The 144,179-nt window shown below is 46.9% G+C and overlaps 3 protein-coding genes across 4 annotated transcripts; 1 reads left to right on the top strand and 2 right to left on the bottom strand.

Moving 5' to 3' along the window:
• Window positions 1-17,536: 17,536 nt before the first annotated feature.
• Tank (EI24 domain-containing protein tank) lies at window positions 17,537-21,283 on the bottom strand. Its single transcript, XM_077670613.1, has 2 exons — window positions 20,134-21,283; window positions 17,537-18,270 (listed from the first exon to the last, which is right to left on the bottom strand). The coding sequence occupies exons 1-2, from the start codon at window positions 21,033-21,035 to the stop codon at window positions 18,078-18,080; spliced, it is 1,095 nt and encodes a 364-aa protein (XP_077526739.1). The 5' UTR covers window positions 21,036-21,283; the 3' UTR covers window positions 17,537-18,077.
• A 21,309-nt stretch (window positions 21,284-42,592) lies between these two features.
• Window positions 42,593-76,531, top strand: Sgsh (N-sulfoglucosamine sulfohydrolase). Its single transcript, XM_077670612.1, has 6 exons — window positions 42,593-42,747; window positions 53,908-54,174; window positions 62,315-62,465; window positions 71,666-71,904; window positions 73,922-74,097; window positions 75,883-76,531. Exons 1-6 carry the CDS (start codon window positions 42,660-42,662, stop codon window positions 76,495-76,497), a joined length of 1,536 nt encoding a protein of 511 aa, XP_077526738.1. The 5' UTR covers window positions 42,593-42,659; the 3' UTR covers window positions 76,498-76,531.
• A 2,246-nt stretch (window positions 76,532-78,777) lies between these two features.
• Window positions 78,778-143,927, bottom strand: LOC144138364 ((E3-independent) E2 ubiquitin-conjugating enzyme UBE2O). Of its 2 annotated transcripts, XM_077670610.1 has the most exons (27): window positions 143,659-143,927; window positions 143,227-143,400; window positions 135,797-135,894; window positions 131,474-131,534; window positions 130,511-130,663; window positions 127,401-127,519; window positions 123,181-123,334; window positions 121,499-121,739; window positions 117,460-117,632; window positions 115,113-115,215; window positions 113,527-113,619; window positions 111,006-111,111; window positions 108,963-109,068; window positions 102,747-102,985; window positions 101,171-101,491; window positions 100,108-100,312; window positions 98,584-98,781; window positions 96,156-96,354; window positions 93,894-93,997; window positions 91,942-92,004; window positions 90,136-90,339; window positions 89,314-89,374; window positions 88,521-88,642; window positions 87,968-88,047; window positions 87,110-87,216; window positions 80,520-80,752; window positions 78,778-79,874 (listed from the first exon to the last, which is right to left on the bottom strand). In XM_077670610.1, exons 1-26 carry the CDS (start codon window positions 143,878-143,880, stop codon window positions 80,592-80,594), a joined length of 3,867 nt encoding a protein of 1,288 aa, XP_077526736.1. In that variant the 5' UTR covers window positions 143,881-143,927; the 3' UTR covers window positions 78,778-79,874; window positions 80,520-80,591. The 2 variants fall into 2 exon arrangements, with proteins under 2 accessions (XP_077526736.1, XP_077526737.1); XM_077670611.1 differs by lacking the exon at window positions 113,527-113,619 and having other exon boundaries at window positions 143,659-143,925.
• Window positions 143,928-144,179: the final 252 nt, after the last annotated feature.

Genomic DNA, 144,179 nt, shown 5'->3' with positions numbered 1-144,179 from the left:
CCGGAGAGATGGCGCCTTTGCTGCAGCAAAGGTTTGAAAAGAATTTTAATGGCCCAGGTGAAACGTACAAATGTGAAGACGCCGACGTTCAAACGAAGACCACAAAAACGGCGAAACACAGGGGCCCCACTATGCGCACACGCAACTACCAGAAATAAGGTTGCCCCAAAGCACCTGACCAACTGGCGTCTGATTGAAAAAAGGAGACATGAAAGGTGTGCGATGAACATCCGTACGAAAGGACCCAACCGGCACAGTAATTCCTCCAACACACGACAGGCTGTCCGATGCGCATTCAGCAATATGCTTCCGCGGGAATCACTACGTGGTTATCGAGGACGACCGACGCTCAAGACGCACCGCTTACGACGGTCTGATTCCACAGAACGGCTGTGCCACCGATGCTGGAAACACAGGTGGAAACAGAAGTATGGACTGCTCCGGTGCAGCTACCACGGACACTACATCGATTTGAATTATGGACTGATTAACGAACTTTAATGAACTTTGCTGTTCGGTGCAACGAAGGGAGCGACGCTAAATAGCCACTGAAAACTAGTTTTAGCATCTTCCTATGCTAATCGCGCGGCCGGAGGATGTTAAAAATATTAGAAGAGGAAGAGGTGGCAATTAGCAGCTGGCCTTCACTATCACCATCATTGTAAAGTCCCATCCGCCATTAAAACGAATCACCCACGTCCCGCGGTCCCCGCCTCGGTTCTTCAACAGATGGGTTCCTTAACCACTTGAGTAAAATTAAAACACGTGCATAGGTTTAAGAAACTTTGGCCGACAGATGAGAAGGGATTAAGCAGAGGGTACGTACCGGACGAACTAATGTTTGGAAAATTGAAATCCCCCATCAAAACAATAGGTAAAGAATTATGACGACATACAATACTATTAATAAGGTCATGAAGATCATCGACACGCTGGGGAAGCATTAGGAGGGCGGTAGCAGGCGCCTAACACAATTTTTTTTTTGCTGTTACGAATGTAGCACAAACCCACACGCTTTCCAAATCTGAGACCACGCTAATATGGGTAGACGGAATGCGCTTAGATACGGCTATCAACGTGCCGCCGCCGCTCCTGCCCTCTCTCTTTATTGCTCTGCAAAATTTCGCTGCTGCGCACTTTCGCACTGAGCCATGTCTCTGTTAAAAAAACTAAATCCGCGTCACACGAGGTTATGGTAGAATTTAGTTGATCTCGCTTGCGCATAACGCTTCTGACGTTAGCAAAAAGAACTGATATCGGTGACAGAAAGGAGCACTTTGCCCCATTGCCCCTGAGTAGTTGTTATGTCAGAATTTGAATTTGAGCCTTCCGGTCCGGACGAGTTTATCGGTTTATTTGTACGTGACCGAGTGTTAGAGGCAGGCCCAGCAGCGGTATCACTGACCTCATCAGTAAAACCACGAAGCATGCTGTTCTGAGCCACCTCCTGTATGCTATCACTCTGTCTATCGTAAACGTACATTGAATTGCCTACAGTTAGCTTAGTATAGCGCAACTTGAATTCTGGCGATTGTGGAAGGGCGTTGCCAAAAGCTATCAATTTTTTGCGAGTGTGCCTAGTTCCAGATGAGACGTCTTCCCCAACAGATATATTACAGACCTTAAGTTTTGATCGCTGCGAAAAAAATATATTCTCTTGTTTTGTAATTCGTGAATTGGACAATAACAGGCCGGCATTTCTGTTCAAGAAATATGGTACTTCATCGACTCACTACCTATCTGGACGACAACCATCTCATACCGGAGACTACGTATGTATTTAGAAAGGGCAGATATGCTCAGGATGTCCTATTCACACTCCCTCATGACACAGTCAAAGGCAGTGGAGTGCCACCCCGAGACCCAAGATATCTATACTCAGTCTCGACCTTAAAGGGGCGTTTGACAATGTTCACCACGCCGCCATTTACCAAGGACTCACTGACATCAATGTCGGCCTTCGCCCCTTCAACTATGTTCAAGCGTCCCTCACTGGTCGCACAGCGTGCGTAACCTCGGGAGATCTTATGTCTGACGTTATGCCACTGGGTACTAGGGGCACACCGCAAGGATCTGTCCTATCCCCTTGCTCATTTAACCTAGCTCTGCGAGACATACCTCCAGCACTCCAGTGCATCCCGAAACTCCTGCACAGCCTCTACGCTGATGATATCACTATATGGATGGCGGGTGGCTCGGATGGATGCATCCAGGATACGCTTCAGAAGGGCATGCACGCAATCGAACTTCTGGTAACAGCTAAAGGACTTAACTTCTCGCCACAGAAATCGGCTTTGCTTACCATACATCCTGGACGACGTCAACATTCGGGAACGCAACCCATCCAAGTATTGCAGCAACTCCTGTGGTACAGTTAGAACTTCCCGCCATGTCCACAGCGGTTTACCTTCCCGTTTGGCCGTTAGGTGTTGCGATCGAAGGCAAGGAAGAGGACGAGGCGTGCGCGCCGAACGGGGAGAAAGAAGAAGAAGACAATGGAACGGTTGAGGATAGCAGGAGCTCATTGTTTGTGGGCACAAGTTCGCTTTGTTAAATTAAAAATTTTACCTTTTACTTGTAACCATCGTTACAGAATATACAACCCGAAGGCATCCCATTCACACAGTGACACACTCCCTATACTCGGCCTGACCATTCAAGCCAACAAGCTTAACGTAACTACAATCGAGACCTTCTCACACTACTGTCAGTACCAGCAGGTAGGGCGAATGCTTGCTCGGGTGGCCAATCGGCGCCAGGGAATGCCTGAGTCGCCACTTCTTCGACTGGTACGCACATTTATAGTTGCTAAATTTGCGTACGCGCTACCCTAACTCAAACTTTCAAAGCTGGAGACACAAAGTCGATGGCCTCCACCGCAAAGCTTATAAGCAAGCCCTTGAACTCCCTCCCAGCACTTCCGCGACGTTATTCTCGGCTCTTGGATCTCTCAACACGATTGCTGAAATTACACAAGCAGTGCGCACAACGCACATTCAACGTCTATCGAAATCTTAGGAAGGTCGCAGGCTTCTAACGCGCTTGGGGATCACCATAGCGTATGTTCCCAAACCAATTTGAAGAAGCTTGCCTAATCTGTAAAAAACTAGGCACTCTCCAGCACATGATAGGAGAGTGTCGGTTTAGTCCGAAGCACCCGCCCCCCTTAACTGGGTCTCGCCCCACCAGCCCCACCCTACCCCACCCTTAACGAGAGATGGAGGATCTGCCTGACCAGCCCCGCCCTGGACTACTGCTGGTCACCAGAGGCCAAGCGGCGAGAGCAGCATATGGATAAGGGCTGGCTGTCCCCACAGGGGCCGCTGAGGTGGGTGAGCTTGGCAACATAGGCACCGGCTGCGGCCCACCTACAAGGAGAAAAAAAAAATATATATATATATATATATATATATATATATATATATATATATATATATATATATATATATATATATATATATATATATATATATATATATATATATATATATATATATATATATATATATATTATATATATATATATGTATGGCAAGTGTACGGTGGCTGGCACGTGCATAGCTCCATGTGACCCATCGCTGACGACGACGAAGCAGTAGATGGCACGGGCTGGTTTTTTTTTGTTCCAACCAACCAACCAACAATCGTTGGTCGAGCGATCATGGCCGCTTGTACATAGATCGCATCGTTCTACGGCAACATCCTGAAAAGTTCAAAAGTGTCGCGAACTGGGCCGGTTGGACTTGGTACACATTCATAGTGGTGAAACAGCGCGCAAAAAACAAGGACAGAAGGAAGAAGACAACAGCACGAGCACTGACTAACAACTAAAATGTTTATTACACCATGAAAAAGTAGATAGATTGAAAAGTATAGATTGAAAGAAGCTGGTTTCTCTAATCATACCCTTGTGTTTTCTGCAAAAAAGGTTTTAACAAAGTTGAGGCCGCAAGGGAGATCTGCAGTTGAAAAATAATCGCACAAACGGTGTGCTGTTGTACCCTATCTTCATGCAATATCGCATAGAATAAAAAAGATAGCAGACAAGTTTGATGTTGAGTTGGTATTCTCGGCGAACAATAAATTAGAGAGGCTTATACCCAGAATTGACAATAAGCTCTCCAGGAAAGAGGATTCCCAAAGAAAGGGTTGTGGTGTTAAGCACAAGTCACAGTTTGTTGAGTGCCGATGTAATGTCGTGTATTGCATTCCTTTGAAGTGCAAAAGAAAGTACATCGGGCAAACGGGGCGATGCCTCAATGAGCGCTTGCGCGAACATCGAAACTCCCTCAAGGGCACGACCACGTCACATTTATCATCGCATTGTAAGAGTTGCGGATGCTATCTCTTGTTTATTGCTACTACTGTTTTAATGACTCACAAAGATAGGGGAACAAGGGAGATAGCTGAAGCCTATTTATGAAAAAGAATCCAGATGACTGTATTAGTTGCCCGTCCATATCGCTCTGGATTGAGAAGTAGCCTATCTAGACCGTTGTTGAATGAGTGGCTGTTCTGTGCACATGTGAGACATACGTCAAGATTGATCACACACGCTCTTATATACTTTTTCATGGTGTAATAAACATCTCAGTTGTTAGTCAGCGCTCGTGTTGTCGTATTCCTCCTTATGTCCTTGTTTTTTGCGCGCTGTTTCACCACTATGAACATCTTGTAAATACATCACTTCACCATCGCCCATTATTCGCCTCATTTTTGTCCTGCCGCCACGTAACATTTTGGTGGAGGTGCTGGGTACGTCCTCATCTTGGCCCCAGCATTGCCCCGTCTCGGCTTCTGAAGACATCGCCTCGAAGCTCTGGGGTCGCGTCGTCTGCCCCAGCACCGGTGAGACACGAATGCGCCCATTCCTAAGCCCTGTGTCCCCAGCCACGACCCGCCAAGACCAGACGATACGTGATGAGCCGCGACCACACAAGACGACGATGCCGTTCCCCTGCCCCGTTCACCGGCGTGTCTCCGGTGGCTTCGGATATGTCGGCGGGCACAGCTGTTCCGGGGCCAACGTTAGTCACGCTCACCATCACCCATGGCGGCAGGGACTTCAGTGCATATTGTCATACCACCTAATCACTGCACCCGTCAAAGTACCTCGACCGGGACGGTCGCCTTCGACGAGGGGGTAATGTTACGGGAAGGGCAAGTGTACGCTGGCGCATAGCTCCATGTGACCCATCACTGACGACGACGAAGCAGTAGATGGCACGGGCTCGTTGCTAGAGCGATCATGGCCGCTTGTACAATGATCGCGTCGCTCTGCGGTAACATGTTGTAAATACATCACTTCACCATCGCTTGTACATAGACAACAAGGTAGAAGTTTATTTACAAGCACACATTGGTATCGACAAAAACTTACTGAAATAAACATCATAACAATGACGCTACACTAGGCTGGAGAGTACGAAGAGAGCACATGTAGGCTAGAGAGGGATCTTAGCCATCATGATCTTCCGTGGGAGTGCCACTGCTTGTCCCAAACATAATGTTTGAAGTAAAACGGGCAAAAAGCAGCCTTCGTTCCTGGCCAGACCAAACTACACTTGAAGGAGAGCTTCTAATGTCTCGTTAGACATTATATTTCTAAGGTCCGTTTTATTAAGCGAGACTTGACGGAACAGTCGCTCCACGGCAGCGTTCGACACGGGTGGTGATAGAAAGAGAGCGAGGGAAAGTCGGGTTTCCGGCAACGTGTTTTTTTTTTTTGCGTTTTTCACACTCACCCAGAATTCGTTCATGGTCTGAGTACCCTCTGTCAGATCGTCGACTTGAGTTTGGAGCAAGCGATACTCAGATTCTAGAGCCGGAATTGAAGTTTTCTCTACAAAAGCACCGAACTAGGGTTAGAAAAAAAATTGAATGCGTACTTTTTTTATATTTTTTTTTTTCGTTCAAGAAGCTGCAGGTCACTAAGAAGCTTCAGGTTCACAGAAAGTCGCTTCAGCGCACTTTCTAATACAAGCTATAATGAACTTCGGCACATTTCCAACAGAACAAACTTTGTCAGAATCACTGAGTGAAGACTGCTGCTCCCCTTCCGTGTTGACAAGCTCTGCATAGCCAGGCATTAAAACTCTTGCCACAAGTGTTTTCACAAAGGCAATCGATTCCTCATTTAGCCTGACAGGGTCCGGGTCCTCGCACTGAAAGAGCTTGTTCATTCACTCGAATTCGTCGATGATTGGACTTAGAAATGCTATAGTGGAGTCCTGCGGAGTCTAAAAGCAGCAGCAGAGCGCAGCTACAAGTCTTGATGCTTTGCTTCGGCCTATTTATGCGTCTACTCGGCTGTCTGCGCGTTCGGGAGCATGTTATTGTGCCATTCCGTTCCGCGGTCCACGATGCAGGAACACGCGAAACCGCATCGTTTTCGGGCCCGCGCGCCGCGTGTAAGCCATAAATTTCCTTACAGCGAACGATTCGACACCAGCGTTTGAAACCACAGCCGGGCTAGAGCGGCGGCGCGCGCACGCCGCCGCTCTAGCCGGGCCGCACAAGACGCGCGTCACTTTCTGGAACCTGAACTCAGGTTAGGAACAAAAGGGGCCGCATAGAAGCTTCGGCGAAAAAGCCGCGACTCCCCGCTGCTTTTCTTTTTAGATGGTACAGTTCTGTTGGTCTTCGGACTTCAGTGTTAGGCCGAGTTAGTGAAGATAACTGAATGCTGATGGTTTGAACGAAGGTACATTAAGCGTGGGCCCAGTCCCCTCGTTCCCGTTTTCTCCCCTTACGTTTGTCCCGTTATCTGTTCCCATACATTAAAAAGTTAGAGTTAGAGTTAGAGTTAGGAGTTCCCTTCCCCTGCCCTATAGGAGACGAGGCCTTGGACTGCAGCCTCCCGGTTCTGGAACAAAGGAAGGTCAGTCGATCGCCGCTCGCAAGGCTCGTTTCGCCACGTCGGGCTTGCTTCGGCAAAGGACGCCCCCCCTCCTGCCCCAAGGCCTTAACTCCGAAATGCGCCGGTGTCGCGAGGAGCATAGATTATTATTGTATGAGACTCTATGACGGGAGAGGAGGCGCGCGCCCGACCTTTGCTTTTGCGCTTGTTGGTAGCGCGCGGAAAGCCTGCATGTGGAAAGCCTGCAACACGCCGGTAAATCGGTCTGGCATGCGCCCCGTCCTTAGCGTCACCAGATTGGGGGAGACGCATTGTGGTGGAGGGGACCAAAAATAGCCACACTGCCGAAAGAAAATTTTCGACCCCAAGTCTAACAGGAAGTACCCCAAATTTGGCTATTGACAGCCCAATCAGGTAACCCTGCTAGTAAGGCCCCTAAGGGGCCTTATGAGCTAGTGTTCGCCAGCGCCATCTACGCGTGAGTGGGCACCCAATCGTCACGTCCAGGTATAGACTCATCTATATATGGAAAACGTGTGACCTCGTTGGGACAGCACCGCACACGTTAGGCCCTGCATTCCAGACTCCTTTGCTAGATCTTGCTGCTCCTGTCACTCCTCCACATTCGATTAGCTAACTTAATAAGGCACCTAAAACAGTCGTATACACTGGGGGCGTCCCTGTGACAGGCGGGCTAGCCGTCGAAGTCACAGCGGACAGGGGCGCGGCCGGGGCCCCCACCCGGCAGAGAACAGAGCTCTGCCTACGGTGCCCGCGCCCCCCGCCAGGTGGAGAACAGGAGGACCGGACCTGGTCGCTGAAGTCGCCCTCACTAGAATACGACGGCCACCATCAAGCTGCGGCGCTTGAAAAGCTGCGGCCGTTGTAATTGGAAAACTAGGCACACGCGTTGCCGCAAAAATCAGTGGGGGACCAAGGTCCATGTCCTCCTCTCCCAGGGGACGCCCTCCCCTTTCCGCAGTGGCCCTGTCGCTGCGAGGCGTGTGCAGCAGGCCAACCTCCCGCCTGCGGAAAGGGTATACTTACACGCCCGTGTGCTGGCAGCTCTCAGCGCACGTTAAAGATCCCACCGGGATTGCTGGTGGCGAAATTACCCCTCTATGGAGGTCCAAGATCGCTGGAGCGACAATTACTACGAATTAGGCAAAATTCCAGTCTCTGGGGACGGCTGGGAACTTTGATTCGGCAAAATTTTTGTTTCCGTGTGAAATGGCGGGTAAGGTTTCCCAACAACAACAGCACTCTGGCATGTGAATGGTTCGCTGATACTGACGCCTATATAAGTGCCTCAGCTAACGATATTAAGAACGGGGCTGAATATTGTTATTAGGCGATATTCAAACACGCTGATAAAGTTTATCAACAGGGCAGAGCCAACTGACCTAGCCAGCCTAGTCGTTATAGACTTTTCTGGATAGTCGGCTAGAAGAACTTCCTGCAGTTTGCCAGGAAGAGGAATAAACATTTATTCAACTGTATTAGTTCCGTTGTGGGAGGACTCCTTAGTCCAGGAAGCCTTCGTCCTTGGCTGCCCGGCGGGCCCTGTCCAGCAGTCGTTGCTGGTCTTGAGGGAGTGAGCTGGTCAGCTCGTCCTCCCACTGCTCTAGTGTTGGGTTTGGTTCGGGGGTTGATGATGGTGATTGTCGGCACTTCCAGACCATATGGCAGAGAGTGTTGGGTGTGGGGCAGTGTTGGTAAGTCAGAGTGTATGTTGTTGGGTAGATGGCATGGAGTAGTGTTCCGTTGGGGTAAGTGTTAGTTTGCAGCTGTCTAAGGGTAATGGCGTCCTCTCTGGTCATGCGGCGCTGCAGTCGGTAATGGGTGAGGACATCCGTGTATATCTTCTTGGAATGTCATCGCTGGAAGTCATCGATCGGTCTGCCAACGAGGGGAAGGCCCGGAAGGTGTGCTCATCATTCCCCTCGAGGGATGCGTGGCCTGGGGTCCAGACTATGCGAAGCTCGGGTCTGCAGTTTGCCAGTAAAGGAGATTTCGTTTATGGGTGAATTTTCGTCCTCTTTATTTGTCAGTTTTTTCGGTGCATGGTAAAACGTGCGGTCGATGGTAGGAACTACTTCCCATGCGGTGCTACAGTGGAACTTCGTGGAAGACACGTGAGCTGTTCTTATAAGGATCGTTTAACACACCATAAATTGCTTGTGCTGCCCCCCCCCCCTTTACACATTGTACGCGTTTCCGCTAACGACCTCAACGAATTTATCTCTAACATACATGACCGGGGACTTAGTTGCGCTGATGCTGAGTTAGACAGGCGAAAAAAAATGACGTCACACACGGTGAATTTATCTTCGATCTGTGTCCGCATGTATGGACGCAATTAGTGACTCATAAGCACGCACGCTTGACATTTCTGGTCGTAATTTGCTCGCTTGCAATACGACCAAACAATCGCCCGATATTGCTGAAATGTGAAGGCCACTTGTGCATATCTGTGTGGCTCTCGACGCTTTTGTTAGCATCACATCCCCCGCCCTTTTTTTGCAGCGAAAGTCGACGGCACAGCATGCTGTGCGTACGACTACCAGGATTACACGCACACACATGATTGCATATATATATATATATATATATATATATATATATATATATATATATATATATATATATATATATATATATATATATATATATATATATATATATATATATATATATATATATATAGTAAATATAAATAGCCCAGAAAGTGAAGGAGAACACAGTCGCCCAGATAGCCGAATTGGTAAGGCATTCGACATGTAATCGAAAGGCGTGGGTTCGGTCCCCACTCTGGGCGCGTGTTTTTCTTTCTTTCTTCTGTATATTAAAAAAAATGTTTATTTCATTAACCGTAGTGAAAAAGAAAAGAGCCTAACCACACCCCTATGCCTCCTTTGGCGTTGTAGACTTCTGCCCTATCTTTCTGTATATGTGTCTGTGTGTGTGTGTAGAAAGAAAGCTCACATAGAAAAAAATCCTGCAGTTCCAATGTGGTTCACGCCTCGCGCGACGTAGTGGAAGTTTTTTTTTCTAAAGCCGCTGCGCGTGCCGGGGACGCTGGGCGGTCGCCGCGAGGCACGCGCTCACGAGCTCTCTGCATTTTCTCGGTATTTTTGACGCGCGCGTTACGCCCCACACATCGCGGCAGCTACAACAGCTGCACTTACATAGTTGTAAAGCCTCCGAAATTTTGCGTATAACCGACATGTTACGCCATAATTCCTTGAATAGCTGAGAATTACGAAGCGGGCTGCACTCCACCTGATTTGGTGCACTTTGGAGGGGACATGCAGCCAAAATGCGTTTGTCCATTCAAGAGATTGTATTGACCCAACAACGATGCCGACTTTGCCGCAAGATTGCAAGAACTACGCTAGACATTTGTGCCGTTCCAACAGCCACTTTATCGCCGGTACCTCATAACCTCGCAAGTACTTGTTTGGCGATAATGATCATGATGATGGTCGCTAGTGGTATCCCCTTTGTAGCGGGGTAATGCTGTATTTTACCAAAAAGCTAAAGCTATGTTTTATACTCTCCGTTTAATACTGTAGCGCTGCTCTTACGGCAGGTACAAACAATTTCTGTTACAGGTGGTAGCTGCCCTAGGCAATATTCCTCTCTCAGCTTTTCGCCCACCAGCATTCTAACCTTCTCTTCGTGGCCTTGAATTGAACTCCCTCTGTGCTCCCCTTAAATCCTAGGGCTTCTGGAAGCCAAATTTTTCCCTCATGTAGATTTGGCTGGATACGCTCGCAATCCAACACTATGTGCCGCATAGTTTCTGTTTCTTCTCCGCAGTGCGCGCATACCCCATCATTTTGTGTATACTTCCCGACAAAGCTCTAAGTTATACCTGTGACACACGGCAACGCTAGATCTCCTTTAAACTAAACCCCTTTCGCCCCGTCAAAGGACATTTTGTGGAAAGGAGTGGCGCTCCTGACACACAGCAACCCCCGATCGCCCCGATCTCCTTTATGTAGTTGCTGTAACTGACACACCAATAAAGTGGCGCTAGCAGTTCTGTTGAAAAAGCATGCACAATAACAAAATTAAAGTGCGGCTAATAGACCTTTTTAATTATTTTAGAGAGGAACTGTGCGTTTTATTGTTGTCTAGAAAAGTAAATGGGTAATTTCACATTTGTATTAAACAGCAACGACAGAGTGCTTTTTTCGCCTATGTCCCGTGCCTAATCTGGCAACAGCGGGCAGATGTTTACAAAAATGCATTATGATTGGGCTTGTTTGGTGAAATTTATTTCATTGCAGTTTTAAAAATTTATGAAAGTATTATGAAATCGCATTTGGTCTCACTAAGTTCTGAGAAGCTTATGATTTGCTAGCGCCTGCTTACGAGGCTGCGTCGCTAGCTGCTCCTTTTCGTGCGGGAAAGGAGATAGGCGAACACCCCTTACGGAAAATGCCCGTTTCGGTGAAGGAGATTCTCCTTTGTCGTGTGTCACCGAGGCGAACGCCGTTTCGGTAGCAGTCCTTCTCTGCAAAGGCCTTTTAGGTGCCCGTGTGTCAGGGGTTTTAGTTTGCAAGCAACCTGCTCTAGCCTTAAAAAGCAAAGCACTGCTCTTGGAATTATCGTAGAAATTTTGTTTTCTGATGTCGAATTTCTCTGCCCTGTACACCCCTAACGACGTTTTAGCTTATATATTTTTCTCTCCATTTATTTCTTTGCTTTCTGCCTTGCTTCTTTTTTGGTTACCTTGGCTGTCTTTGATTTTCCATTGTTCTTTGGCTGATTGCAAGGCTGATTCCACTGATCGGCGGCCGTCGACCAAAGCCACCACCAAGAAACGACTGTTCCTCCGCGTCAGCAAATAGTGCGTGCTACTGCGAATATTTTGAACGTGATACGAATCATTTCCGTCATTTTTGGACTTGATACGCTTGTAAATTACTGCAATGACGACAAACCACGTAAGAAAAAAATTGGCTGGCGATTACGATACTGCTTAATGCGATATTTGGGCGCAGCAACAGTGGGATGAGGCAGCACTCACTCGTGGGTTCTCTCGACGGCAGCAATGATGAGCCTGTACGTCCGCGGCGCGAAGTGCGTCTCAGGAAGGGACCGCGAACTGCGTGTTGAGCGAACGCCCGTCATAGTCACGCGCACGCCCCCATAACGTTTTCGCCAAGCGTCGTGCCTTCGAGCGCCTCGAGCGGGAACCCTCCCCTCCTTCACCGCACACCTTCGGACAGCGCTGGCTCGCGCCGCCACGGCGAACCTTCCTCCCCTCCCAATTTCGCGACCCTCTCCTCCGCTGCTTTCTTTCATCGTTCGCTTTTTCTTTCACTTGTCGGTCCAGCTATCGTTCGATCGGTCGCGACGGCGATGCGGCTCACCGCAGAGACGGCCGCCAAATGGCTGCGCCCTGAAAGCAGACGATGGACACCTCCTTTCAAAACTCGTGCGTGCGTTGAAGTCCGGATATGTCGCTCCGGCGGAGTGATGCACTACAAGAACTATTGTCCTTCTTAACTTGTAGCTGAGTATAAACGGCTCCAGCGTAGCTCACAAGCGTCAACGACGTTCGAGGTGCAAACAGACGACATCACAGTTGTGCTTCGCTCATTTATTCGTATTGTGGAAGCGTGTGTGTGCTACAAAACAGGAAGCAACAAGAACAGGTCGTGGCACACTTGAACACAACTTCAATCTGAGAGAGAGAGAGAGAGAGAGAGAGAGAGAGAGAGAGAGAGAGAGAGAGAGAGAGAGAGAGAGAGAGAGACCTCAAAAGTACAATGCGGATGACCCACACTCGACGCCCTAACCAACCAAGCTTCATGAACTGTCTCATGGATATTTTTTGTTTTTTTTTATTTGTTACTAAATACATGCCGAAAAAATGTTATGTAATGTGTAAGCATTCTTGAGAGTACAAGTCAGTCCGTAACGCAAAAAAAAAATATCGCGGAGCTTTAGATATCGGCAAATAAATGCATTATTGGTTACGTTAATGCCTGTAATCATTATAATAGGTCAAATGTAGACGATCGGTAGCTTCAGAATAGAAAAATAATTTATAATTTGGTGGTTTTTACGCGTCGAAGCCACTCCTGGGCTACGAGGCGTACCGTAGTGGACCACCTGGGGGAGATGATCTGCAGCGCGCGCCCAAAAATCGCGACCCACGAGGCCTCCGCGGTCGGGAATCGAAGCCTCCGAATAGATAAAAAAGCGGCACGTTGCTTTATCACTGCATTCGTGTACAATAGTGAAACCGAATTTAAAGGAACTCGTTGATTCAAAGGGTACTCCAAGCAATACATGTGTATAAAGCGAAGTTGACCTTAAAGAGACCCAGCAACACCTTTTTTTAACTTTTTTGAAATCTTAAATGCTTGCAGAACGCAATCACCCAACACACCCAGTACTTAGATTAGGGGGTCGCAAAGTACCCCAGCCAAAAATTACAGCTCTATGCCTATCATTTAACTTACAAACTCGCCCAAGAGGTTTTTTCTCTTTGCTGGTCTTGACGTATTTCCCGCTCGAATTACGTCACTGAGGCCATGTAGCGGCTGTTGGCCGGTTTTCCTTCAGTCGCAGCAATGATTGCTTTTCGATAGCAACTTTAAAAATAAAGGCACAAAAACAAAGCAGAAATGGAAGGCGTAACTGGTGCGACGAGCAAATCACGCAGTGCCGCTCCGTGCTGGCGATAACTGTAGCTTTCGCAGTGGCTCCAGACGCGAAGGAAAGAGTGAAAGCGCTTATCGAAAGTGTTGCAGGGTCCCTTTAAAGGAGCTCGGTGTACAGCAGAGCAGCTGGGAAGAATGCGTCCGCATTAAATTCCCAATATTTCTGTACTTTTTTAAATACACACGCTGAACTACATCATCACATGCTGTCGGCGTTTAAATAGCACTAGCACCACAGTGAAAACACGCGCTCATGTATCAAACACCTGACATTACATGCGCACCCAGTTTGTCGACACAGATGGCAAAAAGCAGCTTAACACCTAAGAGAATCTCTCCATAGCAATTATATAAACGCCTCGCGGATGAACTACCACGCGAGGTACAGGCGGAAACAAAAGCAAGCCTTGCAGTTAGAAGGCTAAAGGGACAGACAACCGTTTTTTGTGTAGTGGATGTCCTCTAGCTCACATGAAAGCCAGCGTTTTATATACTGCGGTAACCGCAAGGAATTTACAAATAAGCAGTTGGAAGTAATTTTAATTTCGTACTAAAATTTCTGAAGTCTGAAAGGTAACGCCTCGTAGTGTCAAAAGATGACAATACCTGACGTGTCCAAAAAACTCCGTCGTTTTTAATGCGCGATTCAAAAGCCGCATGAAGGAATATGAAAGGTTGTACACAATTGTTGTTTCGGGTGGGGACAATCTTTTGACTACCTCTTTTAATCTCACGTGCAGTTAAAAGTACGTTACCGCACGGCTCACAGCCATAGTTTCCAGCATTCCTTTTTGCGGGACACGTACGGCTGGTAGATCTAAAAATTCCGATTTAAAAGTTTCTAGGGCGCTATCAGCAAAACTGTTTCGGGTTAAGGTGTTTTAAATTATGCCCTTTTATTAGGGATAAAGAAAATACAGTCGACAGAAATCGGTTGTCTGTCACTTCAAAAACCATCACCCACTATTTGCGAGGCGTCATTGCTGAATGGCGTGACAAGAGTATACCAGCACTGAGTAATTGCGCCACTGTTGCCCAACACCCTGGAAGAGGTGTTCCAATTGACTCCCAACTCAACACCCTTAACGGGTGTAAAGTACATCGACCACCCCGCCAACGTTTTCCTATCAGCAGCACATTTGATGTTGCAAAAAACAACTAAATTGGTGAAAATTGCTGATGAAAAGTAGTGAGTGCCAAGCAACTATAGGTGACACCAGTAAAAAGAATGACTGTATTCACTCTACTTCACACAATATTTTAGCATAATTAGGAACATCTTCTTTTACACATTGTGCCTCGAGTGTTTCACATGATTCCAAGACCATTTTCAGGGTATGCAAGGCAGTTTGGAATGTAAAGTTTCCCAATCCATCCCAGAACCTGCGCCAAGAATAGGTTCAAGTTAAAGCTACGGGTTCTATACTTCAAAGCAAGCAACATACGATTCCTATCCCTTTCTTTTTAGGCTCATTCATAATTAGTTGAGCCCACTTGAAAAACCCTCAGCAAGTTTTTATCAATGCTCTGAAAAGCATGGGTCTCCACGGGTACGCTCACACCCGAAACAAAATCAACTCACCCCATCGCGAGATACACTATTCACACAATGGCTCACCATCTTGAATCCAGAAACCTACCCATCTTTTGCTGCGCACTGCCCGAAAAGAAACTACACAACACACATACAACACGGTCACAAATAACTCCTTAGAAAGAGATTGCAACAGTAACTGCCATACTGGAATTACCACTTCACCCCTAAGAATGTACACTATTGGCAGGTACTGATGTCTGCAGAGTACTATCAAAGGATATGTGCACCAAAAGTGTTATTTTAAGCAGCAGAGGGCAGTGCACTTTGCCATAAATATTCATAGCACACAAATCATGCTGAATACCACAACATGTTGCAAGCCTTCACGACACAAGAATTGAAGTCGGTTTCCCCATTAACTGTTAAGCCGGTGCAAAGCTCAGTACCAACAAAAGGACATTGGTGTGGTCCCATATTCCTCTGTGCTGTAAAGTAGCTCAAGCATGGCTGCTCACAATACACTATTTTGTTGGCGAGTACCTGCACATCTTTGGCAAGTGGCCAGATAGCGTACAGTATACGAAAACTGTGCTGGAAAATGTGTGAATTGCGTATAGCCGTGCATTAAATCAAAGCATGCACACGTTATGTACTTGTAGGCAGCATGCCTCAATAATGTTTAGGGATAATTAGGGATAATGGAAAATATCCCTAATGATCACCTATCAAGAACTTCGTCTGTGTTCCATAGTTTCAGAGAACACAGACTTTCTAAAGAGTATTTTACCTCGGCCTAGGTGAATCTGAACATCTATGATAGAGAAAATCAAATGAATCAAATGAGACGCCTGCCATTTGTAAAGTTTTGAGTTTCACAGTACTTCTTGTTTAGGCATGCAGGTGTGTGCTGAAAACCGGGCATTCTGCTAATTTTTGTTTTTGCAGATTAAAGCATAGGCTTTTGTTTTTGTGAAATCCAGGGATTAGGGAAGGGGTAAAATCTGCGCTGAAACACAAGTGAAAAGGTATTTGTGTGGGAAAACCTTGAACCTTGATTGAAGTAAATTTCCCACAATCAGAAAGAGTCATGAAGAAAAAAATGTCGACACAATAATAACCAGAAATTGAGGGATAAGATTCATTTTGACATAGTAGATGAATCTGTGATGCGAGCGACTGTGCTTCACAACTGACTGACCTCGACACAAAGATTACAGACGGCACCAGACAATACACTATTCATAAGCAAACCTTTGTATGTAGTCCTTGCAGACAAGAGAAAAGTAAACAAAATAGGGCTCTGTACCTGTCATTATGCCTGTTTTATTTTTTTACATAATGGTTGCACCTCAACCTCATGTTCTGCTTCCAGGCCCATACAATGAAAACAACCAAATTGACATTCCTTTCGTCTTGACTGTTCCCTTCTATTCTTGGCTGTTGGAGATGGACAAAAACACTCCGATGGTTAGCCCAATCCACCGCTTTTTTTTTTCCACACTCCCTAACCAAGTCCATCTCCAAACCACCAGAATAGCTAGAAACCCCAAGAGTAACTGATACTAGTGGAGCAATGCAATAGTTCACCATGCTGTTTTCGAAAGCCCACCAATCTTGTGCAGCAAAATGATTGGGAAACAGAACCTTCACCGCTGCCAATCAAAATCTGTCTTAATGCTACCCTATGAAATGGGTGCAGCAAACAAATGTAGCATGTCTTATTCCAAAGTGGTCCTAACCATGATAGCATCTGCGAGCACATTAGAGTGCCCGCACATGTCATCGAGTGGTAAATAGTGTAAGAAGAGAGACTGCACGTAAAATAGGCAGAAGGGCATTCCACAAGACCCCGTACTGAGCCCAACTCTTTTCACTTCACCTACTGTAAGGTGATGTACTGTTGGGGCAAGATGCTCTAAAAAAAAGGTGTTGCACGTTAACTGTGGAAGAAGAGAGGAATGCAAATGCTCATTACCTCCTGTCCCCCTCCACAATACCTGCCAGTATATGGTCAATCCCTAAGCTGACATGAACATCAAATTGGGAAAGTGTGGTCGACAGACAGACGTTACTGAAACTACAACACTATGTCCCATAAATGCGATTGAACCTGAGAGTTCTAAGAGTACTGCAGAACCAACTGTAAAAAGCTCATCACTATAACAGCCAATGACATGTGCTGCTGTGCAGTGCCCAAGGTATCAACGTGCTTAGTTGCACACTTGAACCTAAATTTAGAGAAATGAAAAAGAAAAAAGATCATATCCAAGAGCTACCAGTGTACACAGGCAATGTAAGCGATAGCACTTGTTCTGCACCTGTCGTTTCTGTGCCTCACATTTGCATTGTGACAAGCTTTGCCCCTCTAGCTAACCCATAGCGTTTAATTTCTCAAAAAATATTGTGGATTTGAAGGAGTGAACTTGAATCCATAAAAAAACAAAAAAAAGTTCAAAATAAAAGTGGAACAGCCGAGGTGTGCGCTTTTATTTGCACAATTTGTTCAATACAAACAAATAAAACATGTTCAACGAACACTTTATATCAAACATAACTGCCTCACTGACATTGTAAAAGAATCACACTTTTTTTTTGCTTTTTTAAGTGAAGCAGCCTCTTAAAAAAATAGCTCTTTCGTGGAGATCGCTTCGCAACCACGCAGCCGAAAAGACATTTTACCGACTCAATACAGTCCACCCATACACGGTGCAAAACCCGACAAAATCAGGCTGAGACAGTGGACGCTTCAGTAGCGCGTCAATAAAAATACTAAAGGATAAAGTGGCTAGGCAACGAAATTCACTGAGCACTGCCGTTGTCTAGCCAGCGACTCTGCATAAAATACTTGCGGGCAGTCGATCCCAAGTTCCTTAAAACACTCAGTCTTTGTGGTTCCATCCAACGTGCCACTTCTGAGCGTCCATTAACAGGACCACCAAGTGCGGGAAAATAAACAAGCTGACTGATTCCCGAGGCATGGGGCCCTGTTGTCTGGAAATCAGCTGTAAACGGGCTCGTGCCGCAGTGATTGTGGTGACGCCATGTGCTTGCGGCGCTCTCTGCTGACGTGACGTTGAGTAGGCTTGGGCGTGCTGCGCGGGGGAGCGGGCTTAACAGCACAGTTCACCGTCAGCCTCCGAAATATGGCATTGGAGACCCAGATGGACGGAGAAAACAACTGCAGCGGGAACCTGGAAACAAGGAGCAAATTAAACATTTACACTTTCGACGAAACTGATATAAAAAGACCTTTCAAGCACTAACCGCTGTGCCAGTGACTTCATCTAAGAAATATGGGCGGCTTCATAAATTAAGCTTAACCCATTTTACGAAATTGTCCATGTAGGCTGCGATGCTTTTGCACCAAAACACGGAAAAATTCCGAAGACAATCAGGCAAAAAGTAACAAGGCTTTCATGATAAGGCGAAACCATTGCGACAAAGGAATTGCGCCGACACTAAATATAGCATCACATTCGTGCAATTGCCATAAGAAATTTTCCAACCCAATATTTCACCATCAAACAATGAGATCATGACAACGCACACTTGTGCTATCACAAGCAAGGCTCCCCTTTTCCGGTACTCGTAGCCTCGTACCTTCCCCAGACAGCTTACGTGGTGAACTGTGGGACAATGTTCAGTACAGTGCTGTAGACATCAGACTTTCTAGTGGAAAAACCTTTTACCCCTCTGAAACAGTGCGTGCTCAGTCTCTTTTGTAGCCCGCCTCATGCCAAGTCTTAATAACAGCTAATTGTGCAACCAAGTCTATTGCTTCCCTGTTTTGCCTCAGTGAAGTCGATATTGGCACAAGACACCGTAAAATACGACGAATGGTGGTAGGTGTTGCAACGCAGGAAAAAATACATCCTTAATATTCTCCTGAACAAGCTAAAGAGCGGCTGACACCCAACTGTGCCTCATAACGAAACAGGACACAAAACCGTATCTGTCAACACTAACGTCTATGATAAAACTGCAAGATGCTGAAACGTATTTGTAGCTGAATAGTTATTTAGAAGTTTTTGGGCAATGTAACCCTTGCAGTAATTAAGATGCACGTCCCTACATTCACACAATGTAATGGCCGGCGCAAAACGGCTGCCAACATTCAACCAGACGCACTTGTGAAGACTAGTACTGACACAACATTGCGACGTCTCAAAAATACTTCCGCAGAGTGTTCACCAAAATGGACAGCTACAGGGTACATGCCGCGAGAATGATAAAGCTGTGAACGTCCCACGTTTTGGTGACGCAGTCTCTTCATGACCACAGAAAGTATCTCAAGAGGCAACTATACTCGGGAACAAGTTAAGAACGGCAATAGCTCATGTACTAGGTATCCCTCCCCTAAAGCGACAGCCCTAGATGTCAACGGGCGTGCATGCATTTAAAGGAGACTGCTATGAATGCGAGACGTCGTCTGCCTTTTCTCGCGTAGTTTGTCACCACTGCAGTAGTTTACAAGCACACAAAGTGCAAAAAATCACGAAAACGGCTCGTGCCATGTTCAAAATATTACCAGTAAGGCACTACTAACGCCTCGCGAATTAACATTTGGCTGCAGGACGAGGCACAGGGGCCACTTCCGTTGCCATTCTCAAGTTGTACCCGAGTATAGTGGCAGATGTGGAGGCGTAAAAGGTAGATGTAGGCAGACGATCTTTGTACAGGGGCGGGATCCTCAGTTGTGTATTTCAAAGTGTCCATTTCAATCAAGCCCCGATTGGCTGGGGGCAGACTCGGATGTGAAGCAAGTAGGCAGGGAGTCGGTTTTTTTGTTTTCGCAGTGGTGCAAACTGAAGGCCTCTCAAGTGCAACTACTAGTCTCCTATTTGCCTGTCCAGAGCAGTTCTTGGGCAGCTCTAGGACTGCCCCATTCCATCGGCAAATAAAATACGGAGCTGCGTTGGAGCAGTTTTGAGCAGTACAAAATGACAGAAGACACCTTATGGCAAGTCTTGAAACGGGCGCGAAACGGAAACTTCGAAAACGAACACAACTCAGCATTTTCCCCCAGGAATAAGAAGACATAAGCGAGTGGTTACCTGGCGGTTCCAGTTGTGGGCGTCACTCCGTGGGCGCTGAGGATGAAGAGGGGAAACAGGATGGAGAAGATCGAGCCGCTGATGAAGTACGACGACGGCCAAGACGTCAGCACGGCCAGCGGCATCCCAAAGCCGACGAAGTAGGGCCAGTTGTCCTCAATGAACGACAGTCTCCGGTGCAACTCCCACCCGCGGTTGAACCACGTGTACTCGAAAGAGTACAGCGAGTACAGCAGGCTCAAGTGCACCAGACTGACCACCTCGCCTAGCCTGCCGACCGGCAGCGCGCCGACCAGCAGCGACTGGAACAGGAAGAGCGTCTGCACGAGTACGCTGAACAAGGTGTCGGCCAGGATACGGCTCAGCGTCGGCATGAACGTGTGACCGCCCGTGATGTAGCGGAACGCGATGTCGGCGATGTCCTGGAACCACAAGCTGTTCACAACCTTGCTCAGCACGAACAGCGGCAGGACCCAGAGCGCCTGGAAGGTGTAGACGAGCAGCGGCTGGAGCCACGTCCATATGCCCTGCGCGGGCGAGCTGTGGTGCGCGCCGAACAGCAGGCCGATAAGGCACTGGACAGACGGTAGGACTAAGTAGTTGAACGCGATAATGCTCAGTCCGAAGACGCCGCCGTTGAGCAGGCAGCACTGGAAGATGCGGTACACCAAGCGCGGTTCCTCGGTGGTCTTGGGCGACTGAGCCGTGGAACAGCCGATAGCGGCCAGCGCGGCCGCCCTGCGCCGAGCCAGAGGCGTGTTCGGCTGTGACGCAGCGACTTTGGCGGCCTGCGCCGACTTTTTCCTTTGTTCCGCGTCCAGACTCTTGATTATGGTGATGCCCAGGATGGAGTCGTAGACGCCGCGTAGCAGGCCGACGAAACCGCACTTGACGTCCTCCATGTCACGCCACCCGATGCGAGCTTTTCACGCGTAGATTTCGTAAGTTGCCTCTCGACTCCGGTGGACGCTGAGCTGATGGGAGGAGGCACACATTCGCATACGGCCACTAGTCACGCGCCCACACAACCAATAAATAAAATTAGGTGTCCCTTGACGACAAGTCGTACCGCACACGCACAACCACAACCACACACGACCACAGCTCCACACGCAATGAAGAAGCATCACGACAGTAAACAATATACATGCTGTTGGAGCCCATCGGTTGTTCCGTGAGGGGGCGCTAGTTGTCATTTTAGGGCAAATTTAGAATTAGTATTTCTTCTTTAACTAAAAGTATACGTCTTTTGGTAATATTTTGTAATATTTGTAAAAAAATTAATAAAATACAAATTAAATACTAATGATAACCTAAACAGTTGTGTTCTTTCTTTCGCAGACGCTCGTCTGCATAGTTCGCCTGTGTGGCGGCGCCACTGAACTTTGTAGCAGACGACCATGCAGACGACCAGCAGAGGACCGTGCAGCCGACATGGTTGACGCGGTTTCTGATTGATTCCTTCCTCTGCACACTTTTACGGCTGCCTGCGAGTTAAACACACGTACGTTCTTACGAGTCGTATCTTTTTTGATATTTAATTTTGATTCTGACGACGTTGTTAGCCCCTGTTCCCCTTAGACCTTGTTAGAACCCTGTTCCCACAGGTTCCTTTTTATTGTGTCGGAGACATTACGTAAGAGGGATGGGGTGATATAACAATGTTTAGAAGAGATATAATAGAACCGAATACAATTAAAAAAACATGACGCACAAGAAAAGAACCAATGAATAAACTTAAACTGAAACATCCGAAATTAAAATTTATTAATTCGTTCGAGCAACGCATACTTAACATCGTCTCTGGTAAAACATAGCTCATATGTCAGTAGAACTCTTTAGTGACAGCTGCGGTAATACGAGAATTGTCTTTTATGGGAATTTCTTTTTTTCGCTTATGTATAAAGCATCTATTTATTGTGCACGTGGCGATGTTGGCGGTCAAAGCGTTCCGTAAAGTTACTCTATTCAGCAACAAAACATAAGCTGAACCAACCGGTAATGGGGGATTTTGGGTGATAAGTGACAAGATATTTTGCGATGCGTATTAAAGCGCGCCTTGATTGAGGCCAATGCGTAGAAATTGTAATAGACAAGCGATGACGCGGCGTGAATCAGGGACAGATATAACTCGAGGGCACTGACACTGCCATGGTTTGAATACCGCGAGGTGATAAAGATGGGGGCGTGAGTGTCTTCGATTTGGGCGGTTACATATTTTTTCGGTGCATGCCGGATGGCTGAGGGGAATTCCAGATTCGGTCTTACGAAGGCTGACAGAAAAGCCAGTTTTTTTATTTCCACAATCAAGCAAGTTTAGAATAACCTGTTGGTGAGTGAGTTGGTGCATCTTTAGCGCAAAGTAAAAAAAACTGCGCAATTCGAGACGGCCACAAAAAGGGAGGAAAGACAGGACAGGCGCAGACTTGCAACTATTAACATTTATTACACTAAGGTCACATATATAAGTACAGCCGGAACCACCGCCACTGCGCATGCGCAATACAATACGATGACACTTAGCATAATAATAAAAAAAAACCCAACAAAACAAACACCCTAACTCCGCGGTCATCAATAAACTTCATCTCACTGTTGTGCAACCAGATCGATGTTTCACTGACGCACTCATGACCCAGCTTTTTTACGTGATATGCCTGGCGTATCTCCCTCGCCCGGCGATCACGGCACCGACCCAAGACCTCGAGCTCGAGTGGCTTACACGGCTTACGCGTGCATGCCGAGCAGTGGGTGGGGAGATGCCCGCTTGCGCTCTTCTGTATCGATAATTCATGCTCTCGTAATCTCACGTTAACGCATCTTCCCGTTTGGCCCACGTAAACCTTACCGCATGTCAGCGGTATTTGGTACCGTTGACGAAGGGCTTGACAGCAAAGGGCTTGACAGTGCACCATATGTCCTCGCCGTCCTCTCTTCCCCCCCTCCCCCCCTTCCCTTTCTGAACAGCGCTTCAGCTGCGTTCAAAGGGTTCAAACATACGTGTAGGTCACACCATGACGTGGTCACACATCCACCACCTTGCCAAGCTACAGCTGTAACTTGAAGTACCATTGTCCATACCATCGCGCTATGTACCCAACCTCAACGCCCCTGCATGAGCCCGTGGGCTCACGCAGGGGCGTTGACTTCTCCATCCCCCTGACTTCTCCATCCCCCCCCCCCCCCCCCAAAAAAAAAAAAAGCAGATACACGCATGCAGGTGTCCCAGACCTCCTCACGGCCTCCTAAACAGCTGCAACGAGGTTAACATTGTTGAAACCAGCTTCGGAACCTCTTTCAACGCCAATTTACGGTCAACGCTTCGAGGCTCTTATCCACACGGTCGCGGTGCGACGGAAAGGCACCTTGCCCGAGAGTTCATTGCACGGAAAGGCCGGCTTGACGAGTTGGCCTGCCACGAGTTCTCCGGTGATGAGCCCGGGCTCGTATAGCACAAAAAGAAGTGCGCCCTCGGCGCTTCGGATCAATTAAAACCACCTGCGAGTGTGCAAGGCCCCTTTGAACCGCGCGTCGGTGGGACGTTCCTTCGGGGGATCTCCTGCCGGAGGTCAACGCCCTCTAGCTGGTCGGAGACGCGCGGAGTGCCGCGCGGGAAGGGGGAGTTGTTATATTTTCTTTTGTGGAAGTAGTTAGGTTGGGCCAGGCTATCGCCGCCGGTCGAAAACTTCGCACAGACGCTTTCCTTTTTTTTTAAAGCAAACGCATGGCGCTCCCGGCAAAATAAACAAAAGATCGCCCCTCAGCTTTCTCCCTGCGGAGCGGCTAGTGCTGCAAGTTTTTATTTTTTTCTCCTTCGACAGCTCGTGGTGGGTTCGAGCGTGCACACAAAAGAGCTTTCTAAGGAAAGGCAAAGACGTTTGAGGCTGACCACGCTGCGAGCACATGCCTGCCGGTGAGGGAGTAAAAAAAAAAAAAGATAACGCAAAAGGGGCGCTAATTCGACCGCTGATGGCGAGTCACCGGAACGTGTGCCTGCTGCCGCGACGTTCATATGAAAGGTAGGGGTGACGGATGACGGGAAAATCAGAGCCTCGTTTATGCGCGCTAAGTTCCGTTGTGTGCGCAGTGAGAGAGCCGTGCGCACAGTTTACAGACGCTGCACTGCACAGAGCAACCACGTGACATGTGTGATGTCACCGTTCGGGCTCTGTGGTCTAAACGGTGGAGTCGTTCATAAGGTCCACGCCGATAAGTTCAGGGACGAATTCTTGAACTTATTGTCTAGATTAGAAGATGACATGAAGGCACTCATTGAGGTGCCAATCACCGTAAATGAAATTGTGAGTGCCATTGATGATTTAACCCCCGGTAAAACGCCAGGCCCTGATGGTATAGGCGCGTGTTTTTACAAGGCTTTTAGAGACACACTTAGCGCAGTGTTATGTGAAGTTTACGCCGAAGCGTACGAAAGCCACCATCTTTCACTCTATTTCACACAGATATCATCCCAAAGACTGAAGATGCCATTATTCTTCGGTATGTATACAGTACCGCCCAACCAGTCTCTCAAATGTCGACTATAAGATTTTATGTAGCTGCTCGGTTGCAGTTGGTAGTGAAAGAAATAGCCGGACCACACCAAACGAGCAATATCCACGTATAACCCGCAGCATCCTGGAATGCCCTGACAGCCTCGAACAAGCAGTAGCAATGGTAGAAATAGACTTAGAAAAAGCGTTCGACAAGGTCTCCCACGGGCTGCTATTGATGATTCTTGAGCACACAAACGTAGGAAAAATGATTACGGATGACTGTAAGTACAAGTTTGGTGGTCAACAAAGTCGGTAGGCGCTCCAGTGAAGGTCAGCCGTTCTGTATGCCAGGAGTGCCCGCTGTCTTCTTTCTGTAAGTGTATTGAAACGCTTTGTGTAAACATCCTTAAAGGAGCCATGAAGAGAAAACACAAGTTTGGTTCATTCAAAAGATTGTCTCGTTAGAATCATACTGACACCACTTTTAACGTAAACTTCGCTCAAATAAGCTACATAATTAGGAAAAACGGGAATGGTCATGCGACCCACCAGCTCATTTCCCGCAACAGAACCTGTGATGTCACATGGGCTAAGCTCTGCGATTGGCGGAGGCTGGCAGAAGCAGACGCAAATTAGGTAGAGCTTACAAACTAGACGAACGAGCGATTTGCGCTTAAATTTAGGGCACATTCTTTACAAAGCAATAAGAATGATGGGACAAACAGTGGAAGTTACGAAAGCACATGTAAACATAGAAGTACTGATGCGTTCTGCTGTTCGTACTGCGCACAGCATGCTTTGGTTTAGCTGCACAGCACTACGGGGCTTGGGGTTGTCGCAGACGACACTGGCCGATTGACGCAAGCAACGGTGTCTTACGTGACCCCATTGTCGAGCGAGCACTGTTTCAGGAAACGAATAATTTCTCCCAGAACAAAAACAAGCCAGGTTTAAATGCGGGCAAAAACAAACCAAAACGCTTGCCACGGTATGGTGGCGCCATCTAGGTTACGGAACGTAAAGAAACGCGGGAACAAACCAACACCGCTGTACAGGGTGGAGACAATTTTTGAACGGTCCCGTGCCGCCGCTATTGGGCCAACGGGCTCAACGCGTTATTCTTTTCGTTTCCCACGAGACCTAGCAACACGAAACAGACAATATGATTAAAACTTCTTCAGTAAACCGCGTTGCGGCGATAATTTTAGCGCGGTTTTGACACAATGACTTGCTTCGGCGGCGAGCGAGCAACCGAACATGGCGGCGCCAGCGTTACGTGTCTCTACCCTGTACGGCGGATGCGTGAATGAAGGTACTCTAGGCTGCAGAGCGGTCGGTTCCGTTGATGTCACTTGGGGCCACGAAAACGCACGATTGAGCGGGAACTTATCCCCAGGATTGAGGGACACGCGCCGCGGAAACCTGACTGCGCCCCTCTCCCGGCGCTTCGCCCGTCCGGGGCGTAACTGAATGGGGCAGAAAAAAGAAACGGCCGCCGTTTAATAACGAAGACAGCTAGAAAAATCGACTCCGGGATATCCGTAGCACGGCTCTAGCGGCATGCCGTGGCAAAATATTGGGCTTGTACGACTAACTCACGAGGTTCCCGGGCCGTCTAAAATTTTTCTGCTGCGGCCTATGAGAACAGGCTGGATTTCAGGTCGTTCCGCACTAGTTAACACAACATTGTGGCGCTCAGAAAACAGATAGAAAAAATGACTCCCGGGTTTGAGTACTTCAGGTTGTGGGCTACAAACCTGTTATTGTAGATTTTTTGCAACGTTGTTTGTGTAGGTTCCCTGCAACACTTTTCATGCCCGGGGTGAGGCGTATCGCCACAAACTTCGAAAAACTGACGCTACGTGGCGCCCCCGTCCCCCTCCTTTTTCCTGGAAGGAGTGGAGAGGAGGACCGTCTCCAGCCGAACACTCGCCTCTCCTCAGCGGAACCAGGGAGGGTTCCCATCTGTTGTCGCTGAGAGTAACAAAGAGGCAGTCGGTAGTGTGCACGAGGACGAACAAGGCCTGCTCCCCTGGTTTATCCCAAGGAAGTGGCGGAGATAATTGCTGCCACTGAAAAGGTTTGGCTGACTTGACTGTCCCCCCTCCTCATTTTTAGTTTGCGCAGAGCAAACAAAGCGTGCTCCCCTGGTTTTTTCGCGCGGGGGGGGGGGGGGGGGGGAGGGGGGGGAGGGGGGGGGGAGACTTTCCAGCACAAGAACTGTGCCTGAAGGACCTACGACGTGTCCACACGCGCTACTGTGTACAGTTTTTGCTTCTTCGTTTTCTTTCTTTTTTCTGAGGTGGCAAATAACGCTATGTTAGTACGGTGTCAAATGTGAAAATAAGTTATCCGCACGGTTTCCTGCAGTGATGCGTTAAATGGTGTAAAACGTATATGTTTGCGCGCAGGTATGCCATTTTGTCTTTTTTTACATACGGATTAGTATGAATGTATTTGTAATCTGTTTAGCGTTTTCTTTTCTTTTGCTGTATTGTGTTTTTCTTATGTATACAGGTAATCATGCCGTCCTTGTTACTGTATATATCTATTCCCACACATGCCTAAGGCCTGGCACTCAGGCTGGAAGTATGAAATAAATAGTAAATAAATAAAAATAAAGCACTTTCTTCAAGTTTCTGAGACTGAAATTATGGCGCAAGGGGGGTTGCCAAGAGCTGAACGAGCGCCGCTTTTTTAACGCTATTATATCGAAGCGGCGTCCGTTTTATCAAAAATCGTTTTCTCGAATGCCGGTTTATACATTCACCAATGTTCGTTGGTTTTTTTCGTTTAAATTGTTATTTTATTCAATTTATGTACCATTCATCCCAATGCTATTTAAACGCTTTTTACCAGAGGGAATATATTAATTAGAGGTGTGTTCAAGTTTAATTAATTGTTTTTCATCCTTTTGAAAAATTCCCAGTATATTGCCGTAGTTTCGCAGTTTTTTTCCCGCAGCTTTTTGTTCAATATTTGTTGCCTTTAAGCTTTGCGAATTTTCTCATTCTTGTGTGCGCTCTAGAGAATGTGTTTGATATTTTGTTCATTGTAAATATTAAAATTGTGGCCGCGCTCCACTGCTTCCAAGGCGCTTCCATCAGAACAGCACCAGTTAAAAACTGATATGCGTTAAAAACGGTTATAAAAAGTATAAACGACGCCGTAAGAAGCATGCATATACGTGAAAAAGTCAATGGCGCTTAACCGAAATGGAAGCAATTATACATTTACAGCACACTGTTACAGTTAAAGTGTCGTGAATTATACGAACGCAATGGTAGTGCTGCACCTGAAATTAACCCCAATGTTGAGCATTGATGTTTGGGATTCCAAGTTACTACTATTTAGACGCCTATGAACGGCCCATTTTAGACGGGTCTAGGACATTTCGATGTACTGGAACATTTCAATGCGGGATGTTACGGTGCAAGCATTCCGGTGCACCGACATTTTCGTACGCCAACTTTTCTGCGAACGGATTTGTGTGCTTATTTGTGTGAAACTTTCGGCAACTTATTATTTGCGTAGGTATTAGGTTATGGATGACTGTCTGCGCACTGATTGCATCGTTTGTGTTTATACTTTGAAAGTTTTCGGTCAGAATTTGAGATTTTTTAGAGCTTTATTTAATAACTCCTTTAGGCAATACCAATTATTATGTATCTTATTTTTTTCTAGGGGCGCGGGCGAGGGTTCAGAAAGTCACAAAAAGAGCAGCTTCTTGCCGCCTTGTGTGGCGCCTTGCATCTGCGCAAAAAGAGATATTTAACGATGTTACGGCACATATAATGTTACACTGACGTCGAAAGGGACAAATTATGCAGCTCTTAAAGCTTTATGCTGTCGTTCATGAAACTTTGTGTAAATGAGCTGAAGAAACGGTTTTCATTAAGACTTGTAACAAATAAAACTGGCTCACTGAACGTAGGCACTTCCAAAAAAAGACGTCTATTGCTAAGCTTGCGCACCAAGCTTCTGAACTGTGCCTTTTCTGTGCACACTTCGGTGCCACACACAATAATTGCAGCTCTCTTTCCTAGGTGTAAATTCCGAGGACACCTAAGCACTTTTTTATGATACAGTGATTGAGAAAGCATTAGTGTCCAGTTGCCGAACGTGCACTCTCAATCGTCCTTTTTTCTTTTCTGTCTGTCTATCTGTCCATCTGTCACTCAATTCAGCCGCTGGGCCAAACATGAAACAATGCTGGAACAAGGAGTATATATAGGCAAAACCGTCCCAAGCTACTGAACCTGGCGGAGTGCATATATTTCTATGTGTCAATATTGTTCAGAAGAAAAACTTGGCCGCGTATCTGCTCGCTTCGCTGCAAATGTCGTCGAAAGGCGATAGTCTTCTGCAGCCCCTGCCGTCTCATACATTCTCCCCCCCCCCCCCTCTCTCACTCCTCGCGCGTCTGACGCGATGGAGGTTAGCTAAATTAAATCCACTTTCCCGCGCTGCAGAGCTCGCACGCCATCTGTTGGAACCTTTGCTACTGTTCGGCGTAGGGTTGCGCTCGAGCTCGAGGCTCGGGCGCCAGCTTCTTTTCGTATTTTTTGGTCAAACCATTGTTTTAACGCCTCTTTTTTAAATTGCTATCGTGAAAACCAAGGCCATGTCTATGCTTATTTAAAAGAACGCGCGTAATCCCGGTTATGTGCTTACATTTTGCCTCAAATGTACCTGGGGTTTCCTTCGCGCCATATTATTGGGACATGTATGACAAATCTTGGCAGTTTTAGAAGTTTGGAACGGTTTTGCGTATATAAGCGTCTTGTTTAATAATATTTATAACTTTTGAACCGGTGGCTGAATCGGTGCCGTCCACCGGGCGGGCGCCCTAACATCTGCGCTTCATGCTCGCCAAATAAAGATATATCAATCAATCAATCGCGTTTAAGTAGCCCAAGAAAGACTATCGTCTTTAAAAAAGCATTAGGCATAATTGAGGCAAAACATTAGTGCATAACTGGCCGCAGCAGCGTTCTTTTATTCAAAAATAGACGTGCGATTGTTTTTAATAAAAATGCGGTAAAAGACGGTGTCAAAAACAGGCCAGATAGAAGTAAATATAATAAAAGAAAGATGTCTCCTCAAGAGTGAGAGAGAGAAACCTTTATTTGGGGCAAGGCTGGCCCTAGGCCTGTTGGGGGAATAGGATCAAAGGAATGGGTAAGGAAGGGGAGCAGACCGGCCGTTCTATACAGCTCGTGCTAGACCGCTTGTGACTGCGAATACAGCAATCTTGTGAAGGATGGGAGTGCCCACTGAGTGAGGGTCTATGGCTATCGCGGGATCGTTGGTGGGGGCAGAGAAATTTCTATAGCGAGTTAATTTGGGGCAAAACCAAATGAGGTGGTGCAGATCAGCTTTGGTTAGGGAGTGGCACTTGTTCACGAATACCTCAGCAGCTCTTGGAAGCGTAGGTAGAGAAGCCAGGAACCCAGGCGGGGTGAGGTTTTTGAGGCGCTGTTCCAAGAACAATTGAAAGAAAAGGTCCCAACAGGTGGCGCGCGAACCAAGAAAACGAGGGAAAATTGAATCTAATTCATCAAACTTCAATTGCATTAATTATGGGGGAGGCAGGGGGAGAAGAACAGCGTGAGGGGGAGAGGGGAGGATGTTACGAGGCGGGGGCGGCCGAAGGCTATGGTATACATTTGCAGCGAAGCAACCAGATACGCAGCCAATTTCTTATCTTCTCCTCGTGTCTATGACTCGGCACATACCCGGGGAACGTATAGCATACCCCATTTCAGGTAGTATGACGGACAGGGCGTTTCACGTAAGAGCGCTAGTCCAAGAATATTGTTCACTGATCATGTCGCACACTAGCCGGTGGTTGGGGCGGGGAGTATTAAAATATTTTAGTGTACGTCTAAAAGAAAAGAAGAACCTACCCGCAATCAGTAGCACCTTTCTCTTCTTGAGCAAAGCTGCCTCAGGGGCTAGCGCGTGCAAGTCGATCCAGCACGTGCTCTTTTCAGAAGCGTTCTCGTCGGGCCGGCGTGCGTCTTTTTTAGCTTTGGAGGCACCGGAAAGCCCGTTGAGCGGACGCGTCCCACGCAATAGAAAACATTCATAACGTGTTTTTCTTTTACTTGCCGAAGACTTGCATATGCTCATCTGCTTGTTTTGGCACTGTCGCGTTAATTGCGTATTTCTTTGTTTTCCGTTACTCATAATGTTAGTATACTTGCACCTCAACCTTAACGCAAAGTAGGTAAGGGTTGAGGCATTTGATTTTTGGTTTTTTATGAACCCCGAAATAATAGATTATGATCTTGCTCTACCGCTTGTGCTTTGCAACAATAACGCAAAATGTTTTTGTGCTGCAAATTATTTGTCAATGCAGATATTAGCATAGGAAAAATTATTTTCCAGAATTCGGGTGTGAATGTTCGCGCGTAGAAATTAAAAGCGAGCAGAAAAAGAAAAGCTCGTTTCGTTTAATTGCATGCGTCTTCAAAAGACGCCCACATATCAGACACCTGATTAATTCTAATGTACGAATCAATGTACCAACACAATTTGTGCAAGTTGTTCAACAGCAAAAAAAAAAAAAGTTCGGGATGTGCCAAGTGCGAACAAGTATCATGCAAGCGGAAGGAAATAAAAATGCCCTGTGACAAATTGAACAGATGACCCCTTAATGTCGAAAAGGTGACCCATGGGACCTGAAAGGCTTTCGGAACCGACGTCCCCCAACAACACGTTTCATTCCGTGAAATAGCCAGGACACCGGGCTGGTCGAGCGGCGCGGTGAGCAGACGATGCGTCCGTAGCAGACAAGACGACACTGGCAAAAGTTGACTCATTAGCGACGCTGCAGTTGACCCGAGCCTGCTCGATACGTACTAACGCACATTGTTTCACAAGTCGAAAGAAAATTTTACCGGGCTCTTTCCTTCGAGTGAGAAATGCAGCACGAGCGCCACGAAAAAAGCAGGCGTCCGAGCGGGGCGAGCCCTCCCCGTCCACACGGGTAGGGTGCCTCGATGCGCGCCCGCAGAGCGGGGGCGCATCGAGGCAGTCTACACACGGGGGAACCGCAGCCCATGCGGGGTCGTTTTGTGAGGGCTCCCCTCTTGTTTTTTTTTTTTTTTTTTTTCCTTCCTGGTTCGGCGAATTTCAAAGGCGAAAAGCTGGCCTGTTTGGGAAACCGTCGCGAGCGGCTAGACCCTGTGTGAAGGCCCTGCTTCTCGCACCGCGGGGGAGAGAACAAGAGAGAAGGAATTGTGTCTTCAGGTCGCGACGCCACGTGGTGTCAGTTTTTCGAAACTCGACGCCGTGTCCCGAAATCCTGGCCATTAATCAAAATTTTAACCTAAATTGTTTAATTTCTCAGTGAATAAAGCCCCGTTTGTATCCGGACAAACGCTGGGGGCACTATAAAACACGAAATCTTTCGAATAAAACCAACTTGCATTTTCTCTTCATGGCTCCTTTAAAAATTAGAAAATCAGTGGGTTTTCATTACAGTCCTGCGAAGTTCGTGTGCACGCTTATGCAGACGACATTGCTTTTCCGTGATTAAGCGGATAAGTGAGGAGGAAAGCAGTTGTCCGTGCTCGCGCGAGCGACTGTGTGTAATCTGTTCTTTGTGTCAAAACTCTGGCACGTGATGCAGGTTGTACATTGCTCGCGTGCCAATGTGCAAAGATTGCACAGGGTGTTTGCTGTTTTTATTCGGTGTTCCACTTGGGAGCGCACAAGCCGAACCAAGATGTTTAGACGAGTGCGCTGTGGGGGACTTTCTCTGGCGCACCTTTTTCTGCGACAGGTAGTGAACCGCTTTCTTTTTCTGCGTGATGTGCGATACCACCCCCTCAAAACCTCGAAAGAAAGAAAGCGCACCGTGTGTCAAGTGCACCTGGGTAGAGCTTTGCCCTAATTCGTTGTTACTTCTTGTGTTCGGGATGGTGGCATTCATGGATAGCTACGTGAGTGCATTTTACTAGCGAAAAATAGACGCGGACGAAGAAGAAGTACACAGGACACTCGCTAGACTACAACTGAAATTTTACATAGCGTCCGTGAAACAAAGAAAGATAACATATCACCACGACCTGCCTCTACACATCCCCACACACGCCAACCTATGTGTCACACATGCGCCCTCGTAGGTAGCATATCTCCTTATCTGTAAGAGTGATTGAAGGGGTGCTGACACAATTAACTCCTTCCCTGTAGATCTGAAATGCCTCGTTAATCTCGCGACTAGTTTGGTCACGTCCAGATCCTACAACACGTGTTTTATCGAACGCCGGCGTACAATCAGGGCACCGCCTGCAATGATCGGCCAGATGGCCTCCCGCCGCAAGCGACGAAACTGCTGCACGGTGCTCTCTCAGCCTGTCGTTTAAACACCGCCCCGTCTGTCCCACGTAGCATTTGCCACAGGACAGCGGAATGCGGTAGATGACACCTTCTTTGCAGGTTACAAACCTGGTGCCATGTTTTTTGGTGCAAGCTTGGCGTGGCTTCTCGTTTACTGCGGGGCACATCCTCATCAGCTTGCCAGGCGCGGTGGCCAGTACTTCCACGCCGCATTTTTTCCCCACTTTTTTGAGGCGGTGCGTGAGCTGATGTACGTATGGCACGGCTACGCGTCGCAACCTCTCCCGGTTGGCGTCTTCTTCCCTTAAAGGGCCCTTACCGGCTTTAACCTCCTTGATGAGGCTTTCTGCGACCGAAGCCACCAACTCCAAAGGGAAGCCCGCTTGCGTCAGACGAGCCACTTGAGCTTGCACACTACCAGATACCTTGTGAGCGCACGACTTCTGGAGGGCACCGCGCAGGCAGTTCGCCGCTATGCCGCGCTTAACCACCTTGGAGTGGGCCGAAGCGTAATTCAAAATCTGCTTTTTTGAGCGCGGTTGGTACATCCAGCATATGTGCCACTCCGTAAAACAAAGCTTCACATCCAGAAACTGAATGGTTCCGTTCTCAGGTTCCTCAAAAGTGAACTTTAAGCCTTTTGAACACGTCCTAAACACATCTAAAACACTGTCAATCACTCCCCGTCTATCCTGAAGGCTGCCCACATCCACAAACACAATAAAATCATCAACATATCTGAAACACTTACACAAACAAAACACAAACACAAACACAATAAAATCATCAACATATCTGAACACTTACGTGAAAGCTACGTGAGGTTGTACTTGAGGCAAGATTTGTATTAGAGAGTTTTAGCATAGCGTGCTCCGTCCGCGACTGGGGAGAGCAAATTCGTCACGGTGGGGTGGATTAGTTCCGCGCGGCCTGCCTTCGCCATGCCCGCTCTTTCCCTCCGCTGAGGGGCAACGTCCTCGCACTCCCCGCGCGCGCATGCGCAGTCCGGTCCCGCTACCCGCTAACCTTAGAGTAGCGTACGGGAGCCGCTATGCTAAAACTCTCTATTCTCACGGTTTTCTTTCGAGTATCTGGCTAGCGTGCATAGAAAAAATCTGTATAGAAACCTTGACACGACTTTGTCGACTCCTTTCTACACATCCCTATACAGCGCAGGGCCAGGACAAGATTTATGTAAGTGTGTGGAAAAAATGATTGTCCTGCCTTATGTGAAGTCTTTTTTCTTCAAATTACACGCGGGAGTATTATTTGTTAAAACTTGGATGATCCAAAAAGGTTTGTTTGTTCCCTGGGGCCCTGACTGCGTGGTTTGTAAGCAGCCAGAAACAGTAGAGCACGCCTTCATAGACTGTTGGGACGGGGTGTTCCTGTGGGACGTTTTGCGGAGAACACTAAAAAGGGATTTCCCGTTGGATAGCCATGGAATCAGGTTCTTGGGCGTTAAAAACTACGGCGGCGTCCCGTATGATCTTTTGATGTTGCTGGCCCTGCATAGTATATGGAAATCTCGAATGGCAGTTCACCATAATGATGTTGAACCATAATGATGGCCGAGCAGATAGTTGTTCTGCCAGAGTGTACGGGACATCTTAGAAGTGGGGTGTGCACGATTCCACCTAATCTCAACTCCCCCGTTCCAGTCCAACTGTGCCCTTCCACTCGCGGGCTTTCCCCCCTTTTTAAACACCCCGCGTTCTAAGCGACACTGCACGCTGCTCCCTTTCCTCTTCTCCCGCAAAGGAGGGACAGGGGGGCGCCGTCTCGCCGTGACTTATGGCACTGCGCTGTAAAAAAGAAGTAGAAGAAAGTGGTTGTTGAGTCGGGCGCTTGTTTTTGGTGCTGCGAGGAATTTTCAGGGCCACGTAGCAGCAAGGACTGTCCCGTGGTTCCCAATTGGCCGCAGTGGAGGCATAGTGGCGACGCTTTTCTGCCTAAGAGGTGGCTGCTTTGACTGGCTCTCGGCCTCTTCGTTGCCGTTCAGGCCGACGTGCGAAGGCACGGCCTTCGTGGGCACGGCCTCCTTTGATGTCGCGTAGCTTTCTGGCAAGCTGGTGCACGAGCTTGGAACGGTAGAGGGTTGAAGTGAAATGGTGCTGTTAAGACGGAACCAGCTGATTGTAGTAGAAAGAATTGCCTTATATACGTTGTAAGGGCGACAAATGGCAGCCATATGTGCTACCCAACGGAACAATATCATACGTGATACGACTGATGCTATGTAGTGCACGGTAGGCACATGATCAAATGGAAACAAATTGAAATGGCAAATGATCCAAAACAAATTACTGAAAATGGCTATTAAAGCAACAGATGCTCAGACTGGATAAAACAAGCAAAGAATATTCTATAAACGGACGTTCCGAAAAGAGGCGTTCAATAAAGTGTCGGGGGCACTTGATCTGAACGGCCGATAGGTAATAAAACCTGGTCCATCTAACTACTTGGGAAACAGTTTTTAAAGGTGATATTTCTGCCATTCCCTTAAAATAGAACAATAGCGGAAATTTACATAATATGTTTTCTGTTTGAAATGACATTCAATCACAGTTTTATTGTTGGGATGCCTGTGAAACGAGTAATGTTAGTGTTACTGCCACGGTGATCTGACCGGTTGTAATATTGAAAAGTCGAGCCCACTAATTTGGGTTACGGAAATCGGAAAAGGTTTTGGGTTGCATTATTACAGGCGGACAAAAAAAAATGCGTGGCATCACTGTCTGAAAACGCTCATATCCCACATACAAAAACGCATTTCTTGCGCCCATACACAAGAGATAAGAAAAAAAAAGGGCCGACTGAAAAAAAAAGTTTCCGCAGTTTCAAATCAGGAACTTAAATAAAACGATTAAGTTTTAGATAAATGGTCGCATCAGCATGCATGATAGTTCCTGGTTGGCTGTATAACTTTACAGAAGAGCAGAAATGTCAGTTTTAGCAGAAGCAATTAGCAGAAGCAACGCATTGACTTGTTATAATAGCGCAAATAGAGATAATTGTTTGAACGAGATTACAAAAAAATAAAAAATAAACAAAATATATAAAAGTGAACATACGAGATCAAAAATAGGCACCTTATGTATCCCCCCCCCCAAAAAAAAAAAGTGAAGACGCAAAACAAAGCCCAGAAAAGAACTACCGGTACACGAAAAGAAAAATCACAAAAACGGACCAAGCACTTAACACCCAGCGTTTTGCGAAATGTGTTATTGGCTCAGTTAACACACTCAATCGTTATATTTAACGCAAATGGAAATAATGAGTCGAACAAAACAAGACGGAAAAATAAAAATATAGATACAAGTAAACTTGCAAAATCCACCATATGTTTACCCCCGAAAGGCAACAATAAAAAACTCGTCAAAACAACGACGGAAACACGAATAAAAATTGTGAAAACTTACCGTAGAGTGCCGTGTATTTGCACAAAAGTGCGGAATCGGTGGACGCAACACATTTAATTGTTATAATAGCGCAGATAGCGGTAATTATTATCAGGCAAAGTAAAAAAAACATGCATGCAAGAACCTTAAAAACCAAAATATACACGAACAGAACTAATGAAATCAAAATTTTTTACCTTATATGCCACCATCACGAAGCGACGACAAAATTAAAACCAGTCTTTTTTAGCTTATAAGCCGCCCTCACGAACCGACGACAAGAATAACTAGAATAAACTAGATTGACGTCCCCCACCATAACGAATGCGCGGGAATGGCGAGTGCACCCGCCGCGGTGGCTCAGTGGCTAAGGCGTTGCGCTGCTGAGCACGAGGTCGCGGGTTCGATGTCCGGCCGCGGCGGCCGCTTTTCTGACGGAGGCGAAAAGCAAAAATGCCCGTTTGTACGAGATTTCGGCGCACGTTAAAGATCCCCAGGTGGTCAAAATTAATCCGGAGCCCTCCACTACGGCGCGCCTCATCGCCTGCGTTGTGTCGGCGCTTTAAACCCTACAATCAATCAATCAACAAGAATAAAACGAAACGCGGATAAAAAATTATGAAAAGCACCATCCCCGCACTGCGCCTTGGGTCGGCGAAAATCATGATGCACAATTGGCGAAGTTGAGGCCCTTGATCGCAATGTTAGTGCAAGCGTACATTTATCCGGTTTCTTCAGGAATCCGGAATTTGTATGTATATCTAACTAACGTTTGGGTTTTGGCTTCTTTTACTGTCTTCATTTAAGCGCTGTTTTATTGTTTTATGCTTTGTACGTATTTTTAGTTTTGTTATGCTCATTAGCAAACTTCTGCAAAAAAAGTATGCATTATTGGCGGAAAGAAACAAATGAAAACTTCAAAACAATAAGGTAGCTCAACTTAATTTGCTACTCCAATCACGCTACGAAAAAAGCTCATCATGAATACAAGTGGCGTAAGAATCGTGTGCATTGCTATACAATTCTTCCAATAATAATAAATGCTGAGTGAAACATGAACAGGCTGCACTTTAATTATGGCGCTGCACATGAACTGTGCCAGCGGTGTCAAAATTGTGCTGAGCACCGTGAGCTGTCATCGGTCGAATACACCGTCCTTCTGCCGTCGTTCTTGGGATGCATATTATACTTAGTTGTCCTGACTTTCACACTTTATCTCCTTCAGCGCTCCACGGGAGACGATTCCGAGTGCACACGTAGTCGTTCTGCAGTAAGGATGTGTTTATTTATTTATTTATTTATTTATTTATTTATTTATTTATTTATTTATTTATTTATTTACAAGATATCTACATCGCCACGAGGGCATTTTTGTAGGGGGGACATGCAACATGTACAGAACAGAGTATACAAATACATTTATACATCCATACACTTTTTCAAAAGCACTTATTCGTAGTGATTAAAAAAAACGAACACCACACTGATCATAAGCAGGAGAAAAAAAGATCGTTATTTTGAAGGCTAACCAATTCCTCTGACAACATATTCCAGTCACTTATTGTTCTAGGGAAAAAATAATTTGCAAGAATACTTGTACTGTAGGAATACTCTCGCACTTTTTTTGGATTATCATGACGAAGTGATATGTAGTTTGGCTCGAGGAGATACCGTTTTTTGTCGATACCTGTACGATTGTAGTAAATGCAGTGGAAAAATTTTAACCTTAACTTTTTACGTCTGAACTGCAGTGGTTCCCAGTTCAGGGTAGCTTTAATCGCCGAGATGCTAGCAAAAGGGTCGTACTGGTTTGGTAACAAAACGCGCTGCCTGGTTTTGCAGCTTTTCTAATCTTTCTGTAAGGTACTCTTGGTGTGGGTCCCACACTACACACGCATAATCAAGTATAGATCGGACATGCATAAAATACAGTGTTTCTTTCACTTCTGTGGATGCATCCTTAAAGTTTCTACGGATAAAATATAACATTCTACTGGCCTTTGTAATTATGTACTCTACATGTTTAATCCACTTGAGTGACTGAGTTAAGTATACACCTAAGTATTTACACTCTGTAATGCTAGTGATTATTGTATCTTTTATTTTATAACTTTCTTGGGTTATAGCTGATTTTCGTGTAAACCGGAGGTGATTACATTTCTCGATATTTAGGTTCATGCCCCATCCGTCACACCACCGAGCTACTGTTTCTAGGTCTTTTTGTAGCGCGTATGTGTCGCTTAGTGAATTTATCTGCCTCTAAATAACACAGTCGTCAACAAATAATTTAATTTCGGACTTAATGTTTTCTGTTATATCATTTATATAAATTAAGAACAATAATGGTCCTAGTACGCTACCTTGTGGTACGCCAGAACTCACCGCAATAGAGCTAGATTTGTGACTATTTAAAACCACACATTGCTCGCGGCCGTGCAGGTAGTTACGTTTCCAAGAATGAATTTTAGAGTTAATATTTATTTATTTATTTATTTATTTATTTATTTATTTATTTATTTATTTATTTATTTATTTATTTATTTATATCACTACAATCGCCCAAAGGGCATTATTGTAGCAGATACATAGAATAATGTGTACAGTCCGAAAATGGACTCATCAATCTCACGCTAAGGCGACAAATATACACGCATAAAATATAGACATTTATTACAAGATCACAGCCAAGAGTGTTGCTCCACAGCAAAGGAACGTCGAAGACAAAGGAAAAAAATTAAAAAAGGAAAGAAGTTTGGAAAAGGCGAAAGAAGAGAAAAAAATGGGAATCGTATGAAACCAATCAAACGGGTAATAAAAATATTGTAATAAGCAGCACTGCGCAGTAGTAATAAAATATACAAAAAAATAAAAACAGGAACAAATTCACGGCAATTGAAGTATTGCTGCGTTGTGTGTGTTACAACGTTATCTGCTACAATATCCCGTCACTAAAAGTTCTGCCCTGGCGAGTTTTTAAGATTTATTTTTGAAGAAGAAAGATAGAGAGAAGAAATAAGAAATTCAAGGAGAAAAGGCAGTAAATACCAAACAATCCGCACACAGGAACAGAATGCAGTTTTACGCGCCCTGACTGCGCTTTCTTTTACCTCTCCCCTTCCTCCGTTTTCGGTTTTGCTGGGCAAGACAGAGGGGCTGCTCCGCTCACTAAAACTAGACTCACAAACTAAAACTAAAACTAAAAAAAAAAAGAACGTCGCCGTAGCCCTCCTTCCCCTTGACCGGAAGCCTTCCGCATCCAAACAAGTTCACAAAGGCCGCGCCCACCCGAGAGGCCCCCGCGGGGAGAGGGGCCAGCAGTTTCAATCAAGGTGGTTCTGGCACGGGTAAAGTCGCACGCAGGGGAAAGGAAAGGGGGAAGTTCACCGCGTGGCAAGTGACACGCGGGGGAATCGGCACAGTGGTTTCGGAACGGGAGGATGACCCGCGGGGGGCGCGTGCTACACCCCTTAGAAGTGTATAAAGCCCAACCTTGTCTACCTAAATGTTAAATGTGTTGGAAAGTGTGGCATGGCTTCGGCCTTTTTAACAATCGCACACTAGCAAGTGACGTGCCTGTGTCTTTTCACACTTTATAGTCGTTTTTATTTTTGTTCGTAAGGTGTGTACCAAAGACAGGCAACAAAGAAAAAAAAAAAGGCTCTGTGGCCTCGATTTAGAGTACCGCGTACTGGTGCTGACATCCTGGGTTCGAGCCCCAGCAGGTCTATCTCTGTTTTTTTTTTTCATTGCCGAATTTCTTTTATTTAATTTTTTTGCTAAACCCAAAATCTAAGCATTGTTTCTGTTAATAATGGTGATTTGATATGTTTCAGGTCGCTTTAGGTTTGGGGCGCAGCCAATGACCACGTGTAATTACTGTTCTGAATCGCGCGAACAGACATGTCACGTGGGTGCTCTGTGCAGCGAAGCGACCGGAAATACGCCTCCGGGGCCGCTCAGCTCGGCCGAACAGCTAGACGAGATTAAATACGCGACGCATACATTTAGCAAAAAAAAAAAATCATAAAGCAAATTAAAAACACGTGCTCATAGTCAGTAATTCCACGTCTAAAGACGGTTACTTAGGTAAAAATGTGTGGACTTTCTTTGTGTATTGAAGTTATAAAAACCCTCAAATTAAGAAAATGCGTGGGAAAACCTTGGCGGTGTGAGAAGAAAACCAAAACAGCTAGTTTTCTGCGAAATAGTTGTTCGAGGATTCCTCTATCGATAGATATCAGCGTTCGTTTTTTGCTAAAGCTGAATGCTAGAAAGAGAAAAAATATATTGCAGTGAAGACCAAACTGACGTCAAGGTGACCTCAAGGACCAAAGCCTACGTTTGATTACATGGCTGTAACTCAAATATACTCACCGTATTTTCGCGCGTATAACCCGCACCAAAAATGCGAAAATTTCGGCGGCCAAGTAGGAGTGCGGATATAATTTTTTTCTTTTTTTCAGTGCACCTTCACGGCGATGCGCGTTGTGCCGTAAAGCTCCTACGCAGTAACACTGACTAAGCCTTCGATGGCAGCGATTGCGCAAAGCATCGTGCGTGGACGCCACCGCTCCCCGGAACGAGAGTCCCGACCTTCCAGGGACAACAGAGCAAGCGCACCCCGTGTAGCCCGGAACGAGAGGCCCTTTCTTTCTTCTTTCGAGGTTTTGAGGGGGTGGGGGGACCCATCCACGACATCCAGCGCACTCCTGACCCGCCCATTCGCTGGGTGAGCGCCAGCGCAACTTCGTTGCTAATTACATGCCAAGCCTGTCTTGCCTGATGATGCTTAGTGGCTTCCCCTTTGTAACGGGGTGACGTTGCACAGCGGCCTTAGTCGCAAAGCCACTGTACAATCACCTCGTTAAAAAAATAATACAAACTAAATAAAAAAATATGTCAAAATAAAAAGAAAACACTTTTACGAAATTTTTGTGCTAGTCTGACTTCTTTATTCGCATGTCTTCCCAGATTGTTCTCTGCTCTTTCCCCACCAACGTTCTAACCTTCTTTTACTAACCTCTATTGCTGTCCAATTCACTTTTCCGCTAACAAGCTTAAAGCCAAGGGCTTCCGGAAGCTGGATGGCTCCATCACTGAGGACTTGACGGATACTTTTGCACTCCGTTACAATACGTCGCGTGGTTTCTGGCTCATTTCCGCAGCCTGCGCATAGTTCTTCCTGTACCGGCTCGCGGATAAGCGTTTTTGTCGGCAAGCATTCCAACTGAGGACCCACCTAGTGGGTAGCGTGAAGCCATACACTTATCGGAGCCGTCACAGTATAGTGAAGCGGCGGAGCTGCATTACTGAAGCTGAATGCCGCCCCTTGGCTGGTCGGCATGCGGCTGCGAAAAAAGGTAAAAGAAATGCAAGTGACGAGTGATTAACTTTAAGAAGTCTAGGCGTGGTCTGCAAACGTTGGGGACGACTCAGCGAGCAATGGAACGGGAGATTAAGAGAGAGAGAGAGAGAGAGAGAGAGAGAGAGAGAGAGAGAGAGAGATGAAACGTTTATTTGAACTGAAAGGTCTTGATTGAACTAGGATAGGTTCCCTCCTTCCAGGGCCCCTGTTTCTTCTGCCCCAGTCTTGGCTCTAAAGATCAGATACTTCTGAACCCCAGGGTCAGAGCTGGCCAGAGCTGCCTCCCATAGCTCATATAACTTCATGTCGGTGTTTACTGAGGGCCATATAGTACGACAACCCCAGGATGCATGGAATAGGGTGGATATTTCACCGCACTTATTACATGCGTTTGAAAATTTCTCGGGGAACATCTTCGATAGCCTGAGGATGTTGGGATAGGTGTTCGTCTGTATTTGTCTAAGAGACTGATGCTCTGCAGCTGTTAAGCTTTTATCTGGTGGAGGAAAGAGAGCTCTGGCTTTTCTTTGAATGTTGAGTCGCTGGGACAAGCAGAGAGCGGAGTGGGTCAGGCAACCAGGTGGTCAAAATTAATCCGGAGCCCTCCACTACGGCGCGCCTCATCGCCTGCGTTGCGTCGGCGCGTTATAACCTACAATCATCATAAAGCAACAGCAAGCAGCCTTCTGCTGCCCGCGAACTATTCCGAACTTTTCCAGTGCGCAAATCGAAAACACTGACATCGTAGTGTAGACCCGTCTTATGTATCACAACCGTATCAGCGGGAAGCATTTGACAATCGGCATCGCTACTCACCGCTATCTGGGATATCAATTCAGCGGGCGAGCGGTGCTGATAAGCGCAGGTCCGAAAGAGCCTCGCGCGCCGGAAAGCGAAAGTCGAGAATCAGCGGTCGAGATGGGCTGCAGGGCAACGTTGTTCTTGTCGGCGGCGGCAGGAATTTTTTTTCTAGCCTCTGGTCACAGAAACGTTCTCGTCATCCTCGGTGAGTGTGTATGTATTCTTAGGTGGATTCAGGTTGACTAGGCTGGTAGTATTTTTATTTCTGGTTGGAAAAATTAATAGTATCGGGAGAAAAATTTATACGACTTGTTCTCTCCGAACACATGCTAAATATGATACGCTTGGCATTTGAGTCGTCAGAAAGTGTTGGAGTAATCGTTTAATGACATGTCGACGAGAACACTTCCATAAGTAGACGTCATTCATTGTCAATGTATGGTGTGCGTCTCGTGACGTCTGGTGTCCCGTGACGAAAAGCGTGACATCCGGTCACCAGCGTCGGCTTGCGGAGTGCGTTTTTGCTTGTTTATGAATACACCTACAGCTGAGCTGCATTGCGAATACACCTAAACGTGCATTTGAATACGCCATATATGAATATTATGAATACACCTAAGGGTGTGTTCATACACCTAATTCGCAGGTGTGTATGGCCACACACTTATAGATACACGCGCCATAATACATCTTTATGAATATATACCTTAACTCAGGTGTATTGTGACTACACCGTACAACTAGGTTTTAAAGCGAAGTTTTCTATGCCTCACTGATGGCGACCGTCCACTCCAAAACGCACAGCAGGAAAGCCAGCTTTCGCTGATAATGATGATGATTGTGGGTGGATTGTGATGGTTTAACCATTCGTGTCGTTAGGCGAAGGGGGACGATGATGACGATCGTGGGTGAAGTGAAAGGAGGTTGAACGGCAACAATCAAAATCCAAATAGCTAACTATCAAAGTCACCGCCTCCAAAGCTTCGCGTTTCAATTAGCTTTGTCATTAGACGAAGGAGCGTTTTTTTTTTTTACCAGTCACTGAGAAAGAAGAAGCGGACTGAATTTTCGCCTTTCCATCTCTCGATACATGACTCAGACGCAACTGTGCCGGTCATTCTGAGGCACGTACACTTGTATACGGTCATCTTGACGTGAAATATCCGGAGAGTTTTAGTTGATAGTTTTTTGCGGTCCGCTCCGCTCACGACGGCCCGCTCAGCGCAACCGGAAGAGCGTCAGTGGCAGAAAGGCTTTTAGCTAACCGATAAACTTATCTCCCTCTACGGAGAATGATGCGCGTCCCCGCTCGTGCCCTGTGCGTGCGTAAACGAAAACTTCATCCAAAATGAAAAAAAAAGAATAATTTATACTTTGGTGGCTAAAATAAAGCGAAATACCGTGTTTATTGCCGTATTTCACCTTCTTTATGCAATTTAGTCGCTGACACGATATAATGGTCTTACATAATTCATAAGAATCCGTTCAACTTTCGTATAGCCAAGACAAGGCGTCTATCCTAGCGCTGCATTGAAGCAGTATGGTCCAACTTGCGCTAAGTTCGGTTGTCGTTTGGCGCTTCCGTTCTAAACCTCGTGTGACATCTTTGCCCATTCCGAAGAGCTGTCGCGGTTTCGTCGCCCATGTTTCAACTGAAGGAAAGCGGGCCCTTGTTCTGGTAACGCCGCTTGCGCTGCAGCACGCTACGGATGCGCAATGGCGCTCATGCTTGAGCGGACCGTTTGAAACGGTCAGTTAAAACTTACTATTGTTGCGGATAGCTTGCGTCAGCTCCCTGTTGCCCTTGTGGGTGAACCCACAAGTAACTTTGAGTGTGTATTTCGGGAACGTGCACCCATAAACGCCGCCATCAGCAGTTTATGTGAGGAAAGGGGAAGGAGCGGGGGTGTTGGCGAAAGGGGGTTAATAATTGTTATTCTTATTGAAGGGGCCGTAAAGACAAAAATTCAACATTGCTAAATTTGAACTCACCCAGCTACACTACAGCCACGAATTAATACGTTCTTTACAACGAAAAGAATAAGACGCACGGAATATTGAAGAACTTTTAAATTTCGCGCTACAGTGACGCAATATGAGCCAGCCTTAACGCGCTAACCACATGGAGCGATTTTGCAAGCGACTTGGGGAGCGACGCGACTAGCGACGAACTACTTTTCGCCGCGGACCAAGTCGCTCATCGAATCGCTCGGTTCTCGGCCGCCAGAAACAGTCGCTCACCTCCCGGAAGTGGCCTCAGCGACTAGCCAATAGGAGAGCCCCTACGTAAGCACGCAACCTCCGGTTTTGGAAGAGAACGGGAGGGAGATTTGGCGCACGCGCAGAATCCGCGCAGACTGTGTTGCGATGAAGCGGCAAAAAAAGCTTTGCATGGCGAAGCTTGTGTACATGCTGAAGCAGAAGCAAGAAGGCTCCCGCACACACTGGGTGAGACTCGTGTGGCATAAACGACGTCAAGAAAGCGAATTCTTCACGGTGTTCTGTTGGAGCCGAGAGACGAGGCGCAGAAGGAAAAGCGCGCGCTATCGCTAACCCAAACCAGTTTTAGAGATGCAATGAAGTGCAAAAAGCAAGGTAGAAGGGCGTAATACTTTTTAGTCATGTTTTTTATGACAAATGAACAAAAAAAAAATCGCGCCAATCCACCCCGTGAATGTGGTTGGAAAGCAAAGCTGTACACGGCCCCCATAACGATTACCCATGCGACGTCACTTAAATTCACTCACATCGCTCTACAAATAGCAAAACCAGAGAGTAGTGAAATGCACTTAACCACACCATTATTACTTCAAAGAGATATTCTTGTTAAGGTTAAATCAATGCATGAAGCATGAACGGTGTTTGGTTGAGTTGTATTGGTGTAGCACAAGAGTGGAAACTTTTTTTATAAAATTAAAGTAAGGTCCACCCGGTGTTAGACGATCTGTCTTCTCCGTCTCTGCGCCCCGGACGGAGGCGACCATATTTGCGGCAGAGAAGGAGGAGGAGGAAGAAATACTTCTGTTCAGATTTCTGAACGGCCCAGAGTGCAGCCCTGGGGAGTGATTCCTTCTTCTGTGGGGCCCATATGCAGTCCGCGCGACCTGTGGTCTGTCCACCCGCTGAAGCTGGGTAGGTAGAGAGGGCCTGGACAGCAGAATCTTCCATTGCTCTTGTTGGGTAGTTGACGGAAAGAGAGGAGGGTACTCAGGGCTAAAGTCGCACACCCCGGTTACGGGGCGGAGTGTTCCTACTTCTGAGCAAAATTTACATTCAGTGTCGTTGCGATTCGGACACATTAAGTGAAGACGCATAGGCTGTGGGAAGGAGCCCGGATTGTATGAGCCGTAGGGTAGTTTGTTGTTCTCTGGAAAAATCAGGGTAAGGCGAAGGTACGGTCTGTCTCAGAAGGCGATAATGCTGGGTTATCTCCCTGAACGTGACAAGCGGGTGACTGTCCTCGTGCAGCTCCATAGCACGGGAGGTAAAAGCGCAGGATTGTTGGGTGGGCATCTTTGTTGCCCTCCATCGAAGCGTCAGGGGGTGTCCAGATGAGCTGAATGGAACCGTTTGGCGAGGGGTTTTTTAGCAGGCGCAGTGCAAGTCAGGACACACAAACCTACTAGTAATTCCAGTAAGCTTGCTGGGAATCGATGACTACCCTTGAGCGAAAACCAAGGTGACAGCTGCCTCTTCTGCTGCCGTCATTTCTTGGGTCCTAAGCGAGGTACACGCAAGGAGGTTCGATGATGGCGTTTTGCTGCCCTTGATGTTTGGAGGCGTCTGTGTAGATAACGGCATGATCCCCACCGAGGGTGGTGTTTAGCGCTTGAGCCCATGCTTTTCGGTGACCCTCGTCATGTGACGGGTTCATATTTCTAATCAAAGGGAGCATCTTTAGTTTTAGTCGCCAAGAGTCTGGGAGTACGTCAAGCGGAGTGACATTCTGGGCTGCCAAGCCAATCTGGTGAAGCATGCGGGTACCCACCGCAGTTCTGAGTCGGACCTTCTGGTTAGAAAGATGGCCTTCTATTAGCTCTTCCACCGGGTTGTGGAGCCCCGTGCTAAGCAGCCTCCGTGTTAACGCACTCATGAGAAGACCAATGGCCTGCTCGACCGCCTTTCTAATCAATATATAAAGCATCTCTATGTCTTCCTTGTCGAGAAGAAGACATGGGGTTGACGTAAGTAACTCTCGAGAGGACAAAAGCTTCAATTAATCGAAAGGTACCGGATTCCTTTAGGCCTCGCTTCTTGGTGGCAACTGGCCTGATCATGTGTATGATTTGATGAATGCTGTTTTTGAGGCGCTACAAGGAGACGTCACTCTTGGTGTTAGCCTCGAGATGTAGGCCCAGGATCTTGATGCTGGGGCTTGGAGTGATGGCCTGGCCATCAAGGAGCATTTGAATGTATTTTTTGGTTTGGCCTGAGGGCGGACGACAAGGAGCTGTGATTGTTTACGTGAACACTGAAGGCCACAGGCTTTAGCACATTGACGTACTAGAAGTGAGATGCAATGCATTGGTGTGAGCTTCCTTTAATTTTTGCAACTCTTGGCACATGAGCAAGGTTCGCAGAGGGCCGCTAGACATGCGTGAGTGGTCGCGTGACGCTTTCACGTGGCATTCAGGTAGAGCGCAGGGGGTAAACCCGTAGATGTGCTTGGTGAGTACGCCACCTGTCTTCCCAGGCTTCGCGTGCGCTCGTAGCTAAATCGGTAAGACAACGGGCTCTCACATTGTTAGTCTATTAGTTCCCGGTTCGATTCCCGGCGGTGCCAGTAAATTCTTTCATTTCTTCGCTGGAGTTTTCTGGTGACACCAACGGTCGCGAAAGAACCATCGGGGGGTAGAGGTAAAAAGCTTTGCTTTAAAAATGTTTGTAAACAACCAGCGTACCAAGCGCGTTACTATGCGCAGTGCGGCAACATTGAAATCGCCGTCCTCAGTCGCTCGAGCCGTCGCTGTCATGTGGTTGCCTCGGCGAGAGCGCCTGCGGATCCTAGTCGCGTCGCTCGTCGCATCGCTGGAAAAATCGCTCCATGTGGTTAGCGCTTAAGAACGCTTGTATCAACGTGTTCACTGCTCGGTAGCATTCAGGTGATGCGATCAAACGGAACTGTACAGGCTCCACTACAAATGCTGTTACGACTGAGCCCGTCGCTGGGCTTCGTCTCATCACTCCTCGGCTGTGCGGCGAAGCCACTACGTGCGCCTTTCAAACAATCCCCACCGTGTCGGTGACTCATGTTTTCACGTCTCGACAACGCCCGGGTCAGACGCTTCGCTTTCGGCGCATTTCAAACTTCGACGGTTGCCGGCCCGGCGAGGCACGTCTCAACGCGCCTCAAGGACACAGAGGCCCCGCGATCGCAGCAGAGTCCTCCTCTCTCCCCTTTCTAGGACTCAGCGTGCTCCGCTACTACCGACTGCTCACGAACTCTGGAACGAGTGTTGTGTGTGTCTGTGACGTTCGAGCACAATCTAGAGGGAATGCTGTTTCGACCGTTAGCGCTTTGGGTATAAATAGACCCCGCTCAAGCGCTATAACCCATTCCTGTTTGAGCAGTGAATCCATGCTGTCACTCTGCTCGAGTCCTGTACTGTTACCTCGCCCGTCGGGGCATTGTTCTTTGGCTTCGGCTCACCTCTCGCTTTGAAGTAAACAGTTACGTTAGCCTACGGCCTCTGGACTTCTTCACGGCTGCAACAGCGGCTGGCCGCTCGCTCTACACCACGCTACCACACGTATGTCGGAGGTGACGGAGCTCGGCTCGGGTGCGCCCTCACGGTCGCAACAATACCCAGTCATGCTTCTCGTAGGTCGGCGGTCGACAAAATTCTGTGACGTCATAGGGAAGTCGCTGGAAAGTGGCCGGAGAGTCGCCACTGCTGCATCTGCCTTCCTTAAAGGGAAGCTGAAGCGCTTTCCAAAAAATTTGAGTTAGATTAACAGTTATATAGTTTCTTGCGGGCTGATTCCGAATATCACATTGAAATTTATCGTACATGAGTCAGTGTGGCATTTATCTTGCAATAAGCGCGGCCCCGTTTGAAATACACGCTCTTTTCGTCTTTTGACGCCCCTGATTGGTTGCGCCCGTCATGACGTCAAAGGAGGACACCCTTCGGCCGCGCGGGTTGTCGGAAGCATTGGGAACGATCGCACGGTTACCTTTGCGGCAATTTAGCTTGCAGTTTAATTTTCGCACATGACTGGAAGTTTGTTTTATAATTTCCCGTGCTGTTGGTTCAACTATCTTGGAGCTTAAATTTGCTTTACACGACAGAGAATCCCAAAGCAGTGACTGTGACGTCAACTAGTGGGTTCCATCAAAATATTTTTGAATTAGGCAACCAGCATAGGGGGATTTTATACCTTATGTTAATATTAGGTACTGTCTTAACTGTTTCTTATTATACACAAAACCATTTATGCCGAAGATTAATGGGCGTTTTATAAACAATCTACCAGCGAAAAGCACGAACGTGCACTGCGCGAAAAAATAGCGTTCATGCGCTGTAAACGTATATGCGAGACACATCTTTCCGGTACACGCATAAACCAACAAGCAGACTCTGCTTCCGCATTTCCTTTGTTCATTGTCGCCCACCCCAGCCCCGTTACTCATCCCCGTACACAGACCCACACGCGCGCGCCATTTCGGCAGCGGCGCTACGGCGCCTCCGCGATTGCTAGCTGCACTTCGATGAGTGGCGTCTTACTGCTTCACATGCATTTATTCTGAAAACACTGCAGCATACTAGTGCCTGCTCAGCATTATTGGCTGTAGTAGGGCTTGATTTTCGCTTGTGCGTTGCGCATTCTGCTACAATATTACGGCCACCTCGTTATAATTAACAGACCAGTCGGACATGGCAGTTACGTTGTAGTTACGTTACTTTAGGTAACAATCACTAAACGTTTGTGATAATGAATCGTTGGCCTGTTTCAGCATTTCTAGATTTAAGCATTTACCGCGCTAGTCCGACAGAGGCCGTATATTTACTCTTCGTTCCTAATTTTTTTTAGTATCATCATTATATATATCACCGACTATCACTGGAGCACACTTGAGGTTCAGTGACAACAAGTGCTTGCCAGGTTATAATATGCAGCCACACGGAATCTTGGGCAAAAAATTAGGCCCCCGCAGTCAACACAAATTATGGCACGGTGGTGGTTCGGAGTGGTGTTTGTTTTTTAATTCCAGACAAACATCACCTTATCGTGACATGTATACTTGCAAAATAAGTAATCTGGTTGTCTTGGTTCTTTTACTTTGTAGGAATACTGTTGACCTCTTAGCCGGGAGAGAACTTCTATCAGGATTGGCCCCTTGTTTTAGTTTCGCCAAAAAAATTGTTTTTTTAACACTGTCCTGAGCCCATAGGGAAATAAAACCGACGCGTTTAACGAAACAAGTATTTCCTGAACAAATGTGACTTGGTTTCTGGAATGGAACAAAACATCCCCGGCCAAAGTACAGCAGTATTCCCCATCCTGCCTAAATCCAGAATCTAATGTCAACATTCGCGTCCGTCGCATCAAAAAAAAAAAAAAAAAAAACGCATTGGAGCGGTTTACAAAGTATTTAACGTAGTGTAGTATATTTTCTGTCATCAAGCACAGCCATCTCGGTTGTCGCTTCCGTATGTTATCAAGCATCCCGACGTGGCATTATTCTGCTTAGGAATACGGCATGATAACGTATGCCTCGTTTGGCGTTCGTGCATACTTTTTGAACACGAAAATTGTACAAATGAGTGCTATCAACCACAACAACAACAAGTATCATTCACAAGGAAACACGGCGAAAAGAGCATGGCCGAGGCGGCCGATCCGGCCGGAAGTCCTGGTATGACGTTTTTCAGCCGGTTTTCGCTCGCGCTCTTCGGTCTTCCGGCATGGCGCGGCGAGATGGGGGCGGGGCATCGGGCCACTTTTGTTTGCTCATTGCGCCGCTTCTATTGCATGTATTGCGAAAATATTTCGTACACATGAACTATTCAATGTGTACTTGCTGCTAGTCAACTTTTCTTTTAATTCTAAAACCGCTTCACCTTCCCTTTAATTATGTCGCTTAGTTTGAAGTTTACGGAAAATGGTTATCGAGATTAAGCGGTCCTTTAATGAATCAAACTCAATTGTATTTGTCTTCGTGACCCCGTCAATGGCCTCTCAACAAGAACTCCTGAGAAAAGTTCTAGTACCCTGTCTTTTAGATAAGTTGGCAATGGATGCCGTTCCTTCCTGCGGATCCCTTCCCCTGCAGTAGCCATTGGTTAAACGCATGAAATTACAGGCAAATTAATCTCCGATGACTGCCTTTGCATGGGAAGCACTCTTTGCATTAAGCAAACTCGATAACACTATCAATCAAATCCCACGGGAGCGCTTGTTTGCTCGAGGAACGCCGGTACCAGCTGAACACGTGCATTTGTAGGAGCTGTGTACATTCGGCAGATGGTTTGAGACAGGGGGAGCAAAGCTGACACTCTTCGCTTTCCTTTAACTTATAAGCAATACTTCAACTATCAGTTATGTCGGGAGGAGGACGGTATGTAATACAGGGGCGGTATTCTCGTAACTGCCCCTTTTAAAAACTCCCTTTTGCGTCTCTTTCATCGTGACGTACTTCCGGTTAAGCAGTGGGCGTTGGCAGTAGGTTTGCCGCGATTGCGCTACGTCACTTCCGGTTGTTTGCTTTTAGCCAATCAGGGCTCGCCAAAAGGGACACTTTTGAAAGGGACGCAAAAGGGACAAAACTCGAGAATACCGCCCCAGATTTGTATAACTGCGCAGCAATCAATTTTTATTGCATTTCGTGATATTCCTACAGCACTGGTTAAATATTATATCGATAATTTGGTTCTTTAGGCTAAAAAAAAAAGTCGCAGCTTTCACTAGGGGTGCAAGGCTGGAGAAACAGCAGAGCTGGCGGCCCCTCTCCCTTTGTCGGAGTGCCGGCTGGTGCACCGCAAATGGATTTCCGAACTATAGCCGCTGAAAGTTCTAGAAGCTGGATCGTTTTGCCCACAGGCTTTCGCATCTCTCACGCGCCAGAACCGGAGGCAACCGGCTTCGCGAACCCGGCGTCTGTATTGTGAACTGGTCTGTGCTCGCCACTTTAGGTCCCGCTGCGTAGACTACGGGTTGGGGTGGCCCTCTCTACTGCGGTAACCCGGGCGTGGCCTCCGCGATACCATGCCCCGTTTACCGCGAACTGCCCCTTCTGTACGGCTCCTGCCGAGGACTCCGACACCAACCACTTCTATGGATGTGCCCTTCCCTCAGTGCAGCGAGAGCCCGACACCTCCGCGGCACAGGCCTGCATCCTGGGAGACCCCACAATCTTCAGCGATGGCTGTGGGGGCCCCACCACCGCTGTCTTCTGGACTTGCTCCGTGAAACGGGTGCCAACTTGTACCTGTAGGACCTTATGCCAAAGGGCATGCAATCGCAATTGAAAAAAAAAATTTAGTTGCGAACGCACGTGAACTTGCGAGGATAATAGCGTGCGAGAGATCACGCCACGAACGCTGGACAGAGTGTTCTAGATGGTTGAGCTGACCGACGCTGGGCGCTCCTCGTGAGGCGCACGCTCACGTGCACTTGGAATTTTTCTTGGTATTTTTGGCGAGCTCCGCACGTGACGCACGCAGCTCTGCTATTAAAAATTGTGGAAGACGCGCTAGTTCAATTATTTGTGACAATGCGAAAGCATACGTGCGCTATGCGGTGTTTGCGAAATTTGTTAGCGATTCGAATGCTCATTGAGGCGTTCAAATCGCATTTCTGAGATGTGAAGCTGCATTATTGCGTTGCCTTGCCTCTTCGCGTGTCGGACCACGCTGTATTGCTCCTTTGCCTCTTCCGCTGTTGCGTAGCGGCGTGGACGACCACGTCGGTTCACCCCTTGCAGAAAACAGCAGAAAACTCTGCTGTCGACCACATCGATATCTTAGCGTTAGCCCCAACGTTACGCCGATGCGTACCCGCATCGCGCCATCCCACTGCGCCGCCAGCAGTTCGGCTGGTCCTTTAGCAAGATGCCGCCATTGCTAGGCCTAACGTTAGTCGAACCTTAGGTCAACGGCAGGCAGGCGAAAGTATTGGCAGAGTCCTTCAATGCTTCTCTGGTCATGAAACTGCCGGCCAAGTTTCGTACGGGGACAATGGCTACCGTGAGGGGCGCAACCGCAGATCGGAGGGCATCGGGCGGCCGCCGCTGCTCTGTAGCCCGACCGGCAGGCAGGAACGCAGTAGCAGCATGCCCGTTCGCGCCAAATTTTTTCGCCACTCACGAAATGATGAGTCCGTGAGTCGTAAAGCGAGAGCGCACTGCTGATAAGGCGGCGAACGTCTGTTTTATCTTACTCTGTGGTCCGTTCCCTGCCAAACGCGCTCTGACCACGCCCCCGGCTGCCCTCCGATCAACACCAGCGCCGCGGCGCGGCAGCGTATGAAGCTCTCCCATAGCGTGACGGCGAAGTTTCATGTCCAGAGAGGCATTGAAGGACTCTGGTATAGGTGACGTCGCGGCGCTCCGCCACACTTCCTTCCTAAACCCATGAGACATACATAAAGTTTGATCTCTCTCTCTTTGTCTCTCTCTCTCTCTCTCTCTCTCTCTCTCTCTCTCTCTCTCTCTCCCTCTCTCTCTCTCTCTCTCTCTCTCTCTCTCTCTCTCTCTCTCTCTCTCTCTCTCTCTCTCTCTCCGCGCCTCTACCTCCTGCGGCGCCGCCAGCGTTCGGCTGATCCCTTAGCAACGGCCGGCGGCCGCCCGCCGGCAGCCGATCGCGGAGGCCGTGTCTTAAAGGAGCCATGAAGAGAAAACACAAGTTTGGTTCATTCAAAAGATTGTCTCGTTAGAATCATACTGACAAGAGCCCGCAGGAGAGAGCGAAGTCGGCGCTCCTGTTTATCTTGCTCCGTGGTCATGACATTAAAATCGATATTACCAGCCAAAGAACCCTCCCCATTAGGTAATAAATGTATTTTTCACACCACATGCAAATGCATGTGCAAAGTATCATGGGGACTGGCATCATCCAGGCGATGTTGGCGTCGTCCATAAGGCAAGGGCCTTAATGCCACCTTTGTCCTATAGCTTCAACATATTCGCGTGCCTCTTCCTTGTCAGGACTCTTGCGGGTGAGGACCCAGCATCTCTCGCTTGCAAGAGTGGGCAAATGCTTTTGGGGAGGGGAGGGGGCCAGTGAAGAGGGGGTGATCAGGGAGAAGCCTGTCAAAAACCAGCCAGCTGATGCATATTGTCATCAGTGGTACGCCGACATCAACTTTTCCTCGCATTACTTTCTCTAGTGCACTTATCAACTCGTAGACCCGGCATACGCAGCCGACGATGGGGGCTTCGAGACGAGCGTGTACAACAACACCGTCTGCAAGACGCCCCACCTGGCAGAGTTGGCCCAGCGGGGAACCGTCTTCCGGAGGGCCTTCACCGCCGTGAGCAGCTGCTCGCCCAGCCGGTCGTGCCTGCTGTCTGGCCTCCCGTCCCACCAGAACGGCATGTACGGCCTGCACCAGGGCGTGCACGCGTTCCAGTCTTTCCAGGAGGTCAAGTCCCTGCCCTTGATTCTCTCGCAACACGGAGTTCGAACCGGTGAGAGTGAGCACGCATTCCCGGGCCCCTTTTCCACGAGGCGAGCTTCCGTTCCCTTGTGGGTACAAGCCCGCCACTTGATAATGATAGTAGTATCTCCTTTGTAGCAGGGTGATGACGGTTATCTTACCAAAAAACAACTAATATACCTATGTTTTACCCTCTTCGTTTAATACTATACTCGGTGACAACTTAAGAACGGCACCGGAAGTTGCCGCTGTGCCTTATAACCGTAGCCGGATGTTTCTCCGCGCGGCGCAAGTAGGGCGTTACAGGGAATATTTTGAACATGGCGTGAGCCGTTCCCATGATTTTTTGGACATAATATGCTTATAAACGACTCCAGTGACGACAAACAAACTGCGTGAGACAAGGCAGACGATATCACGCATTCATAGCAAACCCCTTTCAAAACTCGCGCGCGCTGACGTCACGGGTCCGGCGCTTTGGCGGAGTGATACACTACATGAGGTGGTGCCGTTCTTGAGTTGTAACCGAATATAGCGCTGCTTAGGGCAGGCACAAAAACTCCCACCTCCCCTCGCGGGAACTCCTGTGTAGATGCGACGCATAGGGGGTTCACGTTGCAGCGTTGGACAGCGGAGGAACGGCGCTGGAACGATGGAGCGCAGCGGCGCAGGCACCGCGTTTTATAGCGCGCATAACGGTGAGGGGACGCGCCGGCGCCAGTGCGTCTGCCGTGGCTATGACGCAACACAATCCACTTTAATCCAATTCAAATCCAATCCAATCCAAGCCAATTCAATCGAATCCAATCCAATGCCCCTCGCGAGAGAGTGTTCGCTATCGGAGAGGAGAGGGGGTGAGCGGCGGAGAGCGGCGGAGAGCGCAGCTTGCGCGGCGAGGAGAATGGGGGAGCGGCGGACGCCGGCGACGCCGGATGCAGGGACAAGGCGAGTGAATGAGATGCAGTCGCATCTAAAAACTTGTTACGCACAAAATACTTTTTATCCTCTTACAGGTGGCAGCTGTCCTAGCCAATATTCCCATCTCTGCTTTTCGCCCACCAGCATTATAATCTTTTTGTTGTTGTTGCCTTGACAGCCTTGAAGTTAACTCCCTCTCTGGAAGCCCAATATTTCCCTTATGTAGATTTGGATGGATGCACTCGCATTCCAATTAACACTATGTGCGGCATAGTTTCTGTTTGTTTTCCGGAGATCACGCATACCCCATCATTTTGTGAATACTTGCCCACAAAGCTCTTAGTTCGCAAGCAACCTGCTCTAGCCTCAAAAAGCAAAGCACTGCCCTTGGAATTATCATAGAAATTTTCCTTTCTCATGTCCAATTTCTCAGCCCTGTACATCTTTAACGACGTTTTAGCTTGCTCTGCATTGATTCGTTTCAATCTGCCTTGCCTCTGTTTTGGTTACCTTGGCTGTTTTGCAGTCTTCACTGTTCTTTCCGTATTTCATCGTTAGCCTTCTAGCCTTCCTTAGCCACAGCGTGTCGACTTCATGTGCTCACACAGCGCCATCTGCTGGTTCACTTCGAACACTCCTCTTGTTTTGAGCACGGAGGAAAGAAAGCTCAGGATAGGCCCCGCTAGCCACAGCTTATTGAGAGGAATGTGGAAGAAGTGGCGTCATATTTTCACGGCCATCGTAGGCCGACGGCAACCGCGTCCTAGCAACGGCGCCGAAGCCGGCCCACCGAGGCTCAACGTCACTGCGCGGCCCAGCCGGTAGCCAATGGTCGGCGGGCAAAGACGAAGCAGACGACAGAGGAGCGAGCGAAGGCGGTTGAGGTGACGACTACGCGCAAAATACAAGCAAAAAAAGGGCGGCCTCCAAAGATGGTGTTTCCAGCTTCCAAGCTAAAGAGCCCACTGTTCATAGCCTAAGGCTAGAATCACGCGTTCCGGCGCAAACAGCCTGGGTTGGAGCCCTAGCAGTGCAAAAATGTATTCAAGACTCGTGGCTTTTTTAATGTAAAATGTTCTCTTGGCTCAATTATACGCACCCTTTTCGTAAACAAGGGTGGCTTGGTATTATCTGGTTTAGGCGCGGGGTGAGGCTTATCCATTGGCGGATCCATTAACTCTATGGCGGATCCAGAGGGGAGAGACGGATTTCCCGACTCCTCCCTTAATTTTTACATTCATACGCCCAGGAAGATGACCCCTAAGGTCGTAGAACAAGTCTAGTTAATTTTTCTATTGTATTTTCGGTTTTCCAAAATTTCAATGAATAAAAAAGGCTATAAACTTTCTCCTCATTATCATCATCACCACCATCATCATCACTGATAGAAGCTCACACCTTTCTAAAAAAACCTGTATCCGCTTCTGGGCTGATCAACATGTTTTTCGCTTAGCCCCGAAAGTGCCGGACTTGTACCTATCTCGGAACGGAATATCGCTTTTATGACACCCTTCCCCAGTCACTTCCCGCCATAGAGTATGCTTCCCGCCGCACAACTAGAGCAATGGGTGTCCCTCGCAAACCTGCCACTCCCTCATTAAAGGAGTACTGACACCAAATTTTGACGCCTAAAACATGATATAATTGGCTTCATTAGTTTGTACTTGGAATAGTTCGGAATCACATCTAAAATCGATTTTGATTGACCCGGCCGCGAGCTTCCACAAATCGGCAGCACTAGCGAAATCGCTTTCGGCGTGACGAAACGACGAAACATCGTCCGGCTTGTCTGGCCGCATGGAGGAAAAAAAAGCTTAGGAGAGGCCCCCAGCTATCCCCGCGCATTGGCAAAAGTGTGGAGGAAGTCACGTGTTTTCGGCGGCCATTGGAAGTCGCGTTAGCAACGGCGTCCTAGCAACAGCCCGCCCGCCGTTCGCCAGTCATGGAGGAAAGGCAGTGCCTGCCTTGTCGTCCGATTGCGAAGATTGCTGCTTCGCTTTGCTGCGCTGTGGTCTTGCGGAACTCGAAAAGGATGCTGCGAGTTGCGACAGCTGCGCCGATGTGAATATGTCATTTAATTTCTACTTGCAAGTGCACCTTGTACCGCGTCAAGCTATTGCTCCGGTCGCGATCACGACGCGTCTATTGAAGTGCAGATATCGTGAACGCGCCGTCCCGTCGTACGCGCGGACACCCGTCTGGTAGATTTTCGGGAAGTGATACACGGTGTGCAGTACGTAGGCGACTTGCAACCGAACGATTCGCAACTCAATTGTTTGGTTATCGCCGCTGCAATATATTGTTTGCTAGGCCGGCAATGCGCGGCAGTGCTTTTGCAACTGTTACAAGGTAGATTCCCAGTTGATATAATTCCATCGTCCTATTACCTTAGTAGGTGTCCGTCTGTTGACTGGAAGAGTGCTGGATCTGGAATCTGGATCTTTTTGTGGTCTCGCTCTGGATTTCGCTTTTCAACGCTTCATACTACGAGGTTAGTGTATGAACGTTTTCAACTGATATCACCTTGAATTTATTGACACTGAGACAAGTTGAAACTTGGCGAAAAAAAGTTTATTGACGCCACCCACCCTCTCATTTTTTTTACTCAATAAAACGTTTTGCCTCCTCCTCCTCCTCCTTCGCAAAAAATTCTATCGAAGGCACGCGAACAACGGTAAAAACATTCCACAATTTTTTAGCGTGAAATCTGCATGAAGTACGCTTACCTATATATATAGAACGGCCGTTTAATTGACTAGTCATCTCTGGGATTGCCAGTGAAACTGCAACGCAAACTTGGGCACTTTCCAGTCCGGTAGCCGCACGGCGTTCGCCCACTGTTTGCGGCGTTCTCCATCGCTTGGGAACCTATAAACGGCGGCGATTGCAAACAAAGGATGAATGCACACCAATGTACAGCAATACTTGTCAGCGGAATGATGCACTAACCGGTGGAAAGTGACGCCTAATTCCTTGGGTACCGATCGCGACTTGCAGCCTGGCACCGAGCATTGCGGCATTGTTAGAGCGAGCCGCTTCGCAAACCTGCTGCGGCCACACTGGAGACGTGTAACAGTGTAACCGCGCGTTTAAATTCACGGTCACGCGCTGCAAAACGGCCTTCTACCTGCCTATCAGCTGATTTCCGCCGGCTCGGCGCTGGCAGATGCAGACGACAAGAGAGGCGATACAGGACGGAGGAGGCGGAGAAGGTGCACCGAGAGAGAGAGGCAAAAAGAATCCGCCAATGGCATGGAGGGCCAATGGTCCGCCATTCGACTTACAGAAATGGCGTTTCCGGCTGCGCTGGGTGTGACGTCAGGGCCTCTCCTAAGCTTTTCTTTCCTCCATGTCTGGCCGCATGGAGGAAAGACCCTCCATGTCTGGCCGGCTCAGGGTGACGTCATATAGTCGTTTTCGGAACCGGAAACGATATCCTGCGCTGCTGTTGTCGGTGGTATTCGTTTTGGCAGGAGACGTACGGGTGTGCTTGCAAGAAATGCTTGCAAACTTTGAGCACTTTGCGTGTTCGACGTCTTTGCTCTTCAGTTCGTGGCTGGTGCATGGTGTTCCTTTGCACTGGTGCCGAAAACTGCGCGGTACCGGCACCGCGCGGTGCGCGATGTCGCGGTGTGCGATGTCGGTGCGCGAGCTCGCCCAAGTTGTGCTATGGCAAGCTCGCGGAATGCGAAGTACTGCTCGTGGAAGCCCATTGGCGGATCCAGAGGGGGGGGTCCGGATGTCCTGACCCCCCCCCCCTCAATTTGGGAATTTGTACCCCCTAGATGATGACCCCTCAGGTCGTAGCAAAAGTCTAGTTGAATATTTTTTTTCTATTTCTTGTATTTGTGGTTTGAAATATTTCAGTGAATAAAAAAAGGCTACTGTCCTCATCCTCCTTTTTATCATCATCATCATCACTGGTAGAAGTTGACTCCCCCCTCAGAAAAAAACCTGGATCCGCCCCTGTGGAAGCCTGTCCGGGTAAAGCGACGACGACGCCAATTAAGATGCATTATTTTCCACGCGACGACATGCAGCACTAAACGTGGACTGAGTTCGCGCGCGGCGGCGGCCGCAAGAACTGTCGCCCAAGCCAGCGGGCTCGGCGTTGCTCCGCTCAGCTTGGGTGTTAGGAACTTGATTGATGATTGACCATAGGGTTTAACGCGCCGACGCAACGCAGGCGATGAGGCGCGCCGTAGTGGAGGGCTCCGGATTAATTTTGACCACCTGGGGATCTTTATTGTGCGCCGAAATCTCGTACACACGGGCGTTTTTCAGGCTTAGTATCGTGGCGAATATTTGATCGCCGGTATCTGTACAACTGCGAATGACCATCCTTTACACAACTTTTCACCACACTATCATCCCCTTTTTCGCATACTGAGCTTTATTTTGGCGATAATTGCTGTTTCAGCGATCGGTGACCAAGACATCTGCCGTGGCCTGTTTTGATTCTAGCGCGCAGGTGGCGCTATCTTTCGGCCGCTCGCCGCACCGCGGTGCCGGCAGTGCTGGGTCGGATCGAACCTCCGCTTCCGGTCAGCGTAGGCTTACCATCGCGGCAAATATCTGAACGGCGCTTTTAAATTCAGCGCTGATAACAACCATGTGGAACTTCTTTTTCGCGATCAGATTGATTATAAGAGTGGCGACAAGCTGTTGCTATCACGGTCTGCGCCGGTTCTAGCCGCAGTGATATTAAAAAACGGACGACGGCGAAGACATTGCCGGCGAAGACATCGCCGGCCTAATCGCCTGGCCAAATAAAGTTGCTCTGTCTGTCGGGTGGCAGCGATTCATCCGAGTCTGACGATTCAGACGACATGTCGACTGCTCGGGTGAATGCGGACCGTGTGCAATTGTAGCAGACGATGCGGCGAACGTCCCTGACGTCACGGGTGAGACCGTGACGTCAGACTGGCCCGTTTGCAGGCTGGCCTTCGAACGGCCATCTTCCCGCGCGGCGACCGAGTTCGAAACTGGTTGCAATAAACGTGCTATAATTAATTCTGTGTTGGCGGCTGACGGCTTTCGGTTCGATTTTCGTAGTTACTGAGCCAATAGGTATTCTTTACAGCATAAAAAACTTCCGTCGCATGCCCCCGCGCGAGGGACACGAGTAAATGCAGAGCATTGGGGGTGGTCACGTGGCGTAGGTTGTGGTAGTTGGCGGTGGTAGTTGTTGTCGTAGGGGCTGGGTAGTTGGGTTGCGAGACGAGCTGAGAGAGAGAGATACGTTATTTATTGCCATCGTTTGCACCCCACCCTCTCTGCGGGGCAATCGGTTGGATCTTTATTATTATCCTTTTCTTTTCTTTCTTATTATCCCTCTCGGGAGGGCAGTCGGGGAGGCGTGTTGCTTCCGCGCGTTGACGGTGGGGAATGCCTCTGGATTTAGTCGGGTCCCTCTCCGTGGGCACTCGGGTGAGGAATGCCTTGGAATCGTTGTAGTAGTAGTAGTAGTAGTAGTCGCCGCTTCACTGCACGCGGAGGACGACCGCCTTGTGGTCGCTGAAGTGGACGGTCAAGGGGTCCGGGAGTAGGGGTTGGACGCACAAGGAGGTCGACGTTGTCGACGCAAAGACGAGGTCTATGCAGGACCCGTGGATGGTGGTTGGCTGCTTGCTGTTGACTGCGTTGTGGGCCGACACGCACTCGAGACCGTAGCGGTCGCACACGTTCCGGACCAGCCAGTCGTCTTTGGGGAGCGCAGGAGCAGAATGGAGTGAGCCGCGCCGATACCCGCTTTATATTCGTAGCGCGCGCAGTAGAGGGAGAGGAGGTAGCACCTGCTGCTGCAACGCCTCTTTCAGCGCCGGAGCACGCGCATGCGCGCCCGCACCTGTTGTTGAGAGCGAGGAGGAGCGGGGGAGGGGTGCACATGCTGGCTGGCTGCGGACGCCGATAGACATTGTGAGTTAAAGAAATGCTCTGCATTTAAAACTGAAAGCGAGAAATTTAGTGTCAGTACCCCTTTAAGAGTGGAATCTCAATACCTCTCCTTGTTCAACTCAGCATGTCAGACAAAGGGTTAATGAGGTTGTGACAACATATTGTGACTTATCAGAGTTCGAATTCCTTCTCATAGCCAGACACAGTCATGTTTTATGACAACACAGGGATGAACATCATCCCCATAATCATTTGATGAATGTCCCCATAGGACGAAGGTCTCTCCAAACAACTTAATCCATCTCTGCCTTTAGATGACTGGACGCATCCCTTTTCACCACTCCAGAGAGATGGGGTGACGAGAGTACACTAATACCTTGGTTACCACATGACAGCTGGAAGCTACTTGATATTAACCAGCTTTCTAGACCTCAATGCTAAAACATCAGCCAGAATTTGCCTTGAACGTTTTGTAATGGAGCGGTAGACTACACACGTCAAACCTGCCACCCACACACTTTGTATGTGGGTGGCAGGTACGGCAGTCTAGCCGCATTCAGCTGGCTAGACTACATAAAAGTGATGCTTGCAAGGTTGCACAACAAGGACATTAGTCACAACTGCGTGGCCACTTGGCTCTCGTTTGATGACAGGCGAAAGCACAACAGACTGTTGAAAGTCGACAGCTTCAAAAAAACTAGTTGATTCCTCTGTAGTACGAATCGGTAATACACGAGAGTGAAACGTGCAGCGAAATCTGCAGCGAAAGAAGCATGGTTTCTGGGTCGACAGCTGTCTTGTGGGTGTGCTTGGCGAGCGACGTCCTGCTGGCGGGTCGCTTCGAAAAAGATGCGGCCACTTCGCTACTGCTTCGTGGCGTGTACGGCAGAGGGTTGCGTTGCGACGAGCTCAGGTTGTGGAACGCGAGAGGCATAGTTCGTATACCTCGGTCCGTGAACGGGTTCGTTGAGCCGTGAACGCGGGAACGTTCACGGTCCAAGATACGATCCAAACGCGATCAAGGTGCCAAATGTCGGCATTCGTTAGCGTCATGATGCACTACTTCGCTTCATTTCTCCCAGACGGCAGCACCATCCGCACCAATGAAACTTTTTCTGCCGTTTCTCCTGTATTCGTTGTACTGACGTCATTTCCGTGACGGAGGTTACGTCATCGAAATCTTGGTGTATCCCGGCATAAAACACGTTCGTGTTAATATTACTGCACAGGCGTTAAGCACCACGACATGCCACTTCTGTCGGTCAACACCACGTGCTGTGTGCCTAACTGTTACGAAGTTTGTAGTTGTCAGAGTGCATTGTGCTCAGAGTCTACTCTACGTCCCTTTCCACTAGGAATCATTGGAAAGAAGCACGTTGGTCCAGAGGAAGTGTATCCGTTCGACTTTGCCCACACGGAGGAGACGGAATCCATTCTGCAGGTCGGACGAAACATTACCAAGATCAGACACCTTGTGCGGCGATTCCTAGCTGCCAACGACACGAGGTGAGACGGCCATCGCTCTCAAACGGCCATATCCAATTTAACTCAAATGTGGAACAGACATATTAGAGCCGCAGGCCTAAAGAAAAGTGAACAAATTAGAAAGGGAGAAAACAGGCTGTCACCAAGAACCTTAAATTAGGGTGCACTGTCGGAAGATATGGGGAGTCGACTCCAGAGAGCCAACAAACCCCACCGAATCCACAGGGCACAGGTGACAAAGGGGGTGGCCGTCTGATGTGCGGCTTTCGCCGACCAGAGCGGCAAGAATGAGCAAGAGCCTTGAACAAAAACAGCACAAAGACTTATATTTAGACAGGCAAGTCACAAACACAAGCACGAGGTAACGGATCGATAATGACAGACAACTTAGATGGAATTCAAATACAAGAAATGGTCCAGTTAGACAAAATGATACAAACAGGAGCGTTAACAAATGAATATTGCGAATCGGAGCAGTTAACTAAAAGAAAACTAACAGTTCGATGCTTATGAGAGACCTAGTCCCAGCATATTCACCGACCGGGCCGGACGATGCACCGCTGTCGGAGGCGATTCGGCTACCTGGGAAGCGTGGCTTCGCTGTAGGCCAGGCCGTCCGAGATGATCACGGTGATTCGAGGCCCGGGAGTACGTTGGAGTCCTCCAGGGCGCGGGTCGCCGGTGGTGTGATGTACAAACTGGCAGGTGCCGTTGTCAATCACGACGTCCAAACGTAGCTGGTTTGCTTAGGCGCGGCTTCTCTTTTAAATGCAGAGCATTTCAGTAACTCACGATGTCACCCGCGTTGGCGTCCGTAGTCCGCACGCTCACTGCGCATGCGCGTCGAGTCGAGGCGAAAGCGAACACATCCCTCGCGAGGGGCATTGGATTGGATTCGAACACTCTCTCGCGAGGGGCATTGGATTGGATTCGATTGGATTGGCTTGGATTGGATTGGCTTGGCTTGGATTTGGATTGAATTGGATTGGATTGGATTGGATTAAAGTGGATTGTGTTGGATTGTGTTGCGTCATAGCCGCGGCACGTTGTGTCATAGCCGCGGCAGACGCGCTTGGGCCGGCGCATGTGCAGTACTCTCTCTTCCGTGGTTTCCTCTCCTTCGGGCGCGCTGCGCATATAACCGGTGTGCCGTTCTCCGGCCAAGCAACATCCGCGGTTGGCTCAAACACCTAGAGTCCACGCCGCTTTACAAGTACGCCAACGTCGTCGACTGGGACCGGCTTACGCAGTCCCCTCAACGTATATAAGCGGTGGAGCGCGCGTTCGGAATTCAGTCAAGGGCGTCTTTGCATGGCTTACGCTTGACGTGACGCTTTGCTTGACTCGAGTAGATGCGACGCATTTACTCGAGTTCCCCCCGTGGGAAGATGCGGGCGGCTTTTGTAGCTGCCTCGCTGAGCAGCCTGGTTTTCTCGGCGAAAAACCACAAACCACATTTCCCATTTCGCGCCATTGTCTCGGAGAACGGGTCTCGGAGAACGGGTCAAAAGCCCCTTGTTTTTTATGGCAGCTTCAATTCAGAGGCCATGGAATGTCCACACATTGTTTTTTTACCTTTGTGCACACTTTTTATAACCGTGCCGGCGCGGAGAGAGAGAGAGCACAACACACAACGCGCCCGCCGCCGTCAGTGAATAACTTCCCTCTTTCTCCCTTCTAGAATCGTCATCGCGCTTTAGCACTGGCAAGGCCACGTGCACCTCCTCGAAAGTACTGGAAGCTTCGACGAAACCGGAGCGGCGGAGGTTTTATTTTTGTTGTTTTCTCGCCGGCGAGCCGGCGAGTGATCGTGTTACCGTCTCTTCGTTCGAGAAAGCTCCATATTGTCTAGGGGTGAATGTAACCGAACTGAATGATTCGAACGGCTGAAGAAGAGTTAGGCGCTGTACAATAAAATGAAAAATTTATACGGTACGTTTAGACGTCGTACGCTCGAGTTTGTGACACAGGCCAAGGTATAAATCTTCTAAACCTAGTTATCGTGAGCGAAAGCAAAGGCTACGCACCAAGCGTTTCGTGAAAGTTTACCTTATCTTGACATTTTGCAGATTGCCGTCTGGCTACATGCACTGGGTGATTGGATTTATCCTTGCACTCGCGCTGAAAGGCACGCACTAACTGCCCACCCGGCTTAAGTGCAGGTGGTGCAGCCGTTTCCTTTTGTAGCGAGAGCTACAGGTGTCGCTTTTTCCCCTCTATGGCCGTATTCTCGCCGTTTCGCTGTGGCCGGTGGCCGCCCCGCGAGCTCAGCGGTTCCCTAGAGTTCCTCTATTCCCTGCGTGAGCTATATAGAGGAACTCTAGTTCCCTAGCTGGCAGCGGTCCCTAGCCGCCGCAGCTGGCAGTGCCGCTCGCCGCAAAAAAAAAAAAAAAAGAAAGAATAAAGACAATAAAAAACACAACAAAATAAAAAAAGACACAAAATTAAAAATTATAAAAAGGAAAAAAATCGTATGTATAGAAGGTGGGATTCGTCCTGAGATATGGAAAGTGAGTCGGAGAGACTTATAGAAGCCAGGCTACATCGTCGGAACGAAACAAAGAGGAGGCAGCGAGCCCAGGAGACAGAGGAGGAACGCTCGAGCCGCACGCCTCGAGAAGCGCCGTAAGTACGAAGCGGCCAGGCGAGCGGATTCAGATGAGGATGGTTTGGCTAGTTCGGCATCTCGTGACAGGGCGGCGGATCAACGACGGAATGAAACCAGGGGCCGAATTCTCTAAAACGACGGGGCGTCGCTTTGAAACGACGGGGTAGCGCCATGCAAATGCATGTGTTCTGGGGTTGGGGCCGTCGCTTTGGGGTGTTTTCACGGGGACTGAGCCGCAGAAAAGCAGTGTGGCAAGGGCACGAAGGGACACCCACTGCCCCCCGTCATTTCTCTCGTAGCTTCGCGCCCTTGCCACACTGCTTTTCTGCGGCTCAGTCCCCGTGAAAACACCCCAAAGCGACGGCCCCAACCCCAGAACACATGCATTTGCATGGCGCTACCCCGTCATTTCAAAGCGACGCCTGTTTTTTAGAGGAGGAGGAGGAGTACAACTTTTATTACTTCGAAAAGCCTTGTGGGTGGAGCCCTCAGTCCAGGGCTCCATTGGAGCAACCCGCCGTCTTCGCCCGTTCGATCAGCTGCAGCTGTCTGCTGGGGCAAGAGCTAGCGAGTTCTCTCTCCCACTGCTCTCGGGAGGGGTTTGGGATGGGGTCAATGTGGGGGTTAACTTGGCATTCCCATACCATGTGATAAAGCGTGGCAGGGACGCCGCAGTGTCTGCACAGGGGATCATAGAGGGTGGGGTGTATAGCGTGCAGCCTCGTAGGGTGTGGGTATGTGTTCGTCTGGAGTTGACGAAGAGCAGCCTGTTGGGGCCTGGTTAGTTGCTCAGAAACTGGAGGGTATCGCATTCGGCCAAGCCGGTAATGCTGTGTGATGTCCTTGTACGTGAGAAGGGGGTATATTGTCCTTTCCTCTTCTTCTAACGGTGCTCGGCTGACCAAATCTCGAGCGAAGGCGTGCGCCGCCTGCAGTTTCCGCAGAGAGAAGAGTGGGCTGGGGTCCAGATTATTCTGATGTTTCTCCGAGGTGGGTGTTGAAGGATGATGCCGAGAGCGAGTGTGGAAATTCTTCCTGCCGCATAATTTCTGTATGCGGCTTGGCAGTCCGTGATGATGGTGGATGCTCGGGTTTGGGCGATTGCGAGGGCGATTGCCGTCTCTTCTGCTTGCAGCGTTGTTGCCTTCCGTAATGTTAAGCTACTGAGGAGGGAGTGGGGTGTGGCGGTTACCGCAGCTTTTACTTTATACCGGGCATAGTCCGCGGCGTCAGTGTATACCACCTCCTCGGATTTTCCGTACTGACGTTGAAGAGCTTCTGCCCTAGCCGCTCTTCGTGCTTGATGGTGTTTGGGATGCATATTCCTCGGCAAGGGGTGAAGTTTCAGTCTTGTCCTGATTTCTAGAGGAACTATGCCCGCATCTTCCGTCTCCGTGAGAGCGTTAAGCTTTAAAGAGGTCAAAACTGATCGGCCGGTGCTAGTGAGGCCGAGCCGGACTTGCTGCGCCGTGAGATGGGCTTCCACGATTTCTTCTATGGTGTTGTGTATCCCTAGTGCTGCAAGACGTTCGGTGGATGTTGTCGGTGGGAGGGCCAAGGCTTGTTTGTAAGCTTTCCTGATAAGGGTGTTGAGCTTTTGTTTGTCTGCTGCTTGGAGGATCGTGTAGGGAGTTACGTATGCGAGGCGTGAAATTATAAATGCTTGAACGAGCTTTATCGTATCTTGTTCTTTCATGCCATACTTTTGAGTCGATACTCTGCGGATCATTCTTGTTATCTGAGCAGTGGATGAGTCCAGTTTTTGAAGTAGGCGGGTGTTCTTGCAGTCTTCTTGATAGGTCATGCCGAGAATTTTGATGTGATCGGTGGGTTCTATGCGTATACCGTCCATCATTATGTAGAACGAGGTAGATAGGTCATGACGACGTTTTTGCACCAGCAGGAGTTCAGATTTTTGGGGAGCGCAGGCGAGTCCGCATTCTTTCGCGTACGTGTGTACAATATCTGCAGCCTTCTGCAATCTCTCCTGCATTTCCCCTTCCGACCCTTTAGCTATCCATATTGTGATGTCGTCTGCATAAAGACCATGTTTTATGTCTGGAATGCTTCCAAGTTTTTGGGGCAGGTTTATCATTGCGATGTTGAACAGCATCGGAGATAATACAGCGCCTTGCGGCGTGCCTCTGCTTCCATATTTGTGGGGGTTGGACTGCAGGTCGCCTACTTTCAGGATCGCCTGTCTGGCTGTTAAAAAATCTCTAACGTAGCCGTATGTACGTTCTCCGCAGTCTAAGGAGGCGAGATTTCTGAGTATGGCTATGTGGGCTACATTATCAAATGCTCCCTTTAGGTCAAGTGCGAGAACTGCCTTGGGTGCATTTTTGCTTGCGGTCTCAAAAATTTCTTTTTTTAATTGTAGTAGTATGTCCTGCGTCGATAGCTTTGGCCGGAATCCAAACATTGTGTGTGGAATGCGATCGGTGTCCTCGAGGTAGTTCTGAAGTCTCTGTAGAACGACGTGCTCCATGAGTTTCCCCACGCAAGATGTTAAAGAAATTGGGCGTAGGTTCTCTATACATGGTGTTTTCCCCGGTTTTGGAAAGAGCCTCACTTCTGCCTCTTTCCATTCTTTGGGAAGCTTGCTGCCGATCCAACAGTCGTTCATATAGTTAGTGAGGAGCTCTATAGAAGTGTCGTCGAGGTTCATCAGTGTTTTATTGGTGATCTTGTCTTTGCCGGGAGTGGTGTTTCTGCGGAGTTTGAGAAGTGCTGCTCGTACCTCTGCCGTGGTGATGGGCTTGTCTAATTCCAAGTTCGGGGATCCTGTGTAATCAGGGAGCTGATCCTGTTGTACTTCAGGGAGGTATCTGTCCCTAAGCGCAGTGATGAGTGACTGCTCGCTTCCTTGAAATTTATGCATTATCGTTTGCATTTTATTGCAAGTTTCAGTTTTACTTCGGGCAGGATCTATGAGGTAGCGAAGGAGGTTCCACGTTTTGGAGGTACTAAGTCTGCCACTGAGGCCATCGCACATGTGGGCCCAGTTTTGGTGGCATAACTTTGCTGCATATGTTGCTGCCTCAGTGTTGATTTGCGCAATACGTCGTCTGAGCTTTTTGTTATGACGTTAGCGTTTCCACCTCCGCATTAAGCTATTTCTCGCCTCCCATAAGTGTGCGAGATGGTTGTCAATTGCTGGCGTTTCGGTGCTTGTCTGAATATTCTTGGTGTAGGTGTTCACTTCTGCGGCTAGCGTTTGTGCCAATTGTCCAATGTCCTTGATTTCTTCTTGCTGCGCCTGGCTTCTGGCCTTTCTGAAGCTATTCCAGTCGGTTAATTTGATTGCGCCTAGATTTCTCCTATATTGAGGTCCCGGAAGCACAGTTTCTATAATCATATGGTCACTTCCGAGATTATCCTCTCTGTTATGCCATGTGGCTCTCGGAGCGTTGGCTGCCAGCGTAAGATCGGGGCAGGTGTCCCTCACCGTGCTCGTGCCGATTCTGGTCGGTAGGTGGTGTTCGGTGAGCAGAATAAGTTGCTCTTCATCCATGATGGTCAAGAGTTCGCGACCCCTCTTTGTTTGGTATGTGTATCCCCAGGCGGTGTGTGCCGCATTGAAATCCCCGGTGACTATGAAACGGTTTTCTGCTGCGATACACTTAGCCTGACGAATAATATCCGCCAATCCAATGGCGTGGTTTTTAGGGCGACAATATACGTTGAGAACAAATGTGCTCTTTTTCTTCTTCGTCTTCTGAGGAATTAATTCGACGAGAATGTTATCATGGCTATGAGTGGTTAGTTGATGCTGTATGGCCGTGATGTCCTTTTTAATGAGCGTACACACGTCTCTCCCGTTCTGCGTGGTGATAGTTAAGTAGCCGGGCAGTTTAGCGATTGAGGTCGTTTCCTGAAGGGCTATGACATCTGGTGGATCAGAGAGGAGGGAAACATACTGTTGGAGATCGCCTCTTTTATTTTTAAAGCTGCGGCAGTTCCACTGCCAAATAGTTAGTTTTGGTTGATGCTTGGGTTTAGAGGGAGTCGTCAGCGGCTTGGTTTTAGAGTGAGTCGTCATATCCGGTGTTTTTGGTGTCCGCAGGTGTGGCGTCGTTCGTTTCTGGTCTGCTGTACGGCTTTTCTCTTCGAGCAAAGCGATTTGTGGGCGTTTGCTGTTGTCGTTCCAAGCGTTCTACCCGGGCGACCAGATTTTGATTTTGCTCCGTCAGTTGGGTCAACTGACTGCTAATTTGTTTCATTTGGGAAATTACTGCAGGGAGTGTATCTCGCACTGCTTCGTGTATTTCTGTCAGGCCATTCTGCAAATCTTCTTTCGTTATGAAGTTATTTTCTTCTCCGATATCCACGGGTTGGGATGTCTCTGAATTCGGCCCCAGGAGGAGGCAACGAGCTGCGCGCGGGGACAGAAGAATGTGCTCGGCGTATCTAACAGCAACTTAGCGAGAGGTAACAACCAAACCTTCACACTCAGGCGTATACGAAGCTAAACGATAAAGATGTAACTGTAGAGAGAACCAAGCTAAACAATAACATTAACCGTACCTCTCGCTACACACACCCAGGCATAACTGAGTTAAGCTACAGCCAATTTTTTGCATAGTCACATGGCACCACAGCGGCGAGGCTCCTAGCAAGTGAAGCGATAAGAAAGGTGCAGCTTGCATTCCGCAGCTTGCACCTTGAAGGATGTAGCATAGTAGAGCTTTCACTCTAAAAACCAAAAATTACATGTTCAGGATTCGCGAAACCTTAAAGGAGCCATGAAGAGAAAACACAAGTTTGGTTCATTCGAAAGATTGCCTCGTTAGAATCATAACGACACCACTTATAACGCAAACTTCGCTCAAATAAGCTACATAATTAGGAAAAAAGGAAATGACCATGCGACCCACCAGCTCATTTTCCGCAACAGAACCTATGATGTCACTCGAGAATGCTCTGCGATTGGCGGAGGCTGGCAAAAGCAAACGCATGTTAGGCAGGGCTTACAGTTTGCATAGCGAGCTAAATGCCCATGAAACATACTGCACATTCTTTTTATGACAAAGAACGGTGGAGTAAACGGTTGAAGTTCCGAACGAACACGCAAGCGTGTATGCCAATGCGTACGAAACTACCACCAGCCGAACTCGACATCTCGCCGTCGCCACCGTCGCGCAGACGAATTTTTGGGTTCAAGGCTCTTCGGGGCCAACGAACCGTCCCAGCACGCACAGCCGCGACCTTGCTTGATATCGTAATCCCTTCACAGGAGGTTGGCCGTCATATCGCCAACCAGCAATGGTAAAAATAGAAACAAGGGGAGTAAGGAACACAGAGCAGCAACGAGATAGTGCCACTCGTCGCACAGGTTTCGGTATGGAGGTCGTGTTGGCTTGCTGCTGTCGTTACGAGCTCGTTTACAGTTTACAACCACTGAAAACTTCAGTTTGTTCGAGTACTTTACAATGAAATTTCGTTGCTGTGTTTTGAAATGCCCATGTAGTACGGGCAAATCGTCGAGGGAGTGCGACATCCCCGCCGGTGAGATCTCCTTTCATGTGCTGCCCAACGACGAACCTCGGCGAAGCAAGTGGCTACGTTTTGTGAACTTTGCAAACGGAGGAGAAAGAGAGCTAAAGGAAGTACGAGTGTGCTCGCTTCATTTCCGAGGAAGTGATTACGGCACGGACCCGGACATGCTGGCGCTCGTCGCCGACTTCGTCAAAGCGCTCTGACCTTGGGAAAAAAAAATTGCCGTACACACCGCGCATTGACGCTCGAATCTTTCTGGTCGGAGCAGAGAGCTCGAGCGAACGGCTTTCCATACACGACACCGGCCAACTATCATAAGCGATACTGCTACTGAAATTGAAAATACGGCACATAACGTACCAGTCAGTATTCGTCCGTCGCGACGGGGCTGACGAGGCAGCGGTGCCGACGGCTGGGCGTTCGTCTGTTGTGGCTATCGCGGAATGGTCGCTTTCCCGTCCACCGCGTATCCCACAACTCTTGCCGCTCGTGCACTTAGAAGCATTGAGCGTTCAAGTGGTGTGAGGTTGTTAAACGCAAGCCCGAGCTCCTCGGCGAGAGTTCTGTTCTCCGGATCAGGCGATTCCATGACTAGTGCTGCGGGTGCACTAGGTTTTACTAGTATTTTTAAAATGGCCGCCGTCTCGGTCGACTCCCGCGTGTGGGTGCTATATGGAGTCGACATACTCAGTATCTGTTTCATGGACCGGCTCGTATGACGCCATTGTTCACGTGACGAAATGTGCAATTTTAGCGGGAGATTTAAAATTTTGGCTTAAATTGCCTTATTTCTCAGTGAATAAAGCATCATTTTCTTCCGGGAAAGCGCTTGGGGTACTATGAAACACCTAATCTTTCGAATAAAACAAACTTTTGTTTTCTCTTCATGGCTCCTTTAAAACTGTAGGCTTTAATGCGCTGACGATAAGCCCATGCTATGAGGCGCGTCGTAGTTGGGGTGCTCTAGATTAATTTGAACCACCCGAGAATCTTTAGAAATTGCGCCGAGGTCTCGACACACAGGCATTCTCCCTCTTCCATGAAAGCTTCATTTAAATAACTGATCGTCAGCTGATAGCGACCTTGCATCCCCCCCCCCCCTTTTTTTTTGCAGGCCTTTTTTCCTCTACGTCGCATTTCACGACCCCCATCGCTGCGGTCACACGCACCCGCAATACGGGGCGTTCTGCGAAAAGTTTGGCGACGGCTCTCCTGGCATGGGACTCATCCCCGACTGGACACCCCAGCACTACAACCCCGACCAAGTGATCGTGCCCCCCTTCGTTCCCGACACGCCGGCAGCTCGTGCAGACATCGCCGCTCAGTACACGACGGTTGGACGGCTGGACCAAGGCAGGGGACACTTACTATACCAGCTTCCACAGCATAAAGGAGCACCGACACTACATTTCAGATAACTACATAAAAGGCTTCCTTTGTATATGGAGATACATTCCGGCAAGTTTCAACAGTACCGGTTCAGTACATCATATTTTTAATCAATTTTAATCTTTGTGCGCACGAGAAGCTCAGAATGGATACCCTTTCGCAATCGGCATCTGCATGACGCCATCTACTCCTCCTGGCCCTAAACTGTTGACGTGAGGGCCACGTGACGTGGCCAACGCGCTGGCTGCGGTTGACGCGCGCACGGCCTGCGCGCGCCGTGCGCGCCAGACTGCGCTCACGGTTGGCGCGCAGTCTGGACGCGCGCACGCGTTCAGATCGGCAGTGGTGCGATCAGAACGGTGACGTCACAAGCGCATTCCTGTCATGGCGGCGGCCTCGGTGTTCGTTTTTTCATTTAACGCATGTTAAAGGAGTACTAACACGACATTGTCCTGTTAAGTTTTTTTTTTCGCTGCTGTGCGTGCCTACCAGTCCACTAATCATAGAATGGCACACCAGGGGCGGTATTGTCGTAACTGTCCCTTTTGAAAACGTCCCTTTTGCGTCCCTTTCATCGTGACGTAACTTCCGGTTAGAGGTGGACGTTGGCAGCATGGAGGAAGGTTGGCAGTGGTTTGCCGCGCTTGCGTTACGTCACTTCCGGTTGTTGGCTTTTAGCCAATCAGGACTCGCCAAAAGGGACACTTTTGAAAGGGACGCAAAAGGGACAAAACTCGAGAATACCGCCCCAGATGGTCGATAGCAGCGTAAAAAATTATTTACAGCCTCGTTTATTCGTGTCACTTTCGCTCTCGACAAAACGAACTCCAAGGCGACCGCCATGACAGGACGGTGCTCATGACGTCACCGTTCTGTTGCATCACTGCCGGTGCGGACGCGCGCGGGCGCAGACTGTCCGTGGTCTGCACCATCGCGACGCACCCAGGGAGCATGACGTCTGTCCCAAAACCGCGACGTGGCACACACGGCGGAGCAGCACGTACGCGCCAATCGCGCCCAGCACGTCGGGGACGTTTGGGGACAGTTTGGGGACGCTTTGGGGACAGGAGGAGCAGATGGCGTCATGCTGATGTCGATTGCGAAGGGGTATCCGTTCTGCACTTTCTTGCATGCGCAAATATTAAAATTGATTTAAAATATTTAATACTGAACGGTTACTGTTGAAACTTGCTGGGAGATTTTTCCATATGCAAAGGAAGCGTTTTACATAGCTATCTTAGCTTTGAAAGTTCTTGTCAGAACTCGTATAAAGATGTGCTCAAAGAGGTTCGTGGTAAGTTGCTGGTTCACTTGATCATGGTACGAAGGCACAGCAGCGCGGACGGATATGTTTGTAAGCACCTGGCGTTTTTAAATTTCATCCTCAAAGTTTAGTTTGACAAAGCGCAAACGCTGCTTCACAAAGTTAAAATGTTCATAATACCAGCAGTGGGTTCTTATACCCTTCGAGTGCCATATTGCTGAAACCAATATTGCACCGTGAGACAAAGCCTTTAGTTTAAAGAAGCTTTCTGTAGCAAGGCCTGCTCCTAAAAAAGATGTGGAAACATTCGTAAACAAAAAGAAATATAGCTGTTCAATTATTTTTAACTCCTTAAAAGAGAACAAGAAATTGAAGCTTGCAATGATTTACGTGTAAAGTATTCTGCGTGGGAAACGTATAAGTTTCGACATACGTGAGAAAATTGTTTTGAGATGAAACGCAGGCTTGTGAAACACACAGAGCTACGCCTACGACTCCACGAAACAGCACTTAAAATAAAAATTTGCACTAAAAGTGGATTTCGGTGCTCGTCCAAGCAGCATTCAAATATGTGCTGGCTCACACGCACAAAATGCCTACAGCATCCAGATGCATTTCAAAACTTAACGCCAATTTGTGGTTGGAGCGTACAACTGCTTCTTGAATTACATTCGAGCAGGAAATGATAACACGGTGCTTTGCATTTGCATGATACAGGGGTGGGCCTGGTACTGTCCGAGCTGGAGAGCGCTGGATTCAAAGACAACACCCTGGTTATTTATTCCTCGGACAATGGGATTCCATTCCCAAATGGAAGGACCAACCTGTATGAGGCTGGCGTCAAGGAGCCCTTTATCATCAGTGACCCAACACGACCCAGCTCAGCTGGCAAGGTAACGGAACTTGTCCCTCTTTAAAAAGCACCTTAAATCTGGCCGGCTTGCTGCAAACTTTTAAATGCAGAGCATTTCTTTAACTCACATGTAGCGTCCGCCGTCCGTCCGCAACAGCGATCACCTACACTACAAAAAAAAATAGTTATCGGCGCCTGGTTTCGATCCCACGACCCTGCGGGCGGAACGCAAGGTACATGGTGCACTTCCCACTGCGCCACAAAACCGACACAGAATCAAAGGCTACGAACGCGCCTTATATCCTTGACTCATTCAAACTACGTCAAGAAGCTGCTGATACAACGCATTCACTACCACCAACTCCCCAAACACTAAACGTTAACGCAATACACCCACCCCCTATGCGACGCATTTACTCGAGTCCCCCTCGCGGGGAGATGGGCCCAATTTTTTTTCAAGTCACTGCAGGCAAAAAAATTTTGTTTTTCGCACAGGCCAAATTGAATGGACTAGAATAGGCTGGTCTCAACTGACCTTTTTCCAGTAGCGATCTGCGCATGCGCGGGTTGCCGGTCCGCCATTCTCGGCAGTAGCCTGGGGCGAAATAAACAAAAGGGCGTCCTTGCGATCAGCTTGCTGCTTGGGGAGCGGCTGTGCCTCCTAGGGCTGCACGTTTTTATTTCCACTTTTCGGTCAGTTCGCAGTGCGTTCGTAAGTGCACACAAAAAAGGCTTTCAAAGGAAAGGGGAAAACATGTTTGAGGCTGACCACGACGCGAGCACTTGGCTACCAGTGAGGGAGTAACGAAAATGACAAAAAAAAAAGTGAAGAAAAAGGGGTGCTGCGGCCACTGCAGATTTCCTGCTACCGTGACATTCATGTGAAAGGCACGGGTGACGGGCGGGTGTGGGAGGGACTGCAGGACCAGGATACTTTGTGCACGATCGAGTTCTCCGAAAGCCAAACATTTTTATGGGCGTGCCTTACTGCCAGTTTAGGTTCGCTGTGCCGGCCGCTGGACCAGTACTGGAAAAAGGTCCATTTTTCGTCGTGTTTTGTTCAAGCACTACTGAAAGCAATATATTTTACTGCGAGGCACAACCGTTACTCTGATGTGGCGCCCTTTCAAAAGATTTACGCTTGAATTTTGTCTTTGTTCAGCCATGGCGTCAGGTGAAGTAATCGTGTCACACGCCCCAGCCAGCCTTTTATATTCTACTACAACCATGTAAGCTGTGCTCCTTTCACAGGTGTATTTTCAGCCAAGCTACTCCCTTTTAAGACGTCCATCTTAAGCGCAGAAAAAAACAGGGACACAGTAGACAAGGACAAGCGCTTGTCCTTGTCTACTGTGTCCGTTTTTTTCTGCGCTTAAGATGAACGTCATGGAATACCAACTAGCCCCAACGCAAGCCCTCCCTTTTAAGACGTGTTCCCCCCATGCTACTCCCTTCTAAAGAGTATCTTTTACTCCTGCTACTCCTATTTAAGGTACATTTTTAGCCATGCTACTCCTTTTAAGGCATTTTACACGTTACTCCTTTCTAAAGAGTATTTTTACCCCTGCTGCTCCTATTCAAGGTGCATGTACAGCCCTTTTAAGGCGCATAATTTTCTTCTCATCAGGCATGGTTTAATCAGGTTCCACCCTTCGCATATTATACAGTAGTCATTGCGTAGCAATTGCCAGTAATACTTGTTTCTACCAATACACCCAAATCATAACTTTTACACAGGCTACCTTAACAAAGATTCCTTCAAAAGTACTCTGCCTGACTTTTTAACATCCTCATCGCCCTTCACTTTCTTTCCGACTTAACGCAGCACTCAGACGCGCTGGTCAGCCTCCTAGACGTCGTACCCACCGTCCTCGAATGGTTCTCTGTCCCCATCCCCCAGTACACAATCTTCAAGAAGCCCGTCCTCCTCACCGGTTCCTCCGTACTCCCGCTCCTTGGCGAGGAGCCCAAGACAACTGCACAAACGGCGCGGGAGTTTGTCTACACCAGCCACAGCCTTCACGAAGTCACCATGTACTACCCGATGAGGGCGGTGCGCTCCGACCGCTTCAGGCTCATCCACAACCTCAACTACAAAATGCCCTTCCCCATAGACCAGGACTTTTACGTGTCCCCGACGTTCCAAGACATCCTCAATCGGACGGAAGAAAAGGAGCCACTCCATTGGAGCAAGACGCTCCGCGGCTACTACTACAGGGATGAGTGGGAGCTCTACGACTTGGAAGGGGATCGCGACGAGTTGAAGAACTTGGCGTATAATGCGAGCTACGCGACGATTTTTGAGGAGCTCAAGCAGACGCTGCTCAAGTGGCAGCGGACGACGAACGACCCCTGGATCTGTGCGCCGCATTCAGTGTTGGAAGATTCAGGAGCGTTCAAGCAAGACCCTCAGTGCCTACCACTTCACAATGAGATGTAATGATTTGGCGAATGAAAACAGGACTTTGCAACAATTTGTCATTGCTTTAAAGGGACAAACACCCAATTTTTGTGGAGATTGGTCGATTGTGGGGTTAAACTGGGGTTTAACACACTGACCTTCCACAGGGGATGAGGCGCGCCCTAGCATAGGGCTCCGGATTAATTTTGACCACCTGGGGATCTTTCTAGGGTTGCCACCTGCCCGGTTTTGGACCGGCCCGACCGGTTTTTTAAACAGCGGGCCGGTTGCCGGTCCATATCTAAAACCGGCCATCATTGGCCGGTTTTTTGGCCCTTGTGCCGTGATTATGTCCGTTTTGGCGTTTTATAAGCATCAATTCAACAACTAAGACGATGAATATGTGTCTACAAGCTGCGCAAACACACACGAGCAGAGAAAATACGCGGGCGAGCGCACTGCCTGAGATGGAGGGGGACCTAAGGGAGGAACAAAACAACGAAATGCTACCGCCGCGGTCAGCAATTGCGGTTACTTTTCGGTGAAATCACTTTCAGTACAAACATTATGTTGATTTCTCTCTAAGAAAACACTACAATAAATGGCACTGCATGTCAAAAACACGGCGTCTTTTTTCCCACATAAATTAAACATTCTATACACCCCCCCGAAGGGCCGGTTTTTTTTTTTTCGGGGAAAGGCGGCAACTTTATCTTTAACGTGCTCCGAAATCTTGAACACACAGGCATTTTTGCTTTTCGCTTCCATCAGAAAAGTGGCCGCCGCAGCCGGGCATCGAACCCCCGTCCTCGTGCTCAGCAGAAGAACGCCTTAGCTAACACTGAGCCATCGCGGCGGGTAATTTTTGTGGAGTATATGCTATACACCCAAATAAACTGCATAACTTACGACACCTTGGACCAATACGGTTTCCTAATAGGACCCTAGAATGCTTGAAACCATAACGGTGAGCTCTGTGGCAACGTATACTTTAACTGTACCCGAGGCGAAAACTTGTCCTCAGCCAAAATAATACTAAAACAGTTTTTCCTATTCCTTTATGTGGTTTTTAAATGAAGAATTAAAACCGATGAAGCTATTCATATGGGAACGGTAGCGTCACACTTGCAAATTAAATGGTGCTACCTTTCAGACTTCAGAAGGCTTAGTTCAAAATTAGTTATTTCCACCAATTAATTTACAAATTCCTCGCAGCTACCTCACTTTGTAAAACACTGGCTTTCATACGAGACAGAAGACGTGCACTCCAAAAAATCGGTTGTCTGTCCCTTTAAGTAACTCCACATTTTTATTGATGGCAATGTTTAGTTTAAACCCTGCTTCATTTACTCCATTTTCAGGGCATTCAAGTGGGACCCTGAGCGCTACAATCTGTAATGACTGGCAGACTTGGAAAGTGAAAACAAGGCTCTGAACCTTTTTGTCTCCACTGTACAAAAGGTGTCGAGTATTTGATTTCAAGCAACCGCATTTAGATTAGCAACGGTAGTGCTGTTTAGGGTTAAAAGTTTGCTTACATTAATCTATCTCCTTTTACAGAGCTTATGGGAAAATTCGGTGCTTTGAGATGTGCCTATAACTATGATCTCTATTATGGCAAGCTTAGTTGATCCTGCTTCACTTAAGAGCACACAACAGACAAGCACAAAAATGAGATGAAAAAAAAAAAAAAACAGTTAAACTACATCAGTGGGAGATCCAATGACAGATCCTCAAGAGTGAAGCAGCATTACATTCATCTTTGCTTTGCTAGAGCTCCTTATACCTGCAACTGCCTCTTTTTGCATGAATTAATGATCCGTATCTCTTGTTTCAGAATATGTACCAAATCCAAATACAAATTATCCAGAACGTGTACCAAATCTGTGCATAATAATATAATCGTCAACACATTTTTCATGCCTTGGTACACACTTTCTCCGTGTTTTTGTAGCTCTGCCAGCATGCAAGGGTGCTGGCAGTTCATGTAAGATCCGTCAGGTCACTAAACATGACAATGCATCAACCCCCAATTTAAGTTGCCCCAAGTAGTACGTACAAGAGAGTTGCATGTGCAGTCATGAACAAAAAATGCGAACACGAAACTATGAAAAACTATGAACCAGAACACGGAAAATTGAAAAACACATTTCGTGGAGCTCAAACAATGGCGCGCTATTGGCATATTTGGAAACTTAACATTTTGTGAATTCCACCTGCATATAAAGAAATCACGCTGTTTGTGGGTCATATCGTATTTCATGATCGCGTTTCATATGTCCATGACTGTATAATAGCAAAACAAACAAGAGCCACCAATCAATTGAGAAATTTTAATATTTCTATGTTTCATAACTTAAGCCACCACATTTGAACAAGCAACTGCACCTCTTTCTCCACTCTTGGGAAAAAGCTCTACAAATTGCACGTGCAGCCAGCATTTCCTTGCTCCCGTTTGCATTGTTCCACTTGGAATCGCTCCCCCCTCCCCCCCCCCCCTCCCTCTCTCTCTTGCTCTTCCATTAACTTCCTCCGGATCAACCTCATCCCCCATGTCCCCCCGCCACACGTTTCTACGTCAGCCTTTCACTTGCGGAGTCCTTCAACCTTCGGCTGTGCCTACACTTCTTAACGGAGGTCAAAGCCATAGCCGAATCCATCCAGCGCCGCCGCCGAAACTTCCACTCGGAAGAGCACCAACTGGGTAGTAGTTTTCAAGCCACTCCTTGCGGCTTCTTGAAGGCAGACAGGGCGTGAAAGTCTCTCCAACCACACTTACGCGGCCCTTGAAAGTACTACTGTCGTTAGACTAAGCACCGGCTAAAATGCGAACCGGGGATTGCGGAAAATTCCTGACAACTGCACTATAAAAAAAAGACGGTAGATACCTTATGGTCGAAACAGTGACTACGGAAACCCCTTTACCCTGTGCTACACCGAGACTAGCTGCGTCGTTAAACGACAGACAGGGCTGAGCGAGCTGGCAGGAACCGGGACCCAAAGTGGGGAAGATTCTGGTTTGCTACACTGGAGCACTCTGGTGCTACACTGGAGCACACTGCTGCTGCACTGGAGCACTCTGCTGGTGAGTTGGAGCTCAGAGCTGCCTCTACAAAAGCGCACATACGATGATGGCGAACACTGTGTTGCCGGCAACAAAGAAGGCGTTTTCTCTGACCTGTTGGAAGAGTACTAGGAAACAGCGGCGCAAGATGAGAGAGAGAAAGAGAGAGAGAGAGGACTTATCTAAGACTTACAAAAAAAAAAAAAAGGAAAAGAAAGACAGCAAGAGAGAAGAGCTAGAGAGAATGAAGAGACAGGAGGGCCTTGAAGCAGCTGTCAGAGGGCCGTGTTCGTATGTTGTTCGACGGTTTTCTTTCCAAGCCTTGCGAGGTAATTTTAACAGTGCAAGATTTCTGAAAGAGGAAAAGAAAGCATTAAGTGAGCATAATAAAGAGCAGCAGAATAAAAATGTTACAAGTAAACCTTATAAGTGCTATAAGTAAATGTGTCAAAAAAAAAAAGTTTTTCCTGTACACCTCCGAAAAATGCTCCATTTCACCCAAGTTGGAGTTCCCCAAGTGGTGTGGGGTAGCCCACAACAGTAGCACTCTTCAGTAACGCAAACAGTAACACGACATTTGCTGCGCATTGATGCACAAGTCAACAATGAAACAGGCTTACGAGAAACATGCTTTAAGTTAACTACAATACTAACCCACATTCAACGTGGACTAAGATCTTGTTTACATATAACATAACAAATAAATTAAACAATCAAGCTAAGCAGACCCATGGAATAGACCTACTTATGGTGGTTCTACTCGAAGATGAAAAGAATCGAAATGGACCGCTAGTGATAGTTCCAAAAGCATTCACTAAAACCGTGCATTAGCCGATGTTAGTGCTCAGACATAAGTGTAAGAGAAACACAGAACCACAGGGCCCTGTATTTATACAGCGCTTTTCTCAAACTGCAGTTACTGTCAGAAATGAGAGAGAAGATTCGGTTATTCTTAACTGACGCGGCCAAACCACAAGCTGCGACAGAATCCACTTACACAATGTACACGGGCGCTCGCCCCCAGAAGAAGAAGAGGAAAAAGGGAGAGAGAGAACAAGGCTGGGCTTGGCTACTGGCTCTGGCTGCCGCCGGCCGGGCTGCCGAGGCCATGAGCGCTGAGGATCTCCTTGAAGGCAGTCAGTGTCTTGCGCAGGGTCAGGCAGAAGCCTCGTGAGGCTGGAAGCAGTGGGAAGTCCGGGAACGCACAGCCACCGGAAGCATCGAATTCACCTTGGGGAAAGAGAAAAAGAACAGGAGCGGAGAGAGGGTAAGGCCTTGCAGGAGAAAGTGCACAAACAGATCATCATGGCTGACAAAGAAACAAAACTGCACAAAAAAAAAAAACGAGGACAAAAACAAGAGGGAGATAGAAGGAGTGTTCAATCTGTCTCCCTCTTGTCCTTGTTTTCTGTGCAGTTTTATTTCTTTGTCAGTCGTGAAATAACTAGCCAGCAACCAAGTCCTCCACATCATTATCATAACCACCATCATCATCAGCAGCAGCCTGTTGGCGCCCACTGCAGTATGACGGCCTTTTCAGGAGATTTCCAGTCACTCTTATTGCGATTTCAATGCATACATTCCTTGCCTCGGGATTTTCTCAGTTCACCCCTCTATCCAGTTCTTGGTCTTCCCCTATTAACCTCACAGGTGGCAGGCATATTCATACAAGTGAACACACACTTCCGGTAGTTATTCACAGGAGGAGTGGCAGTGCATGTACTGCATGTACCGCGCATTGTATACCGTACGAACCATATGTACCGTACATACGGAACATTGTGTACTGTGTACACAATGCACCGGACAAACAGGACATACAGGAAAAGTTTCACTTCAAGCCAGGTGTGCCGTCGTGAAACTACCACACTTGAAAGCGGCTTTTGGAGGCTGAGGACTAATTTAGATGTTTCCTGAAGTTTTAGTGCAGTGGCAAGGACATACCATCATAACCTCTCTTTTCCTGAAGACCATGGTATTTTCCACACTGATAAGGGACTTGGTCTGTGAGGTGCACTACTGCAAAAAACTCTGAATTGCTTCCAACAACCTTGGGTTCTTCAGTGCTTACTTTTTGTCGTAAAAACACAGGTGTTTTCATTGTTTCATCTCTATTGGAGAAGGAGCCACAAGTGAACTGGCTTTAAAATCAGCTACCTAGCAGTTGCTATCCTTGGGAACAAGAAGTTAAGAGCAGCAATAGCTCATGTACGGGGTCACTCTGCCTACATGACGGACCCGGATGTCAATGGGCCCACGCGTTTTGAAAGGAGATTGCTATGAATGCGTGACCTTCTCTGATTTTTTTTTTTTACGTAATCTGTTTGTCGTTGCTGCAGTAGTTCATAAGCATATTAAGCCTAAAAAAATCACAAAAACGTCTCGTGCCATGTTCATAATATTCCCAGTAGTGCACTACTTGCGCTGCGCGAAGTAACAGCCGGCTGCGGTGATGAGGCACAGCGGCAACTTCCGTTGCCGTTCTTAAGTTGTACCTGAGTATAGTGGAGCAGCTTAACTCTTTCCCAACCACGCCCACAAAGCACCCACATCTAGTCACTGCATCAAAGCTCGCGCATGCATTGCAGCATCTAGTGCACCTGTGACAAGTGAAGCCTAAGCCTGTGTTTGCAGTATATCTGCCTGCTTCGCAATGGCACACGTCTTCCAATGACTAGCTTTGCTTTTTATCGCCCAGAAAGTTGTCGAGTCATAGGGTTAGTTTTACAAGATTTTCTTAATATTTAGAAATATTTAGTTGTGCCTTTTACTTTTTAAGTGTATGCATACGTTTATTCTCCAGTTTTTGCGATTTATGAATTAAGATTTTGCACAACGAACAAACTCTTTGGCTTTTGAAATACATAACAGAAAGCCTCTTTATACTGAGTGTATGTTTTGCAAACAACATCATATTTTAACACCACAACATCTCCTTTCAAAAAAAAAAATAACCACAGAATACAAACAACACTAACTTTTCGCACAGCCAGGAAAGAATTAACCATTCGGGTAACTACAATTTAACTGCCCATGGCAGGCAAGACGCTACGCGCAGCAGTGCCACCTAAACTAAACCATGAAATGCATACAAAAGCTGGACCGAAAGGACACAGCATGGGATGATCAACATGCACTGCTCAAAAGATGCACAGCTCAAAGCTTGGTTTTGCAACTAGGCCTTTCCAAGGACCTCCTTGGCTGTGCAAGGCTTACATTACGCTGCAACTTGCACTCTTGTACGTATGTGTGCAAGTGTTTACGGCAACAATGCCAGCCAAGGCCAAAGAGTGCCAAAATGGCTTTCAGTGGTACTTCAGTGTCATGGTAGTGGCTAAAACATGTATGGCATGAGTATGACATCACTAAAAGAGCTTAATACGTGGGTGCAAAGGGCCCTAATCTAAAATACAATGATGGTCATGGTGGTACCATGTTTATTCGATTTTAAGTGAGGGTGCAGTTTGGAGAATACAATATATATATATATATATATATACTGTATTTACACGATTGTAAGACGACCGTTTTTTTCAAATTTGACAATCCAATGTTGGGGGGTCGTCTTAGAATCGAAATCGAACCATGTACCGCTTGCAACGACAAGAGAGACAAGAAATCAGGGGTGCTTCGAGGTGTGAACGGCTTTGCACGCTCATTTCCATGGTTACGGTAACCATTTCATACATTCTGGCGTCAATAAAAATGATGCACCTTTTGTAAGTTGGACCTAGAGCGACTAACCTCCCACTATCGCGTTCGGAAGTGTACTAAGCAACGTGATATGATAGTGGCTACGTTTGCACCGTGCATTGAATAAAGGGATTCGCTAATACTCATTTTGTTTATTAGAGACCCCGACGATAAAGCTGGTCGTGTTAGAGACGAACAAAATGCTTCGTGAAAGCGAGTAACGTGCTCACGGAAATTGCGAGCGGCTGCTTCCGTCAGCCGCCATGTTGTTTTAATCACGATCGCGCGTGGCTGCTGCCGGTTGCTTCGATTGTCATCTCGAATAGTTTCCCGCTCAACCCAAAGCGCATAGTTTTCCGCGTGCTTATACAAAAGCTTTTCTTTTTTTAGCATCTACTGCGCGCATTACGAGTGCCTTTATGACGAGCGCACGGCTCTTGAGGGAGCACCGATAATCGATGGAAGAGCCGCCGTAGGGGGGTATTGGCAGTATTGGTAGTTGACGGAAGAGCTTCTCTTTGTGCTGATACAATTTTCTAAGCGAGCGCGTCGCCGCGTGCTCCTGTCGCTTGTGTCCACTAAAGCCCCTCCATACTGCTCTCGCGTGATGGAGGGCTTTAGGGCGGCCGTACCACGCGATGCCGTGGTGCGGTCGTTCGCGAAGTGTGGACTCACACTTGACGACGACGTGCTGTGGGACTGCAGCAGCAATGACGGCAGCAGCACCAGCGAGGACGACTCCAGCGACGATGAGTAATCCTCCGCAACCACGTGAATAAATTTCCCTTGTGTAAAAGGCGCACGTTTTTTTTTTTTTTTGAGATGCGATTTTGGGGGGGTCGTCTTACATTCGAGTCATCTTACAATCGTGTAAATACGGTATATATATATATATGTGTACATATACATATATATGTGTATATATACATATACAGGGTGTCCCAGCTATCATGCACCAAGATTTAAAAAAAGAGTAAAGGCGTAACTCGAAAGAAACCACGTGCATAATGTTTGCAATACTGTGAAGCGCACAGTATCTTTTTCTTTAATGAGACTTAACTAATTGTAATTATTTATCTAACTCGAGAAATACTGTCCGAATCACTAAAGTGTCAATGAGGCACTTGTAGGTAACCACGAGGGGCATCTAACTGCGGCATTTTCAGCGATGAACTAATTGCATACACATTTATTCTGACTGATACAGTTGAACCCCTTTATAAGAGACACGTACCGGGGAGAAGTTTCTGTCTCTTATACGAGATGTCTTTTATAAGCAGGGAACCATGTTTTCACTTACTAATCAGACCCTAGTTCAATGTGGGCACCGTATGACTAAAATAAACTCAAAAGAACGCTACAGCATGTTTCAAAAGATTCATTCTAATTAATGCTTGGCCCAAGAATTTATGAAACTTTGGTTGCTTCATGACTGTATTTGCACTGTTTTTTACAACCGATCCTACAAGCTTTTTTTCCTTTCCTTGTTTGTAAGAGATCAATCGTAGATGTTGAGTTCACAAGCCTGATGAATAGCCAGAGCACACAGCTTCTTCCACTGTGTACTCAGGCTATTCATTACGCTTGCAGGACTCAACATCTGCAGTGCTTCTTGATTGGGAGCTACGCGAGTGGGAGAGCCCGCATGTGCGATCGCGCTCCATCCAATGGATGGCAGTAAGTTTCAACCACTTCTGTCAGTTGCATTTCCATTGGCAGGGCTTCTCATTGTCATTTCATAGCTGACTGAACCACTTTGTGTTTGCTGGAGTTATAATAAATAGTGACTGCAGGCCTCTGTCGTCCACCTGTGTTTCCACAATGGAAGCAACTGCAATTAGTGACTGGAGGCACTGCATCTGAAGTTCAAATGCCTGTTACAAGCGAGATTATTGATTAAACTTCAAGGATGACTTGTCCCTTATAACCAATCTTCTACATCTGGTGTCTGTTATAAAAGAGGTCGATTTAATGGGAAAGATAGGGCAGCCAACCATGTGGGTTAATAGTATCTCTTATACCCATTTGTCTCTTACATCAGTGTCTCTTATAACGAGGTTCAACTGTAAAGGAAACCCGCGAAATATGAAAAATACCACGTGACGGCGCCTCCGCGCGCACCGTAAAGCAACGCCCTCAAACAGGCTGCCTCTGAGTTAGCCAGAATGAAATAGACAAAAGAAAGAAAGAAGAAATCGCGACCGAGTTTGTTCCTTATCTGCACACGCGTCCCGCGAATCTTGCTGCTGCTGCTCCTTCCATGCATGCTATTATCAAGGTGATGCGCTGTCTCTTCGGGCGGGTAACACGCGAAGCAGTTGCTTTCAATCAGCTTTGTTTGGGGACGCTGCTTTACAATGCGCGCGTAAGCGTCGTCACGTGGTATTTTTCATATTTCGCGGGTTTCCTTTATCAGTCAGAATAAATGAGTACGCGATTAGTTCGTCGCTGAAAATAGCGCAGTTAGAAGCCCCTCGTGGTTACCTACAAGTGCCTAATTGACACTTTAGTGATTGGGATAGTATTTCTTGAGTTAGATAATTAATTACAATTAATTAAGTCTAATTAACGAAAAAATTACTCTCCGCTTCTTCACAGTACTGCAAACATTATGCACTAGGTTTTCTTCGAGTTAAGCAATTTCTCTTTTTTTAAATCTTGGTGCATGATAGCTGGGACACCCTGTATATATATAGACAGAAATAAGGGTTGGCAGTCAAGAGAACCTCTAAAAGCAAAGGTCCCCTCCACCCCGAGTAGTCCGAGTGGTGCTGGTTACCACTCCCAAGCGCAGGAAACAAAAATAACTAAACATTAATACCTCAGAAAGTGGAGGGGAAAAATAGCCCTGCCGGTAGCGTAGTGGTCATCGCACCAGACCGATATTCTGGAGGTCATAGGTTTGGATCCCACCCAGGAGGCATTTTTTCTCCACTTTCTTTACGGTTTTCCAAATTCTTTTTTCTGTTTCAATGACCTACCACACTCTTCTCTTTGCTTTCCGAGGTTTTCTTGACTGCCAACCCTTATTTCTGTTTTAATTCAACGAGCCCCTCCTTTCCAATTCTGATTTGATATATATATATATATATATATTATACATACTGCACCTTGAATGGAAGGTGGGGTATGACTTTGAGACTATGAATTTTGGAAAAACTTCACCTCATATTCGAATAAATACGGTAGATGAAGCTGACAGCGATGGATGTAAGACCCTCTGTACCTTTCTGAGTACGGAGGAAGCCTGTAACTATGTGTGGTAGGAGATGAGATTTAACCCTTAGATGCCCAATGTTGCTCAGAAGCAACAATTCAAACCATCATTTTTTCTCACACTTAGTGGTTTTTTTTTTTCTACATATAACACCATGTGTTGACAAATGTTCCCAGACCTTCAAAAATTAAAAAAACAGAAGGCAGCAGGTATTTCCGTGTGCTAAAACAAGTCTTGTTTACGCATGTCAACTCGCATCGAGCTTGGGGACTCAATGGGCGAGTGAGTAGTGGGGATTCAATGGGACAGACAGGTGAGCAAAATTGTGCAATTTCGTCGTTAATACAATGGAAATACAAACTTTACATTACTGTCTCCATTTGAACCATAAATCATGCTGATCAACGTAGCCCTGTTGTTCAACTGGTATATGGGCAGCCAGTACCCAGTGTTTCCCAGTGCCCAGTGGGTCATTGTGTCCGTACTAATGAACCAAATTTTTTTTTTACTTTGTAACTGTGATGTCGGAAGTTCTTTTAGATCATAAAAATGCTTTCACGACCTTAAGCAAAAAATGAAAGTCTTGGGCATCAAAGGGTTTTAATAAATTGCGTTCAGCAAGGTAGGCTACAAGACACATCCAGCAGCAATGCGACGGACAGACAGGGGTCACTGACCTTTCTCAGCGAAGGCCTTGAGGGTGTCCGGAGTGGCAGGCAAGTCCGGTGAGCTCTTGTGCCAGGCATCAGACAGCCTCAGCCAGCTCTCTAGCCTATTAACAAACCTGAAAAAACAAGTGGGAACGGGAGGAATAGAGGTTACTGAGGCATAGGAGTGGCAGAACAGGTGGGCTGTTGATTATCAATGCAGCCCACAGGTGTCTATCGGTTAAATCTACACTGTGGAACGATCGCAACGAGTTTCAATGGTGCATTTTCAACCATGAGATGCCCCACGCATTTAAAATCAGCTAAACATACTTCATGGAAAAAAAAAAAAGCGCAAAGATGGGAATAAAAGAAATGGACAAGCTCAAATGCTGGCTAACTACCAAGTCATTTCTATTTCAACAGGCGATAAAAGTAATTTTTTATTTCCCCGCGGAATAGAAGTTCCTTAGTTTTTATTCGGCTGCTCCTGTTAGGTCTTTGTTTTTATTCCCTTCGAGCATGCTGCAATTTCCCTGACTTAACTTCAGACCCTTGCTATATAATCGATGCACCTACCTTGCTATATAATCGATACAATCGATCACATGAAATAAACAAATCAGCAATGGGCAGAGCCCTTCAAAAGGAAGTTGAATTTCTTGATCAGCTACGAAACAGACAAAAGCATGCTGAACTTCACGCGGTGGTTTCTAAAAATGTCCACAATGTTCTGTGAACACCAGCATACCTACCCTCAAAGTAACATTCTCAGAAAAGCTATGCGTCAACCTCGCACAATTATCCACGGCGCATTTATATGCACATCAGGAGTGAAACTTGCTTAGAACACGATACTCCAACTGAGACAATGAGACAGCCCATTACCTAGCTGCATTGTCCTTGAAATGCTGCTCCATTTCCTCCTTGAAGACCTCGGGGGGATTCTGGATCATCCTTCCCATCGACTGCACCAGGAGAAGAACAAAAAATAACATGACAAACGTGGGTTGAGCAAAAGCTTGCTGAGACTGAAACTGGACCACTGATTCACGCATCAGAACCTCTAAGCTCCATCACCAGTAGTACCAGTCTCACAAACTTAAATGGAGCAACTTTTGAAGCGGCAAAATGTAAATTCTGGAGCAGTTTGGGCATATAAATACCCATTTCCGAAGCTCTTCAGAGCAATGAAATGATCAACTGCTAAAGATGTCCAAGATTCTCCAAACACTTATTAAAGCTGACCAGAGTTTCCCAAGAAATCATTTGCCAGCTGTATAAGCAATCTCACTGTATCGTAACTACACTTTTGTGTCCACCCTCCTATGACAACACCAAAGTGCAATTGTTGGCAGAAAAACAAAAATTAATGAAAACTTGGAGAAAAAAAAAGACGAATTGAAAGACAGCGGGGACAAAGCGAAGCCTTGTGGGGTACCTGCACTAGCTTGAGCACCACCATCTCGTTGTACATGCGGCTGTTCTCGGATGCCTGCTGGGAGCCCCTCTGCTGCTCGTAGCCAGCCTCGTTGTAGTACGGCTCAGAAACCAAGATCAGGCCTGCATAAAAAGAGGAAGAGAAGAAGAGAAGGTCAAAGAGATGGGAAATAGATTGCAAAGAGTGAGAGGACGCACACCCCCATAACACATGGAACTTTCAATCCATGACAAAAAGCAGCTTTTGCAGCGATGCTGTCTTGCGCTAAGTTCTGACAGAAGTTGCGTGTGTCTATCGGGTTGCATCTACGAAGAACTGCACGCGCTTGCTCCAGATATATTATGGGTGTACATCAAGATTCATTTACTTGTCCCAATTAGTTCACAGTGAAGTTGTAAGTGTTACAGAATTCCCATTTGCTCTCAATACATGGCATCCATATGAATGGAGTATATGGTTACAGAAAATGGGTATAACTTGTGTTTTATGGGAACTTGCCAAAACAAATTACATGATAATTAACTTACACTTAATTCTGAGGAAGCTATGTGTATGTGCCTATATTCGATCAATATAGTAAGCCACCAAACACAACTCAATATAGTCATCCAGCAATACCACCTTTCTGGTCTCCAATCTTTACAAGAGTGGAAGGGCTCAATTTTTTTCGCAGGTGTAGCCTGGAAATCTAGAAAGACCATCCCGGGGTTAAGCAAGACAGCTTTTAGTTGGCGATCACTCGTCTTGATAATCCCACACTTAGCACGGCTTGGACTGCAGTCCCACCACTCACCCTGGATCGAGATCAGCACTTGCAGGAGACTTGAGGTAGCTGCTGACCACATTTCAGAGCCCTGGGTGTAAACAAGAGGAGGAAGAACCATCACTCACAGGTGATGACATGCCACCTGTTACCAGAATTCAGAAGTCCAGCTTTGTCTTAATCCAGTCAATAATGATGATTGGTGGTATACCTTTGTTTAGCGCATGCATATTTCCACTTCTGTGTTATTTTTTGTTTGCTTTCTTCCTATTTTCGCCTTGCTTGTTTCATCTGTACATCTTCACTTTTGACATTCTAAAATACTTCGCATTCGGAAATAATTTGCTTCCATACCCTTCACGTAATGGCTCTCTGTTGCACGAACCCTTAGGAAAAACAACATGACCACAGCCACCTGTTACCAGAATTCAGACTTGTCAGAGCGTCGATGTAGGCTAGTCAGTTAAGGTGGTGAAACATTATTACTCAGCACACGAGAGAACAAGATGGAAGAGCGCAAGTCCTGCATTCTTCTTCCATCCTGTTCTCTTGAGCACTAAGCAATAACGATTCACAAGGTATGGACATGCATGTGCTGACACAAATAAAATGCAGCTTAAAAAAAAAAAGTTTCTTGGAGTAGCGTGTAACAGCATTTGTGCCTCTGCCCAGTTCAGAGCATCACTTCCATTTCTAACACTGTACGGTAAAACACTTGGTCCTCAGAGGCAAGCTGAATCTGATCCAAGTGAATAGGAAGAAGAGCTTGGAGACCACCTTTGGTTTGTTCTACGAACGTGGGGGGAACTGCCCTGCCCTGCACTGCACTGGGGCATTTTGTGGGGCACGCACCTTTCCGCCCCAGGTGCCGAGCAGGCTGACGCACACCTTCCCCCCCTCGTAGAGGTTGGGGTTGAGCCGGTCGCTGCAGTACGACACGTAGTGGCACAGGGGGGGCGACTGGGGGTACTCGGCGGGCAGCTGGAAGTCGAAGAGGAACAGGCCGTCCTCGTAGGGTGTCCGGCAGGGACCCCGAATGAGCACCGAGTAGAGGTCCTGCAGTGCGATAAATACGACAACGCAAGGGGGGAAGTGAGAAGTGTTAACGATATTGCCCACCGTCTACTAACATTGCCCACCCTGGTGAGCAATATAAGTGGACGGGCACATGTTATTAAATCCCTACCAGGAGACCTCTGAAGGGGCCACGAAGACAAAATTCAACTTTGTTCATTAACCCTTTCGACCCCGGTGTCGTCATCTGACGACACCACACAAAGTAACCTGTACCGCCTTGAAAACAAAATCAAAACTGCGAGTTTTCTGTGCAAGAATTCTTCACAGATGCCTCTTGCAATAGGCACCCCCTTTATCTCATAGACCACGCATCGGAATACATTTCGATCCTTCGCAGATGCGTTTACCGTATTTATTCGAATCTAAGCCGATAGTTTTTTTGAAATACTGATATATCAAACTCCAGGGTCGGCTTAGATTCGAGGATTTTGAAATACGCGCCAATTTCCAAGTAAAGTGGCGCGCAGCTAGCGCCACCCAGAAAAGAAAGTATTGTAGCCATTACTAGACGAGCCAGTAGCCACTTAAGGGCCATAGGCCGCCATTTTGAATTGTGCGGACCCTGTTCTGTGGGACAGTGGCCTGCGTGCGGTGTGGCGTTTGGTTTTGACAGCGCAAAAAGAAGCGGTGCCATTATAGTGCCGCTTTTAAAAGAAAAGTTGTTTTAGCTGCGGAGTTGTCGTCGAACGTTCAAGCCGGGCGGGACTTCGGCGTGGATGAAAAAAATGTCCGTCGTTGGAGGACGCAACGGGAGAGGATTTTGCGTGCGCCGCAACGAGGTTGGCAATCACCGGACCACGAGAATGCCGTCACCATGAAATGGAGATGGCATTGGCTGACTTCGTTCAGACGCAGCGAGCAGCTGCCCTTCCAGTAACGACGGAAGTGCTCCAGGCAAAAGCAAGGGAGCTTTTAAGGGAACGAGGCTTATCGCGGGCACACTTCAAAGCCAGTCGGGGCTGGCTACAGAAATTCATGAAGCACTTCGGCTTTAGCCTCCGCCGTCGAACCTCAATCGCCCAGAAGTTGCCCGGTGATTTTGAAGAGAAACTGATTGAGTTCCAGCACCGCATCTTCATGTTCAATAAACGTGTTTTCTTTTTGTGAACGCTGGCCCTGCCTTTTTGTTCGGCCTACATTCGAGGTAATTTTTTTTTTTTTTTTTCGCGCCTTCGGACTTTCGGGGGTCGGCTTAGAATCGGGGCCAGCCTAGATTCGAATAAATACGGTACTTAGTGCACAAAAAATCGCCACATGAATTCGTTCTTCGATTGCCATTTGGGTCTTTTGAAGGTTGGACGATCGATAAACTCACGTTCAGCAAAGGTTGGACACACTTTTATAGCTTTCGTGCTTCTCTCAACTTTCTTTAGGAAGGGGTGGTACAGTTTTTAGGCAGAGTCAAACTTTGGTGGCATGGCCCTTTGGCAGGTGAAGCCCTTCCACAAATTACACAGAATGTTTTGCAATACGTCTTCATACTTCCTCGCACACATTCACATCAGGCCAATGACCCCGCAATCAGCAGCTCCCCTGCTGTTCAGGTAAGGAGGGCCGCAAGAAAAAGTCAAGGAATCTCACCATGCGGTCTTCAAACGCTTTCACGTGAATGCCGTCTGGCAGCGACGACGTCAGGAGCTTGATCTGCACAAACAAGGAATGCAAAACTTGGCAACGAGTCACGCGTACGATGAAAGCAGCAGCACTAAAGTCTTCGCAGCCACAGCTTCGGGTCCACAGACTGCACGCACACACAAAGGCAAAAAAAGCTCTAACTACCAATTTGAACGACTCTAACGCACCCTTTTTTTTTGCTAAATGTAGGTCTAAAATTTGTGTGCGTTACAATCGGACTAAAAAGTGAATTCGGCTTCACAGCGAAATCCAACTCAATCCAATCCAAAACAATCAGCCAACATCACGTGAGTAAATTTTGGTGCACCTAAAATGTCTTCTCAAATAAAACGTCTTCTACCGGGTCCGTGGCTTAACATGGTGTCATGTTTTCGCATGCGCGCAGCAGAATCGGCGGCAAAGTATATTTTTGAATTGCCCCAGGCAAACTAACCTGCACGTTACAATCGTGCAAATATGGCATGTCGACCTTACAGTTTCACACTAAAATAGATTAGAGAACTCTGTCGCTGCAATCGCATGCCGTCGTAGGCACATCCATAGCAGCTAGCAACGTGCCTTCTTTTCACTCTTGAAGCCAAAATTAACAAAAAAGGGTGTTTCTTGTTCATCTTACATGAAGCTTTTAAATAAATAATCTTTTACATCAATACTGCGTTTCTGCAGCCAGAGCTTGTTGGCGAGCCATACCAAGGGCAAGTAAACCGTTCCTGCCCAGTACATGACTGCCCGCTGGCTGAAGTACGGCTCAATTAAACATTACTGCCAGATTTTCGTACAGTATATTAGTACATAATTCTATGCGTCGAACCAAACATCGATCGTCGCTTTAAACAAGATAAAAAAGAAGGTGTTGCCATGGTGTTTGGAAACACTGTGTCACTACAGCAGCAACAAGAAACAAAGAAGACAGCATGAACTCTTGCAGGGTTCATGCTGGTTTATACGACACAAATTCAAGTGTTTCAAAGAACTTTCAAGGCTCTGTGTGTGGATCGTCAAGGACTGCGTTGTGTCTTGGAAATACCGATGTTCGGAAGAAGACAGAGGCTAGAAATCGTGGTGCTGGAGCCAACGTTTCTATTTTTCAACAACTTCCCATCCCTGTTTGTTACAGATAAGTTCTTTCAGTCTGTTACAAAGTGCAAACCTTCATTCTTTTAAAAAAAAGATCAACCAGGCAACAAACTCACACTCAATCGTTACATAGCATAATGCTGCTTTTAAACTTAATAAAAAGGAAATGCAGCAAATTCAAGGATTTCTTAAGGTTCATAAAAAGTACAGGACTTTCGAGGCCTTAAAAACAAGCTTTCAAATTCCCGGGTTATCATGGGTTTCAAGGACCAGCACGAACGATGTCTTGTACACTGATTTACACCCCTTAAAATTTTCGCTGCCTACAGCTAACACCCTTACACTGTACGAAAAAACACAGAAGACACCCTTAAAAGGGTGTGTAGTGTAACTAACACCCTAGCAAAAACACTTTCATGGCATCCTTACAAAGAGTTTTTCTTGTGTTTTTGCTAGGATGTAAGAGTGTTATAGACAGTAAAGGTGTAAATCACTTTCCAGTCTACCCCGACAGAAAATGAGTCTACAAGATCATTGCTTGATTGATTGATTGTAGGGTTTAACGCGCCGACGCAACGCAGGCGATGAGGCGCGCCGTAGTGGAGGGCTCCGGATTAATTTTGACCACCTGGGGATCTTCAACGTGCGCCGAAATCTCGTACAGACGGGCATTTTTGCTTTTCGCCCCCATCAGAAAAGCAGCCGCCGCGGCCGGGAATCGAACCCGCGAGCCGGGAATCGAACCCGCGACCCAGCCTACAAGATCAAAGCTACTGCTAGGGCTTCTAAGAAAGCCGCAAGCGTAAAGACGACGGTCGCACCTCTTTCCGGACCACCTTGAAGAAGAGTTTGGGGTCGTTGGGCTGCAGTATGGAGAGCTTGTACTTGTGGCTGTCAGGCACCGAGTCCATCATGGAGAACACCCCTGAAACAACAACGAGGAGCCCGCCATAACTAAACGAAAGAGTAGGGTCTCGAGTGGGGGTTACGTAGATTAAAAAGCTACCACAGGAGCTCTGACCGTGGTTTTGTAATTTTCACTTCATTTTAAACGCTTTAAAGGAGCCATGAAGAGAAAATACAACTTCGTTTAATTTGAAAGAACTAGGATTCAGTATCTCACTCAGCTCCATTACAGCCACAAAAGATGTTTTTTTAACGAAAAAAAGCAAGAAGTATTTAAAAACTTTCAAATTTTGCGCCACAGTGACGTGTTATGAGCAAGAATGACGTCATACGGGCCAACAATAAAACAATTTTCAGTGCGTTAACTGCCCTTTAGCATTCAAGTGATGCGGTCAAATGGAACTAGAGGACCCATTCAGACGTCCAGTCATGTGTCGTCGCGACAGGTCAGTTAGGCGGCCGCCAATCGCACAAACAAGGTTCCGTGACGTCATAGAAAAGTTGCGGGAAATTGGCTAGGGGGTCGCGACTGCTTCACACGTTTTCTTTAATATTTCCGTTATTTGTTCGAAGATTGCAATGATATTGGTATCATTGTTATCGGGACTAAGCAGTCTTTGTAATAAAGCCAACATGTATTTTGTCTTCATGGCTCCTTTAAGGGGCCACGGAGAACAAGAACAGCCTTTATTGTTCATTTTAAGAGAACTAGCCTTTGGTAACTCAATTCCACTCCAGCGCTGCAGTAGGTCATTTAGAACTGCCCCTCACGCACGCATTAACATACAGATGTTCTATTATATTTGAAATCACCTTTCGTTAACAGCTATCGATTTGCAGTTCAGAATCCGATCTTCACGCTCCTTTGTAATGAACAGACAGTGCACACAAGCACAGGTAGCTATTCACGACGCAATGCCGCGAGTGTACGCTCATTTCGCAGTTGTAACCAGAGTTCAATATGCACCGGTTACGAAACTCCTAGGGGTCAAAACAAGAACAAGACAACGGGACGGAACCTAAAGGACAAAAACTTAACTTTGCGAAACGTTCACTCGTAGTAACACAACTTAGTAAACAGAGCTCGCTTTTAAAGTGAGAGAACATCAAATAAGGCAATGCTTATTCACCCTCCTATGGTTTTTATTTTACGATCTTACGACAACAGCCATAAAGGCTTGACTGCCACTTTAACTTTCTGCTGACAGGTGACAGGCTAGCCAACTTTCGCCGTGCTTGCCCCCCGGGCACAGGAGGCCAACTTTTGTACAGTCGGACCTCGTTATAAAGAAGCAGTATCGGGACAGTAATTTAGTTCGTTATATCCGATATTCATTGTATTGTAACAGTAGATCTCAAAATCGGTTCAAACCAATCGGTTTTCTGGCTCCTGCAAAAATCCTGGATACAATAACGCGTATTTTAATCTTCCCACGTACTATAAACGAGGTAACCCTTACTTTTCTCCTTGTGTCATTTCAAGCTCGATGAACCGGAACATGAGTATGCGAAATTACAACAGAAAAAAGTTCCATTTCGCAAAACAGGCCCGTGTTGGTAATTTTTCAAGGGAGGATGTGATCTTTGTCTGGTGGCTATTTACAGCACTGAGCAGGATGAAGTTTTCCACAGTGTCCACGAACAAAAGGGCCTTTCTGCTTCTGCAGTTTCGGACGCCGTGAGTTTTTCCAAGTAGCTTCTCAGCCTACAGGTGAAACATTTCTTCATTACATCCAAAAGTGCACAAGGCTCTCATAATTTCACTTTCATTATAAGAGAATAAGTGCCATTGAAATGAAGCGTGACCAACCAAAGTTCGTAATTAGTTCGCCATAGCCGATAATTCGTTACACCAGTGTTCGTTATATTGAGGTTCAACAGTAGTAGTATTACTATGTTTGTGTTTATTAGTGCAAGGGTATCAACGACCAAAGAGTGCTAAGACTCTAATAGGTAATCTTTCAATGTCAGGTTCAGGCATAAAATATGTACGAGATGAGTATGGCACTGCCTAAAAAAATCTGCATATATGGGCGTGGGCAGCTTTTTGATGCATGTGGTCTATGGGGAGTTTCGCAACTGGAGCACAATGAGTAACTCTGGGCTCAGCAGCCCTACGCCATCGCCACTGAGCCACTGCAGCAGGTTTTAATCGTAGTCACAAAAGCCCCACATACCCAGTCCCTTGCCCTCGGCATCCATGCCCTCATCCGCAGCGCTGGGCAGGCTCTCCTCCGACTCCTTGGGCGTTGTCTCCGCACTCGCCGGAGGCTCGGTCGGATCGTCATCGGAAGAGGCCAGGAAGGCCGTGTCCAACTCCGACACATCGTCGGTGGCCGCGATCTGGACTTGCGCCGGAGTCATGCCAAAGCGGACCTACGGGCGAAACGTGCAACCGTGGACTGCAGTGCAATTTCATTCGCTTACAGGGGGCCACCAGTTGTTAAGGGGGCACACTGGTCTTAGAAACTTCCTTTGCGTTCCAACCCATTTTGACGAAACTTAGTGGGTTTGTTAGGTTCTTTTAGCTGATTTCAAATATCTAATTAGTTTTGATGTGAGGTAACTAGTGACCGAGTTAACTAAAACACTTCCATGATTGTTCTTGAGAATAGGAAAAAAAACTATTCACAAAAGATTAACAGCAAGGCATGGCTTGATACCAGAAGTTGTGGAGAATGAAATGTGGGAAGTAGTTTTTTTGTTTTGCAATTAAAAATACCAATGAAAAATACCACTAATTAAATAACTACTAAAACACAAAAGGCAAAATCTACCTCCCATATTGCATGGTTTCAACATTCAGCTTCACAGTGCAAAAGAAATTATCTTCCTACACGCTGGAATGTACCTCTCGAGAATTTCCTATCACTGCAATACCACTCGTAGTGGAAAAAGCGGGGAATTATGGGAAAATGATTTCTTTGTTTAAATCGGGCCTCCATGGCTTTTATAAGTACCTGGTACTGTTCCACGTACAGAATTTTTTGAGGAAAAACTGTGCAAATATTCAAGAGAAAAGTGATACCTAAAAAGAGGCGTTTTTGGGCAATTTTTCAGTCCTAAAGACGCACGTGCCTCCTTAGGGCAAAAGCGTCAGATTGCTATGTTTTGTGAAACACAATGTGAGTTGCAGAAAACTGCAGCACAAAAGTTGCGCGTGTGATACAAGCCAACTTGATAAGGGAAGGTACCGATGGAGGTGAACAAGCTTCGGAGGGTTCTGTTCAGAACAAGATCCAACAGAAGCTCCAACTACCTTTTGAGTTCGCCTCAAAATACAACACACTCCAATGCCTCTGTTTGCACTGCAGCAAAACCTGCCGCTTTTTTTAATGCCGTACCAGTGCCCCATTATTATGTGACGATTCCTACAAACTGTGGGGATCTGCTTGATCCCCTTTCCTCCTCCCGCGAGCGCGATGTTCGAACGAGCGCGCTTTCCCGCGCACATGACGTCACCTCGCGGGCCGACGCGCCGGCGGGCACCGACTGTCCCGCCGCTGCTGTCGCTCCTCCTCGCCCGGGAACCTGCCTCCTCTCCTCCGCGCCTATAACCGCGACGCGCACGTTTCGCGGGCCTCTTGCTCTCTGGCTGGCTGGCTCTCTCTTGCTCTCGGGGATCGCTCTCTGGGCTCAGAAAGGAGATGGAGGATAGAGTATAGGGAACGCGAGGGATCGCGGCTCGTATCGCACCCTCGCCGCCACCCGTCCGGAGCGGGGCCCCTGACCCCAATCGGTCGCGCGAGGTAGGCTAGCCCACCTCGCCAGCAGCCCCCGTGTCGCCTCAGCCGTCGGGCCCACTTGAGGTCCGGCCTTGAGGCGCGCGTCGGTACAGTGTAGTTCTTAACCCTGTCTTGGCGTTATTACGCGCTGTACCACTCGGCCAATAAACCCCCTGGTTCGTCCTGGCCCCTTGGAGCCTGTCGTCGCCTGTGTCGGCGAGTCGAACCCGTCGCGGCGTCTCCCTCGTGGACGCCGCGAACCTCTCTGGGGCATTTTGGATGGGTCATCTCTGGGCGTAGGGGGAACACCCTGAACCCCACTTAGGCCCACAAGGGACCATCGAGCCCAAATTGGCGCTCAACATCTCTAACGAGGCTAGCCGGGGTCGTTTGCTATCCCGCAGCTAGGCCCATTATGCCCACAAAACATGCTTTCTTTTTCAATTTACTCCCTTTTGCATCCTATCTGTCTTTTTTTTTTTTTTTTGACGTTCTGAACCGCTCAGATTCGGCATCAAAATATTGTAGCGCATCATATGACGGAACGGTGACATCCAGGTTCAGCATCCTGTTATTATTATAATAGGCAATTCTGCATTTCAGAGATATCACAGGGGAGGCACGTCTGTTTGCGGAAACATATTACTGCGAAGAGTTGACCCAATGCACCTCGTAAGGAACCTTGTCATCGCACCTACAAAGTAATGATCGAAACGGACCACCAGTTCATACAAGGGCTAGAACAGAAATTTGGTGCGAAATGCTAACACATACTTCTGCACGTGTGCATTCATCCCGCCTCCCCAAGGCAGGCTTGCTTGCCGTGATTTGGAAGGAGGGTTCGTTAACTCTCCCTTATGGCGAGCGTATGAAAGCCTACCTGAACGTCCTCGTGCGCACGCAGCAGCCTGGCCTTGAGGATGGCGCACAGCTGCTGGCAAATGTTGCGTGACTCCACGGACACGCCACCGCCTTCCAGCCGACAGCTGACGCTCGTCGGCTTCCGGGGCTGCGGAGCCATCGGATGCTGACCACTCTCCTCCTTGGCTGGCGGCGGTGGCTGCACCTCATCCAAAGCCTGCATGCCCCCCCCGACACACTGCTGAGGCCCCCCCTATGTACTCCATAAAAACTCCATCTACGCATGGTTTGTATGAATCTATCATTTGTACAAACGCATGTTCCGTATTCTCTCTAAACCATGAGGTCCATATGCTTCGTACAAAACTATTCTGTACGAATTATTGGCTCCATATGCTGTGCGAACCCTAAGCTCCGTATTCTCCATACAGAACTGTATTCCATACGAACTATTGGCTGCACGTGCTCCGTACACAACTATGGCCTCCGTATGCTCTGTGAACCCTGAGGTCCATATGCTTCGTACAAAACTGTATTCTGTACGAACTATTGGCTCCATATGCTCCGTAAACCCCGAGGTCCATGTGCTTTGTACAAAACTATTCCAGACAAACTATTGGTTCCATTTGCTGTGTGAGCACTCAGCTACATATTTGTCCATACAGAACTGTACGATTAGCTTCACATGCTCCATACACAGTGCCATACTCTATATCCTCCACAGAAACCACAACAGTGTATACCCTGTATGCTCTGCACAAAACTTTTATGCTTCCCTCAAACCGGCAGCTCCATATGTTCCGTACATACTGCCTGACTCTGTACGCTACACAGATAACCAAACATTGCATATACTTTGTATGCTCCATACAAGTTTAATATTTCACAAAAACTGCGAGCTTTGTATGCTGCGTACACGCTGCTAGACTCCATGCACTCCATAGAAACATTGGACATCGTACAAGGTTTTTGCATTTCACACAAACAGCCAGCTCCATAAGCTCTGTATGCATTGCCAGACTCTACACACCATATTTATAAACACCAAACATTGTGTATACTATTTAAAAAATTTCTTTATTTTGTTCAAACTGCAGGCTCCATATGCTCCGTACCCACTGCCAGACCACGCACATCTCGTAGACACCCCAAGTTTTGTGCACACTCCGCATAAAACGCAAAATACACGTCGAAATTGCAGACCGCGTACGCTCTACATAAACTGCAATGATGTGGTACTGGTGTCTTGATGCTTTCAATCCCAAGAAAAGAGTACAGTCCAGCCCACTTGTAATGAACCCATCAAGAAACGGAAATGAGTTCGTAATATCAGTTTTTCGTATATATCTGGACATAAAATGTTTGTATACAAATGGTAACAGGAAACGAAGATTTGTTCTTCATAGTCAGGATTTCGTTAAAACCGTGTTCGCTGTAAGTGGGCTATACTGTACCGTTTTCTATTGTCTAGAAAGCATTACAATGACCGCTCTTCCCATTCAATATGAGCGCAAGGACAGAGGATCCCTTGCCCCCATCGTACCTGCAGCTCCTTGTTGAGGGCATTCTCCTCGGGGATGGTGTCGTCGTCGTTGAGCGAGCCATCGAACGAGGCCGAGAAAAGCCGCGTGATCTGCTCTGACACGTGCTGGGGGCTGTTGATGCGGCCGCGCTGCCGGATGCGCTCCACCAGCACGTGCAGGCTGCGCTGCTGGAAGTAGTTGGTGCCCAGCAGCTGGTCAAAGTGCCTGCACGCAGCACCGGGAAGGGAGAACCGCAGGTCCGTATGTCTTGTACGAAACTATATTCCATACTAACTATGGGCTCCGTACGTTCACTAAACCCCTAGTTCCATATTCCTTGTACACTTTGATCCCTACACTAGACAATTAAGTAGTCACCACTCTCTGTTCCCGCTGCAGTTAGAGAATAGACCAAATATTTAACTCTCTTGCGACCGCACTATAGGCCATCGTTACGGGTGACGAGGATTTTCAAACCTCCCGCAAAAACTAAAAACGGCACTATTCGAACAACTGACACCATCTGGCGTGTTCACTGGAAACCCCTTTTTCAGTTTCATTGCCATTTGTTTACATTTCGTGTGGGTAGACGGCGTCGTGAGTGAAGGTAGCGACGAGTTGGGCGAAAATGGTGTCCTGTTTCACTGCGCTCTGCAAAGGCGGACAGCTGTTTGAGGGGCTTCAGCTACTGCTGCTGCCGATTTTTTTACCCCAGCAGCAGTGATGATGGCAGCAACGATGTGGATTCTTCAGATTTTAGTTCTGATGAAGACTCCCATTCAACAGCGTCAGACTTTGACAGGTGCTGCCAGGGAAAGTTCGTTTTTGACTTTGCGCTGTATTTATAAACAAAACGTGCCTAATATCTGACGACTGCGGTATCACCCCCCTTCAGACTTCAAAAATTTTAGTGCAAAATTACTCCAGACTGTTTGTTTATAAATTCCCTGCAGTTACCCCAGTGTATAAAACGCTGGCTTTCATATCAGCTAGACATGCATGCCACAAAAATTGGTTGCCTTTTTTGACTCTTTCTCCCCTCTTTAACGACTCTTTCACTACGGGGGTGACGTGCCCGCTCACTTGCAATGCCGGTAGAGTTCAAGCAGGCGTCGGACGACCGAGCACGACTGCTGCGTCGGGTTCTGCGTGAAGGTCTCCTCCAGTCGGGCCATGCTCAGCCGCAGCAGCTCGATCTGCCCCTGCATCTTGGCACGCAGGCTCTGTGGGTCCAGGGGTTCTTCGGCCCCCGTCGCGGCGGCCGCAGCCTGTTGCTGCGCAAGCGGCCGCTGAGCGGCCACCTCACCCTCGCCGCACGACTCATCCCGCACGGCGTCCCCAGCAATCGGCGGCGGCTGGATCAGCTCGGGGGGTGAGATGTGGCCGTCGTCTCCCGGAGACATCCTGCGATCGAGAAGCGCATGTTACAATTGAATTCATGTAAAGAGTTCTTCGACACACACCAGGTGCAAAACTCTGCTTCAGAATCCAGGCACCACAAGCAAACCTGCTACACTGAAGCTGAGGGGCGGGTGCATGGGAACGGCACATAGAGGACAAAGAACTGAACTTTGCCAAACAATTACTTTCTAAAACAACCTAATGACGCACAGCTTGCTTTTCAAATGAGAAAATTAGATGACGTTTACTAATGTTTCCAGTTTTTATTTTATGGCTTACGGCAGCAGCTGCAAGCGTTTCAGTACAGTTGAACCTCGTTATGAGAGGCATGGATGTAAGAGACATTGTTTACCCACATGGATGATCGCCCTATCTTTCCCATTAATGGCCTCTTATAACAGAAATTGGATGTAGAAGACAGCTGGTTATAAATTGTCCTTGAATTCAGGTCAACAATCTCGCCTGTAACAGACATTGTAACTTTAAATGTGCTGCCATATGTCACTAACTGCAATTGTGCTCGTTGTGGAATCAAAAGGGACAAACGCCTGCAGTCACTACTCATAACTTCAGCAAACCCACAGTGGTTCAGTCAGCCTTGAAACTATGACGAGAAGCCCTGACAATGGAAATGCCATTACCGCCATGCGTACGAGTGCGACTGCACATGCGGGCTTCTGCGCAAGCCAAGAATACCATGAGTGCGCAGTGGGCTCTCTCAATCTCGTAGCTCCCATTCAAGAAGCATGGCAAATGTTGAGTCCTGCAAGCGTGATGAATAGGCAGAGCACACAGCGTAACAAGCTGTGCGCTCTGGCTATTCATCAGGCTTGTGAACTCGACATGTACAATTCTTCATCTTCCGCAAACAGTGAAAGCAGAGAAAGCTTGTGGAAGCTGTTGTAAAAAACAGTGTAAATACAGTCACGAAGCAAACAAAGATTCAGAACTATTTCATAAATTCTGGGGGCAAAACGTTAGCTATAATGAAAACAAGGTACCCTGCTTATAAGAGACCTCTCATATAAGAGACAGAAACAGCTCCCAAATACGTGTCTCTTATAAAGTGGTACAACCGCACTACACGTCAGCGGTCTGTTGAAAGATTAAGGGCTCTTGTCAACTTGACCCATGCTTGCCCCCGTTTGCCCGTAGTGCATAAGGGCCGACCGCAGACCCGTTTTTGATACATGGCACCTATGGGGACTCTCACGACTGGTCCACATTGAGTTGAGTAACCCCGACTGTCTCTACTCACAGGTCCCCAACGTGGGAGTTCTCCGACTCGGTCTCCCAGCTCTCGTCGGCCGAGCTAGAGCCCTTGTCGTCCCCTTCGTCGTCACCGTCGTCCCAGAGGTCGTCTGAGTCGTACTCGCCGATGCGGTACAGCTCCTGCGGGTAGCAGAGCGACGTCTTGCCGCTCACCCACTGCACCTCCACCTTGCCCGCCGGGTGCACGTCCACCACCTGGCCCGCCGTCGACTCGGACTCCTTGTCCTGCGCATTGATTGATCGATTACGGGGTTTAACAGGACTCGGACTCCTTGTCCTGCACACTGTTGACAGGAAGCAACCACTGCGACAGATGGTCTGTCTTATGGGACACTTTAAAGGGGCCATGGAGACAAAACACAAGTTTGGTTCTTTTGAAAGATTGCCTCGTTAGAATCATACTGACTCCACTTTTAATGTAAACTTCACTCAAATAAGCTACACAATAAGGAAAAAAGGGCATGGCCATGCGAGCTCCACTAGCTCATTTCCTGCAACAGAACCTACGATGTCATACCAGACAGCTCTGCGATTGGCTGAGGCCGGCAAAAGCAAACGCAAATTAGGCAGGGCTTGTAATCTTGCCGAACGAGCTATTTGCGCTTAAGGGGGGACGCGGCTTTCAACTTCGGAAAAATGACCAAAACATCGTTTTTTCGAAACCCACATATTCGGCTTCTATGTTTCCTATTCTATGCGTCTGTAAAGTTTTTACGCTGAAAAGCGTCGCAAAGTGGCATAAAAAAATACTTTTGGCAGGCGCGGTGACAAACTATCAGTGCAAAAGGGCGAAAAAACGGCAATTTTCGGAGTGCTCTATCTCCGCAACGGTGCCACCGGGCGCGGCCATTTTGATATGGTTAGATCGGCTGAGCGATCGTCTTTCCGGTTCCGCTCGTCTCTTTTATCTTCGTTCATTCACAAACGCACAAACGGCAGAAAAGAAACGACGCAGAAACGAAGCTAGAAATAGATGCTGAAGCGCTATTGGTCCTCCGGTCGGGGCGCAGAACAACGACCCTCCTGATTGGATGTCACGGGCGCAACGCAAGATGGCGGCCGCCTGAGCTGCGTAGCTAGCGGTTTGAGTTCATTTTCGCCGCTTCGCTCGGCCGAGTTTCTGTTCAATCTATGGTATTCAACACGGACGTTATCGCGGTGGGAATGCCAGAGATAACTAGCCAGATTGCGGGAAGTTGTGTGGCTCGAAAGGAGGAGGTCATCGAACGCTTCGTGGTGCGCGTGACTCTACCGACGCCAGACCCCGGAGGGTGACGCGGTGTGCGCGCTTGCGATAGCGGTTCGTGAAGTGAACTTTTAGTCGGGTTTGCGATGTTTACACGCTTAGTTATTGCTGTGTTTTGACTGTGGGCTCGCTAGCCTTGAGAAAGAAACGGTCGACGCGTCAAACGCTGCGGCGCGCACGGCATAGCCGACGCGCATTGGAGCAGCACATGACTGGGCAACCGGTTACGATTGAACGCCAGTAGTTGTAATTAATGCCTGCGACGTTAGATTTAATCTTAAAAGCGACCTGACCAGCCATATCAGGTATAATCAAAGTTCGATATGTCGCGGTAAGCGTGCGCTGCGATGCGCACGAGCCGTATCGCCTTTCTTGCGCAACGTTTCCCGTGCACATGTAATTTTCATGCAAACAGGTTTGAGTTAGTAATATAGGAATAAAAATATGTTCGCTGCATTAAAATGTACGTTACTGTCGCAGCATTTAAGTGATTTTTTAGTGAAATTATTGATACCATTGCTTAGGGCATACTGGCTTTGCTGCGAGAAATACTGGATGCCTTGAATGTCAAAAGTAGTAAAAAAATATGCTCTCGCATTGAAGTTGGGAGTTATGCAGAATACTCTACCAAGCTTCAAAGTAGCTCATTTTCATCCTTGTGGTATGCAAACTTTTGGCAATGAACACCTGCACGTATGAGTACTAAGTTATTGCTGTGCCAGGCAAGATGATAAAACATAAAAAAAAGCCAAAAATGTTCAAATTTAAGTTAAAAAAAAAAATGCTTAACTTGTTGCCATGGTGACAACACTGCAAAAGGAGGCTGTTTAGTGCAATACAGCCAACCAGCTAACTACTTTGCATTGAAAGCCCATTGAAACCCATCTCCCCCTTCGTTTGGTCTGCAAAGTGGGGTATGTACTCTTCACGGAGGAGCTGAAAATGATGTTTTCTGGAAAGAGAAAGGCTGTAAAAGGCACTCCAATTTCAAGGCAAGACATTCCAGAAGCCCCATTTTCAAAAGGACATGAAAGGCTACAACCGTGACGACTTTTGATACGTGAAACCTATGTTGCAACTTCGGAAGCCGTTTTCTCAAAACAGTTTTTTTTGCCACCTGTGTCGCTTGTACCAGGGATTTCTTTGTGACCGCTGGGTCTATTTTGATTCCGTTTCTTGCATTACATTCCTTGATGAACAGTTCAGGTCGTGACACTCTTGGTTTTCCAGATTTGTTTTTCGTGATTTTTTTATTCAAATAATCGTTCACAGTCAACATGCCTATTGCACATTAACCTCTAAAAAAATGAAAACTAAAAAACATTGTGTTGTAAAAAAAAAATTCTAAAACTGTCACGACCTCGTCCATTCATTTGGGAATGCAAAGCACTTCGAACAAGTTTTCTATCGTGTTTTATAAGCCGCTCAAGCTCGGTACAAGCGGAACAGAAAGAAAATTTAATACATAAAAAAGTTTTCAAAATATTAGTTTGAAATTTTTATGGTGTTATCACAGAAGCATTTCCAGTTGCTGTGCCAATTTTCATCAAAATCCACAAAGAAATAAAAAAGTTGATTTTGAAAGCCACGTCCCCCCTTAAATGTGATGCATGTTCATGTTACAGCAATAAGAATGGTGGGTAAACCATAAAAGTTACGAAAATACACGTAAAAAAAGAAGTACCGATGCGAACTGCTGTTGGTACTGGGCGCACTATGCTTGTTTTAGCAGCACAGCAGTCCGCCGCTTCGGAGTTGTCTTACATGACACTGGCCGATTGGCATAAGCAACGCTGTCTTATGTGACCCTGTTTGTCGAGCATACCCCACATTTCACAAAACGATTTCTTTCTACCATAACAAAAACAATCCAGGTGGCAAGTATGGTCAAAAACAAGGCAACGGTGGACAAAACTCCGCGGCTGAGTGTGGTAGCGCCGTCTGGGAAGACTGGCGGTAAACACGGCAGTAGAGCCTAATGATGCACTGGAAGACTGTTTGAATACCTGCCCTCGTGATTTCATTGCAGAAGCCACGAAAACACACGATTTGGCGGGAGAATCAAAATTTTAACCCAAATTGAATAATTTCTCAGTGAATATGGCATTGTTTGCTGCCGGACAAGTGCTGGGGCACTATAAAACATGAAATCCTTCGAATAAAACAAACTTGTATTTTGTCTGCATGGCCCCTATAGGGGGCCATGAAAACAAAACTCAACTTTGTTCAGCTTGAAAGGAGTGGCCTTTGGGAACTCACTCAGCTCAGTTCCGGACACAAAAGACGCTTTTCTAAATGAAAGAAAGACAAAAAATTTTGAAAAAAACGTTCAAATTTTGTGCAACACAGACGCATTGTGGCTCAGCATTAAAAACACATCTGTGTGTTAACTATACATTCCCATTCGAGTGAACGGCAGTCATCAACCAAAGTCACCGCCAAGTGAGGCCTCTAGTTCCATTTGACCATGTCCCTTAAATGCCAACGTGATACTGACAACCCCAGTTTTAAAAGTGCTGGCTCAAATTGTAGCATTCCTGCCCATATGTCACTGTAGCACGAAATCTGAATGTTTTGCAGTATTTCTTGCGTTTTTTTTAACTAAAAAACATCTTCCGTGGCTTGAATGAAGCTAGGTGAGCTACCAGGGGCTACTCCTTTCCAATTGGACAAGTTGTATCTCGTCTTCAGGGGCCCTTTAAGGGGGGACGCGGCTTTCAACTTCGTAAAAATGACCAAAACATCGTTTTTTTGAAACCCACATATTCGGCTTCTATGTTTCCTATTCTGTGCGTCTGCAAAGTTTTTACGCTGAAAAGCGTCGCAAAGTGGCATAAAAAATACTTTTGTCAGGCGCGGTGACAAACTATCAGCGCAAAAGGGCGAAAAAACGGCAATTTTCGGAGTGCTCTATCTCCGCAACGGTGCCACCGGGCGCGGCCATTTTGATATGGTTAGATCGGCCGAGCGATCATCTTTCTGGTTCCGCTCGTCTCTTGTATCTTCGTTCATTCACAAACGCACAAATGGCAGAAAAGAAACGACGCACAAACGAAGCTAGAAATAGATGCTGAAGCGCTATTGGTCCTCCGGTCGGGCGCAGAACAACGACCCTCCTGATTGGATGTCGCGGGCGCAACGCAAGATGGCGGCCGCCTGAGCTGCGTAGCGAGCGGATTGAGTTCATTTTCGCCGCTTCGCTCGGCCGAGTTTCTGTTCAATCTGTGGTATTCAACACGCACGTTATCGCGATGCGAATGCCAGAGATAACGAGCCAGATTACGGGAAGTTGTGTGGCTCGAAAGGCGGAGGTCATCGAACGCTTCGTGGTGCGCGTGACTCTACCGTCGCCAGACCTTGGAGGGTGACGCGGTGTGCGCGCTTGCGATAGCGGTTCGTGAAGTGAACTTTTAGTCGGATTTGCGATGTTTACACGCTTAGTTATTGCTGTGTTTTGACTGTGGGCTCGCTAGCCTTGAGAAAGAAACGGTCGACGCGTCAAACGCTGCGGCGCGCACGGCATAGCCGACGCGCATTGGAGCATCACATGACTGGGCAACCGGTTACGATTGAACGCCAGTAGTTGTAATTAACGCCTGCGACGTTAGATTTAATCTTAAAAGCGACCTGACCAGCCATATCAGGTATAATCAAAGTTCGATATGTCGCGGTAAGCGTGCGCTGCGATGCGCGCGAGCCGCATCGCCTTTCTTGCGCTACGTTTCCCGTGCACTTGTAATTTTCATGCAAACAGGTTTGAGTTAGTAATATAAGAATAAAAATATGCTCTCTGCGTTAAAAATGTACGTTACTGTGGCAGCATTTAACAGTGATTTTTTTAGGGAAATTATTGATACCATTGCTTAGGGCATACTGGCTGTGCTGCGAGAAATATTGGATGCCTTGAATGTCAAAAGTAGTAAAAAAATATGCTCTTGCATTGAAGTTGGGAGTTATGCAGAATACTCTACCAAGCTTCAAAGTAGCTCATTTTCATCCTTGTGGTATGCGAACTTTTGGCAATGAACACCTGCACGTATGAGTACTAAGTTGCTGTGCCAGGCAAGATAAAACAAAAAAAGCCAAAAATGTTCAAATTTAAGTAAAAAAAATGCTTAACTTGTTGCCATGGTGACAACACTGCAAAAGGAGGTTGTCCAGTGCGATACAGCCAACCAGCTAACCTACTTTGCATTGAAAGCCCATTGAAACACATCTTCCTCTCCGTTTGGTTTGCAAAGGGGGTATGTACTCTTCACGGAGGAGCTGAAAATGATGTTTTCTGGAAAGAGAAAGGCTGTAAAAGGCACTCCAATTTCAAGGCAAGGCCTTCCAGAAGCCCCATGTTCAAAAGGACATGAAAGGCTGCAACCGTGGCGACTTTTGATAAGTGAAACCTATGTTGCAACTTCGGAAGCCGTTTTCTCAAAACAGTTTTTTATGCCACCTATGTCGCTTGTACCAGGGATTTCTTCGTGACCACTGGGTCTATTTTGATTCCGTTTCTTGCATTACATTCCTTGATGAACAGTTCAGGTCGTGACACTTTTGGTTTTCCAGATTTGTTTTTTGTGACTTTTTTATTCAAATAGTCGTTCACAGTCGACATGCCTGTTGCACATTAACCTCTAAAAAAATGAAAACTAAAAAATATTGTTTTGTAAAAAAAAAAATTCTGAAACTGTCACGACCTCGCCCACTCATTTGGGAATGCAAAGCACTTCGAACAAGTTTTCTATCGTGTTTTATAAGTCGCTCAAGCTCGGTACAAGCGGAACAGAAACAAAATTTAATAAATAAAAAAGTTATCAAAATATTATCTTGAAATTTTTATGGTGTTATCACAGAAGCATTTCCAGTTGCTGTGCCAATTTTCATCAAAATCCACAAAGAAATAAAAAAGTTGATTTTGAAAGCCACGTCCCCCCTTAACTAAGACAAAGGTGAGTCTCTCACCTCGAAGTTTGCGACCCTGATGACGCAAGAGGCGGGTCGGTACTTGAAATCTGGATGGTCCTTGATGTCGTAGACACTCACTTCTTGAACACCGAGCTCCTCGGGGCTGATGGATTTGCAAGTGCACAAAGAGGCGGAAGCATATTAAAAAACGACGCTCTCAAACTCGCCCAGCTGTTCAGTCACTGCCAAATTCCCCTTCCCATAAGCCACAAAGTAGTACCAACGTGTTGCACTGGCGACTGGGACTGTTAAAGGATCAAGTTCTTGTATCATTTAAAAGACTAACAAACCACTCACAAGCTATAAAGTGATCCCAATTTATAGAACTGCAATTGAGATTGCAGTGAGATTGCACATTTCACACATCATGCACCATTTCAAATTTTGTTCCCCCGTTGCGACTACGTGGAGATAGAGAGGCGGTAATGTGTTATTCGGCTTCTACTCAGGAGACTAAGGTTCATATGACAAAAGAACTCAAACATTTCTTTCTCTTTACAGCGTTGGCCATCTTCTGTACCAGACAATAACATTGGCGGTTTTTTGTTTTGCTGAATGGAGCACTTAACCCTTTCAGCCCTGAATTTTTTCTTTCTACTGAAAAGATTTTTTCTATGTGTTTTCTTCAATATTTGTACTCTATTAGTTTACAAACAAAAAATTGAGCTGGTGATGCATGTAATTAGCGATCTACAGGCATGAGAACTAATTAGGTCATTAGGCAATTAAAATTTTAAAGTCGAGTAGAAAAAATATTTTTGCTTGTTTTCCTAAATTTTGGAAAGAACTTAACCAACATACAGAAATTGAAGCTGGTAGTGCAAATATTTTTTGATTGACAGCCATGTAATCTAACTATGACTTCAGTCCTTGGAGTCACCCTGACGTCAATTTGGTCTTCACTGCAATGCCTTCCTCTTTCATGTGTTCAGCTATAGCAAAAAACGAACAATAGTTATATCAATCGGAAGGGGCATCCTTAAAGAACTATTTCCCAGAAAACTATCTGTTTTCGTTTTGTTCTCAAATTGCTAGAAGACTTTTGGTTAATGTCCTGAATATAGGACACAAGGACCGAAAGGGTTAAAGCTTTCACATTAAAATTGCTTGGTGCAAATAACCCAGCAAGTACACTAAAAAATCAGCGCTTCTTAACTTGCAGGCTTTTCGCTGCTATTACCGCTAAACAACCCTGTGCGTGAGGTCGAGCCCCAGTGTTCAAAACATGAATGTTTACTTTTAAAATCTGGCCTGCGAATGCCACGTACTTCTGCACGAAAACTAGGAGACGGGTGCAGTCGTAAAAGCATCTCAGTTCCACTGCAAATGCCTTCAAAGCACTGAGATCACAATTTGCACCAGCGTGCAACGATAAGAACACTCGGCATCCCACTTGCAACCGTCACCGCGGCACACCTAATCAAAATTTTCCGTGGTGACACCAAAGTACCAGGTCTGACAAGTTCACCATTCTCCGTAATGTTTTTCAAACATGTATAAACAAAGGAAACAGTACTACCGCACGACCAACACTTTCCATCATCCGAGTTAAGGGGAAAAAAGGAGCTATGAGCATGGCCTTCCTTATCAACAGTTAAAGAGAAGCCCAAAGGTGGTGTTGACACAAGACCACAGAGATGGAAATGTATTGACATTGCTGTCCGTCCACCATGCACTTAGTTACAAACGATAAATTTCGCACAGCACTTATCTAGGGGAGCACTTCCCTATATTCAATTTGGGGCTCTATTTCCTACGCCCAATTTCATTAAACAAGGTTTCACTATTAGTTTCACTGCCCACACTTTCAAACTTTAAACAAAACTTTCCAAACATATCCGACGTTACGGAACACTCCCAGCTGGTTCACAGGCCAAATATTTCATATGCTGCGACATTTGAATGTCTCGAACGTTTGCCCAAGCCGTCCACCAAGCAGTCCACAGTGATTAGTGTGCAGTTTTAGAATGAAGTTCCTCTTGGGGCAAGAGAATCAAAAGCCACCTCCTACGAAGCCACAGAAAAGAGGAAAAAACTCACTGTGGTTCCGCACCAGCCATGTACGTCTTGAACATGGTCACCTCGGCCGTCCTCCCAGAGTGGTCCACCCGCTTTACCACGCCATACTCGTGTGGGGGCGGTTCGTCTGAAAACCGCAGCCGTGGGGGAAAAAAGGAACATCCAAGAACCGTTACTAACCACACAACTTTTAATTAGGTGACGCTTTATAAAGCGAAAGCTTTCTTTGCGGGACTAAAGGAATTCTGTCAGAAAACTGATGCCTTACCCCATAAACCTGCTGGTCGACCGGGAAGCTCTAATAAGACCTCTCAACATACAGCGCGTGCGTGACTTTCATTGCATCAAAACGGCTACTTGAACATCGTGAAACAGGAACGATCCTGGATAACAAAATATGCTCATTGATCGTGAAGAAGAAGAAGAAGTACGCTTTTATCTCATCAACTACATACTGGTATACATCTAGATCGTTTGTAGATGCGTTTACCTAGCGCACGAAAAATCGTCACATGAGTTTGTTCTTCGTTTCCGATTTGGGTCTTTCCAGGTTTGATGATCGGCTGGACGCACTTTCCTTTGATTGGACGAAGCTTTCGCGCTTCTCCCAACTTTCTTTAGGAAGGGGTGGTAAAGATCTTTTATCATCATCATCAGCAGCATGTCTACACCCACTGCTAGGCAAAGGCTTCCCCCATGAATCTCCAATTATCCTGGTCCTGCACTAACTGTGACCAATTTATCCCCGCGAACTTGATCTCATCTGCCCATCTAATTTTCTGCCGCCCCCTGCCACACTTGCCTTCTCTAGGGATCCACTCTGTTACCCTTAATGACCAACGGTTATCTTGCCTTCGCATTACATGCCCTGCCCACACTCCTTTCTCCTTCATTTCTACTAATATGTCCTTAATGCACGTTTGTTCCCTGACCCACTCTGCTCTTTTCTTCTCCCTTAATGTTACGCCTATCATCTTGCGTTCCATTGCTCGCTGAGTCGTCCTCAATTTAAGTTGAACTCTCTTAATGAGCCTCCAAGTTTCTGCCCCGCAGGTGAGTACCGGTAAGATGCAGCTGTCATACACTTTCTTCTTCAGGGACAATGGTAGGCTGCCATTCATTATCTGAGAATGCCTGCCGAATGCACTCCGCCCCAAAGATCTTTACTCCAGGACAAATACAGAAAACTGCTCATTCCTTGTAGTGTCCAAAGGCCATAGTTCACGGGCAAACGGTTTTCAAACCTCCTACAAAAACTAAAAATGGCACTATTCGGACCACTGACACCATATGGTGTGTTCATAGGAAACCCCTTTTTCAGTTTCGAGGCCATTTGTTTACAGCATTTCGCATGGGTAGACAGCGTCACAAGTGGAATTTGAACCCAAGGTAGCGGCGAGTAGGGCGAAAATGATGTCCTGTTTCACTGCGAACTCTGCAAAGGCGAACAGCAGTTTGAGGCACTTCAGCCACTGCTGCTGCTGCTTTTTTTTACCCCAGCAGCAGTGATGACTGAAGCAATGATGTGGATTCTTCAGATTTTAGTTCTGATGAAGACTCTCCCATTCAACAGCCTCAGACTTCGACAGGCACTGCCAGAAAATGTTCGTTTTTGACTTCGCGCTGTATTTATAAACAAAGCATGCTTAATATCTGACGACTGCAGTATTACTTTCATGTGTAGGGTCTGGACAATGTGCAGCGGGGATGGTTTGCCAAATGCACAGCGCCGTATCGCGTTATCACGTTCAAGATAGCCTGGCGCTCACGTAAAAGTAGCACCGTGGAGCGGTGCGAGCTGCTTCTCTAGAGTGCTAATTTTTTTATTGTTTTTTAGCGCTGAAGTTCTAATGGTTTTGTGTGAGGACACAAACAAGCATGCTTGGATGCATATTTTAGAGAGACTGACTGACTCTCTAGTGGCTTTGCAAAGTCACACAGCTGTCAGGGCCGTTAGACTGGTGAGCCCGCCAAAATCCAGAACTTGGTGTATATATATACTGAATCATAGTTTAGGAACATAGAAACATTTCGCGTATCTTAGAATTCCTGAATTGATTTTTAGGCTCAGTGAAATCACCTATTTGTGTTTTGTGTATACTTTTATTTGCGCATTTTTTTTTGTTTCGTTGATCAATAAACTGTCAACTATTACAACTTTCACAAAACTGCTGTTATGTGTTGGAAAGAGAAATTTATAAGCTACAATTTCATACATAGCAATGCTCGATTGATTGTAGGGTTTAACGCGCCGATGCAACGCAGGCGATGAGGCGCGTCGTAGTGGAGAGCTCCGGATTAATTTCGACCACCTGGGGATCTTTAACGTGCGCCGAAATTTTGTACACACGGGCGTTTTTGCTTTTCGCCTCCATCAGAAAAGCGGCCGCCGGGGCCGGGAATCGAACCCGCGACCTCGTGCTCGGCAGCGCAACACCTTAGCCACTGAGCCACCGCGGCGGGTGCATAGCAATGCTAAATGTGTCCAGTAGCTCAAGAACAACAACAAAAAAAAGTTATAGCGGTGCCGCTTTTTCCACACCTTTACCAAAATGCTGGGTCACCACTGGACTGCTGATGCCAACTGCAGGAGGAAGGCCTCTTCTCAGATTTATGTTGTATCCTGATGATGATGCTTTACGGCGCAAGGGCATAAACTTACAAGTATTAAAACGTACAGGCACGGAGGGCCATAAAAATGGTCTAAAAAAAGCCAAGCTTGGTTAATGGAAAATACACATTAGGCAAAGCAAGTGCAAGTCACAGGGTACGGTCGGCCAAATCTTCAACCAGCGTGCACGGGCGGCAATTTTTCTGTCTTATGACGATCTTAAGAAGGAGCAGCCTAGCAAACGATAAGCACAGCCGAGCGTGGTTTCTGGGCATGAATTTAATCTCGACCTGCTTGCAACTTGGCTTCTGTCATACGGCGCTGACGCGTGAAAGTCGCCGCTCGCACACGCCAGTTAAAAGATTCGGCCGACTGTACATGCTGAGGCAAGAGTGGCGATGCTCCAACGTTTTAGTAAAAGCACACATCACTGCCCCGACACTGGCTAAGGTTACGTGCAATAAGATTCGGCGTAAAGATCCGACCTCAGATAAGTAACCTAAACCTTCTAAACAACTGGGCACTGCGGTTACCTGCTAAATAGTGCACTTATTGTTCGATGTGGAATGCGATGCGGGCACAGTTCTTTAAAGTGTTGCTTTCTTTCTGAAACGTAAAATGGACATTCCATTAATACATGAAGATTAAATAGCTATTTTTCGCATGTGTGGCAAGCGGCCCTTTGCGTACCAGTGAGATGAGAATGTGTTGAACACGTGCGCCCATAACGTAGTCTACACATAGCAAGCACTTCCATCACCCTGTTTTTTTTCCATGCTGTACTTCCCTAGTCGTGGTTTTACTCGCATCATATTTACCCATTTTTTTTATGCCCCCAAATTTTGTCTTGTCCTACTATTCTTAAACCGCTTACATGGTTTCACCTGCTGTATATCTTTTGCGTTGGATATAACAGGCCACAACCACAACAGAATGCACCACAGTGGGAAAACATTTTGTGCATCCTTGCCCACAACCTCCTCTCAATTGCTAAAACTGCTTTTCTTTGGCCTTAACAACGCATCACTTTTCATACAGCACTGGTAGATCAAACATTGAGCCGAAGCCGGGAAGAGTTTATTCCACAAAACGGGTGCAAGCGCAGAAAGTTGGGCAAAGAGCGGAAACAGAAGCTTTCACGTCAATGAACATAAACGGGACAAAATGCACAGCGCATCTAACAATGACCAAAGGCGGCCGTCACGAATTTCATATTTTCTGTATTTCGGTCAGCGCTAAAAGAGCTAGGGATTTAGGGAATGCTGGGACCTAGCTAATAGCTGGGACCTAGGTATCATCATTCTTATTTTCTGCATCCCATTTCAAACTCTTCCCTTCAATCTTAGCTTTATAACTGAAAAGCTGGAGGGCAGCCTCAGGACGGCCACATGGGAAAAAAAAAACAGAACCCAAAACAAATTTGCCTCTCTTAATAACCAGACAAATATGTTGGAGTTCAGGGCATTCTGCAGTGCCCAAATCCGATGCTGAGCAATAAAGCGCCAACGTGAACGCACCTGTGTTCTCCACGACAAAGTCGCCAGGGAAGAATTCGTGGCCATCTAAGTGGTGGATCGGGTACAGTTCGGACGACGGGATTCCACTTTCCACTGAGCCATCCTGAAAAGGAGAAAATTAAGAAGGTCGTTCCCCAAAAGTGAAAGTGAAATCATACTTTGCGCTGTGTTCTGCGTAGCCAGCCTTATTCTAGGCCTTATGAAAGCTTTTATATCCGAGCTTTACACATTATGTGACCCCCAGGAGTTGTTTCAGACTCACACGTTACACAATGTGCTTTAACGTTAAATCAGTATGTGGGCACGCTTAAGCCTTCTTTATTTGTTACGCGCACGCCACGGAAAACACGGAATGTTTACACGAGAGAGGGATGTTGGCTTTTAACTATTTGTTTCAAACTTAGAGCCCTCTGCTTGTTGCCAAACAGAAGCTGAAAAAGCTGAAGGAAACTGATTTTTCTCGTTAAACAGCAAGTTATTCCGCCTTTAGTGGCCCCCTCAGGCAAAACATGGCAAATAAAACTACATTTGTCATTTTGCCACCAAACTTAATCAAATCAACAGCATTTATATAGTTAACCTTTTTAATAACAAAACTGAATATGGTTTAACAATATCTTTTATACTTTTTAAGTTAAATAACTAATCACACTTACAGAGCCACCCCAGGATCGGTTAATTAGCCAAAAAACTTTGTAGGGTTCACATGTTAGCAAGATCATAACGGTCTGCTCTGTGCAATGAAGCTCTGAGAATGTTTTTTTTTTACTCTTTTTATAGGCATCAAACAAGAACGAAAGAAGTTTGAACTTCCTTTTGACATCACAATGTTTTACGTAAAAAAGAAACCTTTGTTTTTCTTTTTCCGTTTAAAGAGCACATGAACTAATAACAAGTGGTACTTGTCCTTATGACTGAGTCTTCTTCGCGGCCAATTTCAGTACTATATCTTTTATCAAGATACCTACAGTGGATTGGGAGCTACACAGCATTCTACACTAGCTTAAAGGGGCCCTAAATAGGCTGCCAAATATTACGATTTTGCGTGCGCAGTCACTGGAGTACTATCCAGGGAATGTCATCCCGCAAAAATTGTTTAAATTCGTTAAGTATTAGCAGAGTTATCGCTCATTAAAAGGGGCCACCCATAAGGCCTGGGGCTCTCCTCCTCTAGTAGCTCCTCCGAAGCACTGTGGAAGCCGCGACGTCATCGACCCGGCGCAAGACCACCGAGAGAAACAGGGCAATCCAACACCCTCCTTGATGTACGTGCAGTCATTGGCTGCGCCAAGCCCCGCGCGAGCTTTTTTTTTTTTTTTTAGCACTCGACGCGCATGCTCCGCCCACCAGATTCCGGTTGCGCGGTGAGCGCTGTCGCTGTGGTTCGCGTTCGCGGCGCCGCACTGGGCAGTGTCTCGTGAGTCATAGAGGCGCGTCAGAGCCGGAAAGAACTGCGTCAGAGCGCGCAAGTGTGGCGGCAAGGTATGGTTGGTGAGCCAGGAGAGAAAGTGAAATCTTTTTTTCGTGTTTGTGCGGCCCCTGCTTTACGCAGAGGTGTAATATTTGGTACACGTTGTCGTGAAGGGGTACTCTAGCGATTGCGCGATTGAAATGGCGACCTTCGGAAGCCTATTTAGGGCCCCTTTAAGAGTGAGTGAGTGCAATTCTTTTTTGATGTGACCCGATAGATGGACACAATTTGGATAAACCTAGTGCAAAACAGCTTTGCTGTAATATTGTTTTGTTTTTCTTCGGGGCCACAGGCAACTTTTAAACTTGTTGGCGAGCCACGTACCGTAAAAGTCGGAATATAGGTCGAGCCGGAATTGAGGTTGACCCCCTTACCTCGTGGCCAAGAAATGGGAAAAACATTAAGCCAATGACCGGTATTATAGGTCGAGGGGCGACTTTTCTATGAACTTTTTAGTGAAAAATCTCGACCTATATTCCAACTTATACGGTAACGATGTAACGCTCCTATGCGGTACATGACAGCGTGCTTGCTGAAGCGTGCGGCTTACCTAGACACCAGCAGCAGGTTTTCCGTCAGTACACATTACTCCGAACTCTACAGCTTTTTGAGGGTCACCAAACAGGCCGTCAACCCCACACACACCCCTCACACTCAGAACTACCAGACCATTGATTAATTATAGGGTTTAACACATTGAAACTACCCCTGTGCTACAAGGCGTGCCGTAGTGGAGGGCTCCGGATTAACTTCCACCCCACGGGATGTTTACCGTGCGCCAAAATTTCGACGCACATGTGCTTTCGTTTTTTTTTTTTTCCCTTCGCCTCCATCAGAAAAGAACCCGCGTCCTTGCGCTGAGTGAGTGGGCCATACCTGCCAGACCACCTGGGCCGTGGTGGATGTGGCCAGTGTCTCGGTGACCAACACATCGCCGGGCTTGAGGGACGGCTGCTCTTGTGGAAGACGGCGCCTGCGCGGCCGCCGGTGTTTCCACTTCTTGAGCAGCTTGGTGGCCAGCGACGGGCCGTGCTTACCACGCCGGAACGCTGCGCGGGGTCGCCAAGTCACTGCCTGATGTTGAGAAGCATTTCTTATGGCCGGTGACTCAAGACTCATGCACGTTGAGCTCCTGCTCGTCAGTGCCGTCAATACGTCCTTCTACCGCCACAACCCATACCTCCGTAGCAAATAAAACGCATCAGTTATCTGCTTCAGACAAGAGAGCACAATCTGCTGCTATACAGAAGTTGAAAGAACTGAGGGAAAAAAAAAAAAAACAGTTTTGCTTTTTAAATGAGAAATTGCTCAGCTTTTGGTGGCCCCTTAAACTGGTAGTGGCACCGCAGAAGTGACTTGGGCAGGCTTGGTTATAAACCAGCACGTCTACCAAGTTAACATTTCCAAATTCCCTAAATTTTCCAGATTTCCCCCCCGAGTCTTTCTGATAAATTCCCTGAGTGAGACAGAACTGTTTCACGTCAACACGGGCTGAAACCACTTCACCAGTTGCTGTCACCCTCTAAAAAGCCCCTTATAAAATTAAAACATGACATAATAAAGTTTGAGTGCTAACCAGTAACGTCTATCTCATCCAAAAAAAAACATAACAGAGTGGTAGTAAAATTCACAGTGAATGAAATATAAAAAAAAGGGTAAAACTGTACTGTCATATTCTTAGCTCGCACTCAATGCCTCAGTGCTGTATTTCACTGCTTCAAAGAATTTATTTTGCTTTGGACGAGGGACACTTGCATCTTAAACCCTGTCACACTAGGTGCCCTTAAAAGCCGCCATACTTCTAACATCAAAGCGCTGCGCAGGATGATCGGGAGGAGTTCATTTGGGATTCACATTGGAAATCAGAAACACCTCAACTACACCATGCTATGGTGACTCCACATAAAGTTGTTCCGGAGCGCAGCGAAAGCTACGTAGCCGAAACATGCTCTGCCTTTCTACGCAGCGGAATATAGTGCCGGTTTGCAGTTAAAAGTAACTTTTCAAACGGGGTACAACGTCCATATTCGATACAAACACAGCTGTAAACTTTTAATTAAAGTTGAAGAGAAATGTGTTTTTATTAAATTTACACCATATTCACAACTGAAAGATTTGCAACGTGCGTCAAGTAACTAGAAACCACAGTAGACGGTGCCAGGTGTTCCAGCATAGGACTGAAAGCTACTACTGCCCCATACCCCAGTAGACTCCCTTACGCTGCCACAACAAGCTACTGCGGCACGCAACATTTTCTGCCGCCTTTCACGAGTCTGGGGAAACACGCTAGAACACAAGGGGAGCATACAGGGGGTTGGAGGGGGATGGAGGTGAGTTGCAAGCTGTATGAAGTGAGTTCACTGGAACCAGCGACGGCTCCGGAGGGCTGTCCACTTTTGACTCGCTGTTACTTGAGCCAGAATTACCGTGAAGTTCGCTTCCCTTATAAAGTATGGTTAATTTTCCCTGATAGAAGCACAAATTCCATGAGTTTTCCCTGAGCTTTTCCAGACTATTCAAAATCCCTGAGAATTCCCGCTTCTCCCTGTTTTCAACGTTGGTAGACACCCTGTAAACGTTTACTGTAGGACGTCGGGATACAGATGGGGAACTTTGGGACCCTCGTCTCTACATTCAGTGAATTGTAACTTTCCTTCACGACAAATAAACTAAGTAGAGGACCCCTCAGTTTTTCTGGCCACCGATTATTACTTTTTGGTTAGGAGTTTCTTTGGCTTTGTGTGATTTTGTTTGCTGTTTTGATTGCTTGAGAATTTCCTCTCAAAATTTTCGAACACCGTAGGCCTTCCCAGTTTTTCTAACACACAAACCTAGGTGCGCAGTCCATGCAGTCTCCTCCACAGTAGCAGTGGCACCATCTACTGGCTTGTGCATTACTCAGTGCTGTTCGAAGGAGATGTTAAAGAGAAGGTCTGGAATCACTATTACAGTCGTCATCTATCTAATAAGCTGCCTGTTACTGCATGACTAAGAAGCCAACAGTGGAGGGGGGGGGGGGGTGCACTTGAAAAGTGCGAGACTAGCACGGAACCTTTGGGCCCCCACAGTTCATGCTACTATGGGAGAGTATTTTTAGTTAATGTTGAGTTTCACATGCACCAAAGTGCCCCTACATGCACATAACGATTATTAGCCCACCTTTCTTCTGTAGTAAAATAAAGTCGCTACTCAGCACGTGTGTATTTTCTTCCAGTGTCCTGTTTTTGCCCTGTTCCAGCTAGACGTGTACCAACTCGCCCAAGTTCAAACCCTCAAGCAGGTCCTACAGCACAGCGTCCACGACGGCTGGAACGACTACAGCAAAACCTTGTTACAACAGACAGTTATAACAGATACTCGAAAACTGTTTGGTTGTTTTTCCTGTGTTCACCATGTTGGCAAAACTGCATACAATTAACGTGGAAAACTGGTCAGGCTAGCACATGATCGAAGAAAAAAAAGTGCAAAAAAGAAAGCTAAGGACAGAGAGAGGACGGCGAGGACTGCGGTCCTTCAGCACAGTTCTTCAGCGCAGTCCTCGTTGTCCTCTCTGTCCTTGTCTCCCTTTCTCTGCAATGCTTTTTTTCTCCGATTGCATACAAGAGAAATGGTTACAAGAAACACTATATCACAAAGGGCAGCTTTTTTGAGTCCCTAGAGTAAATTCTACACTACTTAGAAGAGACATGATAGAAAAGGGGCCCTATATGAAAGACCTTGCTGAAAACTGCCCTGAAGGTGAAGCTTGGACCTGCACCCTAGAGACCGCAAAGGTTCCAGAACCTTTTTGAAGAGTTTGCGTCTGTAAATGAGGACCTTGTGTGCTCTGAGAAACTTACAAATAATGTGATCCTTACGCAAGTAAATGGTTCCCTAAAGGATGAACCAAAGGAGGAGGACAATGAGGATATGGCGGGGCAGCAAGTGTCAGCACTGATAAACCAACAAACATCAAAGAGCACTTTAATGGTGCTGTGAGAACAGGAAGGTTTGCAAAGCGAAGTGGCTTACCTAAAAAAAGTTGGGAAGGAAGCTAATACAATCTACACTCCCTGAAACTACTGCGCGTGACTTATTTAAGGGGGGGACACTGGTCTTAAAACAATTTCTTTTAATTTCCAAGCAAACTGTGTGAAACTAGTCAGGCTTGCTGTTTTTTTCCCCACTGATTTCAAACATGCCATTATTTTTTTAGAGAGTCAATTAGTTCCCAAGATAATTAGAGATAATTAGCCATTTTTGGAGGAACAATAGACAGAACAGTGTTGGTCATAAAACTGTAATCTTTGTGTTTTCCAATACTATGAACCATGGTGAATGCAACAATTGAACCGTTTTTTTTAATGCATAGCTTGTAACTAATTTTACAGCTCATTAAACTTTGGTGTTTGAAATGGGTGTTCGAAATGGTTTCTTGCCGCTGCTGCTGCCAAAGTTTAATGCGCTGTAAAATTAGTTCAAAGCGATGCATCAAAAACCGCTTCGATTGTTGCATTCACCAGGGTTCATAGTATTGGAAAACACAAAGATTACAGTTTTATGACCAACACTGTTCTGTCTATTGTTCCTTCAAAAATGGCTTATTATCTTCACTAATCTCAAGAACTAATTGACCAACCAAAAAACAATGGCATGTTTGAAATCAGTGGGGAAAAAACAGCAAGACTGACAAGTTTCAGAGAGTTCACTTTCAAATTAAAAGTTGTTTTAAGAACAGTGTTCCCCCTTAAGCCACAATAAGCATTTTCTTGTCGACCTGTTTAAAAACGCTTTGATGCTGATGTATAGCAAAGTGTGATCGAGTCATTTCCACAATGTTTTTTAGAATTTCGGGGTTATAAGGGACCTTGGTTACAAAAGACATGTTTCCTGGGTCCCCTGAGTGTCTCTTGTAACGAGGTGTCACTGTACTGACCGGCGCCTAGCCTGTGGGTGTCCACCGACGACGCAGTCGACCCGCTGGTGATGGACACCGTGTCGGAGCCGCTAGCGTCGTTGTCCTCGTCCACATCCTCGTAGTCCGAGTCGCTGCCGTCCTGGGCCGGGGGCTGGGCGTCCTTGTTGTTCTCGGCACTCATGGCCAGCGTGTCGCCGTGGCTGGCCACAGGGGCGGCGGGAGGCTGGTGGTTGGCGCTCTCGCCCTCGGGTCCCTGCGGCTGGGAGCAGCAAATCGGTTATGGCCGCGCGGCAGTGGGCCAGTGCGAAACAGGGTTGAAGTTCTAACCAGGAGAGAACCATAGAACAATTGGAGGCCGAGCCAGTTTGTAGGTTAGTTTGTGACAGGGTGGAGGCATGAAAACTGGCAGCCAGGCCAGTTTACTTTGCAGGCTAGTTTGTAACAGAACTGAAGTTCTCTTCAGAACGACAATTGGTAGCCAGGCTAGTTTGTGGGCTCCAGGGTGAAGGCATGAAAACTGGCAGCCAGGCCAGTTTGCAAGCTAGTTTGTGGGCTAGTTCGTACCAGGGTGGAGACATAAAAAATGGCAGCCAGGCCAGTTTGCATGCTAGTTTGTAACAGAATTGAAGTTCTATTCAAAACAACTGGTAGCCGGGCTAGTTTGTGGGCTAGTTCGTACCAGGGTAGAGGCATAAAAACTGGTAGCCAGGCCAGTTTACAGGCTAGTTTATAACAGAATTGAAGTTCTATTCAAAACGACAATTAATAGCTGGGCTAGTTTGCAGGCTAGTTTGTAACAGAATTTAAGTTCTATTCAGAACGACAATTGGTAGCCAGGCTAGTTTGTGGGCTCCAGGGTGAAGGCATGAAAATTTGCAGCCAGGCCAGTTTGCAAGCTAGTTTGTAACAGAACTGAAGTTCTATTCAGGCCGACAATTGATAGCCGGGCTAGTTTGTGGGCTAGTTCGTTCCAGGGTAGAGGCATGAAAACTGGCAGCCAGGCCAGTTTGCAGGCTAGTTTGTACCAGGGTTAGAGTTGTAACCAGGCCAGTTCTAACTTGTGCGAGCCAATCAAAAACTGGTAGATGGGCCAGCTTGTGGGCTAATTTGTAACCAGCTTTTATTTATTATTATTTTGAAGTTTTATTTGGCAAGAGGGGCATACAAAAAGTGATGGCCGGGCCAGTCTGTAACTGTTGGGGGTCATATCAAAACTGGTAGCAGAGTCAATAAATGGGCTAGTTTGTAACAAATTGGAAGTTATAAATGGTGGGAGTTAACACAAAAACCGGTAGCCAGGCTAGTTTGTGGCCTAGTTCATAACAGGACTGAAGCTTTAAAAGGTGGTAGCAATACGAAAACTGGTAGCTGGGACAGTATGTGCGCTAGTTCATAGCAGGGTTAAAGTTCTGTTGGTAGACATATGAAAACCGGTAGCCAGGACAGTTAATGAAAGGGATGAAGCTCTAATGGGTGTCAGAGCCACACAAAAATTGATAACTGGGCTAGTTGGTAACTGGATTACAAAGCCCAAGGCTGTGGGTGCAAACGTGGCTGCAGCGGCAGTTCTGATGGTACATCTCAACCAATTCACCAGCATAAATGTATTAAACACAACGACCACTATCTTCTATGACAATTCCAACGACCTACTTTGCCTCGGTTCAAGCACAATAAAACCGCCAATGGAGGCTTCTCACCACACACTCGGCGGGCAGAGGGGGGCTGTACTTGGAGGCACACTGGCGCTTCCACTCCTCGAGGCTGCAGATGTTGTCGGTGGCCTTGAGGGTGTAGTAGTTGCGGTCACCTATCTGCAGGGCACACCGCTCAAAGATGTTGATCATCTTCACCCTGCAAGCAAGAAGAAACTTGAGAAGATAGGAATCCGTGAACCCAAACCATCAGCACTGATCGATTTTAGTCATAGAATTTAACGATTAACTTCCACAACCTCCAGGTATCAATAAAGGTGTTCCACAGGGTTCAATTTTGGCTCCAATATTATTTAAATACAAAATAACAACCTCCCTAAATGCCTAAATTTTGGCTACAGCTTGTTATACACAAATGATACGACCATTTACGCTCACACTAAATCAGCAAACAGCGTAGTTAACCAAATATAACTGTTTACAGGAGTTCACCACACAGTTCCTGTATAACTTCCAAACCTCCTCCTGTATTGCATACGAACAATAATTTTAAATTGAAATAAAAAAAAGTACAAGGCTGTATTTATGGACACTGAAAGCCCACTGATTGATTGATTGTGGGGTTTAACGCGCCAACGCTTCACAGGCGATGCGGCACACCATAGTGGAGGGCTCCGGAATAATTTTGACCATCTGGGGATTTTTAAAGGGACACTGAAGTGATATGTAAACATTGCGGGATTACTTGCGCAAATTGTAGTCCGGAGTCCCCAGGCCATGTTTCGACCACCCTGGGCGCGTTTACGCCATTTTATTTAGTAGAAAAATAATTTCGAAAATGCTGTCCTCCTCTCTTTACGCTCACCCATTTTCTGCGGCGTTTTCGTGTGACGTCAGGAGGGGATAAGCTGGCAATTGGCCGCGCTACTGCACGGCTCCCCGGCCTTCAGACAGAGTCAGTCGGCCCAGCGTTTCGTCCGCCGGCCGCCGACGGGTCGTCGCAATTCGTTCGCTCAGTTGAAACGAAGCCAGGACACGTTTGTGAATGGTAGAATTTGCCTTTCTTTACTTGTTAGTTTGTACACTGTATCTAGCTCCAAGTCAAGGTCGCTTCACACAAGCGCTGCACAAGCGCACATGCGACGCTTCGCTGACTGGTATGCCAGTAGGAAAATATAAGTCCTCTTGAAGGCGGGAGAAGAGTCAGCGAAGTCAATATAGGTACTAAGGAAATAAAATCAACTGATATTTTTACCGTACAGCGTAAAACTAGGGTGCGGGAAGCACCTTTTTGCGCTGGGCGAACAAGAACAGCGGTCAGCAGCACGACTACACATCTGCGAACGCTTTCCGTCTACGAAATGCAATTGCTAGACGTGAGCTACTGTGGAAACTTGGGCGACGCTTACTGCACGAACGCAATACAACAAATAGTCACCTAAGCTGCTTGAAATGTCAAAACTAAAGTGTAAACTGGTTGTACATTATATACCCTATATAACCGGTCCTGGCCGAGCTGGCTTCGTGGCCGAGCGGTCTGGGTTGCTAGGTGTGCCACGGCAAGTATTTTGCAAGTCACGAGTTCGAATCCCCGCGGGTACGTGCTTTTTTTTTTGTAAGTTAACTTTTTCGTTTTCCGCCGATGTTTTCTATATTGAGTTCACCTTTTTTTGGGCCGCAACGTTCATGGCTCCACGAACTAGTTCACAAAACGCGCGCAGGCTGGCACTGGCGTGCTAGCGAGTTCTCGTTGGCGTGCTGTTGCCATAAGCACCGACTGCTTGCAGGCAGTGGGCACAGGCCAGAATGAACAGACCCTTGGCCTGGTGCGAACACGCTTTTTACGACACAGGCATGAGGGAGGCAAGCTCCAAATATGGGGGAAAAGCGCATGACATTTGGGCGTCTGCGGGTACGCGGAGGGCGTTCATGCACTGCTTAGGTTTCGGCTAGTGAATGCTACGATTCTAATCCGTCCTAGGAGGCTTATCTTTATGCATTTTTACAGCTGACAACATGGCAGAAGCGCGGTACGATGATTACTGAGTTTTTGAGAATACCCATCCAACAACGCCAACGGTTATGTTTTACAGAACCGAAACCGAAACTTGTTTGGTTGCTCACCTTGGGCATCGTCCAATCACGGTGCGGCTCCTCCTAACGTCACAGCTTTAGTTAGTGCGGCCGCCGCAAACCGCGCATGGTAGTTTTTCTTCTTTCGCGCTTTGTAAAATAATTACCGATTTGTCAACCGAATAAACGATGAAAAGTGTGCTAATTTGAGCCAGTCTACGCAGTGCAAGCAAAAACGGGAGCTTGACAAATTCACTTCAGTGTCCCTTTAACGTGCGTTGAAATTTCGTACACATGGGCGTTTTTGCTTTTCACCTTAATCAGCAAAGCGGCCGCCGCGGCCAGGAATCGAACCCGCGTTCTCGTGCTCAGCAGCACAACGCCTTAGCCACTGGGCAGTGAAGCTTTCCGCAGAGGAAGCGATCCCGCAATGAAACAGGCAGACAAGTCAGTGATAAATCCGACTTATGAAATTAATTTTTCCGTTCCGGAGTCCATCAATGCACATTTCCAAAGTAGTCTTCTCTAGTGCCAATTATACTAAATTGGGGACTAAAGGGGTAATGACACCAATTCCTGGCAGGCATATTGTATTACAAAGTTTGCTTTCTTTACTAGACAGAACACCCTAGCTGAAATGTGAATGGCCTGTGACTGGTGGGATATACTTAATTTGATCTCGCTTATCGGGCCAACGGAACAGGATGCAAAGCAGCGCACAGCACGTGGATATCAGTGTGGCATCCCACGAGCGGCCCGGCGAGCACCAACTAGGCATAACTATACAAGCATAACCGCTCCCCAGAAAGGCATTCTTGCGAAAAAGAGCCGATATTGTGCCCTGAAATGGCTCTAGAAGTCACCATCAGGACGTTTATTGAAAGCGGCCATCAAATATTTTCTGCAATGATAGGACTGAATGCACTCGGACAGCTCAGCCGCTCAGCTCTGGCAACAGGGCGGTTGAAACAACTCCTGCAAAGGCCTCTGCAGTGTTTTGAGGTCATACTACTGTGGAAGCGATGGAAACCGAAACTGACGATTTTCAGGCCATTCTATGTAAATAAATTATCGCGTGCTCAAGTATTTAAAAGTGTTGTTTTGGGTTTGATTAAGCGTGGATAAAAGTCATACAAAAAAAAGGGACATGAAAATTTGGTGTCAGTACTCCTTTAACAGAACTGTTTCCATCGCCAACTACTATTGGGTTGCCATTAAAGGAAAATACAAGTTTGGTTCGTTAAAAAAACTGTTTTGTCCCGATAATAACACCAATTTAATCGCAATCTCGCAACAAATAATGGAGATATTAAAAAAAAACACATGAAGCCGTGCGACTCCCTGGCCCCTTTCCAGCAATTTTTCTATGATGTCATGCAATTTTGTGCAAATGGCAGCAACTGACTGAAATCATCGATTGATTGATTGATTGAATGATTGACTGATTGATTGTGGGGGTTAAACGCGACGACGCGACAAAGGCGGTAAGGCACACCGTAGTGGAGGGCTCCGAATTAATTTTGACCACCTGGGGATCTTTAATGTGCACCGCTGACCGAAATGATCCCAAGACACGACTGAACGATCATAGTGGGACCTCTCGTCCCGTTTGATCGCATCAATTCAAGCACGCAGTTAAAACACACTGAAAATTACATTTTCAGTGCTGGCCCGCATGACTTCACTTTTGGCCAAACACGTCACGCAAAATTCGAAAACTTTTGCTACATTCCTTGCATTCTCTTGGTTAAAAAAAAAAAAAAAAACACACCTTTGTGGCATGAATGGAGCTGAGCGAGCTTGTAAAGCCCAGTTCCTTTACATTAAACAAAGTTTTGCCTTCATGAGCCCTTTAGAAAGGGTAAATCGAAATGCACCCAAAAACACTAAAATCTCGTTACAAGAGACTCTGTTACAGGAGACACTTGGTTATAAGAGACATTTGAATGAAAGCGGTTTGGTTGGTTTTCCTATGTTCGCCATGTTAGAAAGATTGCATACACGAGACCTTGGTTGCAAGAGATATGTATCCCGGTTCCTTTGAGTGTCTCTTGTAACGAGATTTTGCTGTATAGTGCCGTGCCAGAAGTAAAACTATTAGTTCAAGACGTCATCTTAGCCGACCCCTGCGCAAATATAGACTCTTAAACGTGAGGGTTGGTAGGGAAGGAAGGTTTTAGTGGTGTGCTCACCTGTCGAGCGCCTCTCCCTCGATGACGTACTTGATGAGCTCGTCGCTCTGGTTGTTAGCATTGGACGCGTCTTGGAAGGCCTTGCACACACCTTGAACAAACAGGTACACCACCTTCACCTGCAGAGGGAAAACAACGGGGGAAAAGTTGGCTTCATGAAGGGCGACCCATGTTGCTTGAGGAGAGACCTAACGACATGTGCAACTCAGAGGCTGGAAGTCTCTAGTTGCCGAGGAAAAAAAAACACACAACGCTTGAGCGAAGACATTAAAGTGGCGAGGCAGACAAAATACAAGTTTGTTTTATTCGAAAGATTTCATGTTTCATAGTGTCCCCAGCGCTTGTCTGGAAGCAAACGATGCTTTATTCACTGAGAAATTAATTCTCCCAACAAATTGTGCGTTTTCATGACGTCTACAATGACATCACAAGAACCGCTCTGCGGCCTACTGCAGAGCCTCGTTTACCGTTAGTCAACCTAGATGGCACCACCATACCGTGGTAAGCCATTTTCTGCCTTTGCTTTGTTTTTGGCCGTATTTGTACCTGGCCATTTGCCATTTTTGTGTTGTCAGGCGTTCTGGAAAGTTCCTGCTCTTGTTAATGTAACTAGCGGGGGCAAGAAAAGGCCCAAGGGGACATCTAAAAACTGCTTGCGCACAAGGCCCTGCTAGTTACGTTGAGACGAGGAACTTCCCGGAACGGCTCTGACAACACAAAAATGACGTTGGCAGGTTGAACATTCAGCGCAGTGCAATGGCCGGCCACTGTGATAAAGCTGGCCACAAGATTGACTTGGACTATGGGAAGGGGGGAAGGGGGGGGGAAAGCTAGAGAACAAGATGGAGAGTAAGAGCGAGCGATAGAGAGAGAGAGAGAGAGAGAGAGAGAGAGAGAGCAGGAGAGCGAGAAAGATAGAGAGCAAGGTTGCCAGCGAAACCAATTACTCAGGAAGAGTAACCAAATACTCCTCAAATCCTGGCACATACGAGGGAACCGGCAAAGCCTAAATAGATCCCTAGGAGCCCTTCCCACCATCTACGCCCACGGCCTCAGAAGCGCATAAGCAAGATACGAGTAAAAAGAAAAAGAAGACACCTTATATAACTGCCGCTTCTTGTCTTACGCAGTCACCCCTGATGAAGGAGCCAAGTAGGCCCCGAAACGTTGGGGCTCCTTCCAATAAACGCCCTTGGTTGGTGTATTTGCCTCTTCCTCAAGAATCACACTATGCTCGGGTACAGCCCAGGAACAACAAACAACGAAAGGTGCCTCTGCGCCTTTCACAGCGGCTGGCTGTTCTTCTGTGCGGCACCAAGAGCGCATTACTGCGAGTAATTTGAGCACAGCGCAAGCCGTTTCCACCCACGACTGTTTGAACTCAATGTGCTTATAAGCTACTGCAGCGACGATAAACAAACTATGTGAGAAAAAGCATACGATGTCGCACGTTAAGCGCAAACTCCTTCCAAAATGCGGACGCGCTTGGAACATCCGGGTCAGCCGCTTCAGTGGAGTGTCACACGACACAAGTTATTGCCGTTTTTAACTTGTACCCTAGTATGGGCCCCATGCTAGCTCAACCAGCCATCATCTTCCTGTGACAAGCATCCCCAGTTACTATGGGAGGGGGGGGGGGGAGGGAGAGAAAGCTAGAGAACAAGATAGAGAGCGAGAGCGAGCGATAGAGAGAGAGAGATAAAGAGTGAGAGACAGAAAAGAGACAGAGCAGGAGAGCGAGAGATAAAGAGCAAGAGAGGGGAGAGAGAGAGAGCAAGAGAGTGAGAGAGAGGAGAGCGAGAGAGATAGAGAGCAAGAGAGAGAGAGAGAGAAGGAGAGCAAGAGAGGGGAGATATATCATCATCATCACCACCAGCCTATCTACGCCCACTGCAGGGCAAAGGCCTCTCCCATTATTCTCCAATTACCTCGGTCCTGTGCCAACTGTGACCAATTTATCCCCGCAAACTTCTTGATCTCATCTGCCCATCTAACTTTCTGCCGCCCCCTGCAATGCTTGCCTTCTCTAGGGATCCACTCTGTTACCCTTAATGACCAGCGGTTATCTTGCCTTCGCATTACATGCCCTGCCCTCATCCATTTCTTCTTAATTTCTACTAATATGTCTTTAACACCAGTTTGCTCCCTGACTCACTCCGCTCTCCTTGTCCCTTAATGTTACACCTATCATTTTCCTCTCCATTGCCCTCTGAGTAGTTCTCAATTTAAGTTGAACCCTCTTAGTGAGCCTCCAAGTTTCTGCCCCGTAGGTGAGTACCGGTAAGATGCAGCTGTCATACACTTTCTTCTTCAGTGACAATGGTAGGCTGCTATTCATTACCTGAGAATGTCTGCCATATGCACCCCACCCCATTCTAATCCTTCTAATTATCTCTCCCTCATGGTTGGGATCTGGGGTCACAACTTGGCCTAAGTAGATATATTCGCTTACCACTTCCACTGCCTCGCCACCTATCTCAAACTGCTGTGCTGTCCCGAGGTTATTGATCATTACTTTAGTTTTCTGCATATTAATTTTCAGGCCCACGGTTCTACTCTGTTCGCCCAGTGCGGAAAGCATGCTTTGCAATTCGTCCTCCGGGTTACTCGGCAAGGCAACGTCATCAGCAAATCTGAGGTTACTGAGGTATTCTCCATTAACCCTTACTCCCACCTGTTCCCAATCCAACGTTCTGAAAACTTCTTGTAAGCATGCTGTGAATAACATTGGAGAGATTGTGTCTCCTTGTCTGACACCCTTCCTTATAGGTATTTTACTGCTCTCCCTATGGAGGATGATGGTAGCTGTAGACCCATTGTAGATATCCTCTAGTATTTTTACATAATGCTCATCTACCCCCTGGTTCCGTAATGCCTGAATGACTGGTAGGGTTTCGACCGAGTCAAATGCTTTCTCATAATCTATGAAGGCTAAATATAGGGGTTCAGTATACTCAGCGCACTTCTCTATCAGCTGATTGATCGTGTGAATATGGTCCATTGTTGAATAACCTTGAATAACCTTTACGGAACCCGGCTTGTTCTTTATATATATATATATATATAGAGAGAGAGAGAGAGAGAGAGAGAGAGAGAGAGATACCACTCACGTCCTCCACAGTGACATGCACGTGCTTGTGTGGGCGGCTGAGCAGGGCGGTCGTCTCCTTGGTGCAGTTGAGCCAGCGAGCTGCCTCGAAGCACCGCATCGGCCCGCACAGCTTCTGGCCCTTGTAGAAGCCCTCGTCCTTGAACTCCGAGGACTGGCGACACAGAGAAGGTGAACAAGAGAGCGTGAAAAACTGTTGAAACTGCAATTGTGGGGCTTAACTCGCTGAAGCTGCACCTTAGCCATGTAAGTGCACCCTCAAAGAAAGTTCAAATTCAAATGGGGTTTAACGCAAAGCCACACCTTCGCTATGAAGCGCACCGTGAAAGTTAAATTGTTCAAATTCAAACTGTGGGATTTAACAGCCACAGCTGGGCTATGCTGCGGCTGAACTACGAAGTGTGCCATGAAGAAAGCTAAAACCGTTCAAACTAAAATTATGGGGGTTTCAAACTCCAAAGGTACACCTGGGCCATGAGGTGTGCTATTAGTGCAGTGCTCCAGATTAATGTAGACTGCCTTAGGAACCGTTAACATGCACCAAAATATCGACACACTTCTGCTTTTGCCTCCACCCAAGAAGTGGCCACCGCAGTCGGGATCTAATCTGCGTCCAAAGCTCAGCAGCACAACGCCTTAGCCACTGCGCCACCGCGGCTCAGTGCAACAGGATGTAAAGCTGGTAGACTTTGCGGTTACTCATCTTAACCATCGAACGCAAAAGTAACAAAAGATGCAAAAAAAAAGTCTGCACAGAATCACTGCACACTGCAAAAATCACTGCACAGAACGTAATTAAGGGGGATGATGGTATCTTGGCAAAATCTTCCCAATTTGGGAGGCATGCAGGTTGCAGTGTGCTTATCACACATAAGAAATAAGTTTTTCCCGCAGAACAAACTGTTTAGGCCTTTAAGGGTACAAAAAAGTGATGATAAACGACATGAAGGAAAAAAAAGCTTACCGGTAGCCTTCGATCCAGGACATCATCCAGATCTAAAGCATCATCCTCTTGTAGGACGCACCTGAAACAGCGTTTGTGTGTGAACGTAACTGTTTGTGTGTGAACGTAACTGTAAACATCTGCTCGTTTGAAAACCAACCCCAAGCCGTTTATGAACCTTAAGATTCCTTTTGGTCAATCCCAGCCTTCAATTTTCACCAGGTTGCTTGGCGATTGCTTGCTTTCAAGTTGTTAAATTTATGAGGCAGAAGTGCTCCCCGAATAAAAATTTTTTTTTTAACGTCAGTTACAATGCCGAATAGATATGACCAGAACTATTACTGTACTGTGGCAACGTTAGTACAACATAATAGTGCAGCAGCCTTTAGTGGACACACCACCTTTCATTTTGAAAACTTAAAAAAAAAGAAAAATATCAGTTCCATTAAAAACTTCAACAAGCCCACTTCTTTGTGTTTCATTAATGGCACCTGAAGACGCACGATGTGCAGCTGTGAGCTACCGTATTTTCGCGTGTATAACCTGCCCCTGCATATAATCCACACCCCCACTTTCAGCCCACCGGAAAGGAAAAGAAAATCCTCGCGTATTGCCCGCACATTTGATACAGGAAAGGCTGCACCAAAGCTACTGCTCAAACAACACATCACACACTATGGAGACAGAAAAAAGCATACATTTAGCAAGTAGAATACACTGACTGCAATGCGAAAGTCACAATTCACCCATAAAATTAGGTTGTTAGAGTCCGCTCATCCTTGTTTTTTTCTTCCTTGTCCTTGGCATGTTTTGCACAATCGCTGCCATGGATGCCTTAGTCAGTGTTACTGCGTAGGAGCTTCACGGCACAATGCGCATTGCTGTGAAGCTGCACTAAAGAAAAAACCCAGCGTATTATCCGCACCCCTACTTTGCCACTGAAGTTTTCACATTTTCGGTATGGGTTATGCGCGCAAAAATATGGTAATCATACAGCACATTGTGGCAATGGGGTCATAAAGTACTGAGCTGTCCAAAAAGCAATACCGTAAGAGGTTATAAGCAATGCCTTTCTCTTTTACTTTCCTCCTCCTGATTATCAGTGATACACGGTGCTTTGATATTATATATTTTCTGCTCTCAGAGATGAGATAGGTTAAAGGAGCCGTGAAGACAAAGTACAAGTTTGGTTTATTCAGTTGACTGCTTTGTTCCAATAACAATGACACTGTATTCATTGCAAAACTTAAAAAGATAAGGCAATTGCAGTAAGACTTCTGGTTACGTTCGATTAAACTATCTAATAGCTAAAGTACAGTTAAGTATATTTTTGGTTAAGTATATTTTGGTACTGGCCTCTATTGCCTCACTCCTGCCTATCACTGCATCGCAAAATTTGAAACTTCTTCAGCATTTCTCACACTTTACTGGTTAAAAAAATATCTTTCACAGCTGGAATGGGGTTGAGTGAGGTCCCAAAGGCTAATTCTTTCAAGAAAATTCATGGTGCCCTCGAAGAGACGGACAACCGATTTTTTGGAGTACACACTCTCTATCCCAAATGAAAGGGCATCATTTGAAACACCTTGAAGTGAAACGGTTTTCCTGATAGGGCCCTACAACGTTTGAAAGCGGAATTTCTAGATCTGCCAGCCGCACGCAGGCTGCCAGAACGAATGCTGGCAACCACGAAGTGAGCCAATGCTTAACATACTTTTAACTGTACACGGAATGAAAAAAGGTATTTTGAAACTTGTTCCCAGCTAAAACAATAATAAAGTGCAGTCTTTCCTATTCCCTTATGCTGTTTTTATTCGGGCGTTGAAACCGATGGAGTAGTTTGTATACGAATGGCAGTGTCATGTTTAGACACTAAATGGCGAAACCTTTCAGATTTCAGTAATTTTAGTGCCAAACTAAAATTATTTCAGCCGCTTTATTCAGAAATTCCATGTGGTTACCCCAGTATATAAAATTCTGGCTGTCATATGAGTTTGATGACATGCACTCCACAAAAATCGGTTGTCTGTCCTTTTAAGGGGGCACATGGGTCTTTGGGACAACAAAATTGACCTAAAAAAAGCATTTTCTTAGGTATCACTTTTTTCTTAGTTTGCAGTTTTTCCACCGAAAAGTTGGTACTTGAACAGTACCACGTACTTATAAAATCCGTACAGGACCCATTTAAATAAAAAAAAGAAAAACCAAATTTTCCATAATTTCCTCCTTTTTTGCCGCGAGCGATGTTACAGCGGTAGGAAATTCTCGAGGGGTACATCCCAGCATGTAGAGCAGCTAGAAAAAAATTTTTTTTTTTGCACCGTGAAGCTGAATGTTGAAACCATTCAATAAGAGAAGCAGATTTTGCATTTTATGTTTCAATACTTGTTTAATTAGCATTATTTTTAATTTGTTGGCAGGAGTACTTAAACCTACATGTCAGAATTGATGTAAACTTGTATGTGATTGCAAAGCAAAAACACTGCTTCCCACATTTCATTCTCCACAACTTCGGGTATCTATTCATGCCTTGCTGGTAAGTTTTTGTTGATTAGTATTTTTTTGTTGTCAAGAACAATCAGGAAAGACCTCAGAAACTGAATGTCTTACATCAAAACCAATTAGATATTTGAAATCAGCTAAGAAAAATAGAGTTTATCAAGATTGGCTGGAAAGCAAGAAAAAAAAAAAAGTTCCTAAGACAAGTGCACACCCTTAAAGGAGCCATGAAGATGAAGACAAAGTACAAGTTTGTTTTATTCGAAATATTTGGTGTTTTATATTGCCCCTAGTGCTTGTCCGGCAGCAAATGATAGGTGATTCACTAAAAAATTAATCAATTTATGTCAAAATTTTGATTCCCCCGCCAAATCCTGTGTTTCGTGAGGTGGTATGCGATGACGTCAGAAAAGCAGGCCTTGAAGTGAACGCGAACGCAGCACTAGGCATCTAGCAAACTACAGAGCCTTGCTTACCGTCAGGCCTCCCAGATGGCGCTACCGTACTGCGGCTGACATTTGCCTGCCTTTGGTTTGTTCTTGACCGTATTTGCGCCTGGCTTGTTTTTATTACAGTAGAAAGAACTCGTGTCGTGAAACATGGGGTATACTCAACAAACAGGGTCACGTAAGAAAATGTCGCTTACGCTAATCTTCTTGTGTCGCGTCAGGCAACCCGAAAGCACCATACTGCTGTGCAGCTATGACAAGCCAAGTGTGCGCAGTACCAACATCAGCACGCTCTGGTACTTCAATGTTTACATGCACTTTTGTAGCTTCCATGCTTACCCCACATGCTTACTTTTATAAAACGAATATATGCTTTACATTTAAGCGAAAATATCTCGTGAAGGAAGATTATGAGCTCTGCATAACTTGCATTTGCTTTTGCCGGCCTCCGCCAATCGTAGAGCTGCCTGGTATGACATCATAGGTTCTGTTGCAGGAAATGAGCTAGTGAGTTGCATGGCCAATGCTGTTTTTCCTGATTATGAAGCTTATTTGAGCGAAGTTTACGTTAAAAGTGCTGTTAGTGTGATTCTAACGAGGCATTCTTTTGAATGAACCAAAGTCAGTTTTTTGTCTTCATGGCTCCTTTAGGGGGCACACTGTCTTAACTTTTTTTTTTGCTTTCCAACCACCTTTGACAAAGCTTCATGGGCTTGTTCAGTTTTTTGCTGATTTCAAATACCTAATTATGTAGTTTTGTTGTGAGGTAACTAGTTTCCGAGTTCATTAAAAATTTTCCGTGATTGTTCTTGAGAACAATAGGAAAAGGCTATTCAACAAAAGATTACCAGCAGGGCCTGAATGGATACTAGAGTTGCGGAGACTGACATGTGGGAAGCAGATTTTTTTTTGTTTTGCAAGCACGTACATGTTTACATCAATTCTAACTTCGAGGTTTGAACTACTGCTAAACAATTAAATAGAGCGCTAATTAGACAACTACTGAAACACAAAATGCAAAATTCTTCCCATACTGCATGGTTTAAATATTCAGCTTCCCAGTGCAGAAGAAATTATCTTCCTAGCTGCACTAAATGCTGCGATGTACCTCTCAAGACTTTCGTACCACTGCGATACCACTCGTGGCAAAAAAGTGGGGAATTATGGGAAAAATTGTTACTACGTCTTTGTTGAAATTGGGTCTCTATGGCTTTTATAAGTACCTAGTATTGTTCCACGTACGAAATTTTCAGAGGAAAAACTGCAAAAATCAAGAGAAAAGTGATACCGAAAAATTTTTTTGGGGTGGCAATTTTTCGCTCCCAAAGACCCGTGTTTCCCCCTTTAAGTCAGAGCAGTCACGATAAGGTTTCCTGGCAAAAGGGGGTGCACTTACTTGGACCCATCGGGAAAGAGGAGAGTGAGCTCAGTCTTGACGCTCTGCACAATGCCGACCCAGGAGTCGAGGTATATGGCCACGTCTTGGCTGAACCTCTGCGCAACAAACAGGCCGTCAGGAAGGGGGAGGGAGGGTACTTGACAAGCGCAATGCCGCACGCAGGCCCACACTTCATTTAACCCTCAACAAAAGTTGCACCATTACAACCACGTTCGTAACGTAGTTTCATAATAATACACTACAGGAAAATCTGGCCGCAGGATCTACGGGACCCGCGTTTCAACAAGTGTGCTGCCATGCACCGTGGAGAACGTGTCCCACCGCTACTTAGCACGACCCGCCAACAAGCTGAAAAGCTGGTTGTGGCTGCATAAACTGTAAATATTGTTCTTAAGAGGCCAGTTAAAGTTATTTTAGTGGTATAAAAGTATAGCCAACCAAAAACTATAGGAAATTTTTAAAAGTTTCTTCTAGCCTAATCACGAAAAAAAGAATGTTGTCCGCATTGTTACCTTTGTCATTACTGGCCAGCCACACAAACGCATGTTGCAAGCCAAGCCAAGTACAAAAGGAACACCACCAGCTGCTATGACAGGGCCCGTGACGGCACGCTACGGCAACGACACATTCCCCTCTAGTGTGTGTGTGTGTGTGTGTGTGTGTGTGTGTGTGTGTGTATATATATATATATATATATATATATATATATATATATATGTATTAGTTTGAAACAGTACATCAGTTTCTCTTGTGTGTTTGACTAGAACAAATGGGCGGACGAACAGACATCGAAATAAGCTGGAACAGCACACAGAGCAAAACATCCCCAAAACAGTTTTCTAAAATGTGCTGAAAACAAAAGCGACAACCCTGCACAAGGTTACTGAAAGTTTTCCCCTGCTATGCGCTGCAATCAAGCACTGCAACTTCTCTAAAATGCGAGACGCTAGCCGATACATCCAGTAAAAACATAAGCGCATAGTGCAGAAAAAATATTTCACATCCTCTGTTATTTCCATAAATAAATAAAGAAATCACCACTGGCCAGCTTCCCCTACACAATATGCATCATCTAAAAATGATAATTCTCAGAAGTTAGACTTCCTCTTTGAGGAACTAATGATCTCTCTTTTTCTCCTGCCCAGAACAGTTTGTGAATCCTGAAATTTCTCGCACCATAAAAAATTCTATGGGAGAAAAAAAAAAAAAGCTACGCCAGCACATTTCTAGGCAGTCCGGAATGACATAAAAGAGACGTTAAATATTGCCCTCAGTTCTAAACTGTTGTGCGTACTAAATCAACAGAACAACCTTTATAGACCAGCTACCAACATAATTCATCTCGACCCTCTTCATTTTAATAAGCAGCGACCAACCACAAGGTTTACGCAACTCCGAACAACCCTGGGCCGGTTTGCTCGTCCCATACGTTCCCGATTGAGTTCCCGCTTACGAATAAGACGCCATTAAGTCGAAGTCGGCCACGGCAAACAAACTGGTTGACAGAAAACCAGACGGAAACGCTACTTTAACTGAGCGTTTATCAGTTTCGGGCAACCGACTTATTACCTAGACAGTGCTGAAGTCGTAGTTGAGAACTTATTTCCACACTTATCGTGCTCAGGCAAACGGGCCCTAATGTCATGTTTCAAAGAGTTCGACCCCACCACTACCTGATCTCCGTGTTTTACCGTGGGTACAAATTAAGCTCAGTGGCAAGCCAGTGCTGTTTTTGCCGACGTTTCTCAACACAACTTCAGTGAAGCCGATGGCCCCCCTTGAAGAAAGCTTGATGCAGCATTGCAACAGAGTGACAGCCAACGTACTGGAGTGCAGAGCTTTCCGGTCCTTTGGTGAAAGACAATGACAGCAGCAGTAGCCTTGAAACAATGGCATTGGCCTATAAACAATGGCGAGTGGGCAGCGCTCTGTGCTCTGACAGTCCATACCTCCCTGATCAATACCTCCACATATATCTGACGAAAAACACTAGTACAACTGCAATCAGTTCTGAGAAGGAAGGAAGGGAGGAAGGAATGAATGTGAGAGGGCTCACTGTGCTCAGAATTTGACAAGGAAAGTTCCTTCACTTTGACACAATATACAGGGTGTACCAGCTATCATGCACCAAGATTTAAAAAGAAGAGGAATGGCCTTACTCGAAGAAAGCCTAGTGCATAATGTTTCCAGCACAGTGGAGTAGATGTCAGTAATTTTTTCGTCAGACTGAGTTAATTGTAATTAATTAGCTAACTTGAGAAGTACTGTCCTAATGATTAAAGCTTTAATGACGCATTCGTAGGCACTTCCGAGAGGCGTCTAACTGCGATATTTTCAGCGACGAACTAACGGCATACTCATAAAATCCCCACGAAATATGAAAAGTACCACATCAAGGTGAGGTATTTTAGAGAGAGAGAGAGAGAGAGAGAGAGAGAGAGAGAGAGATAATACTGTGGTCAAACAAGGGAGAACACTTCGGACGAGGTAGCAGCCTCAGTCCGGTGCCAAAAATTCGACAAGACTTGCCTTCGTGCGTGTGTACATCTGTTGTGTGTGTGTGCGCACACACACACACGCACACACAATAGAAATGTATACAAAAAAACTGCCATGCAGGGTTTTCGTTACAGCGTTATTATGTTAGCAGTCTGTCGATCTGATACCATTACAAGGGTGGCAGCCTAATATCATGTGACAGTTCATCTGATAACTAATGCTAACTAAATGACCCATTGATTAGTGTATGGCTCAGTGTAGTTCCTGTGCTACTAAAGCCCTACAATGACAACATGAAAGCCTGTTTGTTAAAGAAGTTTGATTGACTGATTGATTGTAGGGTTTGATGCACTGACGCAATGCAGGCGATGAGGCGCGCCGTAGTGGAGGGCTCCGGATTGATTTTGACCACCTGGGGATCTTTAACGTGCGCCGAAATCTCGCACACACCGGCATTTTTCATTTTTCACCTCCATCAGAAAAGCTGCCGCCGCGGCCGGTAATTGAACTCGCGACCTTGTGCTCAGCAGCGCAACGCCTTAGCCCCTGAGCCACGCGGCAGGTTGTTAAAGAAGTTACTCTAGAGGAACATTTCATAGGCCTTCTTGGCATATTTAGGCGTCCAGATCTTAGCAAATTGTTGAAAGCAGAATTCATCAATCAACAGCATCAGATAACAAAAATAACTCCCTCCCACAATATTTGAGACATCTGGCCTTGGCCAAGGTGATTTTCTCCCCCAACAGTTATTCCCGGCGGAGGCAATCGCCAAGGAGAGGCAAGAACTTTTGTGAATTCTTACACATTTGGCATGAACACAACTCACAAAGAAACGCAATTCACTCCGATAGTTTCGTGGTCACCATGAATCGAAAGGGCCACGAAGGCAAAATACAAGTTTTTTTTTTGTTCAGTCAGGAGACTTCCAACCAACACCTCAGCTAGATACTTAGCAAAACAGATGAAGCCGTGGCGACTAATCGACCACTCTCTGGCCAGGTTGTGATGTCTAATCTAACGCCAAGAAACATGACCGTAAAGTTCTGACAGATTGCCCTCCCCTGAAACATCGCACACACACCATTTAGGGCTGAAATATTCAATTTACTAAAAGACCCCAAGGATCGACCCCACTCTAAAATCGATGGCTTTTAGTGCCGATGAGTGAACAAAATAAACGTGAATGATCTATTCAGTGTTGATGCGGTCACTTATGTGTCCTTTCCGTACTTGATTTGAAAGTTCGCCAAACTTGTATTTTTTTTATATCTCCGCAGTTTTGGTTGGCCCTGTGGCAACTTTTTTGTGGTTTTTCCCACCTGACCTGGCAGTTCGCCCGATTTGTATTTCTCACTTGATATTTCTGTACTTTGGGTGAGCGTTCTTTTGAAACAGTACTGTATGAATTTGTATAGATGCACCCTAGTTCCATTCAACCATACCAGGAAAGACATTTTTTTATAACCGAAAAAATTGAAGAAACATCGACAAGCTTTCAAATTTTACGCTACAGTGACGTGTTTTGGATAGGAGTGAAGTAATGTGGTCCAACAGTAAAAACAGTTCTTAGTGTATTAACTGCCCTTTAGCATTCAAGTGATACAATCAAATGGGACCAGAGGAGGAGGAAAAACTTTATTCGACTAAAGAGCTGGTAGGTGGGCGGGGTCCTTAGTTCAGGACTCCATTGGTTCTACCTGCCGTCTTCGGCCTTTCAGTCAGCCATAACTGCCTATTCGGGTCAGGCCCCACTAAGATTGCCTGGCCATGTTTCTCGGTGGTGGCTTAAGTCCATGGCCGCCAATCGGACATACAAGTTTCTGCGACGTCGTAGAAAAGTTGCTCAAAAGTGGCTGGGGAATCGCCACTGCTTCCTGTTTTTTTTAATTAATATTGATTTTTTGTTTAATGCCTGTGACAAAATTGTAATCACTGTTATCGGGACAGAGAGCAGTCTCTTTAGTAAACCAAACTTCTATTTTATCTTTATGGCTCCTTTAATGCTACAATTGAGTCAAATGATGTATTAAGTCAGTTTTTTTTTTGTTTTTGTTAAGGCCAGTTTTTTTTTGTTTTAATAAAAAAAAGATTACGTATTTTGCCTCCATGGTCCCTTAAACTGCTCAACAAGACGAAAAATAGAATACAGTATCGCACTGACTGGGCCAAGTACAGCTGGAAAATGATTAAGGTACGAGCAAGCTTTATTGAACCACTAGCTAGCAGCCGGAGCTTCAAGGAAGTCGAGGTTTGTCCCGCCAAGCTGGCTCTGTCAGACAGTGCACCCGACTGACTTGTGCGCCAAGCGCTGCTTTTCTTTCTTTCTTCCGGGCACGCCCACATGCGGAGCATCCCTAACGTGGTAATTGTGCTCATGCGAAGAGGACCGTCCCAATCACTGCAGTCGCGTCCATCAACGTATACTCACAATCACGCAAAAAGTACATCAGTACATCAGGGAGCCGTCTATAGCCCTACCCAAAAGAGAAATAAACTATCTACAGGAAGCATACACGGTTAGCAACTTTTTTTCGTAGCTTAGTTCACCTTTTGCCGTGGTTTTGCTCGCAACTCACGACTGACCGAACCAAAAACAAATCGAGTTCTGAATCAGTGCCGGTGTGCCACTTCCTTATTTCACCCTCCGTTCACTGTGCTGTCGATGCACAAGCGTATGTCAACTTGACTGGCCTCCAAGACCTATTTGCAGGGTCCATATATATACCCACGACATGATGACTAATCCAGTTCCTCCCCTCGGCAGAAACGTAATCCAGCAGGAATCAAGTAAGAGGAGGAAGAGGAGGAGGAGGAGGAGGGATTGAGTAACCCCTTACCACACCCACTCGTACCTCCACCACTATTACACGGGGTGATGTTTCATTCCCAGAGAGCTCCACGCCCGGGACCTCCAGTGCAATGCAGAACAATAAATTAAACGTGTTGATACGCCATGCACTGCCCCTGAATCGACAAAATAGATACCAGGCCACCCTTACTTATGAAAAAAAAAAAAAAAGCATAGAATTGACCTAAGAGAACATTTTGCAGTAAAGAAAAATTTCTGGTCCCGGCAACAAATATTAGCACTGCCGGGGCTCGAACCCAGGCCGTTTGCGTCAAAACCCTCAATTCTACCACTTAGCTATTGAAGCCAAGCAATCGGGTTGCTTTAGCAGTTGCTCAAAAGAACACGAAGAGTGTTTCAAGCGAGCCACTAGATGGCACTGGTGCATACAGGAAGCAACGAGCTTGTACCTATTAGGGAACGGAAGGTCTCACCCCGTGGGGCCTTCTCCCCCCAAACCTCACCTCTGCATTGCGGTCACTTTTTCATCCCTACAGATATGACCACACGCAGAACTATTTTGCGCATTTTTCTGACAAGGTGGTCAGTCTCTAATGTCGGAGGCGTCGCCCACAAACTCATCAGCCAATCTCAAGTGTGCATTATAAGTCCTCTAACATTTGCACAGTCAGGCGCACTTTACTCATTACGATCCTCACGTCAGCTCGGAAAAGGGGTGCTCTTCTATCCTTGCCAAAGAGTGCTCACCACACGCCTCACACCAGCCTACCTCAATCTGCACGAACCCAACAGACATCATTCCTAGCAACTACAGAGCCCAGTGCAAAGCTTACAGCATTTTGTAGTCATTAATCTAAAACACGTTTGTTTTAAAGGGGCCGTGCAGACAAAATACAAGTTTGTTTTACTCGAACGATTTCGTGTTTTATATTGCCCCCGTGCTTGTATGGAAGCAAACGATACTGTATTCACTGTGAAATTAATTAATTCAAGTTAAAATTTTTATTCTCCTGCTAAATAGCGTGTTTTAATGACATCTGAAATGACATCACAATAACAGGTCTTCAAGATAAACTGGGTATGCTGCGGAGACTTGTTTACTGATAGTCAACCTAGATGGCGCCACCATACCGCAGCGGGCCGTTTTCTGCCCACGCTCTGTTTTTGACCGTATTTGTACCTGGCTTGTTTTCGTTCTGGGAGAAAATAATCGTTTCGTGAAACATCGTGTTCGCTCAACAAATATGGTCTCATAAGACGCCATCGCTTACGCCAATAGTCCATTACCGTCTGAGACAACCCCAAAGAGCCACAGTGCAGTGCAGCTAAAACAAGCATAGTGCGTGCATCGGTACTTCTACGTTTACATGCACTCCCGTATTTTCCATTGTTTATCCAACCATTCTTACTGCAATAAAAAAGAGTGTGCCATTAATTTTAGCGCAATTAGCTCGTTCGGCAAGCTTATAAGCTCTGCCTAATTTGCATTTGCCGGCCTCAGCCAATCGCAGAGCTGGCGCATATGACATCATAGGTTCTGTTGCGGGAAATGAGCTAGTGGATCGCATGGCCATTTCCTTGTTTCCTAAGTATATAGCTTATATGAAGGAAGTTAACATTAAGAATGGTGTCATTATGATTCTAACCAGGCGATCTTTCAAACAAGCCAAACTTGTGTTTTGTCTGCATGGCCCTTTTAAGGCCTGCCCATACTTTTTTTTTTTTTTTTTGTCACGGCTGAGGTAACTTCCTCTTTGCAAAGCTGTAAACGTAGTAGGCGCGGCTTCAAGTTACGCTTGGTTAGATTCATTCGTTAGCGTGCGCGTAACGCTAAGTGGCGCAAACGGCCTTGTCGGCAAGGAATGCGTCATTGCGTGATCAAGTTTCTAACATCACTGCAGTTTCCCAGTTTCACACTCTGCTAGGTCGTCACATTTGCTTCACAACGTGCCCGAATTCACTGCTGTCTAGAGGCTTTTCGCGGCAGCTGACTTTCGTTCCAGCCAGCAAAACGCTGACGTAACCATACGGACGTAACCATATCCGAGGTGCAGATCTGAGTAGCCAAAGACTGTGAGGGAAAATAAAGAACGGGTTCACGGATAGGTAGAGGACTCACCTCGAGAGCTTTGAGATCGACACTGTTTACGTTGTTTATGACGCAGTTGGTGCCCAGGACCTGGATAGCGGCGTTAATCTCGGTGTTGCGGCAGTAACCCAGTTGCGTGTCTTTACCCTTGACCACTTTCCTCACGACGTCGCCCGGCATCAGGGAGCGATCGTGGAGTCTGACCTGCGTTCGAAATGATCCTTTAGCGCACACAAGCAACGCCTCCTCGTCGGCTAAGACGATTTCGGGTATCGCAACACATCTAACGACGCCAGTGAGGCACCATTTGACAGGTTCCACGCGGGTCGCGTCGGAACCTCACAAGCCCTCTTCCGGCCCCGCCATCGGGTCAGTGGGGATTTAGGCCGGACTCAAACCTCGCGATTGCGCTCGAAAAGCGGGCGAAGAGGCAAAGCCGTAGCGAACGCACGGCGCGTTTACCTTCCTTTCCGAAAGAACTTCCTCGCGGCCCTTGGGGTGCCATGCGACTCGGACGTGGCCTCTTTTCATGCGGTCCCATTGCGGCACATTTGCGGCCACTTCGTCCTCGTCCTCACTGGTGACGTACTCGGCGTTCTCGAGCACCAGGCCGAACTCGATACGTCCTTTGCGAGTGATGCGGTAGACGGAATCTTCGTCGAAGAATTTACAATTCGATGCCATATTCGACCGTCTGCGCTGGTCGAACGCGCAGAGTCTCGCCGATTCTCGACGGGGCTCGCGCTTGGCGCGTTGCCCCGGCAACAGCGGCACCGCACAATCGCGAGGTCCGCCTGTCGGTGACAGTGCGCTTTGACATGAGCGCGCGCGTTTGCGTAATAAGCAGACGACCCGAAACAAAATATTTACGTAATCATCGTATGAAAAATTAAGGTGCGAGGTGAACGACAGGTAAGTGTGAGTGGTGGAGCTGCGGCTAAATTTGCCTTCAGTCTTCAGTGGCGCAACGAACTGAGCGTGAC

Source organism: Haemaphysalis longicornis, unplaced genomic scaffold (assembly GCF_048455015.1).
Source record: "Haemaphysalis longicornis isolate Haplotype H1 unplaced genomic scaffold, Haemaphysalis longicornis Haplotype H1 scaffold_5, whole genome shotgun sequence".
Classification (NCBI taxonomy): domain Eukaryota; kingdom Metazoa; phylum Arthropoda; class Arachnida; order Ixodida; family Ixodidae; genus Haemaphysalis; species Haemaphysalis longicornis.
This window is presented reverse-complemented; position numbering and strand designations above follow the sequence as displayed.

Bases quoted from the DNA above. Each gene is read 5' to 3' on its own strand.
- Tank (XM_077670613.1), bottom strand. From the start codon at position 21,035: ATGGAGGACGTCAAGTGCGGTTTCGTCGGCCTGCTACGCGGCGTCTAC. The intron at 18,271-20,133 runs GTAACCACTCGC...CCTTGTTTCCAG, and splicing joins CCCACAACTGGAACCGCCAG to GTTCCCGCTGCAGTTGTTTT.
- Sgsh (XM_077670612.1), top strand. From the start codon at position 42,660: ATGGGCTGCAGGGCAACGTTGTTCTTGTCGGCGGCGGCAGGAATTTTT. The intron at 62,466-71,665 runs GTGAGACGGCCA...TTTTTTTTGCAG, and splicing joins CTAGCTGCCAACGACACGAG to GCCTTTTTTCCTCTACGTCG. The intron at 71,905-73,921 runs GCAGGGGACACT...TGCATGATACAG, and splicing joins GGTTGGACGGCTGGACCAAG to GGGTGGGCCTGGTACTGTCC.
- LOC144138364 (XM_077670610.1), bottom strand. From the start codon at position 143,880: ATGGCATCGAATTGTAAATTCTTCGACGAAGATTCCGTCTACCGCATC. The intron at 102,986-108,962 runs GTGAGAGACTCA...ATCAATGCGCAG, and splicing joins TCAGGGTCGCAAACTTCGAG to GACAAGGAGTCCGAGTCGAC. The intron at 101,492-102,746 runs GTGAGTAGAGAC...TCTCGATCGCAG, and splicing joins AACTCCCACGTTGGGGACCT to GATGTCTCCGGGAGACGACG.